Genomic DNA, 144,179 nt, shown 5'->3' on the forward strand with positions numbered 1-144,179 from the left:
GTATTTTGTTTTAGTCTTTTGTTTTGCACTGTCTATAGCCTTGTTTTAAAGCAAAACCTAATTTCCTTTCACATCTGGACTTAGGATCCAGGCTAATTTGTAAAAGGGTTAAGATTCAGGCAGTTGTAAATCAAGCCTAAGAATGATAAAACTGAATCCGGGGCAGGCCAGAATAAAATTTTTTTCATATTCTCTGTTACTCCACGAACAACCTGAGCCGTAAAAAAAAAAAAGTTGATCTTATAATAATTCCCATCTTTACCAACCTCTTAGCTGCAAAATCGGCTCCCTTACATAATTGGGGAGAATATAATAGGAAGTTCACATCAAATGAAATAATGGAATTGACTGTAAATTAATGTGAAAAACCTCTGGTTAGATAGAATAACTTTTATCTTTATGGCTAAGAGGGCTGAGCCTGGCTGTAATAAAAGATGGTAGTCTTTAAAACATTCGGTATTTTATAAAGTCAGAAAATGTCTGTAACATTCTCATAAGTCTTTGAGAAAGTCTTTGTGATTTCTGCTTTTCTCTTTTCTCATGCGTCTCTTACCCCACATGAGGCACAAAATCAGCTGCTGTCATGAAGTGGTGTTCCTGAAAGCTCTCTGGTGCTGACCAAGACAGGTGTCCTGGTTATACCTTGACAAAGCCAAGTAAAAAGGAACTAAGGAAATAGCATTATTCACCTAATTAATTAAAAAAAAACCCAAGCTAGCAATACGATGTTTCCTTTATTACTACCAATCTTTAGAATTAATTTTTCTTTACGGTTTTTGAGATATAAAGCTGTTCCCCAAAACCCCCACAGGCTGGGTTTTGTCATTTATTTTAATGCCAGTAAACTCACTGCCTCTTGTCAGTGAGAACCATGGTCACGTCCCCTGGGCTTGGCTAAACAGAGAGAAGCAGTGGTCTGGCTGCTATTCCCTGAAGGTGCACTGGGAGATAAGGCATCTCTAAGGTAACCAGAACTGACTACCAAGTTCTTGACCTAAAAGAGTCACTGGGTATTACATTGGAAAGCCAGTGCCAGGTGTTACGTTAGAGGCGGAAACTGCCTAGTTCTCCCAATTGCAGTCTTGTCAAACCAAGGCCACAAATATGTTTTTTGCAGTTTTGTGGAGGCTCTGTATGTTTGGGCACTGAGGGGTGCCGGCTGCAAAGTGCAGTCATACATAGGACAAATGCAAGCGGGACAAATGCTTTTGCCCCTGTGCTTTGCTTTGGTGATGATCTTATAGGCCAATCCTAGGCTTGAGTTTCTCTCTACAGTAATAGAGTGAAGCATATATAAAAATTCCATAGCAGATATGATATTCTCTAATAAGGACAATGAGATATAGATAAAACCTGCAGAGAAAAGATGTGATATTTGTTAATATCCATTTTTGGAGGAAGTAATTTATTTATTTATTTATTTTGCTAGTCTCATTTTTAGCCAAAACCCCCATCAACCAACCAAACAAAATCCACTGTGGACCCAGTGCTTAGTTGTATCCACAACTCTGTATGAAGAGAACTCTATAGGGTTTAGTCCCTCTCCTTAGAATATACAGTCTAAAAAAGAGCCTCCCTTCCCTCAAATTGAAAGCATTATCACCCAAATTCTTCCATGTTGTTTGGGATTAACATATACACACTAATGTATATAAAATAGATAACCAACAAGGACCTTCTGTGTAGCACAGGGAACTGTACTACATGTTTTATAATAACCTAATGGAGAAAAATCTAAAAAATAGAAGAGGTAGGGAGTTCCTTGGTAGTCTAGGGTTAGGACTTGGTGCTTTCACTTCTGTGGCCTGGGTTCAATCTCTGGTCTGGAAACTGAAGTCCCACATCAAGCCAATGCACACCAAGCCAAAAAAAAAAAAAAAAGGAAGGAAAGAAAGAAAATATATGTATGTATAACTGAATCACTTTGCTGTACATATGAAACACATTATAAATCAACTCTGAATAAAAATTTAAAAAACACAAAAACAAACAAGACCCCCAATTTTTCCATGTCAGGTGTGGTCACAACTAGATTATAGGGTCCGAGCTTCTTAATGATGGAAAAACTTTTGAAAGTGGCATCAGGTGTAACTATGGCAATTTTGGGAGCAAAGTACAATTAGAAGGCTGGACGTGAGAGGGAGAATGGTGGGAAATTGAGTTCTTATCTGGTGCTGTTCCTGCCCAGTTACAGATGGTGACAGGATTCTCTTTTGAAGAAAAGCTGAGGGAGCCCTAATGAGGGTGTTTTCCCTTTTGCAGTTCTGTGTGGGGGCGGGGTGGGGCCCGACAACTCCATGCGCCCCTCTTTCTTGCAGTCTCACCTGCTTTCTACTAGTGGTCTCCAAAGTGGGGTGCATAAGAGACTGATTCAAGTGGAGACTAAAACGTCACAACTTCTGTTTCCAGAGATCTCTTCTTATTCCTTCTAAATGTCCTTACTCTGTGAAGGTTGTATAATACACTCAATATGGAGTCTGTGGAGGTAACTTATAAATAATACATTGGGCCTTGGAGAGCACATAAACACTGGCTGATGAAAGGTGTGGAATCGAAGTTGTTGATTTCTGCCCTATAGTCCGTTGCTCGCTTGTTTGTCCAGCCTGCTTCCATCCCCTCTTCCAGGTCCAGGATGGAATCCCCTTCCCTGTCTCTGTGGTTGCTGGAAAGTGTATTTTAGCGCCTTCCCCTGTCAGCCAGCAGTCCCCAGGCTCTGACCAGACCTGCCCAAGCCTTCAGCCCCTCCCACAGCTCCCCTGAGCTAGCACCCTCCCCATTCTGGAGTTATTTCTCTTAGTTCTGCCCCTTCTGTTTCCTGACTAGAACCTGTATTGTCTTCCCACAAAGGCCTCATATTTACATTCACCTTAATGTTCATCTTAATTCAGACTTGCCCTTTGGGGAGGAGACTTTTTTGGAGTGGCTTCCCTTTATTTAACTTTGGAAACAGTGATGCAAGCGTGTAAGAGAGATGATTGAGTGCTCACTCCTCATGATTTATTGACAGTTTTCCTTGAGACAGGGCTTTGCGTACAGTAAGCATTCAACAATATTTGTGTTTGGAGAAATTCTTTTCAGTACTGTAAATCTTTAAAAGTTTAGAATCTTAGAATAAGGATGCCATGTAATCCACCTAATCCAACTAGAGTGTTGGTTGTCTGTCCAACTCTTTCTGTTTTTTGGTTGGCCATGCCTGTGGCATGTGGAAGTTCCTGGGCCAGGGATAGAAACCGAGCCACAGCTGTAACCTGAGCCACAACAGTGACAACGCCGGACCCTTAACTGCTAGGCTACCAGGGAACTCCTCTCTTCCTATGTATGATAATTGTTTCCATTTATTGATCATACATGGTATTCAGGTACTGGGATGGCACTTTACCTATATTATGTCTAATGCTCAGAATATTCTTTGTACAGTAAATCTACTATCCCCATTTTCAAACAAGAAAACAGAGGCTCAGAGGTGTGAAGCAGTTGGGTGGCAGAGCTGAGTCAAACTATTCGTTCTAAACTCCCCACTCTTTCCTTTACAGGATGCTGCCTCCAGCAAGGCTATTGTGTAGCCAGCCTTAAACGTCTCCAGTAAAGGCAATTATTATCTCATGTGGTCTCCCCTTCCATTTTAAGCTTTAAAATTTTTTCTTGTTAGAAAACTGTAAATAAATGAGCACGACTGGTGAGAAAAACAAAATGAAACAAAACAAAACAAAACACTGTTGCATCTTGGCCCAAAGTTCAACCATAAATGTTACTGAATATGGTCACCAGTTGGATCTGGTTAAAAAGTCCCCAAAAAGAGTGGTGCCAAATAAAACATATGTGCGTGTGGTGTGTGACAGCTGCTTATTGATTAGGCATGGCTGGAAGGTACATTTCATATTAGGAGCATTTTCCTGTAAACAATTAACATCTGCTTTTACCAGGGGGGGCTTACCATACCCTAGATCTCTGCAAAGAGGCAAAGGGCAGATTCTGTAATTTCATACATGATCCTTGCATTTAGTATAATATTATTGATTACAGTGAATGATTAATACAGAAAGGAAAACATTCTGCTATGGCTTAATTTAGGTTTTTTTTTCTTTTAAAAAATGTTATTGAAGTACAATTGACATGCAACAATATGTTAGTTTCAGATGCACAATATAATCATATTGTATATGTTGGGAAATAATCACCAAAGTAAGTCTAGTTAATGTCTGTCTCCATACATAGTTACGAAAATTTTTTTTCCTTGTGTTGAGGACTTTCGAGATTTATTTTCTTGGGCAATTTTCAAATATGAAAACTAATAAGTTTCAGTGTTATTAGTTATAGTTATTAGTTATAGTTACACCCCCATGGCTTCTTTATTTAATAACTGGAAATCTGTACCCTCTTCATCCATCTTGCCCACCCCTATCCCCTGCATCTGGTATTTGTCTTCCTCTGACTTAATTTCACTCAGCATAAAGTCCTCAAGGTTCATCCATGTTGCTGCAAATGGCAAGATTTCATTCTTTTTATGGCAGAATAATATTCTACTCTTTGTATGTATATACATACCACATCTTCTATATCCATTCATCCATCCATGGACACTTAGGCTATTTCCATATCTTGGCTATTGTAAACAGTGCTGGAATGAACATAGGAGCGTAGATATCTTTTTGAATTAGCATTTCAATTTTCTTTGGATAAATACTAAGAAGCATGGTATGGTAGTTCTATCTTTACCTTTTTGAGAAATCTCCATACTGTTTTCCGTAGTGGCTATACCAATTTACATTACCATCAATAGGATATAAGAGTTTCCTTTTCTCCACATTCTCATCAACACATGTAATTTTTTATCTTTTTGATAATACACATTCTAACAGGTGTGAGGTGTTATCTCACTATAGTTTTGATTTGCATTTCTCTGATGGTTGGTGATGTTGAGTATCTTTTCATGTACCTGTACATTTGGTTTTTTTGTTATTTTTTGTTTTTTCCTTTTTGGCTGCCCCATGGCATATGGAGTTCCCTGGGATCAGATCTGAGCTGCAGCTGCAACCTAAGCCACAGCTGCAGCAACGCTGAATCCTTTAACCCACTGTGCCAGGCTGGGGATCAAACCTGTGTCCCAACACTCCAGAGATGCTGCTGATCCCATTTCGACACAGCAGAAACTCTGTACATTTAGTTTTTTAATGGTTTCCTTTTGAGGCACAATGTCTATTTGTTGAAATTGTTTATCAACGTAATTATCTTTGGACCAATCACTAAACTAATTGAAGGTATCATATCTTAAATACATTGATTTTTTAAGAGTATATTCCAGTGATCTTACATTCACCTTGTGCCTCATTCATGTGAAAACCATAAACATATGCAGTTACTGGTAAGGATCTCATCTGCACACTTAATTTATTTCTACGCAATGAACAAGGAACATTTCTTCTAGGCGCCTAGTTATTCTCACGGTCACCCACCAGCACTTTTCCTTTTAGTCCTGTGTTCTAAGGATTCTGTGGTCAAAATGCATTCGCTTTGTTTTATTCTTGGTCCCTGCCCTGCTCCTCCAACTTTCCTTCCTCCATTCATCTATCTCAACTCTAGATACTGCATTCTCATACACACTTCGCTCACTGACTGCAAACATCCCCGTGCTGGGTAGGGGTTATTGAATAAATCTATAGTGAGTGTTCAGGAGACAGGCCAGTTGTTTTATTTATCAGGCGTAATAAATACCAGCTAGGAACAGAGCTGGCACCAGATGCTCAGGGCATGGAAGAGCAGGGAAGCAAGTTGGAGTACAGCAAAGAGAAGTCAGAAGCAGCCCTGTTCTCAGTTGCAGGAGAAATGGGCCCACGGTGTTTTAATACAACCACTTTGTGATCACTTATTTAATGTAGCTGTTTAAAAACAAGGAACATTTCAATGCTGCTTCAAACACCATCAAGCTTCCAGTGTTTTTACTTCTAAGTAGTGTGCTAGGCAGACACCTGTACCCCACCCACGGAGGTCGGGGCTGGGGTGAGGGTTAAGCACCATCTGGCAAGAAAACCATGGAAAACGAAGAGTCATGAGTCATCCACATTTGTTCATCTCAAAGAGAACTGTCAATCCCGGGTTATTTGTCTGTCTGTCCCTTGGCTTGCTTCTCAGCTCTCTGCTTTCTCATTTACTATAACAATGCCCAGACTCACTCACTTCTAATTAACAGATAGACTCTAATGTTGGAGAATGGAACTTAATTTTGTTGTCTACTTTAAATTACATGAATGGCCACTCCTATGGTTTGGAGGCTTCCTGATTATACTAACTTTATTTAATTGGGTCAATGTTGGGAGAGAAGGGGTGTGGGGATGGAATGGCTCAGCGGGCTACAATTCTCTCTCATATTGCCAGCTCCAGACTGCATCGGAGAGCCTCAATTAACATGTCTAACAGGTAATGTACATACATTCTGTCTCCTGGCATCAAACTCCTTTATAATAACTTTGGGGAGACAGGCCAATCCAGGCCTGGTAGATGTCAACACAAGACAACAGAACACTTTGTTTTCTCATATTATTAAAACTAAAACCAACATCGAGTAATTGGATGTGGGTTTGTCAAAACAAAACCTTGTAGGTTATTTCATTTATTTATTTTTTTTAATTTTATGGCTATACCCGCAGCATATGGAAGTTCCCGGACTAGGGACTGAATCTGAGCCACAGATGTGGCAATTCTGGATCCTTTTAACCCACTGCTCCAGGCCAGGGACATAACCCTCACCTCCTCATCAACCCCAGCCACTGCAGTCGGATTCTTACCCCACTGTGCCACGGCTGGCGGGAACTCCTGTAAGGCATTTTAGAAATAAGTGGAAAATAAAAACATGTCTCATAAAGATGGGGATTGGAAATGGAAGAAGGGGTAAAGAAAGGCTGTTTTCTTGTGTTATTTTGTAATTTTTAAAATAGTAGTGATTTTACACATATGCCAAGAATCTTTTGACCTTGCTGCGTGGAATGTTGTGTCCCAGGAAAGGACAAGCATGGTACAAATACTGTAAAAGCAGGAATAAAATGGGAAGGGAGGGAAGAAATTCCCTGTGCGAGATGACATGGACATGGCCAGCCTTATATTTCCAAATGGGAAGGGTATCATCATTAAGGCTGATGTAGGTCTTAAATTCTATATTAGTCTCATGGTTGATGGTGGAAAAATCATTGCCCCAGTGGGGGATGGAGAGAGTCCATTGGGGCTGGGTGGGGTGTGGGGGCTGCTCCTAAATCCTGTCCCATGTGGTTGGCAGTTAGTTCACATGAGAAAAGGATTTTTAATCTATATGACTTATCTTTTAAGACTGAGATTTCTAGTTACCATGTTCCCTCACTCTATCCTCTCTCTCATCCCCTGCACCAGCCTTCCTGCTGTTCCTCCAAAAGCATGTGCCACCAGGAGAGGCTTGGTGTGACTGGGCACAGGCAGTTCCCTGCACAAGAGCCTGGCAGAGGGGGCAGGGAGGTCTGATAGGCTGCCGGCAATCTGGACCTAGGCCTGGGCTGTCTGCCCAGAAGGAGGGGTGCCTTTGCCTGACTCGCTGCTGGGCTGATAGCTGCCCCTGGGCCCTTGTACTTGCTATTTCTCTCTGTCTCCCTCTGCCTCAAAGCCTTTCTGCCCTGGCATTCTCCCTTCATTCAGTTTCCTGTTCCACATCACCGTCTCTCAGCAACTCTGCCAGCCACCCAATCTAAAATGACAGCCCCCCTCACTCCCTGCCTCCTCACCCTGCTTTATTTTCTTCCTATTTTACGAGCTGACACTGTGTAATACATGACATAACATATACTTATTCATTCTTTCCCCTTTACTGACATATAAGCTCTGTGAGGGCAAGGGCTTTGCTCTCTGCTCTATCCCCAGCACCCATCAGAGGGCCTGGCACATGGAAGGCCCTTAATAAACATGGGTGGAATGTTTAAAAAACACCATCCCTGAGGCGTTCCAAGTCCAGAGTTAGACACAATTCAGAACATTTGTATTGACCCTGCTCAAGCCAATTCTTCTCTAATTAACGGATCTCCACAATCCAGAACAGCTAAACCAAAAATAGAAAACACAAAGGCTGTTGGCTGTGAACCTCAGGAACTAGGGCTGCGGTTTCAGCACTTTAGAATCAATTACTTGGGGATCTTAACTGCAAAAGCAAACCCCAAATGAGGTGTGGCCCTCCCCCAGCTGAACCTCTGGAAAGAGGTAATGTTCACTTGGGGGACTAGTCCTTTATCTGGAAAGAAACAACATGTAACATGGGCTCCTCTGATAGGAAGACTTACAGTGCTTTGATTTGAATTTTAAAGGTCAATTCTAACCAAGTCATTTGTATCAAAGAGAAGTCCTCAAATCTCTCCTATTAATAGCATCATTTTGAACCTGGCAGCTCTGCAGAGACTGTTTAGGATTCTGTCTCTCCATGGTTTCACCTTAACTGAGATAATAAAGAAGCAAATGTCAGTGTGAATATAGTGCCACAGAGCTATAAAAAATTTACACCTTCTTTGACTGTGCCCAGCACTTTTAGAACTTAACAGATCCTTTTCCTGAAAATGTGGTTTAAAAATGCTTGGAGGCTTGCAAATGTCAAAGAGCTTTTAAAACCACTGCATTTATTTATGTATGTGTTTGTTTGTTTGTTTGTTTAGGCTGTGACATGTGGAAACTCCCGGGCCAGAGTTAGACACAATTCAGCCAGTACAGTGACAACGCCAGATTCTTAACCCACTGAGCTATAGGAGAAATCCCCACTGCACCAATTAAAAGAAATTTTTAAAATTGAAGTATAGTCAGTTTACAATACTGCATTAGTTTCAGGTGTATAACGTAATGATTCAGTACTGTAATAGATTTTACTCCATTAAAAGCTATTATAAAATATTGCCTGTATTCCCTGTGTTGTACAATATATCCTTGTAGTTTATTTACTTCATACATAGTAGTTTGTACCTTTTAATCTCTTATCCCTATTTTTCTCCTCCCCTTTCCCTCACTCCACCAGTAACCACTAGTTTGTTCTCTATGTCTGTGAGTCTGTTTCTATTTGGTTATATTCATTCATTTGTTTCATTTTTTAGATTCCACATATAAGTGATAATATACAGTATTTGTCTTTCTCTCTCTGACTTATTTCACTAAGCATAATACCTTCTAGGTCCATCTATGTTGTTGCAAATGGCAGAATTTCATTCTTTTTAATGGCCAAGTAGTATTCCATTGTGTATATTACACCATATCTTCTTCTTCTCGTTTTTTTGGCTGCATTTGTGGCATGTGGTTCCCAGGCCAGGGATTGAAACTGCGCCATAGCAGCAACTCCAGCCCCTGCAGTAACAACACTAGATCCTTAACCTGATGCAACACAAGAGAACTCCTAAAAATGAAAGGCCGTATCTTCTTCATCCATTCATCTGTTGATGGATACTTAGGTTGCTTCACTGCTATACTAATTTTTGATCCACTAGTAAAGCACAGTCAAGCTTATAGCTGCAGAGAGAAGCTCTGCATTGCACAGAGGTTCCATCCCGACTCCTGGCACTGACAGTCAGGGTGCCCTGTCTCACTGGCACACAGGAGGCCCCTAGGCATCTCAATTTGGGAAGAACAGAGGATGGGAGTAGCCAAGCCTTGGATGTAAAGTGAGTCTTGCTGAGGGCCTTCTCCATGGGCCTCTTCTGGACTTGACAGCTCCTGCAAGTGCCAAGTGATCTGGCAGCCTTCCTCAGAAGACTAAAGGCAGAGACCAGCCCAGAACAGGCTGCAGACACTGAGGAGGGAAAACATCTCTGGGAAACCTTAGAAATGGAGGAAGATTTGAGCTCTGCATCAATAACTGAAGAGATGGGAGTTCCTGTTGTGGCTCAGAAGAAACGAACCCGACTAGTATCCATGAGGATGTGGGTTCCATCCCTGGGTTTGCTCAGTGGGTTAAGAATCCTGCGTTGCTATGAGCTGTGGTGTAGATTGCAGACGTGGCTTGGATCAGCAACATGGCTGTGGCTGTGGCTTAAGCCATCAGCTCCAGCTCCGATTTGACCCCTAGCCTGAGAATTTCCATATGGCACTGGTACAGCCCTAAAAAGCAAAACAAAAAACAAAAAACCCAAAACCTATAAAATGCCTTCTAGCTTGATTGAGGTTGGATTTCATTTCATCTAATGTGCTTAAGAAGAAACTTAGCAAAGGGTAGTCTTGTATTTTCAAAAGGAGTGGTTTTACATCTGCATGTGATAATACAGGGAGGTTGCACCTGATGGTCATTCCTAGAAAAAGAACACTTTGTGCCATACTGCCTGACCTTTCAAGACAGGAGTGGGGGTGGGGAAAGGTATTCTAATTGTAATGCTTCCTCTCATTTTCATTCAGCATATTTTCTTTGATGACAGAGCCTGTGATGATATTACTTGGCCCTACAAGCAAAGACTACATTTGGAGATATTTCTTCCTTCCAAACCTTTCTGCAAATTCAGATCCTGTACCAAGAGGACCTTCTCACCACTAATTCTGTGCCCAAAGTGTAGCATTTCCACCAGGACCTTCCTTACATCATATGGCAAGTATTTATATCACAGGGCTTAAAATTGCCAGCTGAGAGTTCTCCATCAAAAAGGAGTCTTTCTTGAGAGTTCCCATTGTGGCTCAGTGGTAACAAATCCGACTAGTATCCACGAGGATGTGGGTTTGATTCCTAGCCTCGCTCAATGGGTTAAGGATCTGGTGTTGCCGTGAGCTGTGTATATGTCACAGATTCAGCTCAGAGCCGAGTTGCTGTAGCTGTGGCTGTGGCTGTGGCCGGCAGCTATAGCTCTGATGCTCTGATTCAATCCCTAGCTTGAGAACTAACATATGCTGCAGGTGCACCCCTAAAAAGCAAAAAATAAAAGATTCTTTTTCCAAATGTGGAAGTTCTATGCTTTTCTTCACGTGACAACTGGGGAAAATTCCACCTTTGGCCCTTTCTCCCCGGCTGTGAACAGATAACTGCCTGTAGCTGTACTATCAGGCACCTATTATGGCCTGTCACTCCTGGATTGAAATGGGAAAGGAGAGCCTTTAGAGACCTTTTTGGCCATTTCTTTATCCTTCCGTTCCCTCCTAGTGGGCAGCTTTTTAGGTCCATTTATTCTGGAGAGATGAGGAAACCAGAGCCCAGAGAAATGAAGTCTTGTGCTTAGCCACACAGATGGGTTTCTGACTCCCAGCCGTGTGCCTTCTCTGACACTTGTAGGATGCACAGTGTGAGGTGGTTAAAAGAGCCCTGGGTTTGTTTGTTTGTTTGTTTGTTTTAACTGAAGTACTGATTTACAATACTGTATTAGTTTTAGGTGTACAGCAAAGTGATTCAGTTATATATATATATATATGTTTCAGATAATTTTCCATTATAGGTTATTATAAGCTATTACATATGGTTCCCTCTGTTATATAGTAATTCCTTGTTGCTTCTCTATTTTATGTACAGTAGTTTGTATTTGTTGATCCCACAATCCTACTTTATCCCCTCGCTCTTTCCCCTTTGGTAATCATATGTGTGTTTTCTATGTCTTCGGGTATGTCTCTGTTTTGTAAATAAGTTCACTTGTATCACCTTTTTAGATTGCACACATAAGTGATATATAATATTTGTCTTTGACTTTCTTCACTAAATATAGTGTTCTTTAGGTCCATCCATGTTTCTGGAAAAGACAATACATTATTCTTTTTAAAGTAATAGTCCATTGTGTGTATATATATGTGTGTGTATACATTTACGTGTGTATGTGTGTGTGGTGTGTGTGTGTGTGTGTATCTTCTTAAACCAATCGTCTGTTGATGGGCACTTGTATTGCTTCCATGTCTTGGCTATTGTAAACAGTGCTGCTATTAACATTGGGATGCATGTATCTTTTTGAATTAGAGTTTTTGTCTTTTCTGGTTATAGACACAGGGGTGAGACTGCTGGATCATTTGGTAGCTCTATTTTTAGTTTTTCAAGTAATCTCCATACTATTTTCCATAGTGAGCCCTGACTTTGAGTCAGCTAGGCCTGGTCTTGAAACATAACTTTGTTATATACTAACGGTGACCTTGGACAAGTTGTTTAACCTCTCCGATCTGCAAAGGGAACCTGTAATGCTGTCTTGCAAGTCTGTTGTGAAGACTGATATACTAAAAAGTGCTAGACACAGACTAGGCATCAATAAAAGGTAGCTGTTACTGTTTTTCCTATGCACCCCACTCCTCAGCCCCCGACCTTACTCAAGGAAAAACAAACCAGCCATGATATTACAAAACACTGGGTTAAGATGGTACAACTTTCAAGCACATTTGTTTTTTCATAGAAATCCTTGAAAACAAAAAACAATTGAGATATAAAGGGATAAACTACAGTGGACATCAGGGCATAATCCACCTTCATGCAGGGGGATGTTGGAAGTGTTAGGGGAACAGTTTCCCCTGACCTGTGTCAGGAGGAAACCTGTGTGAGGAGAACACGTGACCCATGAAGACAGAGTGGTGTCCAGGCTGGCAGTCAGCCTCCACACAGGTAGCCAAAGTCAGGTCATACCATCCAGTTAGCCTGAAGAGAGATCCAGCACAGGAATCAGAAACCCAGAGAACAGAGATGCATGCCTGGAGGTCTGAGTAGCTGACATCAGGGTGATATGTCAGGAGGTAGGCAGACTAACAAATCATAACACACAGACAACTGCTTCTGCTCTTCACTATTAAGCTTGGCAAGAGTAGCTTGTGTATGTCCAATGTGTCAGTTGCCATTTATTTTTATTTTCATAAAAGCATTTTTTTAAAATAGAGAATTCTAGGAGTTCCTGTCATGGCGCAGTGGTTAAACAAATCCAACTAGGAACTATGAGGTTGCAGGTTTGATCCCTGGCCTTGCTCAATGGGTTAAGGATCCAGCGTTGCCGTGAGCTGTGGTGTAGATCGAAGACACGGCTCAGATCCCGAGTTGCTGTGGCTCTGGCGTAGGCCAGCGGCTACAGCTCCAATTAGACCCCTAGCCTGGGAACCTCCATATGCCATGGGAAGCGGCCCTAGAAAAGGCAAAAAAAAAAAAAAGACCAAAGAAAAAAAGAGAAAATTCTAGGGAAAAATTAATTATGTTCTAAACCATTAGCATATTCTAAATATTCTTCTAATATTTCTCAATATTCCTACAAAATGTTTCCCATAATTGTAATCCATGTGTGAATTCCATCCTCTGTTCTTTTTTTTTGGGGGGGGGTCTTTTTTTCTTTTTTTTAGGGCCATACTCATGGCATGGAGGTTCCCAGGCTAGAGGTTGGATTGAAGTTGTAGCTGAGGGCCTATGCCACAGCCATAGCCACAGCAATGCTGGATCCTTAACCCATTGATCAAGGCCAGGGATAGAACCCGTGTTCTCATGGATACTAGTCAGGTTCATTATCCACTGAGCCATGACGGGAACGCCCCATCCTCTGTTCTAAATGTAGAATATTTCCATGAATTAACAGAGTACACAGCCTTCCCTTGTTTAATCCTCTGTAATGCTTCATCCACCTCTTATCACCCTTCTCTGTTGGAAGTATTTGTTTTTTGGTTTTTGTGCTTGTCAGGGCTGAAACCAAACCAAAAACCAAAGTTCTCGGACTAGGGGTCTAATCAGAGCTACAGCTGCCAGCATATGTCACAGCCACAGCGATGCCAGATCTGAGCAGTGTCTGTGACCTACACCACAGCTTATGGCAATGCCGGATCCTTAACCCACAAAGCGAGGCCAGGGATTGAGCCCGCAACCTCTTGGTCAGATTGTTTCTGCTGTGCCACAACGGGAACTCTTCCATTGGAAGTATTTAGGATGAGAAGAATTTATCACAATTACCAATTGCACTATTACGAGAATATCCTCAGATATTTTTTTCTTTCACATTGTTTCTTTGCCATAAATTCCCCAAAGCAGAATTATGAAATCAAATATATGAACAGTTTGGTGGCTTTTGATATGATAGACAAATTTCTTTGGGAAAAAAAAATGATATCTCTTTCCTCATTATCCTGTCAATCTAGAGCTTGCTCAGTTCTCACATCCCATATTGCACAGGGATGAGCCCTCACCTTTGCCCTGGACCCTGGGTAGATACACTTCATGTGTCATCGAGGTTTTAGCAAGGCCAGCCTTGAGGCAGAGGTGAGAGTTGGTGCTGGGCAAGCTGACTCATGCTGGCCTCGGCCCAAGGCTCATTGACCTTGGAAAAGGCAGAGAAGAAGTGCTGCTTCTCTTTCTGCTTGGAAAACGTGTGGTAGAGGGGAGCAGGATGCAGCCTGAACTGGAAAAGGACTTCCCCACTGGTAGTAATAGAATCTCCCTCGCGGTACTGTTACTAGGTCTTTTAATGAGAGAAGACCCTACTTGTACATTTAGAAGTGCAGATAATCAGGACTCCATTCACTGGTTGCTCTCCCTGTGATCCTTCCCAAGGAGAGTGATGAGTTCACCACAGTTGCATCACAAATGAGCAACACTTTCCTTAGCCTGGGAGCTCCATGAGGGTGGGCATCTGTCCAGTTGTGCTGCCTCTCTGTCCCCAAAATCTGGTACAGCCCCTCAAGTACAAGAACTGTTAGGGGACCACTGACTGAAACTGCCCACCTTGGCCAGGCACAGTAATAGCCTCTCGCATGAGTTGTCTCATGACCGGAGGTCCTGATAAGGAACATGGTGCTGCCCCAAAGACTAACCAGGAAGATTTCGGAGGGGCCAATAGGAGAGAAGAGATGACCCCGGTTCCCAGGATCCCTGGTGCTGGAATCCATCTTGGCTGAGAGGTGCGCACACCACCAAGAAGGACCCTGGGCCAGAACAAGTACAGGCTGAGCAAGATGATTGGCCAGAGCCAACTTGGAAATTAACCCCGTTCCCATAAAACCTGAGACTGTGAGACCCTTGGCAGAACATTTCTCCTGGGTTCCCTTACCCTGCTGCTCTCCACCTGGGTGCCCCTTCCCAGTAAAGTCTTTTGCTTTGTCAGCGCATGTCTCCTCAGATAATTCATCTCCGAGTGTTAGACAAGAGCCCATTCTCAGGCCCTGAAAGGGGTCCCCCTGCCTGCAACAGAACTGTTTGGTAAATTCATAAACGAGTAAGTGTATTTCCTAGAAATAGGAAACTTGCAATAAATAAGATAACCCAGGTCTTTCTCTCCAGGGGACTTTCTCTCCAAGCTGCGAGTGGGGCTTGCTTGCTTTCTTTTCTTTCTTTCTTCTTAATAGTTAAGAGTGACCCCACAACATTCGGCAGCCTTAAAGTAACCACCAACCTTGCCTGGATGTAAAGATCAGCCTAAGCGAAAGGAAGTTCATTCCAGCAATTCTCTTGTGAAATTAAATTTAATCAGTAGCTTTCAGGGACACTACAGCGCTGTTTTGAATTCGGCTGGTGTGCCTTCTGGTTGAGGGAATGGAGATCTGATGAGTCAGCCGTGTATCCAAGGCTTTATCTCTAAATGGTCTTTCATGAATTAACCATTAGGCCACATGCAAGGCCCCACCCATGTTTACTTTCCATTTTCAAGATTATGTTTCACAAATCCCTAAATAACACAGAAAATAAGTTTTCTTCCAAAAATTCTATTAAAAAATACAACTATGGCATGAATAGGATTTTTTTCCGTTTCCGATTCTAACTGGTTTTTGTTCATGTATAAAACAGCTCTTGATTTTTGATATTATTAATTTTTTTTTTTTTTTTTTTTTTGTCTTTTTGCCATTTCTTGGGCTGCTCCTGCGGCATATGGAGGTTCCCAGGCTAGGGGTCTAATCGGAGCTGTAGCCGCCAGCCTACGCCAGAGCCACAGCAACTCGGGATTCGAGTCGCGTCTGCGACCTACACCACAGCTCATGGCAACGCCAGATCCTTAACCCACTGAGCAAGGCCAGGGACCGAACCTGCAACCTCATGGTTCCTAGTCGGATTCGTTAACCACTGCACCACGACGGGAACTCCATGATATTACTAATTTTTGATAACTAGCAATTTTTTCAAAATCCTTCAGTATATTTTTGTTGTTGAATCTCTTAAGCCTACTAGTTATACTCTCACATCATTTGCTATCATTCTTTTAACACACTGCTAGGGTTAATTTGCTAAGATTATATTTAGAATTGTTGGTCCCTAGCTTCATAAGTAAAATTGTTCCATAATTTTTGTGTGATATATTTGGTAGTAGGTTTTGGTATTAAGGATATGTAAAATTATACAGTGAACTCAAGTGCTTTCTGTCTTCTCCCATGGTCTGGAATGGTTTGGGAAGCCTAGGAATGATCATTGTACGAATTTTGAATCATGTAGTGTTTATTATAGAATTATTTTATAACATTAGAAATATATCAATATAATATGGAATACTATAGGTTAAAAATTAAGTGATTATGGCAACATAGATGAAAAAATTTGACAAATTAAGTCAGATTTCTAATAAAAATTCCAAGAAGAATAGGAACAAAAGGAAACTACTTAAACTTGCTAATAACTATGAATTACAATCAGCAACATCATATTATTGAATGAAAAATTAAAGCTACTGTCATTAAAATCAGGGACGAAGCTAGGATAGGCACATTCACCACTCTTCAATATTTTTTGAAAGTTTTAACTAATGCATTTGGGACTCTTCCATAACTTTAGGTGGTATAAATGTCAGAAAGGAGGATACATTTTTTGCAGTGGTGTGACTATATACCTTGAAAGCTCAAGACTCTGCTAAAAAAAAAATTAGAGATTTTAGCTCAATTGCTGAATATCAGATAAATATGCCCAAATCATTGTTTCTTCTATATTAGCCATCACCTGTTAGATATGGGAGAAAGAATCCCATTCAAAATGGTGACAAGGAGTTCCCATCGTGGTGTAGTGGAAACGAATCTGACTAGGAGCCATGAGGTTGAGGGTTCGATTCCTGACTTGCTCAGTGGGTTAAGGATCCAGTGTCGCCGTGAGCTGTGGTGTAGGTTGCAGATGAGGCTCGGATCCCACGTTGCTGTGGCTCTGGTGTAGGCCGGCGGCTACAGCTCCAATTAGACTCCTAGCCTGGGAACTTCCATATGCTGTGGGTGCGGCCCTAGAAAAGGCAAAACAACAACAACAAAAAAAAAAAAAAAAAAAAAGAGTTCCTTTGTGGCTCAGTGGGTTAAGGATTCAACATTGTCACTACTGTGGCAAGGATGTGATTTGGAAATTTCTGTGCTGTGGGCACAACCAAAACAAACAAATAAACAAGCACACAATACAGTTGTAACAAAACTGCAACAGGATACAGAGATAGACTGACTATATTTGAGAAACTGTATTATGAAATTTGTGTTTCAGTTAAATGGGAAGGATGTTTCTTAAATGGGATTGGCATAATTAACTGTTCATCTAGGTATTAGAAGGATAAGGTGCTGAGTGAGATTTCTGGGGTTCACATTTGTGTTTTGTGTCTTAGTAGCTGTGTAAATGTGGCTGGTCCTTTCAATTCTCCAATTCTTAATTTTCTTATCTACGTGAAGTATATCAAATGTTTACGGAGCACCTGGCATATGGAAATTGCTCAGTAATTTTAGCTGTTCTTGTTGCTCACTGTTATTATTTCTTCCTGATGTATAAAGATAAATCCCAGGTGGATTAAAGATCTAAGTTTAAAGCATAAAACAATAAAAATAACAGAAGGAAGTATAGGAGAGTATTTGTATAATCTCGGTTTGAGGGAGACGCCTATAGGAATATGGCAAACCTAGAACTATGAGAGAAAAACCTGATGAGTTCAACAATATAAAAATTAAAAACTTATACCTAGCAAAACATGGTAATCAAAGTCAATATAGGACAGGCAAGAAATTAATAGCTTTAAAATAAAATAAAAAGAACTCCTACAATTGGGTAGGAAAATAGAAAATAGAGGGGAAAATGGGCAAAGAATAAGAACCATCAGTTCACAAATGAAGAACTGTATATAGTTAATAATTGCCTGAAAAGATGCTCAATTATAATGCAAATTATAATAGTGAGCTGTCTTTTTTTCAATCCAATAGACTGACAAAAATTTGTAAATTTATGATTTATAATACAGGTAACATCCAGCTCTGCTTAGAGGATAGAGAAACAATGGTCCCCAGCTTTGCAACTCTTTGCAAAGTTAAACAAGCTGGTTAATTAGTTAAAATTAAAGTTGCACAAGAGTTCCTCTTGTGGTTCAGTGGAAATGAATCTGACTATCATCCCTAAGGACACAGGTTCGATCCCTGGCCTTGCTCAGTGGGTCAAGGATCTGGCATTGCTGTGAGCTTTGGTGTAGGTCGCAGATGTGGCTCAGATCTAGCATTGCTGTGGCTGTGGCATAGGCTGGCAGCTGCAGCTCTGATTCGACCCCTTGCCTGGGAACCTCCACATGCCACGGGTGTGGCCCTAAAAAGACAAAAAAAAATAAAAAAATAAAAAAAAATAAACTTGCACATAGTTTTTGACCCAGCATCCCACTTTTGAAAATCTAGCCTAGAAAAATAAGAGCACAAATCTTTAAAGGATAGGTGTATAAGGATATCAGTTACATCATTTTTTGGTAGATTATCCCCTCGAAAACCCAAACAAACAAAACTAGAAATGATCTGAAGATTTCTAAAATAAGGAAATGGATGAACAAGTTATGGACTATCATGTCTACAAAATAACATATGTTCTGGGTTGATCTGGAGTGACAAAAGCAAGTTCCTGAGTCATGACATAATGGCTGACATTTATTGAGCACTTCCAACGGGCTAAACCATTTAAATATAGCCTCTACATTAAACATCTTTGCCAGGGTTCTCTCTTCACGAGTTACCCTTGGCATCTTCCTCCCTGGTGTATTCTGGAATCTGGCTTTCTTATTCTCTCTCTCTTTTTTTTTTTTTTTTTTTTTTGTCTTTTTGCCATTTCTTGGGCTGCTCCCATGGCATATGGAGGTTCTCAGGCTGAGGGTCTAATCGGAGCTATAGCCGCCGGCCTACGCCAGAGCCACAGCAACGCAGGATCTGAGCCGCCTCTGCCACCTACACCACAGCTCACGGCAACACTGATCCTTGACCCACTGAGCAAGGCCAGGGATCGAACCCGCAACCTCATGGTTCCTAGTCGGATTCGTTAACCACTGAGCCACGACGGGAACTCCAGGCTTTCTTACTCTCTTTTATGTGACTTGTCTTCCACAAATTATTGCCCATTGGTGACATCCTCACCTGTTTTCTTTGCTGTTTTAATTTTATCCCCCCCCCCCTTTTTTTTCATTTTTGGCCACCCCGAGGCATATGGAGCTCCCAAGGCTGTGATCAGATCTGAGCTGCAGTCTTGACCTAAGCTGAAGCTGCAGCCATGCCAGATCCTTAACCCACTGTGCCGGGTCAGAGATTGAACCTGTGTCCCAGGGCTCCTGTTGAGCCACGATTTTATCTCTTCAGATTCCCACCCTTGGCCCCCCCCAACCAAAATTATCTATACAGTGATTGTCTCTGGAACAAGAGGCAAATATTTTGTCCACTTTCTTGAAGCAGAATCCTGTTACTCCATGTTGTTAAGAAACAGGGCAAAAACTGCCCTGCATTTGCCTGCATTGGTTTATATATGTTTGGATGAGGGCAGAGGAAGGTAGGAAAGAGTACACAGTGAGTGTTAACACTTTTTTTCCTTTTTCTTTTTTTAAATTTTATGATTTTTATTTTTTCCATTATAGTTGATTTACAGTGTTCTGTCAATTTCTGCTGTACAGCAAAGCGATCCAGTTATACATATATTCATACATTCTTTTTCTCATATTATCCTCCATCATGTTCCATCACAAGTGACTGGATATAGTTCCCTATGCTATACAGAACACCTGAATTGACACATTTGCAATCGATTGTCCTTGAGTGACAATCTCCCGTGATTTCGTAAATAACATTATTTCACTTTACAACTGTGGTTATGACCTGAATCAACAAGGTGCTGTATCTATTATCATCATGTTACTTTGTCAATTTCGAATTGTATACTTACAAAGAAGGCAAAACTCCATAACTGCCAAAACAAATCATCTTAATTAAGGCCTCCAAGCCAAAGAAAAGCGTTTAATATCTCAGTAGCTAGGAATAAGTCACTTTTTTTTTTTTCCTGAATTTAAGAGCACTAGTCCTCAGATTTCTATTTTAAATTGTATAAAGGTCTTTAGAAAATAAATGCATAGTAAAAGGAAAAGAACACCTCTGTGATATGGTCTGAGAACTAAGGAGATTTAAAAACTACCTTATTCTTCTTAATGTGTATACATTTATAAAATTAGTTTCTTTGCTTTTCTGCTTGTCAGTGGAGTGCACTCATTAAAAGTCAGGGGAACAGCATGTTCCATTATCAGCACACTAAACCACAGGATTAACAAATATTCTAGCAAAAGCAATCACATTTATTAATGTCCCCATGGAGCTGTGGTTTAAGACAATAAACTTAACCATAATAATTGGGTATCCATTAATCAAATAAATTAATTCCTCCATGTACTGTTTCTAGTATATTTACAATTCCCTGGTTGTAAAAGGGGGGATAGAGGGGAAAATATTTTATTTATTTTCAAAAAGGACAACTTTGGGAAACGGAGTATAAACAATTAATTTGCATTACTTGGCATCTCCTGATTCTGGCAAACAACATGCAAAGAGTTAGTGAGCTGGGTTGACTCCATTGGTACCACATTCAGTAGTTGAAGGGGGGGGCAGGAAGTTAGAACCAAAATGATTGCCTGGAAAGGCAGCAGGGGCACAAGAAGACAGATGGCAGAGAAAAAGGGATGTGTTTTTCTGTGCATTTATCAAATAGAATTGAGTACCTCCTTTTTACCAGTGTTACATGCTTTTCCAAAAGGATCTCATTTAATCCTCTCACTAACCCTTAATAGGTGAAGATATCAGACTGTGGAGAGAGACAGACAGACACACAGAGAGAGGGAAACTTGATGAATGTAACACAGCTACAATGAGAGAGCAGAGCTTTGAATGCAGAGCCATCTGACCTCAAAGCCACTGCTCTATGCTCTATCACACTGTGTGTGGACTGTTGTCTCTACTTGAAATTATTTGCTCAATCGCAGAATCCCTTGCTAGAGAGCAAGCTTCTTGAGGGTAGAAGCTGTGTCCGTTTGTGGCTCCAGGTGTCCCCTCATTGCCTTCTGCAGCATCCCCTGTTGGCAGCAGGACACTTCCTGTTCCATCCACTCCCCACTGGGTGCAAATGACTAGCAATGAATTCTTTCATGTTAGCCAGGCCCTCTGGGGTTAACATTCACTGTTGCCTGGTCTCTGGCTTCCACTTTTTCCCTTGAAAGCACTTTCCCTGCAACAGCCAGAGTGATCTTTTGAAATGAAAATCAGGTAATCTTCTCTACTACTCTTCCCCACCACCACCCCGCCATCCCCCATCTCCCCATGTGCATGCTTTCCAGGGCTGTACCTGCGACCTGCAGCTTATAGAAGTTCCTTTAGGACTGAATCAGAGCTGAGTCTGCAACCTACATCACAGCTCATGGCAATGCCAGATCCTTAACCCACTGATCGAGGCCAAGAATGGAACCCGAGTCCTCATGGATACTAGTCGTTTCTGTAACCCACTAAGCCACAACAGGAACTCCTAAACCAGGTTATCTTGATCTGAGAATAAAGTCCAAAACTTTACCCTTGGCCTGCTGACCCAATTATGGCCCCTGCTCACATTCGTTCTCAGATCTGTCTCTCTCCCCATTTCTCATAACTCTGAGCTCTCTTGCATGTTGGTTCCTTTGTGTGCTTTGTTTTCTTTAATTATCCTAAAGAAACCAAAGTCTAATAAATGAGGCAAATTTGAGCCATTCATTTTTAATAACTAAAAATGGAATGCTATGTGTTTAATCTGATGAATTTACCATGGTATTTTCCTGGTATACTATACAAACAAGAGCAGGAACTCCTGAGTTTAGGCCCCAGGTTACCTGCTGATCTGTTCTGGCTCCTGGAGCTATAATCATAGAACGTGTTTCCCTCTCTGAGGTTTGTACAGTTCCCTAACAGTACTCAACAAACAGTAGGCTTCTCAGATTCCAACTGCATCTAAAGACATGGCATTAATCAATATCAAATCAAGATTATACTGAATAATTATTTACCTGTGAAACTTTAAAGCTTTGACCATTTTTGTCTTTTCTACTGATGCTTCATGTGTTAGAAAGACAGGGAATGTTGGGGTCAAAGAAATCTTAGAACCCAGATACAGCTCTCCTCCAACTCCCCTCGTCCCCCTGCCCCCAATTCTAGACTCCTTTCTATAATCAGCTTTTCTCTGTGTATTTACATAGAGAAACATTTATTTCATTAAGGTAGGTTGTTCTATTGTTGAACAGTTCTAGAGATTAAAAAGTATTTTGTACATTGAGTTGAAATCAGAAATCTGTTGCTCTGTGCCTCCATCTAGTGCTTTCTCATCTGCTTTAGAGAGCAACGGGGGAAAGCCTTTGTTCCTTGTTAATAGCTCCTGTAGCTTCCAGCAGTCTGCTCTTCTCCAGGCCAATGACTTTATTTTTGTATCATTCCTTCTTCCCAGGAGTTGATTTCCAGATGTACCACCACACTGATTCCTCTTATCTGAACACACTCCCAAACTTTGAAAAGATGTCAAGTGTGCGGGCACCCATACTGCCAGTGTTTCTGCTGATCCCCACTTGATAGTAGGTATACTTTTAAGACCACTAATTGAGAGTCTGCAGAAATGACAAAGAGCTGGTGTGAATTTAAGTGTGTTGACAGTGTCCATAGCAGCATTATTCACAATAGCCAAAGGATGGAGGCAACCCAGGTGTTTATCAATGGATGAACAGATAAACAAATTGTGATATAGACATACAATGAAATATTGCTCAGCCTTAAAAAGGAAGAAAGTCTGACACAGGCAACAACCTTGAAGACATTATGCTGAGTGAAATAAGCCAGTCACAAAAGGACGAATATGTATGATTTCACTTATATGAGACATGCAAAGTAGTCAAATTTAGAGACAGAAAGTAGAATGGTGGTTTCCTGGAACCAGGGGAGGGGGAGATAGGAAGTCACCATTTAATGGGTACAGAGTTTCAGTTTGGGAAGGTGAAACAATTCTGGAGATGGATGGTTGTGATAGTTTGCACAGAAACGTGAATGGATTTTAATGCCACTAAACCATACATTTAAAATGGTTAAAATGGCGGAGTTCCCGTCCTGGCGCAGTGGTTAACGAATCCAACTAGGAACCGTGAGGTTGCGGGTTCTATCCCTGCCCTTGCTCAGTGGGTTAACGATCCGGCGTTGCCGTGAGCTGTGGTATAGGTTGCAGACGTGGCTTGGATCCCGCGTTGCTATGGCGCTGGCATAGGCCGGCAGCTGCAGCTCCAATTAGACCCCTAGCCTGGGAACCTTCATATGGCGCAGGAGCGGCCCAAGAAATGGCAAAAAGACAAAAAAAAAAAAAAAAAAAAAAGGTTAAAATGGCAAATTTTGTGTGTGTTTTACTGCAATAAAACAAATTGTATCTGTAGTTACTGCTGTGGTGCAATAGGATCAGCAGTGTCTCTGCAGTGCCAGGATGCAGGTTAGATCCCTGGCCTGGCACAGTGGGTTAAAGATCCAGCATTGCAGCATGGGTCACAACAGCGGCTCAGATATGAACTCCTTATGCCGCAGGGGCAGCCAAACCCCACCCCCCAAAAAAGACAAACCAAAAAACCCCCAAATTGTATCCTATCAATCACAACCCATCCCCAAACATTTAAAAAATCATAATCTGAGATCCATTATTCATACACTTGATAGTTAGTTTTGACTCCCCTAATCCCTTTCCCCTCCACCAACATCTTCATTCATCCCATGGCAAGCCTCTGGGAACCGTTTGTACTACGTGGCCCTATTTCTCTGCATAGCTGCTTAGACTAAGACTGAGCAGCTACCCTGAGCTGAAATGTTCAGAAATCCAATGCTGGAGTTTTAGAATTTGGCTTCAGGAACTTTTTGTTAGTTTCTGTGGAGGGTAAGAGGATATATGGTTGGGATCTGTAAGGTAGCCCTCTTCCATGTTCATTTATTATTTATTCAACAACTGTCTATTGTCTGCCTACTGGGTGCCAGGCACAGCAGTAGGTGCTGCGATTAAGCCCTGTCCTTGCCCTTCTTGAGAAGCAGAGCAAGCTGGACTGGAAAGGTGTTATCTCTGGTGTCATCTCTAATATTTTTGGACTGTTTTCTCCTAAATGAACAACGCATTATATTATAGTTTGATCATATTTAACTTTCCCTTCTAAATTGTTTTGTTAGTACTTTTTTTTCAGGACTGGAACTAGCACAACTGCTCAATGAAAGCTTGGCTGACAGTGACAGGATATTAGGAAGATTTTTAACTGGCAAGAGCACACAGAAGTTGTATGTGTACACAGGACACCTACGAAGGGTTGTGGATGTTTTAGTTTACCAGCTGCAGCAGCGCCACCATGTGGCACAATAGTAAATGATGTTTGCAGTCCTTTAAGCCTATCGGTGTAGAAATAACACAATTTTTTCTTTTTCTTTTGGCTGCACCTGCAGCATGCAGGGGTTCCTGAGCCAGGAATTGAACTTGTGCCACAGCAGTGACAACACTGCATCCTCAACCCACTGTGCCACAAGCGAACTCCTTTTGTTTTTTTGACATGATTCTTGAAAGGAATTTTTAAATTTGTGGAAGAGAGATTTGTATTATTTCACAGTTGCATGGGAAGGGAGACTTTTCAGTCTGTTCAAAATTTGCATTTCCTTAAAATGAGGCAATCTTGTGCTAAGGTCTCCATCCTGCTCTCTGAGAGTCTCTAGTAACTCCTGGGAGTTCGCCCCAGAAGTGACCTGTTAAGAACAGGAGAGACCCCTCCAAAAGTTGTACACCATCTTTCATGAAGTCTTCCCCGACTCCTCCTATGCAGTGCCAATCTCTGTGTTCCCAAAAAACCCTGCCTCTGCCGTGGATTTCATCCATTAACAAATATCCATTGAGTGTCTGCATGATGCTTACCTGTTCCAGGCACTGCAGATACAGCAGTAAACAAATCAGATTAAAATTTCAGTCTTCACTTATTACACATCTTTATCCTTTATTCCCTGGGAGTTCTCTGACAACAGGGACATGTTTCATCCTATTTCATCGGAACCACGCCTCTACCCATTTAATTCCCCAGTAACAATTTCAGAACTCAGTTGCTTCAAGAAGACTATTTATTGGGGCCATTCCCATGTCAGTTTTCTGGTTGGATTTTGCCAGCCAGGGACAAAATACAGAAGCAGAAATTTCATTTTAGATCCTGCAATAGGCTGTATAATAGCCCCCAAAAGATGTCCATATCCTCCCCAGAATCTTCAGATGTGTTAACTTACACAGCAAAGGGACTTTGTGGACATGATTAAGTTAAGGCTCTTGAGATGGGGAGATTATCCTGGATTGTTGTGGTGGGCCTAATGTAATCACCAGGGTCCTTATAAGACAAAGGTTTGGAGAAAAGAGTATAAGGATGGAGACAAAGGTCAGAGAGGAGAGAGGATGCTGTGCTTTTGGCTTTGAAGATGGAGAAGGGAGCTGCAAGCCAGGGAATATAGGCAAACTCTAGAAGCTGGAAAAGGCAAGGAACTGGATTATACTCTAGAGCCTCCAAATTGAGCCCAGGCCTGCTGGCACATTTTATTTTCTTAAAAAAATTTTTTTAAAAATTTTTGTCTTTTTAGGGCCACACCCACAGCATATGGAGGTTCCCAGGCTAGGGGTTGAATCGGAGCTGTAGCCTCCGGCCTATGCCACAGCCGTAGCACCACCAGATCTGAGCTGCATCTGTGACCTACAACACAGCTCATGGCAATGCTGGATCCTTAGCCCACTGAGCAAGGCCAGGGATCGAACCTGTGTCCTCATGGATACTAGTCAGATTTGTTTCTGCTGAGCCAAGACGGGAACTCCCCCTGCTGGCACATTTTAGACTTCTGACCTACAGAATAATAATACATTTGCACTGCTATAAGCTGCTAACTTGGAGGTAGCTATGGTAGCAAAAGGAAGCTAATATATATTTCTACCTATCCTCCTGATAATCTACCCACCCCACTGCCCATTCTCCCTTGTGCTTAGAGCAGGATGTGTCTACTCTGTTCCCTTATTTTCCCAAGTCATGGAGGTGTCCTGGGGTTTCTATAACAGGGTTGTCTGACCACTGGCATTCTTGGGCATATCCTCAGGGTCCCCAGGTTTTCTATTAAAATTTACAACTCTGTATTTTCAGTTCCATGTTTGGCTAAAAAATTAATATATAATTAATATATATTAATTAATAATTCAACTTACAACCCCAAAGTCAGCCACATCTTCATAAGAACACTAAAACCATCCTCATTAAAGCCAGGAAAAAGACAGGGGTATTCTTTTTTTTTTTTTTGGCATTTCTAGGGCCACTCCCGCCGCATACAGAAGTTCCAAGGCTAGGGGTCTAATTGGACCTGTAGCCACCGGCTTACACCAGAGCCACAGCAATGCAGGATCTGAGCCACGTCTGTGACCTATACCACAGATCATGGCAACACCGGATCCTTAACCCACTGAGCAAGGCCAGGGATCGAACCCACAACCTCATGGTTCCTAGTCGGATCCGTTAACCACTGAGCCATGACAGGAACTCCCAACAGGGGTATTCATTAGTACCATTCTTACATAATGTCATTCTGGATGTACTGGTTAATGTTATCACATAAGAGGAAAACAAAAGATAGGGGAAAAAATGAGGCAAGAAGTAAACTTGCAACTGAGATGGTTATAAACCTGAAAGCCCAAGAGAGAAAAACTGAAAAACTATACACATAATAAAAGAATTCAGCAAAGTGGCTGGACACAACGTTAATGTATAGTAATCAATATTTAAAATTACTTAGGACAGGAGTTCCCATCGTGGCTCAGTGGTTAACGAACCCAGCTACGATCCCTGGCCTCTCTCAGTGGGTCAAGGATCCGGCATTGCCATGAGCTGTGGTGTAGGTTGCAGACGTGGCTCAGATCCCGAGTTGCTATGGCTGTGGTGTAGGCTGGCAGCTGCAACTCCGATTAGACCCCTAGCCTGGGAACTTCCATGTGCCATGGGTTCTGCCCTAAAAAGCAAATAATAATAATAATAATAAAATAAAATTACTTAGGACATATATAAACAATGGAAAAACATTCTAATTGCAGTAACAACAGAATACATTTAAAAACTAAGAACTGGGATAGCAAGAAATGTGCAAAGTCAAAATGAAGAAAACAGAATAAAACTTGGAAAAGAAGAAAGGTATGCCACGTTCCTTGAGAGAAGAACGACTGTGACAGCACAGGGAAAAAAAGCCTTCTGTGTTTAAGACCACTGCAGCTGGGCTTCTGTTGCTGGCAACCAAATGAAATTGATCAGCAAAATAGTCTTGTTTTATCTTCTCTCCATAACTTTATTCTCCACCTAGCCTCTATATTCCCTGGTGCTCCAAGCCCAGCCCACCTTTGGAAAGCCAGGCCATGGCAAGTGAGTTTTCCCTGTGAGATGCTGCCCTCTGCTTGCTGACTTGCCCTGGGCACCTTCAGTCCTCCATTTCTCTCTCTCCCTCTCTCACATACACACTTAGGAACATCCATTTCCACCATACCCCATCTGGAGCATCTTAGGTTTTACTTTCTCATTGATGTAAAAATTGCTACATAGTAAGGGGAATCTCCTCAGGATCACAGCTAAAATAGCAATTTTTTATTATCTTCAACCTGTCACTGGCCCATTCTTGGGATATGTGCTGTTCCATACCATTTTTACATACCTCTTACTTCCCAGGCCCTTGTAGTTCTCAAAAATGCCACTGCTGGAGTTCCCGCTGTGGTACAGTGAGTTAAGAATCTGACTGTAGCGGCTCTGGTCAATGGGGAGGTGTGGGTTCAATCCCTGATGGGCACAGTGGGTTAAAGGATCCAGTGCTGCCACAGCTGTGGTGTAGGTTGTAGTGGAAACTTCTATATCCTCTGGATGTGGCATAAAAGTTAAGAAAAAAAAAAAAAAAAAGAACCCACTAAAATTAAACAATGCCACTGCTAATTACTATTGTCAAAAGAATTTTACATGTCATCAATAAGTACATTGTTTTGCTTTTTGGTTTTTTGTGGGAGAGGGGAGAAAAGGGAGAAGCTGTTACTGCCACTGAAATCTTCCTGTCAGGCTAGCATTGTGGGGTAGGGTGGGGCAGGCAATCAAGCTAATCAGAAAGAATCTTCCATTCCACACAGACCACACCCTCCTTTGGAGGCTGTTACCTGACCCTTCCTTGAAGGGCCTAGGCTCTCAGCAGAAAAGCTAAGTTGGGTTTTTAGCTCTCCCTTCCTCCCTCTTTATCTTCTTTCTTCAGAGCCTGGCACATATCAGAAATTCATTAACTGCCAAATGAACAAATGGATGGGGTTGTCTTTCTACCAACATGTATCCTGAAGCCTAGAGAGCAGGGAGAAGCTGCTCAAAAATTCTGGGTATTCCCCATTGTGGTTCAGTGGGTTAAGGACCCAATTAGTATCCATGAGGATGTGGGTTCAATCCCTGGCCTCACTCACTGGGTCAAGGATCCGGTGTTGCTGTGAGCTGTGGTGTAGGTTGCAGATGTGGCTTGGATCCCGACTTGCTGTGGCCTTGGCGTAGGCCGGCAGCTGCAGCTGACCCCTAGCCTGGAAACTTTCATTTGCCTCAGGTTCAGCCCTAAAAAGGAAAAAAAAAGAGCAGTCCATTGGCACAATAAAGGGGATGATAGTTTTGGAGCCACTATTTATAAGGTCTCTTTCATTGTGTATATTGTGAAACATTGCTTTTGTTCTAGCCTATCCACGTGACCTTCTCCCACCCCACCTTACTTTAATAGAAATTAAGACATTCTGGAAGGCCCTTAGAAGTATATGGGCCCTAGGAACTGAGCTCTCAGTGCCTGGGGGACTGATTGTTAAATGTTTTGATCATCACTCCTGCTGAGGTATAAGAAATAGGAAATTCTTATGCTTACAAGCAGCCCTGTGTGGGGCATTTGTCAACTGTGTGTGAAGGCCTGGTGAACCCAAAGCCCTTTCGCAAAGGTTCCCTGTGGCTCATCTCCACTGTGCCCTTCCCAGACTTTACCATTTTTCTGGAAAAGTTGGACATCCTGAGTATAAAAAAAGTCAAGTGCCCAGATTTAAAAATGCTCAAATTTCGGGGAGTTCCCGTCGTGGCACAGTGGTTAACGAATCCGACTGGGAACCATGAGGTTGCGGGTTCTATCTCTGCCCTTGCTCAGTGGGTTAACGATCCAGCATTGCCGTAAGCTGTGGTGTAGGTTGCAGACACAGCTGGGATCCCACGTGGCTGTGGCTCTGGCGTAGGCTGGCGGCTACAGCTCCGATTCGACCCCTAGCCTGGGAACCTCCATATGCCATGGGAGCGGCCCAAGAAATGGCAAAAAGACCAAAAAATAATAAAAAATAAAAAAATGCTCAAATTTCATGGAAGTTCCCATTGTGGCTCAGCAGGTTAAGAACCTGACTAATATCTTTGAGGATGCAGGTTTGATCTTTGGCTTTGCTCAATGGGTTAAGGAACTGGTGTTGCCACAAAGGTGCAGCATGGATTGCAGATGGGGCTTGGATCTGGTGTTGCTGTGGCTGTGGTGTAGGCCAGCGCCTGCAGCTCCAATTTGACCCCTAGCCTGGGAATTTCCATATGCTGCAGGAGCCCTAAAAAAGAGAAAAAAAAAATAATTAAAAAATTTTTTTAAATGCTCAAATTTCAAAGGAAAAAAACCTCTATGCTTGAGTCAAACAAAACACCTCTGTGGACTACCTGGCATAACTCTGTAATCTCTGTTGAATGTGGCTACAGGGAGAATCCTTAAAAACAGACGACAGGTGTGTGACTGGAGAACCAACACATCAGAAAGAGAAGAATGGCATGGTTTTATTGTGGATTGTAAAAAAGTAACACTAACTGCAGTTGTATGATTTTCTTACCTTTTTTTTTTCTTTTTCTTTTTAGGGCTGCACCTCTGGCATATGGAGGTTCCCAGGCTAGGGGTCCAATCAGTGCTACAGCTGCCAGCCTACACCATAGCCACGGCAACGCCAGATCCTTAACCAACTGAGACCAGGGATGGAACCCACAACCTCATGGTACCTAGTCGGATTCTTATCTGCTTCGCCACGACAGGAACTCCTGATTTTCTCTTTATGGGTAGTCACCTGGCAAGAGTAATTATGAATCTAATGAAAAATTTCAGGTTGTGTAAAATTCCATCTGTATTTATATTTATGCTATCTCATCCTCCTTAATTTGTGGTTTGAGCAAGAGGACCCTGATTTCATGACTTATATGCATTACAGAGAACTCTACTCTTAATCATGATTGTGAGTTTTTAAGAATGTATATAATTAGGTCTTAATCAAGGACTATGTGTCATTTCTACTCAGGTCATACTGGTTTGACTTCCTTTGGGGCTTTATCGTAAGAGAAAGAAGTCTGTGTCTCCTTATTTTTAAGTCTTCAGGAGTAAGCATTTAATAAAATGATTTTTTTATGTGAAGTAGGACTTTAGGGATTTGAATGAAAAGCATGTATATATTCACTTTGTGACAAAGTCAGCCTGCAGCATTGCCAGAACATGGCTAGACATAGCCAAGCCCTTACATTGCCCTTCAGCTCAGCTGATTTCACTTTCTAATCCTAGATTGTAAACAGATAATTAAGATCTAGTGTGATGAGCATCTTGAGTGGGAAATAGGTTCCTATGGCAACAGAAGTAGAGCCTCTTACTTAGGCTTAGTGCGGGAGGGAAGTCTTTAAGTCTTTCTGGAGGAAGTGATATCTCCAACAAGAGTAAACAAACAAACAAACAAATTTGATTAGCCTTCAATTAGAGGCTAGGATGAAGGTGAGAGTGGAAAGCCCAGAACTGAAAAAATCTGGGCTTGAAAATAAATTTAATAGGACTGGAGGTTGCAAAGCATCACTCCCATTCAATGTAGAGCACGTGTAACTTTCTGATGATTTCCTGTTTGTTTACTCTCTGTTCTTCAAACCCCATCTCCCACATAAAATAGGAGTCCTTCCTAGCCTGCTGATTCCTCAGTGCCTGGCACATGATTTTTAGTCTTTCCATGTGTCAGATCCTGTTCTAAGGGCGTCCCTCACTACTTCCCCAACTTCCCCTCCCTTTCCCCCAACACCATCCAACAGACAATATTCTACTTCTTCAGAGTTGGCTCAAATGCTTCCTTCCCTTTGGTTTTAAACCTCCTCCATCTCCTTACCCCCATCCCTACCTCCAGAATTAATTACTTCTTGAAAAGTTCCCACAGCTGGTGATCCTTCCTTGAAGCATCAGTTGAATTCTCCAGTGTTAGTTTGCTTTTCCTCATTTCTTTCCCCCATTCCTGTTAGTCTTAAATCATATGAAGACACCGTGTTTTTGCCTCTGTAAGCCTTTCAATACTCCATGTAGGCTTTTATATACCAAGCGGGACTCAAAAATACTTTGAATAAATGACTTCAGGAGTTGGTCATGAACCCTTCTTCTTCCTCTAGTGCTCAATCTTTTAAAGCTTAAAATTGGACATCACAGCCCTACTTAATTCTGTTGAAGGCTACTCTTTGCCCTCAGAATAGAATTCTAACTCCCCAAGCACAGTGGTTACCTCAGGGCCCTGTGTGAGCTTGCTTCCATCCACCTCTCCAGCCCTACACCTGGTCTAATACAACGTGACTGCTTACTGTGACTGCACAGTTGGGCTATATTGATTCATGCCATCGGATTTTGTTTCAAGTACTTCCTTTGCCTGGAAAGCTCTTTCCATTTTCTTTGCCTGGTTTGGCTCAGGAATGACCTCCTCAAGCAAGCTTTCCTTCTTTGAATACAGATCCTATTAAAGAAGGAAAGAAAGAAAGAAAAAAGAAAGAAAAGAGCACTGAAGTATGGTTACTCTCCTCTATTTGTGATTAAAAATGAAAGCAATACCAAACTGTAAAATGTAACTCTTTTATCTTGTTTTTTTTTTTTTTTGTTTTAGGGCCACAGGTGTGGCATATGGACATTCCCAGGCTAGAGGCAGAATCTGAGCTACAGCTGCTGGTCTAAGCCACAGTCACAGCAATGCAAGATCTGAGCTGCATCTGCAATCTACACCACAGCTCACCACAAGGATGGATCCTTAACCCACTGAGTGAGGCCAGGGATGAAACCTGCTTCCTCATGGATCCCAGCCAGGTTAGTTACCCCTGAGCCACGATGGGAACTCCTATAAGTCTCTTAAATGACACACAACTGTATATATGTAACTGAATCCACTTTGCTGTACACCCAAAACACAACATTGTAAATCTACTCCGAAATAAAAAAAATTTTAAATAATAACTTATATGAATGCTAGATTTAGACTATCGTCTGCTTATGATTTTTCTCTCATGCATCCTTTCTCTCCACGCACCCATTTTGCAGACGCCTTAAACAGACTATCCAACAACCCCACTGCTGGAATCTCAGCTTGGGTCAAAAGCTGCCCTGCTCTGCTTCTCGGCACCACTGCATTTTAAAGTAACTTGAACAGACCGCAAGTTTGCCTTTCCCCCTAGGGGATGAGAGCCAGAGGTGGCGGGAACACCATCTTTGTCCATGGAGCACCATACCTCAGCCCACTCTCCTGTTGGCTCCAGGTTTACTTGAGTCGAAGTAAAAACTCCTCCCGGCTGACCCATGCATTTCTTCTTTAAGAAGGCTTTCCCTAACTCATCCAGCAAGTGCAACTAGTTCGCGCCTATCAAGGGCTGGCACTGAGAAAAGGGTGCATTCCAACCAGCCCTGAAAGCCTGGACAAGATTCCCTAAATTCTCCGGCGGAGAAAGCAACCCGCCAGGGAGACGCCCACAGATATTCAGCAGAGTGGGCAGGGCTGGAAAAAAAAAAAAAAAAAGAAGACCGACACCGGAAGTCACGTGGCCACTTCCCCTTGAATAGTCGGCAATCGACTATTCAGCCTTGCAGGCGCCTCTGGCGGGCTGTGTTGAGATCCAGTCTTTCGGCGTTCGACTCGCCCGTGCTGCTGCTGCCGCCGCCGAAGGAGGGGCAAAGCTCAAGATGGCGGACAAAACGCCAGGCGGCTCTCAGAAGGCCAGTTCAAAGGTAATTTCTTAAAGGACTTCGTGAGTCATTGAGTCTATCACTGTCGTCTGGAGACTACAGACACTTCTGGCCAGCGGGAGGAGATTGGGGTGGAAGTCCGCGTTCCGGTCGCGACGGTAGGCCGGGGCGCAGACGCACCGTGGTGCGCAGGTTGAGAGGCCTGGTATCTCCCCTCGGTCCCAGCCTGGATTCGGCTCGAGGCTGGCGGGCCCGGGGCAGGTGGCATGAGTAGTTCGCCCCGCGCTTACCACTGGGGTGAAGTCAGGGATTTACACTGAGGTCTGACGCCAGGAAAACGCGCCTCTGTATTTCAGCTTGTTGCGCTCTGAAGCTCCGGGACAGAGTCTAGGAGAGGCGGGAATCACTTCCCGGTACTTAAGGTCTACTTCTCTTTCCTCGGTTCTTTGGGGTTTGGATCTCGTACGCTTCTGGCCTCCTTCAATTTCCCTCACGTCCTGCAGGGAATAAATAATCTCTAGGGCTGCAGATTGTGAGGGGAGGCCCTATAGTGGAGGGACGCGGGGTGGGAAATGCAGAGGCGGGAGCAGTTCTCCTTTGCGGTGCTGCATCACCAAGGTTAATGCTACGCTCTACACGTGGTCTTACCTCCCTTAAGGGGAAGTATGAAATGAACGCTTCTTTGGAGGGCTCATTTTCGAGGACTCGGGGTCCTCATCACCTCCCGAAAGGAGAACTTTCATAAGTTGCTTTTGAGTGTACAGGGAATCGTGTGCAAGTATTGTGAAACCACTGAGCTGTGGGAGTAGTTTAGCTTTAGGTTGTGATTAGCATCTGGCACCAGTTGCCATCTTGGACGGGTCATTTAATCGTTTTTGCTTTGAGTTTCTTTTTCAAAACGATATTAAAAGTAGTAGATAGTGCCCAAAGTAGTTGTTAAGCTTTTCTATGCTGATGTAAGAAATTGTGTAATACACATCTTAAAGAGTGTGTATGAATTGCAAGTCGGTTACTAGGAAGTTAAGTTTACTGTAGACGGGGCTAGTTCTGTGTGTGCAGTTTGTTTTGGGAAATATAACCTATTATATACTTGCTTTCTCAGTTTCTAATCATAATCTTTATGCCATTTGGTGCATGACGTCTATAATTAGTTCGTAATTAGTAATGGATTTACCAGAAATCCTTTAGTTGTGTGGAGGCTATGATAGAAGGCCAGTATTGGCTGCTTTACGTTCTGCGTTTACTCCTTGTTTCTCCTCTCCCCACTTAATTTCCCCTTGATGAGGAGGGGAGTAGTTGGGTACATCACTCTGCCCACTTCCTCAGCAGACTCATCAGAAAAACAGCCCTGTTTACTGTTAGGGAACGATTACCAAAGTTAGCCACATCCATAAAATTCACCGGTAAGCGTCACTATTTTTGTTTCTTCTCAAAATAATACTTTAGTATCTCCTATTTGAGGCCTTGGATACATTGAAAACATTTTAAAGCATATGTTCAGCCTTCTCTAAGAGTATTTGTCAGGGTTGTATATGGCTTTTTTTTTTTTTTTTTTGGTAAGTGTAAATTGTTGAATCTGCCAGGAATCTTTTCAGTTTGTATTGCTTTAGATTATCGTCAATTGATGTGATTAAGAGGTTTCCTACGATGTCTGTAAAATATAGTAGGGCTCAAATGATATGGTTTTTTGCATTAATATGGAGGGTACACGAGGTAGTGGAGAGATTATGGATTTTGATAACAAAGTCGAGATTTGGATTCAAATTCTGACTTGGTACTTTATTTATGATGTCGCAAATTGCTTAAACTTTTGAGCCTCAACTTCCTTGTTGGTAATGTGGATATAATCTCTTTTTCTACAGGGTTGACGTAAAGGTTAAATGAGTGAATAACTCTTAGTTCCTTTGCTTTTCCCTTTTGTTCTTAGAGGAAATGAAAAGTATTTACTTTTCAAAATATCAGGATAAGTTCTAATGCTGAGATTTAGAATCTAGGTCATTAGTTAACATAATGACTATCCACATTGCTGCTTTTTATTTCTAACCCAAGTCCAGAATTTATTGGAGAGAGTTTAAGATCATTTTTGCTAATACTTTCAGTACTTGGAATTTCTAGCCTTTGCTCTCTAGTTTGATTTCCTTTCCTGTGGGGAGTTTAGATGAGTGAGGATTATTCTACTACAATACAGAGGGAGTGAACAGATTCTTCAGTTTTGTGCTTTCTTACTCTTTGTTAAATTGTAGTTATTAAATTCCTATTGATATGGTCAGAGATGCTTGTTAATCATACTTCTAGACACTGAGAAAAATGTTAAGCTTAAAAATGTACAAGGGAATGTAATGTACAGCATGGCGACAGTCTTTAATACTACTGTATTGCATGTTTGAAAGCTGCTGAGAGTAGATCTTAGTTCTCATCACAAGAAGAAAACTGTAAGGCAAATGGCTATTAACCAGGCTTATTGTGGTGATGTTTTTGTAGTGTATACAGATATTTAATCATCATGCTGTATACCTGAATCTAATACAGTGTTTTATGTCAATTATATCTCAGAAGAAGTTTTAAAAATAAACAGATTCTTGCCAATGACAATGGCAAAATTATTTGATGTGTCTTAATTATAACATGTTAAATTAGCTAGTTTCTTCTTGCTTTTAAAATTGTTTCAAGTATATGTAGTCAAATGATTTAATCTTTACGTGTAGTCACCTAATGAAGAGACCACGTGCCCTTTATTTTTTGTGTAATTTTGCTATGCTTTTCACTTTAAAGCCTGGCAAATGTAGAAATTCAGTAAATGTTTTAGGAACTAGCAAAAAATTTCCTGTGTATTTATTTCTGTATCACCAGACTAAAATAATGCTCTGTGGGGGAGGGGTGTTGGTGCCATGTTGTAGCTTCGATTTTAGGAAGAGAGGCAAAGAGCCTATAATTTTGCTTAGAAAAATGTTAAACATATTTCCTTAGATTTTAATTTATAAAAATTAATTTTGATTGTAAGAGTTGTTTGCTCAGCAAAATGAGAATATGAAGAGAATGTGGTATTCTCATTCTTCTGCATCTCCTGTGCTGGTAATACTGCTAATACAATGGGATTGTGTGCCTTGTTATTTTCCTCTGTGACAGTGTTTACTTTCTGTCATATTACAAAAAATTGGGTTAGAGAGGTAAATGATCAAAGTAGACAATACTGCTGGCTTTCTTGGACACCCAATGCTAAATTGGTGTGGGAACTATTTTGATTCATTGCTGATTAACAAAAGTATTTCACTTGTATGAAATAAGTAAAATGAGGATCCTTTCAAGGCTTGTGCTCCTTAGGTGTATATTACTGCCTGTGTCATGTGGCAGCTGAAGATCTGTAAAAGTTAAATATGATCAAAAAACTCCCAACAAAACACAAACCTTGAAAATTAGTTTAAACTGAATCTTCATTATGACTTGGTTGTAATTATAAGATAACCACCTTACGTTAAGATTATAAAGTGGTTAGTTTTCTGAGTGGAAGGCTGTATTTTGGGGTGGAGGGAGGAATTAAGAACTTTTGTTTTCTTCATTGGTGCTTTTTAAAAATTTGAATATTTGTAGCATTGATGCTTGAATATGGCTGTTGGTATGATTTTTAAAAATTCCTATCTTTACTAGATTGAATTGATTGTTTTCTATATAAGTCTAGTATTTACTTCATTCTCATTTTTATTCCTTAAGCTTTGTTCCCCTGGAAAGTAAATCAACAAAAATATACTACTTTGCCTTACTGGCAAATAGGAGGACTCAATGAGAGGAGGGTATGCAAATTGAAGACTCCTGCATCTCTATCCCTTTTTACAAAGAGCATCATTTTTGAAATTAAAGGAAAACTTCCTACAAGATATTAAATTCAATGTTAATATTACAAATAACTTGTAATATTATACTAAAATTGCAATATTTTACTTATACTATTATTAAGTAGCTTTAACATTCTATTGCATGTTGGCTGGATGCTAGATATTTTGCTGAAATAATTTTTTTTTAAAGGTGCAGTTGCCAGTAGTACTTGAGGCTATTTGGTAATGTTAGATTCTCTTCTTTGAGGGGTTAGATGTCTCTTCCTTAAGGAGTTAATTTTTTTCACTAGGCTCTTCCTCAGTTTAGATTAACTATAGATCATTCAATATGTATTTAGAACTTTTTATGTATTGGTAGTGTTTGGGATGTGATTTTAAGGATAATTTCAGGTTTGTTATTTAACTTCATTAAAATAAAGAGTGCTTGTCTCAGTGATTTTATGACTTTTTTTTGAGAGGTGGACTTTGGTTTATCTTGAGTGGTATTAGCTAGGTAGCTGCTACTTATTAGTGAATGGACAGCTTAGTATGTTAGTAGTGTAGGGTGTAATTTTGTTGGGTAGGTATTTGTTCCAACAGATTTCATCAACAAGAATATTGAGACTCTGTCATTTGCCAGATCTTGTGCTTGACTCTGAGGAAAACAATAGTAAATAAAACAGTATTCAGTTTTAGGGAGCATGCTGTCTAGTGGAAGAGAGGGTCAGCACTTAGTAGTATAAGGCAGAGTTATTGGAAGCATCTAAAATTTTAGAGAAAGAAGTGAGGGCTGGTTGAATGGAGGATGGTGGTGGTGGGGGAAAGGCCTTGGGAATAGAGGGGTGAGCAGAGTTTTGAAGAGTAGACATAGTGGTATAAAAAAGAGATAGGTATGGTAAAGAAAACAAATCACTGGTAAATGGACTGATAAATGGTCCTCTTTAATTATTGCATAGGGCACTTCATAGGGAATAAAAGTTTCTGAGATGGAAAGGTAAGGTTGAGCTAAATTGTGGAGGCTTGGTGCTGTAGGATAAAATTAGCCATGGAAAATTCAAGTCAGGAAGATCCTTTAGGAAAGCTATTCTAGGGACATAGTTTGGGAAGGATTTGGGAGTGGGATTTGAAAATTTTTTGAAGTGCTGCTGGTAAATATAAAGGATTGCTTTAAAAAATCTCACCTCAGATACTCTCTGGGGAGCCTTTATTTAACATCATCTCACTCTCATTACTGTTTGCTTGCCCTCTGTGCTCTTGTGGTATAGCCATACTATTTTACTTGTCTCTTTTATTAGCTCCAAAGGGCAAGAGCTCTGTCTTATTTTATGGTACTGTGCCTATTATACAAGGCACAGTACCAGTAAGTGGTTGCCCAATAAATAGTTGAATAAAGGCAAGATTTGAATCACAGTAGTGTTTTTAGAAAAAAGATCCCCCAAGAAGAGTTTTATTAAAAGTGGGATGAACACAATTTGACTCAGTTGATTGCAGGGAATAAAGGAGTTGAGGATAACCGTTATAATGCTGCTGGCATTAGTGCTTCACTCGTGTTTTTGTTTTATTTTTTGTTTTTTCTTTTCTTTTTAGAGCCTCACTCACGGCATTTGGAAGTTCCCAGGCTAGGGGTCGAATCTGAGCTGCAGCTGCCGACCTACACTACAGCTCACCCCAACACCTGATTCTTAACCCACTGAGCAAGGCCAGGGATGGAACCCATGTCCTCATGCATACTAGTTGGGTTTGTTACCACTGAGCCACAATGGGAACTCCTCACCTGTGTTTGTGCTTCAGAACAATCCTATAAGGCAGGTGCTATTCAGCTTTATAGATGAAAGAGCTAGGCCCAAGGTTACAAAGCTATAAGTGCTAAAAACAGGAAATCTGAGTCCAGAATGTGTGCTCTTAACCTTTTAACTATTTCCAGGTTATGACATTGTCAGAAATAAGACTGTCAACAGGAGAAGATAGTTTGGGATAAGATAATTTTAGATATATTGGAGTTGAGGAGCTTGTATACATTCAGGTGAAGATGTCTAAGAAGCTGTTGAACAGGTTGGGATGCAGGAGAGGCACCAAGGTTAAAGATAGGAATTGGCAGTTATCTCAGTACAATAATGGTTGATTGAAAATCCATACATAAACCCTTGGTGTATAATAAAAGGTACAAATTCTACTGTGGAAATAGTTTCAAGGAAAGGATAGATCCTATTAAATCTGTGGATAGTTTGCAAATTTGAGAACTCAGGTGTAGGGTGTTTTTCATTTGAAGTAAAGTAGGAGCAGCTAGAAAAAAAAAGTTTTATGGTATAGTTTAGTTAGCTTTGCCTGTCTCCTCAGCAGCCATCTTAATGATCTTTTTTGGAGTTCCCATCATGGCTCAGTGGTAGCAAATCTGACTAGTATTCATGAGGACAAGGGTTCGATCCTTGGTCTCACTTAGTGGGCTAAGGATTCAGCTCAGTGGGTTAAGGATCCAGTGTTGCCGTGAGCTGTGTGTGGTATAGGTCACAGATGCGGCTTGGATCCTGCATTGCTGTGGCAGTGGTGTAGGCCGGCAGCTGTAGCTCCCATTAGACCCATAGCCTGGGAATCTCCATATACTGTGGGTGCAGCCCTTAAAAAAAACCTTTTTTTAATTTAATTTTTTGGTTTTTTTTACTCTTCTTCCCCATATCCATGCTATATCTGCTTTCTCTATCCTGTGGTTAATCTTGTGTTTGCTTCTTTATTGCCTCAAACCTCCCTTATTTTACCCTTTCATTTCTTGCTTTTGGATCTTTCTATTTGGATAAGAATTTGTGCTGTGGACTTCAGAAGACCTTTAAACATCATTAATTTGCTGTTCTTCAGTAAAAACATAAAACTCAAACACAAGACAAAAATACAGTGCAGCTTTAGATTAACTAGAGGGAGAGGCTCAGCCTCTAGAGTAGTGATACATTTACTGCTTACCTTGGACCGTTAGCTTTAGAAGTTGGTTATTCCTGTAAAATTTTTGTTAACAACTATTTGCATCTCTCTAACTGTTCTTGAGCCTAAAAAAGTTTCATTCTGAATGCTATAGCTATGTATCAGTGGAAAGTGTCTGCTTTGCAGTAAATAAGATCAGTGCCATCTTAGGTTATTGAAGTCAGCTGATGAGTTGTATTAAGCCATGCTGTTACTTTTAAATACTAGAAATTATGATTTGGTTATGGTGCATAGATTAAAGAAAAGCTCTCACTGTCTTAGCTGCTCTTTCATGCTTATTCTTCTGGATGCTCTTTACACGTAATTTTGGCAATCCCCCTTTTCCCCTTGCAGAAACTTCTCTTTAGGATTTTGAGCCGTTGAATGAATTATGTAAATGAATTTAGGTTTAGTTGACTTTGTCTTAACAATGTAGGTTTTTCCATCTAGGAATGTGATGAATCTTTTCAAATGGTAACTTGATAACAACCCTTCTGTGAAGTGTATGTTTTCTTCACACAGAATTATACATATTTCTTTAGTTGGTTTCTAGGTTTGTTTTTTTTTTTTTAATTTATTTTTTAATTTTTTGGCCCCATCTGGCATGTAGAAGTTGCCAGGCCAGGGTTTGAATCCTAACTGCCTCTGCAACTTACACCACAGCCACAGCAACGGTGGACCCTTAACCCATTGTACTGGGGCTGGGATCAAACCTACACTGACTGCCACAGGGACATTGCCGGATCCTTAACCTAACTGCTGTGCCACAGTGGGAGCTTCTAGGTGTTTTATGTTTTTTGTTAGTATTATGACAAGGGTTTTATTTTTGTTACTTAGCAGGTTAACACTGGTGTATTAGAAGGCAGGTTTTTTTTCCCCCCTTCAATTCAGTCTCTTGACTGAACTTTTTTTTCTTTTTTCTTTTTTTTTTTTTTTTTTTTTTTGTCTTTTTGCCATTTCTTGGGCCACTCCCGCGGCATATGGAGATTCCCAGGCTAGGGGTCGAATCGGAGCTGTAGCCACCGGCCTACGCCAGAGCCACAGCGACGTGGGATCAGAGCCGCGTCTGCCACCTACACTAACCCACTGAGCAAGGCCAGGGATCGAACCCCGCAACCTCATGGTTCTTAGTCGGATTCGTTAACCACTGCCCCATGACGGGAACTCCTTTTTTTCTTTTTTAAGAGGAGTTATTCTCTTCGGTTTTCTAATTTTTAAGTGTCTGCAGATGATCGTATTTCAGACTGATTCAGAGCATGTTTTATAGGGTTAAATTGAAATATCAAAAAATTTCTTCTCTGACATCTTGCCTTTAGGAAAGGTTAGCAGGGAGAATAAACTGAACACAATAAAAGGTGGAGACAGAAAAATGATAGGTAGAAAGAATGGAGATGAGCTCAGTACTCTGTTGTCTTGGAATAAATTGATTCATAATGAAAAATTGACCAGCTGTTCTTAACCTTATGTTTCAACCAGGTAAATAAAGCAGTATTGTGTGGACCCACAGGAATCTTATTTGCTCTTTTCTACACAATACAGATCTTCAGTTCTCTCTTAAAAATTAGCTTTTTTTTGCATTTTTTTATTTGAAATCTACAGCTGGGAGCTAGGATCAGATGAGACATTTGTGGTCTCAAGATTCTTTTTGTCTTTTTAGGGCTGCACCCTCAGCGGATGGAAGTTCCCAGGCTAGGAGTTGAATTAGAGCTGCGGCTGCCAGCCTATGCCACAGCCACAGCAATGCCAGATCCGAGCCTCATCTGCAACCTACACCACAGCTCACAGCAATGCTGGATCCTGTAACCCCACTGAGTGAGGCCAGGAATCAAACAGGCGTCCTCATGGATACTAATTGGGTTTATTACCACTGATCTCAAGATTCTTGATTTCACTTTTAGTATTTAAAAATATGTAAAATAAGTAAAATCTCACTGCCTAGTACCTTGAAAAATTAAAAACAACTCAGTGACAGTTAAATTGTGGGCTGCCAAGTAAACATTTCAGAAAGATACCACATATTATTTAGTTAATACCCTTACAGCTTGGCTTCTTCATCCTTAAATGTCTAGTGAAAAATAAAGAGTGATATGCCATATGTAATCTGAAATGTAGATCAGTTAAGAAAAAGAAAGATGAGGGAGTTCCCATTGTGGCGCAGTGGTTAATGAATCCGAATAGGAACCATGAGGTTTCGAGTTCGATCCCTGGCCTTGCTCAGTGGGTTAACGATCCGGCATTGCTGTGAGCTGTGGTGTAGGTTGCAGACGCGGCTCGGATCCCGCATTGCTGTGGCTCTGGCGTAGGCTGGCAGCTACAGCTCCTATTCGACCCCTAGCCTGGGAACCTCCATATGCCTCGGGATCAGCCCAAGAAATGGCAAAAAGACAAAAAAAAAAAAAAAAAAGAAAGAAAAAGAAAGATGAGATTTTAACAGTTGTCCTTGTTGGAAAGTGCCATTGTTTGAAGACTGAGCTCTTCTTTGTGCAACAGTTGTTAACAGTGGCATGCTGAAAAAGAAGCAATCCCTAAAATAAGTTGGAAATGTTGGCCTATCAAAGATTTGATAGTAGTTTCAAGGAAAAGAAAGATCCTATTTCTGCAGTAGAATTTGTACCTTTTATGGGACATCAAGGGTTTATGTGTGGATTTTCTTTTCTTTTTTGTTTTTTTGCGGCCACTCCCGTGGCATATGGAGGTTCCCAGGCTAGGGGTCTAATCGGAGCTGTAGCCACTGGCCTATGCCAGAGCCACAGCAACGCTGGATCCGAGCCGCATCTGCAACCTACACCACAGCTCACGGCAACGCCAGATCCTTAACCCACTGAGCAGGGGCAGGGATCAAACCCGCAACCTCATGGTTCCTAGTCGGATTCGTTAACCACTGCGCCACGACGGGAACTCCTATGTGTGGATTTTCTTATTAGAATCTGCTTCTTACATGACTTCTGGAGGTTGGAGAAAGGAGGAGAGGTTTCTTTGCTATGTAGCAAGAAGTTGCTACCCCGTCAGTGTTATGGCAGTAAACAGTGTATCTTATGACTTGGGAAGAGCTATTGCACAAAAATTCTGTTGTAAAAATAGTGTTGAGGGTTGGTTTCCAGTATGCCTCGGGTATATCCCACTATCATGTGTGTCATATTTTGGGAAGTATACATTCTGAATTTTAAAGAATTGACTTACACATTTATTTTGGATCACAGTGTTTTCTTGTAAGCCTTTGGTTTTATTAGTTGAGAAGAAATTGCTACAAGTTAGGAAAGCCTAAGTCTGTATAACATGAGAAACACTTGTTTCATTTATGTAATGCATTTTCTAACTATTTAAATGTTGACATTTATTTTTAATACTTGTAGACCAGATCATCAGATGTTCATTCATCTGGATCTTCAGATGCACATGTGAGTATAAAAGACAGTCTTGGTCTTTTTTCTTTAAAATTTAATATCTCTTTGTATATATCCCTACTTGATAATAGCCCTTATGACTTTGCTTGATAAATAATTATGATTGTATCATATGTGCCTGTTTTCATCTTTTTTTACTAGATGTTTTGTGTTCTTTTTTGTATTCTATTCACATAACTTGGTAGAAACCAAGTGTGTATATTTCCTTTTTTTAAATTATGCTTGTAAAATTTTGTGCATACATTGTGTGTACTTACATATTTTTTAACAGGTTTTGCATTATACACAGTTCTTCATTCACTGCACAGTATACCTGTTGGAAATCCTCTCAAATCAGCAGACATAGCTCTAATCTGGTCTTTCTAATGGCATCTTAATGTTCCTTGGGGGAGGTACAGTTACTTTTTAAGCTATTTCTCTGTCAATGGGCATAGATATTTTGTTTAAAGCTTTTTTTTTTTTTGTCTTTTTGCTTTTTCTAGGGCCGCTTCCCGCAGCATATGGAGGTTCCCAGGCTAGGGATCCAGTCAGAGCTGTAGCCGCTGGCCTACGCCAGAGACATAGCAACTTGGGATCCGAGCCCCATCTGCAACCTACACCACAGCTCACGGCAACACCGTATCCTTAACCCGCTGAGCAGGGCCAGGGATCAAACCCGCAACGTCATGGTTCCTAGTCGGATTCGTTAACCTCTGCTCCACGACAGGAACTCCTTGTTTAAAGCTTTTTGACATTTTGAATAGTGTATAAACATTTCTTTACATGTGTTATTATAGCAGTGCTCAAAGTGTGGTCCTCATTCTGCTGGGGTTGCTGGGATTCCAAGGAATAGTTCTGAATTCAGAACTATTTTGTAGTAATACTAAGACATTATTTATCTTTGTGGTATTGACATTTGCACTAATGGTGCAAAGGAAATTGATGGGCAAGAAGTACAGCATAGGGGCCCTCTACTCACTATTTTGCAGTAACCTGTAAGGAGAAAGAATCTGAAAAAGAATATAAAGATATATGTCTGTCTTTAATGTATGTATGTGTGTGTAACTGAATCACTGTGCTATATGTCTGAAACTTAATATGCCGTAAGTCAACTATACTTAAAAAAAAAAAAAAATTGATGGGTAAACTGTTGGAACCTTAGCACAAATCAAGGCAGTGTCACCAACATGTGTTAGAAGTCATTGTATTCTTCCCTTAGCAGGCACAGTGAAACTGCTAGTTTCACTGGAGAATGTTCTTGATGAAGCAGTAAAAGTTATTAAATCTTGTCCTTGCATATGGGTCTTTTTAATGTTCTGAGTGATGAAATAAGAGGTACACGTGAGGCGTTTCTGCTTGCCAAAGTGTGGTGTTTGTCTTGAGGAAAGGTACTTGTGGGATTAAGTTATCAAACTGGCATCTTTATTCATGTAATACCATTTTTACTTGAAGGTTAAACTGACAAACTATGGTTAATCAGACTTGGGTGTTTGGCAGATATTTTCTTAAAAGTAAAGGAAAAGAACTTACATCAAGAAAAACAACTATTAGCCATATAAAATTTGAGCTTGCAAGTGCAAGTTAGAATTATTGAAACCTGGGAGTTCCCATTGTGGTGCAGCGGAAACAAATCCGACTAGGAACCATGATGTTTCGGGTTTGATCCCTGGCCTCCCTCAGTTGGCTAAGGATCCAGCATTGCCATGAGCTGTGGTGTAGACCTGCAGCTGTAGCTCCAGTTCAACCCCTAGCCTGGGAACCTCCATATGTCATTAGTGTGGCCCTAAAAAGCAAAAAAAAAAAATACTGGAAACTTTTCATAAACTTAAGGACTTTTCTGATGAGATCAGTGGTGGTATTAGGGGATTGAAGGATCATCGGTGATATATTTCGATAGCATATAATGAAGTTTGTCAGTGTTTGAACATTTGGGTTTTTAGTTTCAGTACTGCATATATGAATTTCAAAAACCTGTTTTACTTTTCTTGAAGATGGATGCATCTGGACCCTCAGATAGTGATATGCCAAGTCGGACACGACCTAAGAGCCCAAGAAAACATAATTATAGGAATGAGAGTGCCCGTGAAAGTCTTTGTGATTCTCCTCATCAGAATCTCTCAAAAGTAAGTATTATTAAAAATAGGAAAGAGTAGTTAATGATTTAGATTTGTCCTTGATTGAATTTAGTAGTGAATGTCTTGGTTTTGTACTTGTTTCATCTTACACTATTTGAAAATGGCATTCATTATTATATTTGGGTTAACAATAAACTCAGACTTATCCAAGGAAATGTTTTGTTAGCTCATCTGTAAAATATTCTTTGATTTAAAATTTATAGTTTTATTTAAAAACTAAGGAGCGTTTTGGATGTAAAATGGTTAATAATCAGATTTATTGTTCTCCCCTTATACCTAAACCTTTACTGAACCAAGTGTCAAATGCCAGTTGCTAGAAATACACCCGATGACTAAAACATACTTTTCTCAGAGAGCTTATACGTAGTCCTGCCCTGGGAAGCTATTCACTCCAGTCAGTGCAGTGCCCAGAGTAACCTGCGCAATTTCAAAGAATGTTTTCTTGTCATGATTAAATTTGGAAAATAGAATGAAGAAGATAAACATTACCAGCCAGTATTAACATTGGTAACACTTTATTTTTTCGTGTTTGATATTTGTAAATATATTTTTACTTTGCTGAGGTCCATTTTACAGGAATATGTTTTAAAAGACTGTTCAGATATAATTTTTTTAATTTTAGGAAAAATGTGAACAAATTTTTAATAGATAATTATATTTTTTTGAACGAATATTCCGTAATTTCCTTACCACTTATCTCTTATGTGTTTAGGTCTTAGGAAATAACATTAAGCACAGAAATTTTGTTTTTTGTAAAATTGCTTTTCGTTGAATTTATATGTAATTATTACCATTTGTTTAAACTTCAAAAGTTGAAACACTGGTGCTGAATGATGGCAAAACATTTTCCTTTCTGATTTGGGGGAAAATTTACTTTGAATATGTCCTGAAACCCAATATGGACTTTTGAGTTATGAACTGCTTTATTTTTTCAAAGGGATTTTAATGTAACTTTAAAGTAGTTTGCAGCAATATTACTTTTCCACTCCCTATTTCACAAGGGCAAGCCCGTTTAAATAACCAGGGGATTGATAATCTAATTTTGTACTTCTCATTTTGGTAGGTGAGAGAGAAACCTTCAGATCTCAATTGCAGATTGATATTTTAGGTTGTATTTAATAAACATTCCTCTTATTTATTTGGCCATACAAATAAATAAAGTTTATTTGTTTATTAAGTTCCTGGGCCGGGGAGCGAACCCACCCGCGCCACAGCAGTGATAACCACTAGGCCGTCAGGGAACTCCAACATTGCTCTCTTTTAAAAGTTTATGAATCAGGAGTTCCCGTCGTGGCTCATTGGTTAGCGAACCCAGCTAGCATCCATGAGGACAAGGGTTCAATCCTTAGCCTCACTCAGTGGGTTAAGGATCTGGCATTGAGGGTGCACTGTGATGTAGGTCGCAGATGCAGCTCAGATTGCAAGTTGCTGTGGCATAAGCTGGTGGCTACAGCTCTGATTGAATCCCTGGCCTGGGAACCTCCATATGCCATGGGTGAGGCCCTAACAAAAAAAGCAAAAAAAAAAAAAAAAAAAAAAAAAAATTTAACATTCAAATGAATAACATTTAAAGGTCTACAATTTATTGAAGCCATATTTCGGGAGGAAGTTGTTTCTAAAATAAATGAAGTTAATTGATGACTATTTATTTGTCTGAAACCTAAAACACTGTATGTGATATTTTCTCAGCAATGAAAATGAAACTATTGCGTTCATAAATATGAGTTTTGTTGATGACAAAGAGTGAGGTAAGTTACTGAATTATAAAAGGAAGTGATGATTCGTTGTACCTGAAGCAGGGGTTCCAGATGGTAGTAATTCTTGATACTGAACCATGAAAATAATATGCTTCCTCCTCCCTATTTGAATGTCTGTTTTCTGTTACTGCTTCTTTTGCCTAGAAACTTCTGTAGTTTACCTCCTTAACTGCATTCTTGCTATCAACAATTAGGTGGAAGGGGTCCTAAGCCTTGGTGTCTCTGTGTTTTATTTTTACCTTTTTTTTTTTAAATGGCTTTTGTATGTTATTAACTTTTAGGGTAATAACAAGTTAATTGAGTTATAGATAGCATTGAGAATGTGTATGTAAAGGTATGCTTTTTATTTCTTTCCACAGCCTCTTCTGGAAAACAAACTTAAAGCATTCAGTATTGGAAAAATGAGTACAGCTAAGCGAACTTTAAGTAAGAAGGAGCAAGAGGAATTAAAGAAGAAGGTAATGCTTAAAATGTGTTATTTTATTTATTTTTATTTTTATTTATTTATTTTTTTGTCTTTTTGCCATTTTCTTGGGCCGCTCCCGCAGCATATGGAGGTTCCCAGGCTAAGGGTCTAATCAGAGCTGTAGCCACCAGCCTACGCCAGAGCCACAGCCACGCGGGATCCGAGCCGCGTCTGCGACCTACACCACAGCTCACAGCAACACCGGATCGTTAACCCACTGAGCAAGGGCAGGGACCGAACCCGCAACCTCATGGTTCCTAGTCGGATTCGTTAACCACTGCCCCACGACAGGAACTCCCTAAAATGTGTTTTTAGTTATCTTTGTCAGTAAATATGTCTAAGGGGGTATTAAGTATATTTACAGTAATGTTTTTCAAAGATTCTTGACCTCCAGGGAATTTTCAGCTCCCAATCCCAAGTTAAGTCTGTAACACAAGTTTATTCAGAGGAGTCCAACTTTATCCTTGTCCCCTCCGCTATTTCTTCTCTTCTTTGTAACAGTTTTGATTATTTTTGTTCTTTTTATATAATCAAGTGTGTAAATGTACATTGTGCCTGTTCTTTTTTAGATGAACAATAGCATGCTATACACAGTACACTTTTTTTCCACCTTGGCTTTTTTATTGGCAGATAATGTTCACATCCTTTTAAAATTTTATTGGAGTATAGTTGACCTAGAAAGTTGTTAGTTTTGGGTGTGTAGCAAGTAATTGGCTATCAAGTAATCCCAGCATCATTCATTGCAAAGTCCATCCAGGAGTTCCTGTTGTGGCTCAGCAGAAACCAATCCGACTAGGAACCATGAGGTTGTCAGTTCAATCCCTGGCCTTGCTCAATAGATTAAGGATCCAGTGTTGCTGTGAGCTGTGGTGTAGGTCACAGACGCAGCTCAAATCTGGTGTGGCTGTGGCTGTGGCTGTGGCGTAGGCCAGTAGCTATAGCTCCAATTAGACCCCTAGCCTGGGAACCTCCATATGCCTTGGGTGTGGCCCTATCAACAAAAAAAAGTCGAGTCCATCCATTCTCCACTGATTTGAGATGCCCCTTTTACTGAATACTAAATTTCCATATTCTGTTGGATTTCTAGATTTTCTGTTTTGCTTTATTGGCCTTTCTAGTCATACATGTTTTGGGGTCATTTAGAATAATTACAATTGTCAAGGTTTTTCCTGAGGGTTTTTTTTTTCTTTAATGCTGTCTGGAGATACTGCCCCTTCAAAGTTCTGATACCCATGTCTTCGATAGTTTGCGAAGGAAATCTTTATATTCACTGAATTGGATTTATTGAACCTTGGAAATGTCCTAAACATTTAGTAGAATAATATAGTTTGTATAGTCAGTTGTCATACAGTTGGACCCTTGAATTGTCCCTAAGCAAATTTACTTAATGGGTCCTTTTCTGGTTCCATAAATTACCCTTAGAGAAGCAAAATTCCCTTTAATTTCAGTGTTAACTAGTATCTACTAAGCGTTAGATATTATTTAGGACTGTTGAATAACCTGCTTTCCCCAGTGGAGGAGAGGTTTTGTTTACATTATTTCTTGGTGTGTTTTACCCTATGTACAATAATTTTTATTTTTATTTTATTTTATTTTTGTCTCTTTAGGGCCGCACCCGAGGCACATGGAGGTTCCCAGGCTAGGGGTCTAATTGGAGCTGTTGCCCCAGCCTACACCAGAGCCACAGTAACACCAGATCTGAGTCACCTCTGCAACCTACACCACAGCTGATGGCAATGCTGGATCCTTAACCCACTGAGCGAGGCCAGGGATTGAACCTGCAACCTCTTGATTCCTAGTCGGATTTGTTTCTGCTGTGCCATGACGGGAACTCCTGTACAATAATTTTTATATCAAATGATGTCAATATTTTCTTGTGTATTTTAGGAGGATGAAAAGGCAGCTGCTGAGATTTATGAGGAATTTCTTGCTGCTTTTGAAGGAAGTGATGGTAATAAAGTGAAAACATTTGTGCGTGGAGGTGTTGTTAATGCAGCTAAAGGTTAGTATGAATATTATAGCCCTTGGGCAAACCTAAAGTCTTGGTTGGATGACTGCAGGTAATTGTGAAAGAAATTGGTTGCTTTTGAATTTCATGTTTCCTTTCTATCAGCACCCTCTAGTGGTGATATTAATTAGCAAACTATATGGCCAACTATGGGTTACTGAGAAATTGGAGCCAGATTTAAAGTTTTAAAATATCTAGTACCTTTCAGGTTTTGAGATAGCAGAGAACTTTGTAAAAAACTTAAATGTAGTTTGTAGTTTTCCTCTAAATGATTAATATTTTTGAGAATAATATTTGAATTTAATTTTGTATTTTGTCGCTAGTGATATATTTTGATACCAAAAGCATTTTACTAATTTTTGTTCCTAAATAAAAATAGTAAAGAAAATCCATGTAATGTGAAATTGGTTTTGAAATTGAGCATTTTAAATTTCAGAAGAACATGAAACAGATGAAAAAAGAGGAAAAATCTATAAGCCATCTTCAAGATTTGCAGATCAAAAAAACCCTCCAAATCAGTCATCCAATGAAAGACCACCATCTCTTCTTGTGATAGAAACCAAAAAACCTGTAAGTCCTACTTAAATAAAGTGACCATTTATGTACGGAGATGACACTACCAGTATTTTTAGTACTTCCACTGTAAGCAGGACTTTGGTTTCTTGTTTTTAATTATTTTGGGAGTAGATGTTGAATATTTATGCTTAATCTTCCTAAATGAGAAATAATAAATTAGGACACATAGATATTCTTTTTATGTTCTTTGAGCAGTGAACATTTGCTGTTACTTATATTGCAAGTAAAAAGTTAATTGCATTTTAGGTATAAATGTAAAATAATGGGATTGTCTTTTTAAGCAGTGCTGAACTTGTGTATTTAAATTATATCAGCATGTATAGTATCGGTTACTTTGGAAGACTAGGTACTCCAGTAGTGTGTCTGTTGCTTGGCACATTTTTGAAATTGTCAGAACTAGTGACACTTTCCTTTAAACATGCTCAGTGTTAGGAAATCTTAATTTTTTGAGGGCTGGATTTTCATGTGGGATGGTAGATAGATGTGGGTCTTATCATTTGGAGCGAAATTTGGTGAAGAAATGTGATTATATTGAATAGTGAGACTGATTTTTCTTGTGTGACTTTTAAGATCGCTCTGAAAGCAATTTAAAAAAAAAACTGTTGAGATTAATTCACACACCATAAAATTGACTCTTGAAAATTATAGTTTTTTACATATATGTGTTTTAAATATATATGTGTCTGTGTGTGTGTATATATATGTATGTATATATATGTGAGTATATATATGTATGTATATATGTGTGAGTATATATATGTATGTGTATGTGTGGTGTGTATATATGTGTGTATATATATATATATTTTTTTTTGGTCTTTTTGTCTTTTTTAGGGCCACATCCACGGCATATGGAGGTTCTCCCAGGTTAGGGGTCTAATCAGAGCTGCAGCTGCCAGCCTAAGCCACAGCCACAGCAATGCCAGATCTGAGCCGCGTCTGCGACCTACACCGCAGCTCAGGGCAATGCCAGATCCTTAACCTGCTGAGCGAGACCAGGGATCCTAGTTGGATTCATTTCTGCTGTGCCACAACAGGAACTCCTTAAATATATTTATAGTTGGGCAACAATAACTAATCTCTAATTTTAGAACATTTTATTATCCCAGAAAGAAAGTTAACTTTTGTATACTTAACTTTTAGTCATCCCCAACTTCTGGCAACCACTAAACTACTTGCCATCCCTTTGGATTTATCTGTTTTGGACATTTCATGCAGATGGAATACAACTTGTGGCCTTTTTGTGTCTAGCTGCTTAGCATAATGTTTTAAGTTTCATCTATATTGTGGCATATGTATATCATTACTTTATTCTTTTTTATGGTTGAGTAATCCATTTTATGGATTTACCGCATTGTTTATCAGTCTGTTACTTGATGGATGTTTGTGTTGTTTCCACTTTTTGGCTATTATGAGTAATACTTCTAAACACATTCATGTATAAGCTTTTGTGTGAACATGTATTTTTTATTCCTCTTATATATTCCTAGGAGTGGAATTGCTGGTCATATGGTAACTAATTTGTTTAACCTTTTGAGAACCTGTCATACTGTTTTCCAAAGTAGCTGTACCATCTTATAGTCCATCAGCAGTGTATAAAGGTTCCAGTTTTTCTACACGTTTATCACCACTTGCTAAAATGTGTTTGTTTTTAAAATTAGTCATCTTAGGAGTTCCCGTCGTGGCGCAGTGGTTAACGAATCCGACTAGGAACCATGAGGTTGCGGGTTCGGTCCCTGCCCTTGCTCAGAGGGTTAACGATTCGGCGTTGCCGTGAGCTGTGGTGTAGGTTGCAGACGTGGCTCGGATCCCGCGTGGCTGTGGCTCTGGCGTAGGCAGGTGGCTACAGCTCCTATTCGACCCCTAGCCTGGGAACCTCCATATGCTGCGAGAGCGGCCCAAAGAAATAGCAAAAAGACAAAAAAAAAAAAATAAATAAAATAAAATAAAATAAATAAAATTAGTCATCTTAGTGGGTGTGAAGGTTTACCTAATTATGGTTTTGATTTGCACTTGCCTAGTGATGTTGAGCATCTTATGTGTTTATTATCATTTGTAGTTTTCAGTACAGAAATGTCTTTTCAGATCCTTGGCGCTTTTTCTTTTCCCATGTCTTTGTCTTTTTAGAGCGGCACCCACAGTATGTGGAAGTTCCCAGGCTAGGGGTCAAATCAGAGCTGTAGCTGCTGGCCTACGCCATAGCCATAGCAACACCAGATCCAAGCCAAGTTTGTGACCTACACAATAGCTCATGGCAACGCCAGATCCTTAACCCACTGAGCGAGGCCAAGGATCGAACCTCTGGTTCTCATGGATTCTAGTCACATCGTTTCCACTGAGCCACAACAAGAGTTCTTTGGAACATTTTTTATTTGGGTTGTCTTTATTGTTGAGTTGTAAGAGTATTTTTTTACATGCTTCTAGAGTCAAGTTACCAATGTTTTTCTCCCATCTTTGCCTTTTTTTGATAGTGTCCTTTGAAGAACAAAAGTTTTAAATTTTGATGAAGTTCAGTTTATCAATTGTTTTGTTGCTTTTCCTTTTGTTTCTTGTAGTAAACAAAAGAAATTTTGTCCTTTCTTCATATCTGAGAAACTATTGCCTAGTTTAGGTTCATGATGATTCACTTGTGTTTTTCTCTAAGAGTTTTATAGTTTTAGCTCTTATATTTAGCTCTGTGAACATTTGAGTTAATTTTTGTATATGGTGTAGAGTAGAGGTAAAACTTCAATCTTTATTTTGTTGATATTCTGTTGCGCTAGCATCATTTGTCGAAAAGATTGTTCTTTCCCATTAAATTATTTTGGCACTTTTATAAGAGGAATTCCAAAATGATTTTTGGAAGCAGTTTTAAGAGAGAAATTTCAAAGGTGTTGGTGTTGCTGTTTGTTTCAGTAATTCATATCCTCCTTAAGGTGATTGTTTTGAAGAGTGCTTATTTTTATTTTATTTTATTTTATTTTTAATTTTTTTTTTTTTTTGGTGGCAGTTCAGTTACTTTTTTAGTTTTGCCCCCAGTACTCTTCTAACAGTGTTCAGGACTATGTATTATAGACTTTTGTGGGGCAAAAAGTTGGTGGCTCCTTTAAGACTGCTGCTTATTTTTTAAAATAATTATTAAATTCTTAGTTTTGGAGTTCCTGGTCATGGCTCAGTGGATAACAAACCCGACTAGCATCCATGAGGATGTGGGTTTGATCCCTGGCCTCCCTCAGTGGGTTGAGGATCCGGCGTTGCTGTGAGCTGTGGTGTAGGTCACAGACTCGGCTCAGATCCCATGTTGCTGTGGCTGTGGCGTAGGCCAGCAGCTACAGCTCCAACTGGACTCCTAGCCTGGGAACTTCCATATGCCAAAGGTGTCGTTCCCCCCCACCCAAAAAAAAAGAGAGAGACAAAAAAAAATTCTTAGTTTTAGAGAACAGGAAGGGAAGGTTAATGGTAACAGAAGAAACATTCTTTCTTTTTAATTTAAATGATTAGTCTATAATTGGCACTAAAGTAAAAGTTTATTTAAAATGACCTGATTATTGAATCATTAGTTTTATTTAACTTTGTTTTGTTTGAAGTATAACTTATCATATCCTTCATAGCCACTGAAGAAAGGGGAGAAAGAAAAGAAAAAAAGCAATTTGGAACTCTTCAAAGAAGAATTGAAACAGTAAGTTTTATAGTGCTGAGAATGGCTGTCGTAGGTATATTGAGCTGATACTTACAGACGCAGGTATGAAGAAAGTAGTCTACCAATTAGTTTTTACTAACTGGCGTACCATGAGGCTGTTTAAAGTGATACTTTGTGGGATATGTTTGAAAATGAAATAGTGTTTTGTCAAGTGTCTAGGTTGCTTGCATTATGTGGATGCAATTCAATTGATTTAACTAATGTCCGGAGTCCTGTTTGCAGTGGAAACAATATAGTTACTAAAATAGGGGTGAAGAGTGGTCACCCTTAGCCAAGAAAGAACAATTTCAGTGGTTTTAATGTTGAATTTCCTCCTCACCTTAAAAGTGGGCTTTGTGTTCCCATTGCTTGTGTGATATGTCAGAAATTTTTTCATGGCTTATAGCTGAGGGACTCTTGCTTATCAGTACTGGCTTTACACACATTTCAAGTTATTTGAAGACAAAATCTGGATAATTTCTGTTATTAAATATGAACAAACAAATTTTGGCTCATTATTAGTGACTATGTATATTTTCAACAGAATTCAAGAAGAGCGTGATGAGAGACATAAGACAAAAGGCAGGTTAAGTCGATTTGAGCCACCTCAGTCAGATTCTGATGGTCAGCGTCGTTCTAGTAAGTCAAATTTATTTTAATGTTTATTATTTGTGATGAGCAATTCTAAAAACTTAAGAATTGCTTTCTTTTCTTCCTTTTAAAGTGGATGCGCCTTCAAGAAGAAATAGATCATCTGGTGGTAATACAGTTTTTTGCTTTTTTTTATTTCATAGAAATTGTCCAGACTTTGTATTTTGCAGGTCATAATTTTTTTTTTTTGCTCTTGGTCCTAGTTCTTGATGATTATGCACCTGGTTCACATGATGTAGGAGATCCAAGCACTACTAATTTATACCTCGGAAACATTAATCCACAGGTAATATTGGAAAAATAAGATGAATGTTGGCTCATGTGCTTTATACTTTTAGAGGAAAACTATTTTTTCAATCAGTTAAAAAAAAATGAATTCAAGAATCTGAAGTAAGCAAATTTGGTGGAACTTTGTGAGTCTCTAAAGTTATAAAGTTGAGCCTTACTGATGTGGGCCAAATTTTCTTGCTACAATTCTAAAGGCTTGCCTCCTCTTCCTGTAACTGGACTGTACTCAGATTTGAAGTGTTTTATTAAGTGCTGATTGATTTATCAACTGAGGATATGACCAGTGGTGGACAATATTCTTTTGTGACTATCCTCTTCTGATGCGTAGATTCCTTCCTTAGAGATTTCCTCTTTTTTTTTTATCCTCATAATAACAAACTAGTTTTGTGCTTTTGTCTCTTATGTTTTTATTTTCCCTGTTTCAATATTAATTGTTATGGGGAATGTAATTTTTTTTTAAACAGTTTTAGTTTAGGTTGTAGCTACTTTCATTTCCAAGTGTAATAGTGGTTGTTGTGCATAATATGCTCTTTAAAAAATTATGTGTTTTGGACCTCATTGCATATTTACTGTTTTCTTTTTTTCTCTGTTCTTGATTACAGTGGTAGCTGGGTGCTGGGAAAAGAAAAAGTGATCAGATTTATTTCTTTCATTGCCAGCAAATATTTCCTCCTTGACTTAAGCGTGGTAGTCATTGCTGCTTAAAATGTTGCTAAATGCCTGAACAAACCATTGCAATAGAACAGCTTATTTTAGATGCAGGATCTCAAAAGGAGGAAGAGTGAAGGCAAAGGTGTGCTTTTGATTTCTACAGCCACTTGGCCTCTTTACCTGGCCACTTACTTAGTTAGAATGTTTCTGATACGAAAGGATTTGTGAATGCCCCATGAGGGCAGACTTTTACCCTTGTGGAGATCCCAGTACTGGAAGGGAAAATTGTAGCTTTAATCATCTCTTTTCATTTTGCAAAAACTACTTTGCTTTCTGTTGCATAGAATTCTCTTTTTTTAATCTTTCCTTTTCCTTTTTCCATACCCAAAACATTTTATGCCTTTTAATAGATGAATGAAGAAATGTTGTGCCAAGAATTTGGAAGATTTGGACCATTAGCCAGTGTGAAAATTATGTGGCCTAGAACTGATGAAGAAAGAGCAAGAGAGAGAAATTGTGGCTTTGTGGCCTTTATGAATAGAAGAGATGCTGAAAGAGCTTTAAAAAATTTAAATGGTAAGGGAGTCCATTTTTAGAATTCAGATGTCATTTTGGTTTTGAAAAGTATTTATAAAAACTCTAGGAAAAAATGAACCAGAAATGTGAAGGTTAAAAATGAAAATTAATTCAGATCACTTGAACCCTTTATTTTCTTTTGCAAGTTACCAAGGTGACTTTTCCTCTCTTTTAGGAAAGATGATTATGTCTTTTGAAATGAAGTTAGGTTGGGGTAAAGCTGTGCCTATTCCTCCACATCCCATATACATTCCGCCTTCTATGATGGAACACACACTTCCTCCACCTCCATCAGGACTGCCTTTCAATGCACAGCCTAGAGAGCGGTTAAAAAACCCCAATGCTCCCATGTTACCACCACCTAAAAACAAGGAGGATTTTGAGAAGGTAATTTAAAAAGTGTACATAGGGCCGCATCTAATTTGTAAATACTAAATCTATGGTAGTATTTCCTTTCAACAATTTTATAGAAAATGTGTGTGCATTTCTGTTTGGCAACTCTTAAAGAGAAAGAAATAACTAGATGTGTTCCCTGCCTTAGCCCATGGAAACCCTGTATTGGGATATTTAGGTCAAATTTTTATTTCGGACTACCATTTCTTTTTTGACCACTTGTTAGGTTTTTTTCTTCCTTTGTCCACTGTTGTATCCAGGTTTGCTTAAGTGTAGTATCTGATACTTACTTTGTTTTGAGAAAGTGATACTTTGTATTTGGTTAAGTACCTTTTCAATTAGAAAGACCTCTTAAATAGTCAAATTGTTGGGATGGCAGCTAGCTAATAACTTAGTTCTCAAGATCTGAGGTATTGGAATATTTGAGAGCATTATGGTTTTTAAGAGGTTAACTACTCTAGTAAAAGCAAAGGGTGAGTATTTTCTTTTTGTTAAACATAAAACCAGCGTAATTTCAAGTTAGAATTTGTTGGTTCTATTATGAATTAATTACACTTTAAAATGACAGGGCTGGTTTTAAAGGCTTGGGAACAAAGTAGCAAACTGTATGGTCAGAGGCAAACAGTTAATTATTTCACAAATTAAAATCTTTATCTGATAATTCTCAGTGTAGTATCTGATAATTCTCAGTGTAGTACCTATTTCAGTGCATTGATGTGCATTCTGACAGGAATGTTCTGATTCTTTGCATTTGGTGAACGTTTATTGTTCACTGAACACATCCATTTGCATTTATGTAATTGCTTAGTGTATAATTACTTCAAATGCAGTGATTGCCTGCAAAACTTGTGATTAGATGTGTAGTATTTTCAATGCATATGTATATTTTTGCTTGTTACTTGTTAACAATACTCACATATTCTATGTTTATTATCTGATGTGACTTCATATACAGACTCTGTCGCAAGCCATAGTCAAAGTGGTTATCCCAACAGAAAGGTACATGTTTTTCTTTATTATTACTGATCTAAATATAGACAATATCCCCTTCTGAATTAAAAAAAAAGTGGTGTTGAGGAAAAGGTAATATCTTGACTGAGCAATGGTTCCTTCCCAGTACTTTGGGGGGGGCGTATGTGAAATTTAACTAACTTTAGTATACTTTGCAATTTTATGTCATTATCTTTTTTGTTTTTATTATTACCAATGTAGGGTTTTTATAGCTTTAGTAGTTAGAATGTGTTTAATAGATATAATCTGGGGTTGTTAGTCTAATATTAGACTGTTGTGGTAGGAAAATAGGTGTTTTAAATGTTTTAAATTTTAGATGTTACAATTTGATCCAATTTGTTATTTTTTTTCTTGTTTCTGAATTGTCTAATATGCAACCTTAGTTTGAGTTTTCCTTTCTGAAGGCATAGTTTTAATTTTTCCTAAATGATTTTAAGAAGGCATTTCTATTATTTTCATGAACACTGAACATATTAGAAACTTCTCATGATAACAAAGGTGTTTGGAATTCTTTTATTTTCTTTTCTTCCTTTTTTTATTTTTCAACATAATGTTAAAGCAGAAGAATTCATGCTCTAGGTATGCTCTTGCTCAGTCAAGCTAAGCCTTTTCCCAAACACAGGAACACAACACTGGTTGAATAATAAATGAACACAAAAGAATACCAAATTCTCTTTGACATTGGCCTTGGTGAGCAACACCAGCTGAACTGTCTGCGGCAGCGGGGGACCAGGAAAACATCATGGGATGGATTGGGAAAGTATACAGTTTTTGACCAGACATTGGTACGATCGACTCCAATAAATGTGGTTTTATTATAACTGAGAGACAATTTTTTTTTTTTTTTTTTGTTGTTGTTGCCCAGAATAAGATAATTACCATTTTAAAATAAAATAATGCACTTTAAAATATATCATCTTTTTGTACTACACTGCTTCTTTCTGAAAAAAGTCACCCTTTTAAAAATAAGAAACACATCCTTAAGGAAAACAAGAGAGTGATTACAGTCCTTTAGTAATCTTGAATTTGAGTTACAACAACTAATTGTCAGATTTTGATTTTAAATAGTCATCAAACATTATAAAACTTCTTTTAAACGTTAAATTTTCTAAAAATAGATTTATCAGTTACAAGCCTGTTTAAAACTATAGTGGTTTTTCCACTGACAAAGCATTCATAGGAAAGTATTTTTGTAGCACTCAAAAAGCATATATCCAGTATTAGCTTTTCATGTGGCTTAGCTTATTTCTAAACAAAATTTTGAGTACACACTTTGTTGTAAAGTCTTGACTGACCATTACAATGAATCCTTTGTTTTAAACTTGCTAAACCATTTTTCATCTATCTTTAATATGCAAGTCAAGTTGCTTTTGACTTAATTCATACAAGTTTCTGGATGTATAGCATTTATCCACCTAGTAATTGATTTTATATATTATGATACATAAAATTTCCCTACCAGTGGGAGTTCAGAACTGAATCATAACTTTGCATTATTTCCCTTCTTCAAAACAATGTAATTAACCATATGGATGTTAAGAATACATTTTCATTTATACATCAAGAACTGCATATTTGCAGAGCAGTTAATACTTCTACAAAAGAAAAAGAATTTTTAAATTTAAAAATAAGTGATGCTTTTGGTTTTTTGTTTTTAACAATTTGAAATTGAATTCATTTTAAATATGTAGTTTTCCCTTTGTTAAAGACTTATTAAACTTTCATATAATTTTTTTGATCTCTTTTAGAAGGTCAAAGAAATTTTATTTTTTTCACTATGTAGAGATTTAAGTATCCACTTAAAAGTAGGTTTGTTTGAAAATTGTGAGAAAATAATTATCACCATGAGATATTTTACTGTTCATGTACTCTGAAGCAGGGTTTTATAGAGCCAAAAAATGTCTTATCCTATAACTATATATTTATTTATATTTTAGCAGTTATACGAACTTAATTTGATCTGGGAATGCTAAAGGTGTAACTTAGTGTGTGCCTTGTACCAAGAGCCAATATCCTTTTGCTTTTCCCGATTGTTATTTGCCAACTCTATATGCTGGGGACCCAGTGAAATGAGAAATCAGGAATAGCTGTAATAAGCTGAGCCACTTTTGCTTGACACTGTAATCAATGTCTAAAATTGGTGCTTGGAGTCTAATAAGGTGTTGGCTTCAGATTTAAAAAATAGACTTTCTATAAGCCCAAACAATAAAATTACAAAAGTTAAACACATATGTTTATTTCTGGATAAATATTGGAAAGTAATTGTTAAGAAAAATAGAAAGGACGTATTACTATGTCCCTTATTTTGGAATATTTTGGAAAGAGGACTCCATTCATTTAAGGCTTTGACAATATAACTGTTTTATTGATTCATAACACACAGGCAGAATTGTACTTGTCATGAACTGTGTGAACTAATTTGAAGTGTGGTCCAAAGGGATGTTGCCTCATTAAAGGTCAGATTCAATAAAACTCCATCTGCTACATGTGTACCAGAAAAGCACAGGAGTTGGATGGATTTTCTTTTATTAAATCAGGCCTTATACTTGTTAAATAGTTTTGCATTTTTATAAAATTATAGTCATGTATATAACTTTTCAATACCACCACAAAAGTGCTTGGTGTAGGAATGTTCTTTAAACTGAGATTAGTGTGTAAGTTTTTAGATGGCTATGATAACATATAAGTTCAAAGTTATGGATTTTATATATTTGCAGCTTTCCAGTTAGTTGTGACACATAATTTAATGTTTTGCATTTGGAAAATAAAATTAAGTGGCATTTAGAAATTGAAATCTTTATTACTATGAAGCTGTGTTGTGGTTTCCTACCCTCCCTTACCTTCCTCCCCCTCCCACTCCCTTATTCCTGTTGCCCCACTCCCTCTTAATGCACAAGGTGTTAACATATGCTCCAGGCTACTTTCTTGGTTTAAAATTCTGTATTAGTCAGCAGAATAATCTTTTTCTGCACAATTTTAGTAACTTAGTTCAAGTATAGTTTTATATAGTGGTAGGTCTGAATCCATTTTCTTTAACTGTGTTGTTGTTGTAGGAATTTGCTCGCCCTGATACATCGAATGATAGAGTTTGTTGTACGTGAAGGGCCAATGTTCGAAGCTATGATTATGAACAGAGAGATCAACAATCCTATGTTCAGGTATGCATTTTTTAAAATTGTGAGATTTACATATAACATGCAGTTTACCATTTTTACATGTAGCATTCCGTGGCATTAAGTACATTTATGTTGCTGTCAACTGTCACAACTTTTCTCATCTTCCATAACTGAAACTTGACCCCTTAAACAATAACTCCCCATTCCCTTTGTCCCTCAGCCTCTGGCAAACACCATTCTACTTTTCTCTCTCTTTGAATTTGATTACTCTAGGTACCTCATCTAAGTGGAATCATACCCTATTTGTACTTTGAGACTGGCTTATTTTACTTAGCGTAATGTCTTCAAGGTTTATCCTTGGTATAGCATGTGTCAGAATTTCCTTACTTTTTAAGGCTGAATAATATTCCATCACATGTACATACCACATTTTGTTTATCCTCAGGTGTGCATTTTAAAAAATGCTTTAAACTTGTTTCTTGAAATTAAGAATATTCCAAGAATAAAATTTGAAAAACAATGAGGTTTTTGTAATGGAGTGAGAAGGCACTTTTAGTAATTAGGCTAGAATTTGTGCTTGGATCAGTTTTCCAATGGTTTCAATGATTTAGTTAATTAAGTAGCATTGTTTTTAGCATTCTCTAGGAGGAAAATACTCTTCATTTTATTTTTCAGTGGAATCTGCTTTCATAAGCAGATTATGGTAAGATAAATGAGGTTTATAGGAAAGAGCTCATCTTCTGAATAGCAGTGATATCTAACATTTATTTACAATTTTAAATCATTTGAAAACCACTGCTTTTGAGATTTTATCTTGAGAAAACCTCTCCATTGCCAGACTCAGTATCTGACACATAAGTGTTTGATAAAACTGTAAGACTCAGCAGGGTGTGTGTATATCTTCTGAGTATTAATGTCAGTTACAAAGGTGGTCTGGGGTTGGGATGAGGATTTCTCTTAAGGGATATTTGCCTTTGATTTTATTTAGAACTAAATAAGCAGATATTTCTCATTTGTTTATATTTACTTGAAGGCAGTTCTCCATTAAAGAATATGATGTTTAATTTTTTGTTTTTAGATTCTTATTTGAAAACCAGACACCAGCCCATGTTTACTATAGGTGGAAGCTTTATTCTATTCTGCAGGTAAGTATAAACAATTACTTTGTTAATTTTGACTCTGAGGTATTAGAACTTTGTAATAACATTGTGGATGCTTATTAGGGAGATTCTCCAACTAAGTGGCGGACGGAAGATTTTCGTATGTTCAAAAATGGATCGTTTTGGAGGCCACCACCATTAAATCCATACCTGCATGGGATGTCAGAAGAGCAGGAAACAGAAGCTTTTGTGGAGGAGCCTAGTAAAAAGGGAGCACTTAAGGAAGAGTAAGGCTTTTTCCTTTCTGTTATATATTCAGAAAAGTTGTTTCAATGGTCATTTTAAATAATGGTCTTACTAAGATAATGTTAACTCTAAAATGGTTTCTAAAATTTGTGAATGTTTAAAAGAGTAACATCACTTGACATAACACATTGTAATTTTACACATTTTGATAAGTATAAGTATGTGTCCTATTGAACTTGACTTCTTTCTGCTGGTAAAAATTAATGGTGATCTCTTAAGTGATGGTCCTTTAGCAGTGGAATTCTTTATATTCTTATAGAAATTCTCAGGGCCTTTAGAATTCTTGCCTCTCTGTAACATAAAGAGAAAAAATTATCATATGGCTTAGTGGAGTCAGATGGGTGACTGCAAAGCTTCATCATGGAGTGTAATATGTGGCCACTCTGGAAGTGTATTATTATTAAGTGCTCAGTCAGCATTGTTATAATGCAGTTAGCCTGGTTTAAGAAGCAGAAGCAGATTTAACGTTCAGAGGAAGTTCTGCGTACCTGATGGGAAAAAAGGCTAAAGTAATTTTTAGTTTACAGGATTATATACTTCACTGTATAGTCCATAAATCTTAATACTAGTTGCATTGATGCATTGTTTGTGAGAATATTTGCTAATAGATAATTATACTGTCTGAGAGTGTATTTGCTTCTGAAGCTGTATGTTCATCATTACTTTTGCCCAGGGATCTGCTTACTCAGTCCATAGAGTAAATCTGGCTGCCTCTTGTTTTCATAAATAAAGTTTTTCTTGGACACAACTATACCCACTCCTTTACATGTATGGTTGCTTTTGTGTTACAGCAGCAAAGTTGAGGAACTGACAGAGACTCTATGGCCTTCATAGCCTAAAATATTTCTCTCTGGGCCTTTCTTTACAGGAAAAGTTTGTCAATCCTTGATTTGTAGCTTGTCCTCATCCTATGCATAGGATATACTTTAACAGACTTCCTTGAAAGGAGAGTGAAAAATATGAAGGTTTTTTTTTTTTTTTTTCTTTTCTCTCCAGTGTAATAGGATAGTAGGACTGGGACACTCTCAAAGACTCTTGAAAAAATACCTATAATTTTAAATTTGCTTAATTTGTAAACTGTGAAAGTCACTGAAATAATTTATTAGTTCCTGAAAAAATATCCTTCCCCATATAAGTTTTCCAAAAAAATTGTAACATTTGGAATATGTAACACAAATCAGACTTAACACAATTTAGTCTTCAGAATTTTATCTGACTGTGTTTTAAAGACAATAGTTTGTCAGTAGGAACTATAATGGCGTTTAAAGTTTGTATCTATAAATATTTATAAGTTAAAAAATTTGTATTCAGACAGAGGGACAAATTAGAAGAAATTCTGCGGGGGTTAACGCCAAGGAAAAATGATATTGGAGATGCAATGGTTTTCTGTCTTAATAATGCTGAAGCTGCTGAAGAAATAGTAGATTGCATTACTGAGTCATTGTCCATCTTAAAGACACCCCTTCCCAAAAAGGTATGGGAATGATTTCTCTTTGTGGAACTTCTAAGTAAAAGATAATAGTTGATTTCTTTTGGGATTGAAATTGGTTTCTGTTTTAAATGAAAGACTTAACTGAAGAAATCTTTCCCATGCAGTTTTATTTTCCTTCTGCTTGGGGAGGTTGGATGATACTCAAGTTACCAACAGGTTGAAATATAAATGAATGACAGGTTTTATCCCTATCAAAGTCATGGTGTAGTGATACCGAATTTCTTATAGCTTGTCTAATTAGTTATGATTTTTAAATCATAGGTAAACATCAGCCTTAAGATCTTGATTCAAAAAATTTGAATAAGGGATTTTTTTTAAAAGATATATTTTCTGTTGATTTTTATTTTTAATCTGTTTTGTGTTACCTTTTGGCTTTCTAGATTGCCAGATTATATTTGGTTTCTGATGTGTTATACAACTCTTCAGCCAAAGTTGCCAATGCTTCCTATTATAGAAAATTGTAAGTATAGTGGTGTAAGCAGATATTCCTAAAATAAAATATTTAAGGGTAAGGAGCTCAAAAAAGAGGATAGTTTTTGATAATTAATACCCTCAATAATAAGAAATTTGAATTTCTACATAGTTGTAGAATTTTCAAAAAAATTGGATTGTGTTGAACTAAACTGTATTCATCTCTTGATAAACTTGATAATAGAACAAATAGGAAGAGTCAAAATATGACTTTATTTCTATTGCATATTTAGTCACTTGTATAATAAATAAGCTGAAACAGTAGAAGTAATGGCAAATATAAATAACTCTTCCTCAGTTCCCCTGAGTTCCTTTTTGGTGTTAGGGAAGCCTTTCTTTAGAAACTGACTCTGAAGAGAAATTTAGATATATTGGTCCTAATCTTAATTCTGCTTAATTTTGTGGACTAGGTGGACTACTATCCTGGCTGTGAAGTTTGTTTTTGATCAAGGGAACTAGTTCTTAAAACTCTAGGAGATTTTGTAGAAGAAAATTTCAGAATAATAGGTGTTAAAGTTATAGTTTTAAAGTTTAAACACCTAGTTCTTGAATTACTTGATTATTTATGAAATTTAAAAAGTCTAGAAGTGGTTTTCGTTGGCTAGCATGCTGAAGTGGATAGGGATTTTAAAGCAAATTCTATTGTAAAAGATATATTATTTGAATTTCAGTTTTGAAACAAAGTTATGTCAGATATTTTCAGACCTCAATGCTACCTATCGTACAATTCAAGGCCATTTACAGTCTGAAAACTTCAAGGTACGTTTATTGTTTGATTATTTTTGTCCTGCTGTTTTAAATGAGACATGGAGGCAAGGAAGCACATTGGAGGGCTAGAAGAGTATTAAGCCAAGTGTAAGACATAACTTACATGTTTGAAAAATTGTTGTAAAATTTACTGCCGTTTTGGAGATCCCATTGTGGCTCAGCAGGTTAAGGACCCTATGTTGTCTTTGTGAAGATGTGGGTTCAATCTCTGGCCTCAGTGGGTTAAGGATCCAGTGTTGTCGAAAGCTGTGGTGATTCAACTCCTGGCCCAGGAACCTCCATGTGCCGCAGGTGCAGCTATTAAAAAAAAAAAAAAAAAAAAATTTACTACCATTTTACTTTCAGTATCAAAAAAATCTGAAATTTTAAAATATATCTAGTTAGATTATTTGGTGTCTGTTTTAGTTTTAAGAATTTTATTTAAGTTATAAGTCTTCTCTTCACAGAAAACATTCAGAAGTTTACCTGTTTTGTAGTGGTATATCTAATTTGGCCCAATTAGGAATATACATTTTAGTTATTCATGTTTAGAAAGTATATTCAGTTATTAATTTTTTAATAAAGCTGCTCTTAATCTGTAGACCAATGTTAAGCCAAAAGAAAATACTTGTAGTTGAAAAAAATAAGTATACTTTCTTGAAAAGAAGATTGATTAAGGAAATTTTAAGCTTGAGAACATGCCCAAAGATCCCACCATTTAGGGGGATCAAACAAGCAACTTCATTAAAAAATTTTTGACCTTAAATTTTGATCATAAAACAGCTTATAGAAAAGTTGAAGGATGGGATAGAGAATAAAGCTAGAATCAGGAAGTACTTCATCAGACCTTAAAGGAATTCAGATCAAAACTTGGCTACCTTGATATCCAACTTTCTTAAGTTTCTTAGCTAGTATTTCCTAGAATGTGACCTCATGTGTACCACCAGTGGTATGGGACCTTGATCTTTGATGGCCAAGAGCAAACAGTTACTGTTTGTTTTTTATTTGTTCTTAGTTTCTGTCCCCTTTAAATTGGGAAGTAATACTGATTTTTAAAAAAGATATTGTAAATATTTGTCCTCTGAATTTTAAAAAGAATATTGGTTTAAAGGAAAATACAGCAACTTGTGATGGTACTTGATCATGAGCTAAGTTTGATATGTGTTGCCCTAAAAAATAATTCATTGTCTTTTTCCTATTAGCAACGGGTAATGACCTGCTTTAGAGCGTGGGAAGATTGGGCAATTTATCCAGAACCATTTTTGATCAAACTACAAAATATTTTCTTAGGACTTGTAAATATTATTGAAGAAAAGGAAACAGAGGTAGGCACTCAGTGTATTTGTCTGATTACCTTAAAATTTATTTCTGGGGATGCTGTGGAGGTGTGATGTATTACAGATATGAATAACATTTCCTTGTGAAAAATACCTATTTACCATTAAATAGTGGATTTGTTCCTGGAATTGCTGGATCCCAGGAGCTGAAATGACTTGTAACAAGGCTTCTCTGTTTTGTGTCCTTATGTGAAACTTGATGACTTTTTTTTTAATTTGATGACATGGAAAGATTTATTGCATATTAGTAGAAAAATGAGTAATAGAGCAATATATGTAGCATGGTTTCATTTTGTTAAACTAAGGATAGCTATGTAAGTAAATATGTAAAGAAAATGCACCACAGTGATAGCAGATTCTGTTTATCACCATTCTGTTTTTTTTTTTTTTTTTTTACCTCCTCAATAGTTCTTAAAGCCTTTATCTTCATTTCTACCATCCTAACCCAGCTATCTCTTGTCACTTTCACTCTACAAGTTACTTCTTAGTGGCTTCCCTGCTCTGACCACATGGTGTTTGTATCAGTTTTTTAACTATGTTTCCTCTTAGCATAGACCTTTGTACCCATTCTTTCCTCTTTCTGGAACACCTCCTCTTTACCTGAAACCCTTCAGAGTTTAGTTTGGGCATAAATTCATTGAACCATCTCAGACTTTTTAGGTGGAACCAACTTATTACACATTCTAATAATGTGATACATCTCTTTGTTGTAGTAGTCATTGTATATTGTTGTGATTGTCTGATTGCCTGCTCCTTCTCTACACTTCTGCCCACACTCCTCCATCTCCCAATTCTACTAATCTCTGTGACAGGAAGGACTAAGGACCAAAGCCTGATTTTTGCTTATCATTGTATCCTTAGTGCCTCACATGGTACTTGGCATCATTAAGTACTTGGTAAATATTAAGTACTTGGTAAATATTGCACAAATGGGGAGTTTCCATTGTGGCTCAGTGGGTTAAGAACCTGACTAGTATCCATGAGGATGTTGGTTCAATCCCTGGCCTCATTCAGTGGATTAAGGAGTTGGCATTGCTCCAAGGTACAGCATTATAGATGCAGCTTGGATCTGGCGTTGCTGTGGCTGTGGCGTAGGCCTGCGGCTATGGCTCAGATTAGACCCCTAGCCTGGGAACTTCCATATGCTGTGAGTGTGGCCCTAAAAAGAGCCTCCCCCCAAAAAAAACACAATTGCACAAATGACTGCTGCTTTTTCAGACTGGACAATTAAAAATATATTCTTATTATGTCCTCACATTTTACCTGGGAATGTGAATATCCAGCTGGTTGGTTTATACTGGATTGGATTGCAAATTAATCATTTAGCAATATGACTTTTATTAAGCCAGAAAGAAAATATTACAGTAGTTATTACAGTAGTGTGTGAATTCGTAGGATGTACCAGATGACCTTGATGGTGCCCCCATTGAGGAAGAGCTTGATGGTGCACCTCTAGAAGATGTGGATGGAATTCCTATTGATGCTACTCCCATTGATGATCTTGATGGAGTCCCTATAAAAAGTCTTGATGATGATCTTGATGGAGTGCCTTGTAAGTTCAGATTTCAAGCTTATTTAATCTAGCTAATAAGTTTGAGTCCAAAACTAATTTCCACACATGCTGATATGGAAAAAGTTTATACCTTCTGAATAAGGTGTCAGTCATTAAATTTTTGTTTTTTATTTCGGACTTTTCAAAATTCAGATACCCAGTAATACATTTGATTGTGCCAAGAAAAAGTTTTCTTTCTGGTCACGTTTCTTTTTTGGGACAGTCAGCCTGTTATAATATTAGTGAGTTTCTCTTGTCTTAATTATCAGAAAACTGTAGGCAAAATCTTCAATTGTATGTGTAATCCCAGATGCTTGGATTTATCTGTTTTATTTTATTATTAGTTTTCCTAACGTATAGGCTCAGTTTCCCTGGCTGCCTGAAATCATTTTTGGAAATAGGTGTACATAATCTTTAGTACGTTTGGATTATATGTTAAAATATTGATTAATATATGAATTTTACATTTTTAGTTGAATTTTTTTATTAAAGTATAGTTGACAATGTGTCAATTTCTGCTGCACTGCAAAATAACTCAGTCATACATATGTGTACCTTCCCTTCCTTATATTATCTTCCATCATGGTCAAATTCTACATTTTAAACAATAATTAGATAAAGGTACTAAAGATTTTATTTTCTCAGTTACTCCATTTGCTTGAAATAACCACCTCTGTGGTCTGGTTGGTTGATACATACAGTATTAGTAGTCGTAATCTTTGTCCATGACATTAGCATTACTAGTACATGTATGACTTTATTTAACTTTACTTTTTAATAACATAGTGAATACTCATGAGCTCTTTAAGTCGTCCTCTAGCTGTCAGGGTTAATGGCTCATCTTTCTTCAGTGGATGCAACTGAAGACTCAAAGAAGAATGAGCCTATATTTAAAGTTGCCCCGTCAAAATGGGAAGCTGTAGATGAATCTGAATTGGAAGCACAGGGTAAGTAAAAGTATAGTAAATATTGAAGCTTTAAAAAAATTGAGCACTTAAAATTTTACCAAATCATCAGTGTGTATGCTCATGTATGTTTTTCATGTATGCTTTCCTTTTGTATTTTATAGTGTGATTCAACCTTCAGACTTGGTGTGATCATATTTTATGTATAGTGACTAAGTTTCATTGTGATTGTTAAAATTTTCTTAGATCCTTCAGCTTGGATGCTTTGAGAGTAATCAGAGAAGTCACTAAAAACCTTTTAGGTTAAGTCACTTCAGTAGAAAATGTAGGTGGGAAGCTGTACCTATTTGGAAATTTACTTAGAGGTTAGTTTCAGAAAAACTAAAGCTTTGTCGCTTCTATAATGCTTGACTTATTAGATGCAATTTAGACCTGCCTTTCGTACTTGCTTGGACATGTATCATAGTGCTTATAATCTATAATTGTTCCTTTAATTTTGTAGATTCTAATGAAATCTTACCATCTAGCACAAAAATAAGGATGACATTATTTGTCACTTCATGAATTTGAATAAAATTATAGGGTAGGTGTGAGGAAAGAAATAGATTTAGTACTTAGAAATGGCTATTCAAAGAAAAGATAAATGTAGAGAACTTCTGTAATATAAACTCAGTTCTAAAGTTGGGCTTCTGCTGTGCTACTGCAAAAATGCTAATTTACCTTATGGAATTACACCCTTTTTTTTCCTTCCCTTCAGCTGTAACAACTTCTAAATGGGAGTTATTTGACCAGCATGAAGAATCAGAAGAAGAAGAAAATCAAAAGTAAGAATCTAAGTTTTGAATATACACAGTTTCTTATTGCACATATGCACTCCCTTTTCCGTTGAGGTATGCTTAAAATAATTGTGAAGAGGAAAACTTCACTCTTAAAAAATTTGTTAAGAGGATCATTTTTAGTTCCTCATTGTTTTCCCAGTGAACAAAGAGCTTAGCTTTCTGGCCTTGATGCATCTGGTTTCACTTGGCTTTTGAGTCTTTTTCTATGCTAGGTTATGCATTCTCATTTTGTAGTTACAGAATGGTCAACTGCATTTATTTCAAATCTGTCATCAAGTATTGTTTTGGCTCCACAAAAAGTGATTTTTAAAATGTGAATGGGAAAGTTATGCTTTTTGGGGGAATTCTTGTTCATTGCTGAGAAAAATAATGCATTACGACCATTCTTTTATGTTATTGAAATGTAAATATCTCAGAAGAACAGAATTAAAAAAAATGCTTTCTTTTATTGCATAGAAAGATCATAATTGTGAATTTGCTCTTTGGTAATTATCCCCAATAGTTTTTGAATTTAACACTGAATATGTTTTAGAAATTCCTGCTCCCAAAATTATCCTGCAAGTTTATGTTGGTAATTTTTAGGTAGTACTTGATAGCTTTTAAAATCGTTGCAAAGGAATTTTTTTTTTTTAATAGGGAAAGATGGCATGAAGAACACAAAGCAGAAGTTTCTGATTTAAAAAAACTATTTATTGTTTTCAGATGGAAGAATAAACAAAAATCCCTTTGTGTTCCAGCAAAATTTGAGCATTTGTTTGGATTTAATAACTAGGTATTAGTAGGAGTTCCCCTTGTGGCACAGTGGTTAACAAATCCAACTAAGAACCATGAGGTTGCGAGTTCGATCCCTGGCCTTGCTCAGTGAGTTAACGAACTGGCGTTGCTGTGAGCTATAGTGTGGGTTGCAGATGGGGCTCGGATCCCATGTTGCTGTGGCTCTGGTGTAGGCTGGTGGCTACAGCTCCGATTAGACCCCTAGCCTGGGAACCTCCATATGCCGCGGGAGCTGCCCAAGAAAATGGCAAAAAGACAAAAAAAACAAAACAAAACAAAAAAGTTTTAGTAGCATTTAGATTTAAGGAAATCAGATCAGTCAGCATTTTTGAAAACAGTTTGATATGATGAGAAAAACTTGGCAGCAGTGATGTCTTTCTAGAAAGAGTGTGATCAGAACAAATTTAGCAATGATTATGACAACATATTTACAAAACATAAATGTGGTTCACCTATTAGAAATACCTATCTGAGGCTGTTAGGAGTACAGGAATTGCAAACAGCACAATTTGCTTTTATTTTTTAATGTCTGCAATCCCATCATTAATTAGTAAACATCTGTTAGCATTGTAGAAGCATTGCTTTTTAAAATAAGTATGTGTACTCATGAAATAATTATTTAACCTTTAAGGTAAAGAAGGGTAGAAAAGCTCTTGCTAACTCACATATTGTTCAAGTGGTTTTATTTCTAAAGTTACTAAGTTTTTGCAACAAATTTGATATTATTTGAAATGCAAATGCATTTTAGTGTTGATGCTGTAATCATATATTCATTTAGTGAAGCATGGATCACTGAAAATATAACTTACATTTTTTACTTTTTCCTAGGAGCTTCAAATAAGTTATGATAACATAAAAATAACTTACAAGAAAGAACAAAGCAGGGGGAAAAAAAAAACTTTCATGCACAACTTTCTGGTCCTTGAAATTTTCTTGCACTTCACTACTGCTCTCTAGTGGCTGAATCCAAAATGCCTTTTTTACCAAGGAACTGCATTTTGACACTAGTAATTACTATATTATATATGGCAGAAATGTGATATTTAAAAAATATAGCATTACTTTTGCTTTGTAGAAAAGTTTCAGATAGTACTTTAATTTCGTTTGTAATGAATTCTGTATGGATTTAGAGACTTGAATTTAGAGTCTTGAATTTCCATGTCTTAAATGGTATGATAAATATTTGGTGTCTTGCCACTTAGATCCTTTCTCTGTATATATAAAAACATGAATCTCTAGGAGTTCCCATCCTGGTGCAGCAGAAACCAATCCTACTAGGAACCATGAGGTTGTGGGTTCGATCCTTGGCCTGGCTCAGTGGGTTAAGGATTTGGCATTGCCCTGAGCTGTGGTGTAGGTCGCAGATGCGGCTTGGATCCCACAATGCTGTGGCTGTGGTGTAGACCGGCAGCATAGCTCCAATTAGACCCCTAGCCTGGGATCCTCCATATGCCACAGGTGTGGCCCTAAAAAGAAACAAAACAAAACATGCGTATCTATATAAAGCATAAATTGTATAATGTTATACATGCTATTCTGTGACCCATGTTTTTCACTCATATGTTTAAAGAACTTAATTTTTCCATGTCAGTCCATAATGTTTATTTGCTCTGTATTCATCCATGGTTGAAAGCAAACATTCAGATAAGTGTGTAAGGAAGTTTATCAAGGAATATTTCAAATAGCAAAAATAATTTTTTTGAAAAAATTGTAAATAACATCCTGGAATTGGTTAAGTAGTTTCCATTGCATAGATACCACATTTTCATTAACTGTATCGTGTCCTTATTGATTTTTTCCCAGAATAAGCCTTCAATAAATATCTGTATGCGTGCACATGTGTGCGCATGCATGCCCACGCACACACACAGTTTAACCTCTTAAAATCTGGAACACTTGTAAAACTATTATGCACCATAAAACAGGAAATTCTTGTTTCAAAAAGTTAACTGAAAGCTGTATGTAGAAAGTTTCTGACAAATTAATGAGAAATATTAATAAATTTTTTTCCAAAAAGAAAATATACATTTTATTCATTGGTTTTGACTTTTTTCTCTTTTTCCTCAACTAAACAGTTGAATGGAAGCCACTTACGGCATATGGAAGTTCCCAGGCTAGGAGCCACAGCTGCTAGCCTATACTATGCCCACACCAATGCGGGATCCAAGCCTAGTCTCACCACAGCACAGCTCACGGCAGTTCTGGATCCTTAACCCACTGAGCAAGGCCAGGGATTGAACCCGCATCCTCATGGATGCTGGTTGGGTTTGTAACTTGCTGAGCCACAACGGGAACTCCCCCTGCCTTTCTTTTTAAAAGTCACTTCATTCTTTGTACTTCAGTGACATGGAAGAATATGTGTCACTCGTATTCTAGCAGTCATGATCAGCTTTACACATAGTTGTTGCCTGTCTGTTCCCACTAGATTGCTTCTTGGAAGGACAGAGAATTTTTCTTCTTTGTATCCTTAGCTATGATAGTCATTCAGTTTTCCATTTTCTTTTTATCTGACATAGAACCAGTAAAACTATCATAATCAAATATGATATGATATGTGAGCTGATATTATGTGTTAAATAGATAAGGTGCATTTTTTCATAGTAACTGTGTGACTCAAACTCATGATAAACTCATGATAAACTCATTTGGCTTTTTAAACATTAACCATCATGAAATCACTCTGAACTCTGAAGTATGCAGAAATTGATTTAGTCATTTCATTTAACTGCTGCAAGGAAAGTTTGTGGCAGAGTGAAAAGCACAGAAATAACATTAACATAAGGAGAATTTTAAAAAGTATACTTACATTGAAATTCAAACTTTCTGTGGAGGAAATATAAGAGTTTTATAAAATTTTGGAGTTCCCATCATGGTGTAGTGTGGTTAACGAATCCGATTAGGAATCATGAGGTTGCGGGTTCGATCCCTGGCCTTGCTCAGTGGGTTAAGGATCCGGCGTTGCCGTGAGCTGTGGTGTAGGTTGCAGATGCGGCTCGGATCCTGCTCGGATCCTGCGTTGCTGTGGCTCTGGCGTAGGCCGGCAGCTACAGCTCCGATTAGACCCCTAGCCTGGGAACCTCCATATGCCGCGAGAGCTGCCCAAGAAAATGGCAAAAAGACAAAAAAAAAAAAGTTTTATAAAATTTTATATTAATTATTTTGTAAAAAATGTGAGTGATAAATTATCTTCTCACATTAACATCATTCAGGCTCTAAGGCAGTAAAAAATCAAAAAGCCATACTGAAAATGTAAACCTCACCCCCTGCCCCGCTTTGACTTGCCATGTATTCTGCTTATTTCCAAAGTCAAGAAGAAGAAAGTGAAGATGAAGAAGATACTCAAAGTTCCAAATCTGAAGAACATCATTTGTACTCTAATCCAATCAAAGAAGAAATGACTGAGTCCAAGTTCTCAAAGTACTCTGAAATGAGTGAGGAAAAACGAGCTAAACTCCGTGAAATTGAGGTTAGTATTGCATTGAAGTTTACACTGTCTGAACTGGCTTTCTTTCCACTTTTACCACCAAACTGTGCTTCCTCTTGGCATCGTATGTTGTTTCATACTGTTCCCTCTCTGGAAACCTTCATACCAGCTATCTTCCTTCAGGCCTCTTAGTTCAAGCATCTCATCTTTCTTATTAACCTTTTCTTAATCTTCTGGATTTGCTTACTTTTCCACATTTATTTCTGTTGTAATTTTACATATATTGTGGTGTGCCTATTATTTTTTTTTCTTGTTTGCTTGTTTAATGTCTGTCTCTATTCCCAAGTAGGCTTTGCTTTCCGCAAGTGGCAGGGACCATTTGTTTTGTCTGTTTATCATTGTATCTCCAGTACCTGGCACATAGGAAATCCTCTGCAGATATTGAAATAATGAATAGATTCTATCTCGCTTTATGAAGTCCATCCTGCTTTTAGTTTATATCATATGTGACAAAAGTGAGATTTTCTGGCATGTTCAAGTTCTGTGCACATAGTTCTATACTAGGCTTATTTTAGTGTCTGCACAGGTGATGGAAGAGAGTACATATTGAGTGAGGCTTAGCAATAAGAAGGGGAATAATTTTATAAAAGACTATAAACTCTCAAGACTTTTTTCTCCTTTTTTAAGAAAAATTACCAAAGGTATTCAGACATGTCAGGGAGGGGAGAGTTTTATAATGGGAACATTCCTTATTCCTTGCTCCAAGGCGATGAAACATATCCAGTAAAAGTGTTAGCAGTAGTGTAACAGTCAGTACAAAATCTCAAGTGTATGTGAGAGTGAATTTTAATTATCTGTCCATTCATTTAACAGTATTTTATATGCTTACTATGTATCAGTGCTGGTCTCTTACTAACTTATAATGCCAACCATATTAATTACCTTATTTTTACTTCTCCACTACTTACTGTTTGGCTGGTATAAGTTCTTGCCCACTTTTTTCTCAGGTACCACCAAGCCAAAAAGTTAACAAAAAATGTTTTGTTTCAACCTTAACATAGAATTGGTATCCTGTCAATTAGTATGATGTCAATTATGAGAGGAGGGATTTTCAGGGTTAATAAGCTGATTCATTTTTCCTGAGGTATATTCATATACATTCTTCATAAAATTTTTAGGGAAATAAGATGTGTATCAGTGAATGCACTTACCTGTGGACCTTTTTCCAATTGCACATGCCCCATCTTAACGCTCAGGGCTCCCAGTCTTGCTGAACACTGCCTTACTGACCTAGTGGTATGAAGGCTGAGTTCAGTAAAATGTACTTTCTTGATAATAACCCTCTAATAAATATCAGAACAGACTAATTGTTCCTAAATGTTCTGTCTTCTTATTGTCTTAAAGAAAACCATTAGCTTTTTGTTAATTTCGGAGGTTCCACACTGTGTGTGTATATATGTGCTGTACATATGTGCATACACTGACACACCGTACATATATACACCCCCCCAAACACACACATTTCCTTACTTTATGTCCTCTTTAATAATCTGTGCCTGTCAGATGCTCAGCAATTGTTTCTCCTGCTTTCATAGTGCCTACCTTCTCACAATTTCCTCACCCTTTTGGAATTTGAACAGTGAGCCAAATCTTTTTTTTTTTTTTTTTTTTTTTTTTGTCTTTTTGCCATTTCTTGGGTTGCTCCCGTGGCATATGGAGGTTCCCAGGCTAGGGGTCTAATTGGAGCTGTAGCCACCGGCCTATGCCAGAGCCACAGCATCGCGGGATCCGAGCCGTGTCTGCGACCTACACCACAGCTCATGGCAACGCTGGATCCTTAACCCACTGAGCAAGGCCAGGGACCGAACCCACAAACCTCATGGTTCTTAGTCGGATTTGTTAACCACTGCGCCATGACGGGAACTCCCAAATCTTAATTTTAAATGTAGATCTTGACTTTGTTTTAAAATTATCTAATTGGGGTATGGCTCAGCTGGTTACGAACCCAACTAGTGTCCATGAGGGTGCAGGTTAGGTCCTTGGCCTCACTCAGTGGGTTAAAGGATCTGGTATTGCCATGAGCTATGGTGTAGGTCACAGATGCCACTTGGGTTCTGCATTGCTGTGGCTGTGGTCTAGTCCGGCAGCTGCAGCTCTGATTCAACCCCTAGCCTGGGAACTTCCATATGTCACAGGTGCGGCTCTGAAAAAGCAAAAACAAACAAAAAGAATAAAATTATCTAATTTTTCTCTCATTTCTTCTGGAGTAAAGATCCACAACTGGTAGCAAATTTCAGCTAGAGCTCAGGGCTCATGAACTTTATTCATGTGCTCTCTCTTCTTTGCCCCTAAATTTGATGTCAGTTTCTAAATTTAGAATTCAGTAACTACCTTTTTAATTGGAGAACCGTTAAAGAATAAAGTTATAATTAGTTTTATTATATATGATAGTATATATAGTGTGTATAATGTGTATATAATGTAGTTTTAATTTTAAAAACTCTTCTCTTCCCCAAATGTGTTGTAATAAAGATGTCCATAGCAGAACCTTTTTTAACCATGGGATTAATAAAAACCAAAGGATTTGTGTTCTAAAATATGACATTCTATGCAAAACACTTAGAAAACATGCAAGCATAGGATATTACAGTGTTTACTGGAAGCAAGTTTTTAATCTTTCAGATTCCACTTAGAGCAGTCTAGGCTACAGTTGTCTTTTTATTCTACTGTTGTTTCCATTTCTGCCAATAAGGGTTGGAGGAGTGGAGTACTCTGTGGGAAGCCAGGTGAAGGGTCGTCTTTGTTGTTGAACTAGAAAGATCCCTTTTCTGCCCCGATCCTTGGGGAAGGAGTAAATAGTTGAGTGTGGGAGGGTGATAACTTGGCACTGTCCAGGGCAACCAGGCAATAGATTGCTACTAGCCATTGCGTGATCTTCTCTTTTAGGTTCAGACCCTTTGTGACCTGTTTTCTGGGTGCCCCAGTCTTAGGCTTAGTCTTAGGCCATATCTGTGGGAACTATATTTAAGGATGCCTTTCTTTCCCTAATTTAACATTCATGTCTGTTGTTTGACTCTCAAATGCCTAACTTTTAAACTGGTGTTTACCACAAATATATTCTTTAGAACAGTCATTTCAGTCAGGGGAGGCTTCACACAGTGGTGAACTCAGATACTTGCATCTCACTATCTTTTTAAATGTAGTCGTTAGCACAAGAAAAAAAAAAAATGCAAAGACCTATGAGTTTTAAAAGAAGAGGAGAGAGCCTCAAAGCTCTGATTATTGGAAAGCCTCACTTGTAGGGAATGAAAAAAACCTAAAACAAATGAATCTTATTTTTTAACCATAAATAAAACATTTAGTTCACTTAAAGGGCATATCATTGTGCAATAAAATAGGGTAAGATGTTTGCATCTACAGTAATTCCATTAGACAAAAGTGTTTTCTCCTTAACATGAAATAAGATTAAACAGGTTTGGGACTGTAGCCCTGTGTTATAACACCTCCTCTAAGTCCTCATATGTAAGTCCACTGTGTATTTGTCTTCCTTTAGTTCAGTAAGGACATATCTGTCTATCTGTGTGTGTATGTGTGATGTGTGTGTATACACACACATATATATAAGATCAGCTAGCAATCTCTTGATAAACTCTAGGTGGTCAGCATTCTTTTGCAAATCATGCTGTAGTGAATTCTTTTATACAAAGAGCTTTGCTCACAATACAGATAAAAAAAATGGAATTAGAATTTTTAAAGATTTTTTTTGCAATCACCATACACTTTTGTATATTATTTTCTTTTTAATGGCTGTACCTATGGCATATGGAAGTTTTCAGACTAGGGGTCGAATCAGAGCTGCAGCTGAAGCCTTTGCCACAACACCACCAGATCTGAGCTGCATCTGTGACCTTTGCTGGGGCTTTTGGCAATGCTGGATCCTTAACCCACTGAGCAAGGCTAGGAATTGAACCTGCATCTTCACAGAGACTGTATCAGGTCCTTAACATGCTGAGACACAATGGGAACTCCAAATCACTATACTTTTAGTGTCTTAGAAGGTACGTTTTGTATGTGATTAACTTTTTTCTTGATGTCTTGATACCCAGTGATTGGACTCTAAAGAGTGAAACCTACAAGCTATATAGCTCTGTGTTTGTTCCTAGATGAGCTATAATCAGCATACTTCTCTCTCTCTTTTTTTTAATAGTTGTTTATCTTCTTTGTTCTGCTGGCTGTCTTGTTGAAAGTATGCTTGACTTTAGCAACATTGCCTTTCTGATTTTGGGGACCAGATACCAAATTCATTTTCGTTGTGTTGAGGAAAACATAGGTTCTTAAGGGCATGAATCATAGGTCATGGTTTTCAAGTCATCTCGTGGCTGTGCAAAGAGCCTGTGGGCCCATACCTGATCACTTGAGTTCTGCATAGCTGAGCTTGTCTGACAAGTGATCTTCAGATTAGAGAGTTGTATGTTTTTTGTTTTGTTTTGTCTTTTTGCCATTTCTTGGGCCGCTCCCATGGCATATGAGGTTCCCAGGCTAGGGGTCTAATCGGAGCTACAGCTCCCAGCCTACGCCAGAGCCACAGCATCGCGGGATCCGAGCCACGTCTGCGACCTACACCACAGTTCACAGCAACGCCGGATCGTTAACCCACTGAACAAGGGCAGGGATAGAACCTGCAACCTCGTGGTTCCTAGTTGGATTCGTTAACCACTGCGCCACGACGGGAACTCCAAGAGTTATATGTTGATGTTATATTTTGACTGAGTCCTGATCAGTTATTGTATGTTTTAATGCTTTATGTTGCTATATTTATTTTTCCTTTTTACACACTTATTTCAAAGAAGAGAACTTTTTTTTTTTAAAGGAGTAAAGCAGTGTTTGAGAAGCTGTAGTGATGAAAAGGTTTATTTTTAAAATGTCTTATTTTGCAGCTCAAAGTTATGAAGTTTCAGGATGAATTGGAATCTGGAAAAAGACCCAAAAAACCAGGCCAGAGCTTTCAGGAGCAAGTAGAACACTACAGAGATAAACTTCTTCAACGGGTAAGGAATAAGTATACTCAGTAATGTGCACTTTCCAGAATTATTTGTTTGACTCCCTACAATATTGGTATATTTCAGGAAAAGTCTATTTCAAATTATATCCTTTGTGTAAATGCTAAGTACTGGTAGACAGTTAGGAACATTTGAAATTTCACCATTTACAATTATTTTAACTTGGAAAAGGGTCTTAAGGCAATAGCATACTTATTATGGACACTACCTGTGGAACTGAAAATCTGCTAAGAGCCTGCTTTTGAAAGTAGAGGATCCTATAGGAAGAGTTACATTTGTGGTAGTGAGACACAAACAACCCTGAGAAGTAGCACAGAGACAGAGATGGAGTTAGGATTTGGAAAGTTCATTTAGGAACTTTTCCATTGTGTCCAAGGAGGGACAACAAGTGGTGGAATATGTCATCTGTGAATTCCAAGCTTTGAGGTACCCTGTATTCCTTACATAAAAAAGTATGTACGGCTTCACGGAGAATTTTAGAACAAGGAGGCACACATGATAATTGTTGAAAGGCCCCAGAAATTTTATTGGAACTCCTTCTATCTTGACTGTCATTACCAAAAGTTTATGTAGAGAGAAAAGTAGGAACAGCCAGAAGGGAGCTTAAAATCATACAAAGCTATTAATGGGGTTGGGAGAAGCAGTGTGGTAAAGCAGCTTTGGTGCTGCACAGAACTATTGGCTCCTGGTACCAACTTGCTGTGCCTCCCCATCACATCACTGAAACCTGCTTTTTCTGTGTGAAGCTGGGTTGATAATTCCAATTTTGCAGGATTGTAAATTAGGTAATGGCTACTATTACTCTTGAATTAATATGTTTAAAATATTCTAAGTATTATTTTTTTGTTTGTTTGTTTGTTTTTGTTTTTGTCTTTTTGTTGTTGTTGTTGCTATTTCTTGGGCCGCTCCCGCGGCATATGGAGGTTCCCAGGCTAGGGGTTGAATCGGAGCTGTAGCCACCGGCCTACGCCAGAGCCACAGCAACGCGGGATCCGAGCCGCGTCTGCAACCTACACCACAGCTCACGGCAACGCCGGATCGTTAACCCACTCAGCAAGGGCAGGGACCGAACCTGCAACCTCATGGTTCCTAGTCGGATTCGTTAACCACTGCGCCACGATGGGAACTCCTAAAATATTCTAAGTATTTTAACTGTAGTCTGATTTCTGTGAAATTATCAATCAGGAAAATACATCCCACACACAGGCCACCAGAGGAGGTCAACCTTTTTAACATCACTTTTAAAACTTGTACTCAGTATGTTGTATTTGAAAAAAAGATAAATGAGGTTATTTTTTTTAAAAAGATGTTATGTGGAGTTCCTGTTGTGGCTCAGTGGTTAACGAATCTGACTAGGAACCATGAGGTTGCAGGTTCGATCCCTGGTCTTGCTCAGTGGGTTAAGGATCTGGTGTTGCTGTGAGCTGTGGTGTAGGTTGCAGCCGTGGCTCGGATCCCGTGTTGCTGTGGCTCTGGTGTAGGCCGGTGGCTACATCTCCGATTAGACCCCTGGCCTGGGAACCTCCATATGCCACAAGAGCGGTCCAAGAAAATGGCAAAAAGACAAAAAAAAAAAAAAAAAAGATGTTATGTATCCTAACCTCCGTTAAGTCTCTTTGGAGATAGTGGCAGGTGTTTGATCTGCATGAGATTGTACCTTGAGATCCCCACTGGCCTGATGTAACACATGTATTACCATAAGTCTCCTTGCATTCCATGGTTGTAATTGGATAGGAGAATGCGTTCAGATTATCAACAGAGGTCATAATTTCAAGCGAGAAATGGGGACAATTGTAGTAGCTGGGGATAAGCAAATAAGTTATTTTTCTGGTTTATATGATTATATAGTTATGTAGTCGTTTCTACTTTTATATTTATTTTTTTGCTTTTTAGGGCTGCACCTGTGGTATATGTAAGTTCCTGGGCTAGGGGTTGGATTGGAGCTACAGCCTACCGGCTTAGTCCACAGCCGTAGCAATGCAGGATCTGAGCCACGTCTGCAGTCGACACCATAGCTCACTGCGACGCCAGATTCTTAACCCACTGAGCGAGGCCAGGGATGGAATCCGAATCCTCATGAATACTAGTTGGGTTTGTAACCCTCTGAACCACAACAGGAACTCCCAGTACATTTATAAATTACAATTTAAAATTTCCAGTATGATTGGTACTTGTTCTCTCTAATAAGAATTTCTGATGGATGATTATTATGAATAGCCATTTTTCCTTTTCGGCATGTTACTTTGATAAGCACTTTCCTTTGATTAAATCAACTTGATGTATAATTAAAATCACTACTACTGACATTTATTGTGGTTTGAGATGGAAAGGTCATTGGATTGTTAGCTTTTCCCCCTTATTTTTAAGCATAGAGACAGCACTTTATAGGTAATAGTTAATTGCCCCCGGCTGTAGAACTTCAGCTCATATCCAGACTGCACCATCCTTTGTGACCATTGGCATGGCACTTAACATTTCTGTGTCTGATTTTTCATCTCTGGAATGAGGGATAATCCTATTCCTCATGATGTTTTAAAGAATTTCATGAAATGGTATATGGCTAGTTTAATAATTGCTTGGCCTATGTAGATACTCAATAAAGGTTTAGCTGCTGTCACTGGTACCACTATTATGCAGTCTAAGTAGAAGAAATGACTCTTTTTCTGGAAGAGTAGATTTTTTTAAAAAAATAGTATACTCTAAGTAGTGATTTAAAAAATAGTTAACTAGAAGAGGAAATACTGTCAAATGAGATTAACTAGATTGGTTCTTTTTAATGACTAAATTTTTTTTCTTTTACCAGGAGAAAGAGAAAGAATTAGAAAGAGAACGAGAAAGAGATAAGAAGGATAAAGAAAAATTGGAATCTCGATCCAAAGACAAGAAAGAAAAAGATGAGTGTACTCCAACAAGAAAAGAAAGGTATACCATTTAAGCCTATACTGGTTTCAGGAGTTGGAATCTTGTTACATTTTGTGGTGTTTTCATCACTGGTGCCAACAAATTGGAAGTGTTTTGTTTTGTGGTAAACATGTTTGTTTGGCTTCTGCCTATAGGAGGCAGAATTAGCTGAGATATGGCGCCGTTAGTTGGCACTTGGCTTAGTTATCTGAGACATCATCCCTTTATGAGGTTCTTATGGTACCTTAGCCCTGGTTCAGTGCAAGAATTCAATTACCGTAATAGATATCGAACCAAAGGCTTAAGTAACTAAACAACTTACTAGATATTACGTTTTGCTCCAATGTAAGCATTTCATCTATGCTGAGGCTGCTACCTGTAAACCTGAGTCTCCTAGTCCTGTGTCAAAGGGAGATTGTGTACATAGGCCATAGAGACTAGGTCTTCACTTGAAGTCTTAATTCTGATCAAAATCACTTCTCTTTTAGTTTTTATTTCTTACTTTCACAGTTCCTGAATTTCTGATTAGTAGAGAAAATTATTTCAGTTAACAGAATTGAGATTTTCGTAGGAAAAATCAAGCAAATACACATAATTTTTGGCTTAGTCACTTTGTAATTGCAAATAACAGCTAATTGATTAAATAGTAAATCCATTGCTTTTTTGTTTTTCATTATTATTTTGATATAACTTCAGATATATTTACTAGAGTAGTATTAAGAAATCCCGGAGTTCCTTCATGGCTCAGTGGTTTAAGGATCTGGCATTGTCACTGCTGTGGCTTTGGTTACAGCTGTGGTGCGGGTTTGATCCCTGGCCCAGGAACTTCTGCATGCTGTGGGCACCCTCCCCTTCCAAAGAATTCCCAGATGTCTTTCACCCATCTTCCTCGAATGTTAAAATGTTTCTCCTTTTGCTTTATTTTCTTCTTCCCCTGCCTTTCCCTTCTATCTCCTAACCATTTAAGAGTAGCTTGCCTACATGATGCCCCATTTTCATACTCAACCACAATAAAAGTTTCAAGATAAAAACAAAAAAAGTTTCAACAGTAAGAAATTAACATTTTAAAAAACTATTACCTAATCAGAGACCTAGATGAAATTTTGTCCATTGTTCCAGTAATCTCTCTTAGGAGGAGAAAATCCAACTTAGTTGAATTTAGTTTTTGTTTAGATGAACCTGTCTATCTTTAAGACTTTTTTCTTGTTGTAAGGGGCTTGGAATGTTTTTGGAAAATAATAAAGTTAGCTGAAAAAAAGTTTAGTGTAAACTACTAGGAATTAAAAGCTAATTTAGTAGAAGGAGAATGAATACCTGATCCTTTGCTCACTTATGGAATGTTTGGGGGCTTTGTTCCATAGGAAAAGGCGACACAGTACGTCCCCTAGCCCATCTCGCAGTAGCAGTGGTAGACGTGTGAAATCCCCATCACCAAAATCGGAGCGATCAGAGCGTTCAGAAAGATCTCATAAAGAGAGCTCACGGTCCAGGTCATCTCACAAAGATTCTCCTAGAGATGTTAGCAAAAAGGCCAAAAGGTAAACACAAGTCATTTTTTGTAATATTTCAAATGCCAGTTTCCTTGTCATTCCACCAGCTTTTGAAAATAATTTGGTTGGCAGCCATTTTTTTCAAGGATTTTAGAAAACCCAAGGGACATACTTTCATTTTAGATTTGGTCCTTCCCATCCCCCCACCCCAGTCCCCTCATGACTGAAGGTACAAGAAAGCTTCCAAAAAGTGAAGACCAGCCAATTTTATTAAATTTCATATCCAGTTTCCTGTGGAAAAGGGATAGCTGCTTTACTTTTCTTTCTGCTCTGTAGTTTCTATAGAATATTCTTTGATTTTTGTCAAAGTTGAAAGAAAAATACATCCTCCTTCCCCACCCAGCAGTAATCTTACTAGCAAGTTCTTGGGTAGAGACTTGGACATAAATACCATTTCTTCAGTGTGTAACTTAGTGTGTTGTCTACCTTTCTCCTCTGAGTTCCAGAAAGACAGTTCAAAAATGTTTTATTAAATGGTGTTACATGGAGGAATTTTCCTGAGAGCTAAAACTGCTTTTTAATCCTAAAACGTTTGTATTGTGTAATCATTTTTAATGAAACCTTTTTGCAACAGATAACTCGTTTTCTAAATGGTACTTGCGTAATTATTTGTTTTGTAATTTTTGTGAACAGCACTTACAAAGTTATGCTGTCTTAAGTGATTCCCTTAAATAGTTGGCGCTTTTCCTCTCAAGAAGATAGGCTGCAAAGCTTCTCTGTTTTTAAAATTTTGTAAATGATCTTAAATGCCATTTTTGAATTTTGGCTCATATAATCTCAGGAGCTTGTTAAAGTGCAAATTCCCAGCCCCTGCCTCTCAAGATTTTGATTCAGTAGAACAGTGGTAAAGCTCAGGAGTCTCTTTCTAAGCACACACACTACTGATATCATTGATGCAGTTTATAGTAGTACAAAGTGTGTGTGTGTGTGTGTGTGTGTGTGTGTGTGTGTGTGTGTGTGTGTATACAGTAGGCAAAGTATAAATTTGGAAAGTTACAGCTTTTTTATCATTTAAGTGACTTTCATGTGCTCTAATAAAGATCATTTTAGATAAGGATAGTCAGTCTTGATCACATGATTACTTTGGTTAAATTGTTTTTATTTGTTTCCTCAGATCACCATCTGGTTCAAGGACACCTAAAAGGTCTAGGCGATCACGGTCTAGATCCCCTAAAAAATCAGGGAAGAAATCCAGATCCCAGTCCCGATCTCCACACAGGTCTCATAAAAAGTCAAAGAAAAACAAACACTGACATAAATTTTTAAGATGCTGTCATTTATTGAAAATGCGATTTTGTTTTGTGCCTGAACAGTCTGTTTTTTAAAAAAACAAAAAACAAAAAATCTAATGAAAGAGCATTCCTGGGGTTTTTATTTGTTTGTGAATGCATGTGTAAACTCATAAGTAACTGCATCTGTAGATCTGTCGTTGTTTTATATTGTATAAATTACTTCCGTTGTGGCTGTTTCTCAAGATGAAATTTTTATTGTGCTAATGAATTTCATCAGAAATGTGTATAATGGATCTGCTGGCAGTAGTGGTATTTTGTTTTAGGATGTTGTGACTTAGCAAAAAAAATAATACGGATGTCTTCCCCCTTTTGTAGCTTTGACAATTTGAATTAGATTTCAAATAAAATCTGAATAGAAAACTATAATGTTGTTTTTTTGCCCTATTGATGACATCAAGTCCTACTAAGTGAGTTTAGCACTTCTCTTGTGTTTCTTATAACTAATGCACTTTACAAGCCCTGTTGTTCAAGTAGCTGAAGTTTTGTATTTACTAAGGTGACTATCAAAATCTAGGGACCTGAGACTCTTATTTGGTAGATTTGCCAACCAGTTTCTTTGATAAGGTTCCCTTGGGTAATACTAGTATGCAGAGATCAAAAGATTAGGTGAATGTGGCATGGTCTTTTGTTAATGGAATACCTGGCTAAAAAAATTTTTTTTCAAAGAAGCAATATAAATGCAATACACGTAACCTGTGTCCTGAGCAACTACTTATTTTCAGGGAAAAACTATCTTTTGATTTTACCTTCTGTCATTAAAAAAAGAAATTTTCTAACAATAGTTGGCCATAGAATTTTTTATGATAGTTGCCTTTTTATAACCTTCCGTAGACTGTCTTTCAAACACTGGTATGGGTATGTTTCTACAAGTTTCTGTTTAAAGCACCTTAGTTGTTGTTACTGGGTTTTTTTTGTTTGTTTTTTAAGAGTTTAGTTATAGATTTAGCTTTAAGTAAAATTCAAAAATAAAATAATTTTCAGGAAACTTAACATCCAATGGTTTGTAATTTCAGAGTACAAAAATTGATTTAAACCATTTGCAGAGTTGAAATCTGTTACACAGTAGGAGTAAGTTCCTGCAGTATGAGGAAGAAATAAGACACCGTATATAATGTTGCACATAATATTGCTATAATGTAATAAAGGGTTATATAGACTTGAACTGTCACTATTCCTATTTGTGAATCTTGCTTTCAGTTTTTCATTTAGGCACTTTACACAGTGGTTTGTTTTTTTCTCAGTAGAGAGTAGAGAACTGTTCTAATAATGCATTGTTTTGAGTTAGCTTGTTTTTAAACATGTCTCTTAAAGTTATTTTACTTAATCTTGCCTAGTCACAAAATAAAAAAGCTATACCCATGATTTGAGTAGTAGGAATATTAGCTGAGCAGTGAGGCATGTTATTTTCAAACCCAGTAAACCTACAATAGCTATAGAAATGAGCCAATCATATTATTTTATTCAGTGGTTCTTGTCAACATTCAATATTGCTTGAAAGTTATTCCCTTATCATTCACTCTTGTTTGTCCATATTGCGAGGAAATGGTAATTACTAAATGTTGCTCAGAATAATTAAACATGAACATTTGGTGCTGGTTTTTAAAAACCTACACATACAGCCATTTTTAAAGTAACATGCTTTTCTCCCCTATTCATTGCCTGGGAGAATGGAATTTGATATAATTACCTTTCTTTGCAAAAATAACAATGTTGAGTGGCTGGTGATGTGGGCATTCCGTCATTCATTGGTATCTAGTATATGCTTAGAAATAATTGGTCAGGTGGTGATTTTGCCAGTCAAGTTGCAACGAATGCTTGTTTTTCTCTTTTAAAAATATCCTTGAGAAGCAGGGGTGAATAGAAATTGTTAGTTTTGGGTGCTTCTTTGTAGTTTTTCCTACTGCAATGGAATTTAGCAGTTCTTTTAAATATGGATCCAGATATACCCATCATCATTTATCTTAGAGTGGGTAAAACTGCTGCTTTTTTGGGCGATGGGTGGGGGTTGCTTAGGCTTGATAGAATATGTATTCTGTGAAGTTTGTTAATGTGCGTGTTAGATTGTATTGGATTTTTTCCCTCTGGAATTGCAAATGGTTTTGTTAGATGGGTTATTTCCAACTTAATACTTAAGGAGAAAATAATCTAGAGTAAGTGTGTTTAATTCTCCATGAAAGCGTAAGGGTCAGAAATTGGTAAATTGTAAAGGGGAGAGATATCTACCATATTTTTATAAGAGCATATTATTCATCTGATTCCTATCTAAACGCTTACCAAAATTTCTACAGGTTGACTAAAATGTTCATAGGCATGGCAGTTCAGTTATAGGAAGTACCTTGTTCCTGGCTTTGTAGTAGACAGTTATCCTCCACCACAGCTGCATATAAGAGGAGATCTTCTGTTGTCTACTCTTTTTATAAAGGGCATAGCTTCAACTCTTTATTCTCCAGTCTAACGTTTATACACAGGGATTCCTTACCAGGTTAATACCGTTTAGTCTTCTTCTCTTGAGCAGGTGAGAGGAAGTAAATAAATGGTGGTCCATTTCTTACCAAAGAGAGGCCTGTGATTGAAAAGAATCATGTCTGTGGATCTTTTCTTTGACTTTATATTTCTTTATTACTATTAGTAAGTTTATGGGCACTTCTGAACTGTAACTTGTTGAGAAGTTAGAGATTAAAGAACTAAAACAAAAACCCCTGACCCAAAAGAGTGCTTTTATTTGGCTCAGAATATTCTTGGCATTTCTGCTAAAGTTTGCAGCCATTACTATACACTGACCTGATTTTTCTTTATTGCAGACCATTCCTATGGGCTTACCCTGAGACTTTTATCCCAGTTACAGAATCTTGGAGGAAATACTTGCTTATGACTTCTGTATCCCTCCCGCCCCCAAGATTTAATATTCTTGAGCATTTGAAAATATTTAAAAGAAATTCTAATCATGGTCTAATTTAGGTTATTAGAAATAGTCTACATATTTGCCTCCATGGTAGTGTAAGTTCTAAAGAATTATATGGCCATAATAATAGTTTATGATTGTTAAAAATGAGATAAAATAAGTATTGCCAAAGTGACTTAACCAATTCTGGTGACCACAATAGTGTGACTTCTTTAGTAGAGCGACTTGTTTTTAAAAATAAACAGTATCACTTTTCTAAGAAAATAAGAGCATTTTTTCCCTTGGTTGTTTTCCTCTTCTATTATATGTTAATGGGAAAAGCTACAGAAAATTCAGTGTGGGTACTAATGAAGATACTAGTATAAATTTAAAGGAACATGTGACTGTAAAAATTCACAAAGTGCTTAGTTTCTTCATAATTCATTCATTTGCATGTTTTAGAATAGGTTTTAGGGGATATTTAATTCATTTTCTTTTTGGCATTTTTCTTTATTTTGGTTATCAACTTCCCAGGACTTTGATAATACACAAATACAAATCCCAGGGGAAGTGTTGGGATGCTAGATGAACAGGTGGGAATGTGCTGCTGTCCAGAGTGAGCCATGTTCCAGTGTTGAGAATTCAATGCCTCAGTGTTTATTCAGTACCACCTCATGGAACTTCAGTGTAAACAGATATTATATGTATAATTGGTTATTTATATAGTTTTGTAGATCCATAGATAAAATGCCCTCATTCATTTTTATATGTAATTGTGTTTGGAGTATTTGTGTTTTATTCTTTGACTAAAGCAGGCTCTTGTATGTTATATCTTTGGTGATTTGAAGTATCAGGAAAGACAAATTTTCAGAAATGAGGAAAATGTAGTTGAAATCTGCTTAGCCGAAATATTCCACAGCAAGACAATTTCTTTTGGGTGAACTGATTCCGTAATGTAGTTACACTTGATGTAAGGATTAAGTTTATTGTGGAGCTGCTTTCCAGACTGTCACTTTATAGTTTTTTCTACATAAAGATTATATAGTTGCAAACAAAGGTTGTGGAATTTTGCTTTTATTGTTGTTTTTTGACTTTTAATTACTTTAATAAAAAACATTGTTTTCATAGCAAACTTTTAGACTGTTCATGTAATTTTCTCCATATAGTTTTTTAATGAGTAAACCATACCTAGTTTTCAGCAGTTTTCTCCCAAGTGAAATAAGTGGTATGTCATATTTATCAGTTGTAGCTAAAATGTTAAACATTTTACATGTTTAAACCATAATAAAAATATTTTCATGATAGATGATTTTCTTTCTTTCTCTCTCTCTCTTTTTTTTTTTCTGGCCATACCCACAGCATGCATAAGTTCCCAAGCCAGGGATCAAATCTGCCGCACAGTGGTTAACACTGGATCCTTAACCCACTGAGCCACCAGGAAACTCCTCAATGTTTTGTTTTTAAAACATGACAATATCATTATCACATGAATAATAATTTATTGGTTCCTTTAAGTTTTTTAAATTGTGGTAAAATACTCATAACATTTTATCATTTTAACCGTATTTATATGTACAGTTAGGTAATGTTAAGTGTATTCAAGTTGTCATGCAGCCTGTCTCCAGAATTTTTCACCTTAAAAAATTGAAACTCCATACCTATTAAATGTTACTCCCCACTCACGACTCCCACCTGACATCTGCCACTTTACTTTCTGTTCCTGTGAGCTTGACTACTCCAGGTATCTCAGATAACTGGAATCATGCAGAATTTGTCTTTTTGTGACTGGCATAGTGCCCCTTCAGGTTCATCCATGTGGTAGAATACATTGGTTCTTTTTTAAAACCTGCTTTAAAGTTTCTATTTTTCCTTATAGAATTTGAAAAGTTTTTTTCCCCAAATGGCACATTAGCATTTTCTATTTCAAGTAAAAACTTAAAACAAAGTAATACCAAGTATATGTGCCAACTACCATTTTTTAAAACCATTCTTATCACTTTTTGTGGTGTATTTTCTTTAAATGATTATGTATGATGTGATTTCACATCAACACTTAATTGCATAGGGTGCTCACAAAGAATAGGTGATCATTTATTTATTTTTGTCTTTTTAGGGGCGCTCCTATGCCATGTGGAAGTTCCCAGGCTAGGGGTTGAATTGGAGGTGCGGTTGCTGGCCTACACCACAACCACAGGAGGCCAGATCCAAGCTGCGTCTGTGACCTACACCACAGCTCACGGCAATACTGGATCTTCAACCCACTGACCAGGCAAGACCAGGCATCGAACCCGCATTCTCAAGGATGCTAGTTGGGTTCATTAAGCACTGAGCCATGATAGGAACTTCAGCATTTATTTTTTATTTTATTTTATTGACCATGCCTGCGATTTGTGGAAGTTCCTGGGCCAGAGATTGAACCCACACCACAGCTGTAACCTCAGAGCCACAGCATTGACAATGCCAGATCCTTAACCTACGGAGCCACAAGGGAACTCTAAATTTTGGCATTTGGTATACGCGGTATTTGGAGTAGATACTCATTTTGCCACAAAGAAGGGGAAAATTTTGTTGTGATTTTTTTCAGTTTTTTTTTTTCCTTAGAAAACACAGTATCAGACTGTTGAGAATAAAGAACTTTTGATTTTTAAATGAGATGTGACATGGCATAATGGTGGAAGAGGCTAATAAGCTCTGGTGTCATATCTGAACTTGAATACCAACCTTTCCCCACTGCTAGCTGTGTGATCCTCAGAATCTATTTTTCTTGCTTGTAAAACGACAAGCTTGTCTTTTTATTGTAAGGATGAAGTCACATATAAATCACTGGCACATTGTTGTCGTGCACTGGTGGTTGAAATGAATAAACAGTATTCCTGAAAAATGTTGATGGGAACATCTTTTAACACGACAGTTCCATAGCACTGGTGCCTTTAAAAGCTATTTTCTTGTACTTGATTTGTATTCAGTTAACACACTCAGGGGTATGTATGTTAGTTTGTTGCACACTATCACTTCATAATTTGCTGTCCCAGTATATAGATGACATTTAATCCTTAATCTCCTTTGAGGCAAACATTTTCATTAAGTAGATTTTTTAAAAAGTACTTTTTACCAGTTGTCATGTATTATTATAGAATTCCATTAACCAGAGTTCCTGAAAGGAACCTCATAAAGCAAAATCCAAATGTAAGCAGCTTAAATAGGGTATATGTGGAAAAAGCCTGGAAAATAGTATGAAATGGGATGAAGCACCGGACTCTTCGCCCACGTTCAAAGTAAAAGGAAAAAAATCCATACAGATTACCAGAGCTGAGCAGCAGTGTGCAGTTTTCACAGAATAAGTGTCTCAAGAATGGCATGAGAGAAGACTAAAAAAAATGATTAATGATGTGAGGGTAATTGAACTCTTGTATTTTGTGTATATTTGCAAGTTACAGTTTTTTTAGATGATGCAGAAATAAGAAATGTACCCTAAAACTACTTTTAGAGAGGAGAGCTGAACTATAGGAATTTGAAAAGGAAATTGCAGTTTAAATTCTATTCAGAAATAATGGCTTTGTGGTAAGAGGTCTTCAGGGCATTTGTAACGATCTTTGGAGTTCTTGCAGCTGCACAAACTTGAATCTGGAAAAGCAAAACTTTGATCAAAAACACCATTCGATCCTCCATATAGCCGAAACATTGAAATTGGAAAAAACAAGTACCTCACTCTCCATTGGCTACCTTCATCCTATTACATGAAGTGCTATTAGGTGATTTTCTTCTTTCAGCATGTTTTGTCTTGTACTGCGAAAGCTATTGGGAGGAAGCAGTTTGTAAAGAGCATTTAGGAAGATGCTTTTTGGATGGTTTTTAACCATGCTAACATTCTAATAAAGGACCTGTCAAACTCTTAACTTCTGGGAAAGTTAGTTAGCTATCTAGGCCTAATAGTACCCTCCCTCCCGGGTGTAGTGTGGTATCAAAAACCAAAAGGTGTTCTAAGTAGGTTTTTTAATCTTGATATGCTCCAACCATGATATAACATTTACCTGAGATGAATTTCAACTCTAAATTTCAAGATCACATGTTATGTGTACCTTAAGGGTTTCATAGGGTGCTTATCCTCAGCTTCTGATACACCCACTTGTCTTAAGAATGTGTCCTCTCCAGAAAAAAATCTTCAGCATGTCCAAGTCTGTGCTAGATACTGTATGTGTACTTCTGCTACAAACCAGAAGTATCACTCAGGTACTTCTCAAGAGACATCAACATCTAAAAATACTGGTTCAATTCTGAATTGATTGCCCTAAAAGCATGCTTAATTTTAGTTAAATAGCAGGAAAGAAAGTCTTCAGTGAGTAATCTTTTTACTCATTTGTTCTTTTGACTGACATGGAACTTCTCAGAATATTCTTATTTGCATGTGTTATGAAATCTAATATATTCTTTTCCTGTTATATAATGAAACCATGACTAACAATGAAGAATGAGAGAAAGTTTGGGTGCTAAGATAAAGAACTACTCTGCCTGCTGTGTATTTCAGAGCTTCTAGTACCATTCATGATAAATTGAAGAATTCAGCTAGATTTGTTGTGAATATTTCCAGAACAGCTTATAATGGTCCTCATGATTAAAAATCACAGCACGTGCACTGATACTGTCCTACCCGGTGAAGAGTTTGAATGATTTTCTTCAGGTCCCATAGCCCATCACGATGGAATTCAGAGTGCTAAGCTTCACAGATCACTACATCACGGCTTTCCTTGTACCCCATATGTCCTTATATAACTAGGGTCATAGGAAAAAAGCCTTCAAGCTATTTTTAGTGCCTGAGTATACTAATACCTACCCCACTTTATCCTAGACTTTGGTGTTTTGTCAGTTTACTAGATGTCCTTCCATGCACCCATTGGGGATTCAAAGGCCCTTGAAGACCTTGCAAATCTTGTCTGTGGAAGATGGCTTACCTCTTTGAAACAGACCCTTTTGATGAATATGGCAGAGGATATAATGTACTTTGGGAGAAAATAGAGGCCTTACCCTGCCCTCCTTATCTCCTGTGATTGCCTTATAGTGCTTTCCCTGCCTCACCACCATCTCTGAAGCTTTTAGTTCTTTCCTTGCAACTGCATTGCAACTACAAGGTAAATATGGTAAAATATCCCTGATCTCTGCTGAAATTATATTTATTGATTTATATAGATGCCTACCTTTGACCCAGACACTGCCCGATGCAAGAAGGAAGACAGGAGGAAGGCATGAAATATTAGATAATAATCACATAATCTTATGTATGAATGAGTCTATTTGTCAGACCTCAAAACCATAGAGCTCTTTGGATATTTGGGGTGGAATGTGACTTTTTTTTTTTTTTTTTTTAACGGCCGAAACTGTGGCACATGGAAGGTTCCAGGCTAGGGGTTGAATGGGCGCTGCCGCTGCCATTCTACGCCACAGCCACAGCAACGCTGGATCCAAGTTACATCTGTGATCCATGCCCACGACTTGCAGCAACGCTGGATCCTTAACCCTCTGAGCGAGATCAGGGATCAAACCTGCATCCTCATGGACACTATGTCAGGTTCTTAACCTGCTGAGCCACAGTGGGAACTACTGGAATGCGATTTTTTTTTTTTTTTTTTTTTGCTTTTTAGGGCCGAATCTGCAGCATATGGAGATTCTCAGGCTAGGGGTCAATCAGAGCTACTGGCCTATACCACAGCCACAGCAACACAGAATCCAAGCCACGTCTGTGACCTACACCACAGCTCATGGAAATGCCAGATCCTTGACCCACTGAGCGAGGCCAGGGATTGAACCTGCAACCTCATGGTTCCTAGTCAGATTCGTTTCTGTTGCGCCATGACGGGAACTCCTGGAATGTAATTTCTTTTTTCTTTTGTCTTTTTGCATCTTCTAGGGCTGCTTCCCGCGGCATACGGAGGTTCCCTGGGTAGGGGTCCAATTGGAGCTGAAGCCACCGGCCTACTCCAGAGCCACAGCAACGCGGGATCCGAGCCTCTTCTGCAAACTACACCATAGCTCACGGCAACGCGAGATTCTTAACCCACAGAGCAAGGTCAGGAATTGACCCCGAAACCTCATGGTTCCTAGTCGGATTCGTTAACCACTGAGCCACGATGGGAACTCCTCTGGAATATAATTTCTAAAGATGAATTTCTGACTTTGATCATCTTTTACAATTTTTTTTCCCCCTAGGGCCACACCTGAGGCATATGGAAGTTCCCAGGCTAGGAGTCATACTTGACCTGCAGCTGCCGGCCTACACCACGGCCACAGCAACACGGGTTTTGAGCTCACGGCAACTCCAGGTCCTTAGCCCACTGAGGGAAGCCAGGGATTGAACACTTGTTCTCAGTGGTTAACAGTCGGATTCGTTACCGCTGAGCGACTATGGGAACTCCGATCATCTTTAACAAAGCTAGATTAGCTTCTATGGGGCTTGATAGACAGAATGTTCACCAAAGCTGATTATGTCCTTGAAAACTCAACTCTTTGTATTTTGCGGCCCAGCAGAACTTGGCCAAACCGTACAACTTAATACCCGGATTCCAGAGACTCCCTTCAGCTTTGCCCCATTGTAGAACATGGCTTCTGATCACTTCCCAGTTGTGTGGCCTTGGTCAGGGTGCTTAACTAAGACATTTTGAGCCCATTTCCTTATCAGCATGCGTGCTGCACCATCCACTTCACAGGGTACATCAACGAGTCGAGCATTTACTGTTCTAGGTGCAGGGGAGATATGGTGGTGAGAGAACAAGGCCCTTTTCATGAAATTTACATACTTATTGGAAGAGCCAGACAGAAGATCAAACAAGATCATTTCCATTGATAAAAAGTACTGAAAAACAAAAAAACAGGGCCATGAGACAGAAAGTGGGTAAGAAGTGCCTCTATTAGATGGGGTGGTCAAAGAGGGCCTTACAATGGTAGTGACATTTGAGCTGAGACCTGATGAACAAGGTGGGGCTGGCTGTGTGAAGATAGGGCCCTGGGCGCTCCAGGCCGAGGGAGCTGCAAGTATGGATGGGCTAAGGAGGGAACAGTGTTGGTCTGTGGAAGGCTGGAAAGTAATCAGTATGGCTCCAGAGCAGTGAGGAAGGAAGGTGTGGCATGAGGGGAGCTTAGGTAGAGCTTGACAGTTTTAAGCAAGAGAGTGATGCAATTTCAGAAGATCACTGGCCATTGTGCAGAGGCAAGAGAAACAGGGAACCTAGTCAGGAAGATTAAATGAGATGGGATAAGTAAAGTGTCTAGCATTGCCCAGAGCACATAGCTGCTCTGTAATAAATAATTCAACCTCTTTCTCATGTTCGTGGATCTTGTGCTTCCTTCTCCCTAGCAGAGGCTAAGCATTCACTTAAAGATTAACTTCACTTGACCTCTCTTAAACAAATTCAACCATATCAGGACATAGGACCCCTGTTGCTCTCAGACTGGTATATGAGGAAATTATAAAGTGTGTAGACTGCATAAGCATTCCTTCATATCCACAGGTTGCTGCCACCTGCTGCTAGTACTGCCTACTGCACGGCAGGGTGTTAATAAGTGTTACTTGGAAAAAGGAGCTGTGTGGTCAAGTCAGTTAAGAAACACTGGGCTAACTAGGCTTCTTTACAGCAGTACTTCTCAGAACCTTGACTGGACTATGTATCCCTGGGCAGGAGGCATTGTGTCATATTTCCCAAACTTGCCTGATCTTAGCTAACGTTCCACTGAACATAGTTTGGAAAGCAATTTCAAACTGTGATTGGGCATCTTAATTTTTCAAAGTCTGATGATCTAATGAATGGGTTGGTTGGATGGGTCCGAGTACTTTGGCACAAATGACAGAGAACATCTCTAGCTACCTTAGGCAAAAAAGAACTCAGTAGCAGTTCCTGTCATGGCTCAGCAGTAACAAATATGACTAGCATCCATGAGGACGCAGGTTCAATCCCTAGCCTTGCTCAGTGGGTTCAGGATCTGGTGTTGCTATAAGCTGTGATGTAGGTTGAAGATGCGGCTTGAATCTGGTGTTGCTATAGCTGTGGTGTAGGCCAGTAGCTACTGCTCCAATTTGACCCCCTAGCCTGGGAACCTCCATATGCCATGGAGGTAGCCCTAAAAGTACAATAATAATAATAATAATAATAATAATAATAATTCAGTGGAAGCCTATATAGACTGCGCAATGGAAAGCCAGATGTGGACATAGAGGCATCAGTTGAGGAGGCTGAGTCACAGTGGTGGGTGTGGTCAGGCCCCACCAGGAAGGACCACAACTCCAGCCTTCTTCGGTCTCTTTGTCCTTCTGCCGGCAAATTGGATTCCAGGAAGGGAGCACCTGATAGTCCTAGCTTTCCAGTTGTAAACTTGTAGAAAATATCACTTAAATGGCTACACTCCTTTACTGTAGTTTTCCAAGCCCTTGCTGTTAGAAATTTTAGTTGTTTCTATCCTTTTTTCTATCCTAAATAATGCTGTGATGAACATCACCAGGCATAACATTTTTGTTTTCTTTCTTAAAAGAACTTTTGAATTATTCTCAGATACGGAATAACTGGGTCAAAGAATATAAACATTTTAAAGCTTGTGTGATCCATGTCGCCAACTTTCTTTCCAAAAATGTATCATTTCAGACGTTCTGTAATGTTGGGGCATGGGTATTTCACCACAGCTTTGCCACACCTTTGGGAATTTGTGACATACGATTTTAAAGTAATTCAAATTGGATGAGATTACCTGCTCCCAGCTGGATAGATTTCTGGAATTTGTAATACAGAGGGTGATTTTGGCAGGCTATGTAGACAAGTGAGGAAAGTGCTCTAGTCACCTGAAGAAATGTGGAGGTCTAAAGCAATCCTCCTTGCATAAGCAGCCATATCTCTAGATCCACACTCATTTCCTCTGATATCTGAGGCAAAAGGCCAAAGACTCCTGATATAAATCTACTGTAACTGGCTTTGTTTGTTTGTTTGTTTTGGCATTTGGAAGTTCCCGGGCCAGGGATCGAACTTATGCCACAGCTGTGACCCGAGCCACAGAAGTGACAATGAGGGATCCTTAACACACTGTGCCAAAAAAAAAAAACAAAACAAAAAAACTTTTATATACTTTAAAATTTTTTTCCCCTTACCTTAAGGCAAGATCTGTATTATTTTTAGAAGAGATAAATTATATAATAATAAGTCTTTGAGTGGCTTTAGCTGTTTTCGATTTTTGGTATAATTTTGCCAGGGTAGTTTTTCTCATATGTGTACATGTCTGAGCATGGTTATGTGTTACCAGAAGGCATTGGGGGAGATTGAAAGGAAAGTATTTGTGGTACATTAGAAAACCAAGCCAAGTAATGCTATGGGTCCTCTTTTCCAGATAAATGACCACCAGGTGGGTTCCCATTTTTCTGCTGTATCCTCATGTTCTTGGGTGGCTGTGTGGTGAGAACGCTGAACTCTAACCACTTGATGTAGGTCCCCAGAACTTGTCCCTTTGGAGAAAGAATTTGACAAAGAGACTGAGGGTAGTGAGGCAAGTAAGTGTTATTAAGAGAGGAGAGAAGATAAGGGGTGGAGAAGGCACAGGCAAGCAATGAGGGTGGGGGTACAGAGAGAGGGAAAGAGCAAGAAAGGAAGAGACTGGCACATGCTTTGGATGTGGTTTAAATCACTTGTGTGGGGGCAGTCCTCCTGGGCTTCCTCTGGCCAGTCATCTTGCTCCGTCTGGCCTTGAGCCCACCCTCGGCCTGGCTCAGCGTCTTCCCCTGTGTGCGTGTCCATCTTTTCGCCAGGATGGATTCCCGCACGAGGGTCTCTGGGAAGTTGACGGGATGTACTACGGTCTGGTGCCCCTCCTTTCTCTGACCCCTGAGGAACCTTTCCGTAAATGTGTAGTTGCGAAGGTCTCCTTGACCCCAAGAATGAGAAAGAGATGGTCTCTTATCTTTTATGCATGCAGGATGCAGTTTTTATCTTGAAGTTATCTGTCCACAGGGAACAGAGTCCAGTTGCTCAGCCTGGGACCCATCTATCTCCTGCTTCACTCGTATGTTCTTAAGAGGAAACTTCTCCTCCCAGATGGCTCCAGATGGCATCCTGTGAGGTCCTCCTGCACTGAGTCAATAAGAAATTGGACCCTAAGGTTCTTATCCAAATCTTATCTTGTATTTCGATTGATGTAAAGAGTAGCAATATTGAATACTAAATGTGGTAGTAAGGTGGGAGGGCGAACCATACCTCCCCAAGCTTCCTACGTGAGTGACGGGTGATGAGACATCCTCGATTCTGGACCAGGGAGGAGCCGGTGTTTTTGATGTGGGTTCATCCCCTTAACAACAGGGGTCAGATTAGCAGTGAACCTCTCTTAGCCTCTGTCCCCATCACTAATGACCAAGAAGAGATCCTCACATCTCCTAAGGTCAAGAGAAAAAACACAGGCACTCAGCCCTCTCCCTTTCCCTCCTCACGGCTTCTCACAATGAATTCTAGCGTTATTTTTCTTTCATCCACCAAGACTGAATTTACCGGATTTTTTAGCCCAGGTTATGTCACAGACTCCCACGCTTACCCTTCACCTCCAACATTCTATTACTCCTTCGGCTGAATATTCCTCTTGTGTTCAGGATCTACAGTCCAACAGACATAAACTCCTTTCTGAATATTCCTGTTGCCTTCTGCTTTCTCTTTGAGCAGAAGTTTACAGGAACACTCGGAAAAGATGTTGGAGATTCAGGAGATTTTGCTACCATTGGACTGTGAATCCAGGAGGATGCCTGGCAAAGGTGTATGATCTCCCTGTATAATCTCATTTGGAAGTAACATCAGAGGTCTTCAATTTGAGTTCCTGTGTGCAGATGTGGCTCGAAAGTCCCCTCCTTTTCCGTAATAGACACTAAGGTCCTCACAGATCAGGTAGCCCCATGGGACTATGATTTAGAGTCATGCAAGGGCCTAGACAACTCCCAGGGTGCTTTCTGGCCTCCTGAATTTAAATTGGGTCAAAGCCTCATGTTGCCTAAGGGGAGAATACGGGAATATGGGACTATTCTCAGGAATGAGGGCATTTGCATTCAAGAGGCTGCCTACTCTTCTGAAAAGGATCCTGGGTCAGAGTCAGGCAACTTGGGTTCTTCCAAGAACTAGCTGTGTGAGCTTAGGCAAGAAATGTCCTATCCCTGTGGCTCAAGCTCCTTGTAAGTCAAACCACTGTTTCCCAAACACCAGTCTGTGAGAATCCCACAGACCAGCTATGTGGGAATCCCTTGGGAGCTCTCAGAACTCAGATTCCAGATCCCACTTCTGAGATCCTGGTTCAGCAGGTCTGGGGTGGGACCTAGGACCTGGTATATAAGTCTTTATTTTTAATTAGGAAAAATGCAAACATGTAAAAGGAGAGAAAATAGTGTAATGAACACCCTTGACTATAACCCAGCTTCAAAAATTATCCCTTCATAGCCACTTTAATCTGTATAAATCCCAGACATTTTAATTATACATAGTTTAATGTTTCTTTACAAGATATAGATGTAAAAAATAGCAACAATGCCATTATACACCAGAAAAACAAATAAAAGTAGTCCTTTAATTTCATAAAAAATCCTGTCAATGTTCACAAATCCACAATTGTCTTGTAAAAAATGTGGGTTTTTTTCCTGTTTGTTTGAATTGAAATTCAAGTAAGGATCCTGCATTATGAATGGTTAATGTATCTCTTAAGTAACTTTTAGTCCATTGTTGTCCCTCATTTTAATTTTTTTTCCCTCCTTAAATCTTTTGTTGAAGAAGTGGGTTGTTTGCTTGAAGACTTTCCCATACTCTGCATTTTGCTGCAGGAACCACCGCCACCCCCCCACCCGCCCCTCCATTATCCCTCTACTACCCCCACCCCCCACCCACTTCCCACCATGTTTATTTTCTGTAAAGCAGTAATTTGATCTAAGGGTTTGATCTGACTTGGGTTCAAAAGTTTTGGCAAGAAAACATGAGAGTTGGTGTGCACTTCCATTTGGGGCACATAGTGTCGGCTTGTGTCTCTTTTTTGTGACATTAGCAGCCATTGATGGTCATTGCTTGTGTCCCATAATTCATTATGGTTGCAAATGATGATGTCCTAAATTTATCATTCCTTTTTCATTGGTTAGCAGGGATAACAGAGAAACTTCCCCACCTGCTATTTTTTCAGTCCACAGTAGAGTTCAGATAGGAAAGGCAGCCTGAATGCTTGATTCTTTCCCTTTATTTTCCAGTTTTTGAAATTTTTTTTTTTTTTCTTTTTAGGGCCACACTTGTGGCATATAGAAGTTCCCAGGCTAGGAGTCGAATCAGAGCTGCAGCTGCCAGCCTACGCCACAGCCACAGCAATGCAGAATCTGAGCCGAGTCTGCAACCTACACCACAGCTTGCGGCAACACAAGTGCCTTGTACATTTTCCATCCCAGACTTCAGTCATTTCTCAAGCTTTAGTGGAACTCTTATTAGTGGAAATATTACTAAAAGGCTCCTTGGGTAACTCTGATGTGCAGCCAAGTTTGGGAACCATTAGTTAGGTCTGAGGCTCCTCCCAACTCCCAAATGCTATTTTTTAATTCTTGCCAATAAAGATAGTGAAAATATATTTGATATTATTTTAAAATATTTATATGAAATAAAAATATGTTTCAGTAATGGATATTCTTTCCCTTTACTTACTGCACTTTATTTAGTTACTTATTTGTCTTTTTAGGGCCACACCCTCGGCGTATGGAGGTTCCCAGGCTAGGGATTGAATTGGAGCTGTAGTCGCTGGCCTATACCACAGCCACAGCAATGCAGGATCCGAGCCACATCTGCAACCTACACCACAGATCATGGCAATGCCAGATCTTTAACCCATTGAGTGAGGCCAGAGATGGGACCTGCGTCCTCATCAATGCTAATCAGATTTGTTAACCACTGAGCCATGACGGGAACTCTGCTTACTGCCTTTTAAATTGGCATAACTTTTTAAAAGGCATTTTGACCATGCCCCAAATATTTTCATATACTTTGACCCAGAAATCCCATTTTTAGAAATCTGGGTTAAGGAAATGATAATTTTTAAAAAGCTGGAAAAAGATGCATGCACCAAAGATTTACTTGTGAACTATGAAAAATTAGACACAGAGCTTGGACATTCAAAAATAAGGGAGCAGTTTGGTAGGTTGTAGAGAATTTACTGGAAGGAATATTATGAGGCCATTAAATGATGCCTGGGAGGACTATGCAGCCAGATGCAAAACTGTATTTATGACATTATGTTAAAATACACATATGAAAATGTTTAAAATGGAATACATCAAAATGAGAGCAGTAGGTTATAGTAGACTTATGGGTGATTTCTCTCTGCTCGCCCCCTTTTCCAAATTTTTTTCCCCAAAGTTACTTAAGCATGTATTTTAAAATTCTGCAAGTCTGTGCTATTTCATGGTTAACTGACTTGCAGTGCCTTGTCATTTAGAAACAACAGGGCTTGGGGACACAGGGCACAGAGCATAAGGCACAGCCCAGAGTTTGGGGTGTTACCTGGGGAGTAAGAGGTTACAGGCTGAGAAGGGCCAGAGGTGGTAAAGTGGACCTGATGGCGCCTCCCCTTCGGTCTTTTCTGAGCTCTGTCTTCATCACGCTCACAAACAGGTCAGTGACAAGCCTGGGCTTGGAATCTTTCAAAGCTCCTGGTCTGCTTGCCGGACAGCTCAGGCATTAGATCATGGGAAGACTGTGGATCCATGTTCTGATCCAGGACTTCAGCGAATGGGGTTAGATGGTGAGTGAGGATCACTGTCCAGCCTGGCAGGCTGAGGAATTTGGCTTCAGTATATTCAGGTAACCAGGGGAGTCAATGAAAGTTTGTTTGGGATTCACCCTTTCGATTATTTAGACTTAGAACCAGCTCCTTTGGCTTCTGTTTATCAGTATGTGAAGCATCTTTTTTCAAATTGCTCCTTGCATCTGGAAGGCCCTGCCCTGGCCTTCTCTCTCTCCTGATAGGAGTTCGGGGTGCCTGAGGGGAAGCTGAAGATGAGGAAGGGGGATAAGCCTAGGCCGACTGCCAGCACCCGACTGGGCCCCTTGATCCTGTCTCTTATCAGGAGAGAAGACTGTGAGGGGTTGTGATGGAAAAGCAGATGGGAAGCACAAGACAGGACGTGGAAGGGAGTTCCCGTCGTGACACGTGGTTAATGAATCCGACTGGGAATCATGAGGTTGCGGGCTCGGTCCCTGCCCTTGCTCAGTGGGTTAACGATCCGGTGTTGCCGTGAGCTGTGGTGTAGGTTGCAGACGCGGCTCGGATCCCGCGTTGCTGTGGCTCTGGTGTAGGCCCGTGGCTACAGCTCCAATTAGACCCCTAGCCTGGGAACCTCCAAATGCCTGGGAGCGGCCCTAGAAAAGGCAAAAAAAAAAAAGAAAAAGACAGGACATGGAAGTCCAGGCTGAGAATTTTGGACTTTCATCTATAGGAACACACGTGTTTTTCAGCAGATTAGTGATGCAACCTGGCGTCTAATTTAGGAAAACCACTCTGGCAGCTGAGTAAGAAAGACCTTGGCATAAGGTCAAATCCCTGAGAGGGCAGCCAGAGCCAGGGGCCAGGTGACAAGAGGGAGTGTGAACAGAGATAGCAGCCGCAGAAAGGGTAGCATGGATTTCTCCACTGAGGAAAAGCCTGCTGTTATTTCCCAAATTCTGCCTGGCTTTTCCTCCTTGGCACACAGCTGGACTGCGTGTGTTAGCTCCATGGGTGCTGTAACCAATGACCACAAACTTAGGCACTGAAACCAACCCAAATTTGTTCTCTCACAGATCTGGGGGTCAAAAAACCCAGGCATTGACTGTTCCCTCTGAAAACTTGAGGGGAGATTCCATTCCCTTGCCTTTTCCAGTTTCTAAAGGCACATCCTTGGCTTGGGCTACTTGCTCTATCTTCGAACACATTCCTCCAGCCTCTGCTTTCACCTTCACATCCCCTTGACCATGACTCTCTTGCCTCTCTCTTCCTAGGACACTGGGCTCACCCATATACTCTGCGACAATCTCTCCATTGCCAGATGTGTAACACCTGCAAAGCTGTTTTGGCAAGTAACAACGTACACAGGTCCTGAGGACATCTTTGGGCCATTCTTCTGTCTACCACACCCCTCGTCCCAGGCTCCCACACAGTTAGGAGGGACTGTGAGGACAAACCCTGCCCACTGGCATGTGACCCGAGGAATGTGACTTCTGCTCTTCCCCTCTGGGCCTGGCCCTTGTAGCTTTCCATGCTCTCTCCTTTCCCCTGTGCTGCAGACACGAAGGAAGGAAGAGCCAGAGAGTGGAGGCAGCTGGGACCCTGGCCGGGCAAGCGGAAAGCTGTCTGCCACAGGGGGACATCCACATTGGACCTAGTAAAGTTAAAATACAAACCTCTGTGTTAGGTCACTGAAGCGTGGGAGTTTGTTGTTAGCTAGTGTTACTTACCCTAATACCTCAACTGACTGGTGGTTATTTAGGCTTGAGAGTGAGAAAGAGGAAGAGTTTAGAGCCTTAGGAGGCATGGAGGTGGAGGCTGTTAGTGAAGATAAAAATTCAAGTTAGGATATACCTTCAGATGCTTTTTTAATTTTAATTTTTATTTTATTTTATTTTTTTTTAGTGCTATTATCATATGGTTTTTATTTTATTTTATTTTATTTTATTTTTTCCAGCTGTAGAGCATGGGGATCAAGTTACTCTTACATGCATATATATTTTTTTCCCACCCTTTGTTCTGTTGCAATATGAGTATCGAGACATAGTTCTCAATGCTACTCAGCAGGATCTCCTTGTAAATCTATTCTAAGTTGTATCTGATAACCCCAAGCTCCCGATCCCTCCCACTCCCTCCCTCTCCTGTTGGGCAGCCACAAGTCAATTCTCCAAGTCCATGATTTTCTTTTCTGAGGAGATGTTCATTTGTCCTGGATATTAGATTCCAGTTATAAGTGACATAGTATGGTATTTGTCTTGTCTTTCTGGCTCATTTCACTCAGTATGAGATTCTCTAGTTCCATCCATGTTGCTGCAGATGGCATTATGTCATTCTTTTTTATGGCTGAGTAGTATTCCATTGTGTATATATACCACATCTTCCGAATCCAATCATCTCTCGATGGACATTTGGGTTGTTTCCATGTCCTGGCTATTGTGAATAGTGCTGCAATGAACATGTGGGTGCATGTGTCTCTTTTAAGTAGAGTTTTGTCCGGATAGATGCCCAAGAGTGGGATTGCAGGGTCATATGGAAGTTCTATGTATAGGTGTCTAAGGTATCTCCAAACTGTTCTCCATAGTGGCTGTACCAGTTTACATTCCCACCAACAGTGCAGGAGGGTTCCCTTTTCTCCACAGCCCCTCCAGCACTTGTTATTTGTGGACTTATTAATGATGGCCATTCTGACTGGTGTGAGGTGGTATCTCATGGTAATTTTGATTTGCATTTCTCTTATAATCAGAGATGTTGAGCATTTTTTCATGTGTTTGCTGGCCATCTCTATATCTTCCTTGGAGAACAGTCTATTCAGGTCTTTTGCCCATTTTTCATTGGTTGATTGGCTTTTTTGCTGTTGGGTTGTATAAGTTGCTTATATATTCTAGAGATTAAGCCCTTGTCCATTGCATCGTTTGAAACTATTTTCTCCCATTCTGTAAGTTGTCTTTTTATCTTCTTTTGGGTTTCCTTTGCTGTGCAAAAGCTTTTCAGTTTGATTAGGTCCCATTGGTTATTTTTGTTTTTATTTCTATTGCTTTGGGAGACTGACCTGAGAAAATATTCATGAGGTTGATGTCAGAGAGTGTTTCGCCTATGTTCTCTTCTAGGAGTTTGATGGTGTCTTGTCTTATATTTAAGTCTTTCAGCCATTTTGAGTTTATTTTTGTGCATGGTGTGAGGATGTGTTCTAATTTCATTGCTTTGCATGCAGCTGTCCAGGTTTCCCGGCAATGCTTGCTGAATAGACTTTCTTTTTCCCATTTTATGTTCTTGCCTCCCTTGTCAAAGATTAATTGACCATAGTTGTCAGGGTTTATTTCCAGATTCTCTATTCTGTTCCATTGGTCTGTCTGTCTATTTTGATACCAGTACCACACTGTTTTGATGACTGTGGCTTTGTAATATTTCTTGAAGTCTGGGAAAGTTCTCCCCCCTGCTTGGTTTTTGTTTCTCAGGATTGCTTTGGCAATTCTGGGTCTTTTGTTGTTCCATATAAATGTTTGGATTGTTTGTTCTAGTTCTGTGAAAAATGTCGTGGGTAATTTGATAGGGATTGCATTGAATCTGTAGATTGCTTTGGGTAGTATGGCCATTTTTACAATATTGATTTTTCCAATCCATGAACATGGAATATCTTTCCATTTCTTTACATCTTCTTTAATTTCTTTGATTAAAGTTTTATAGTTCTCAGCATATAAGTGCTTTACCTCCTTGGTTAGGTGTATTCCGAGCTATTTGATTTTGTGAGGTGCAATTTTAAAAGGTATTATATTTTTGTATTCCTTTTCTAATATTTCATTGCTGGTATACAGAAATGTGACTGATTTCTGAATGTTAATCTTATATCCTGCTACTTTGCTGAATTTATTAATCAGTTCAAGTAGTTTTGGGGTTGAGTCCTTAGGGTTTTCTATGTATAGTATCATGTCATCTGCATACAGTGACAGTTTGATCTCTTCTCTTCCTATATGGATGCCTTTTATTTCTTTTGTTTGTCTAATTGCTGTGGCTAGGACTTCCAAATCTATGTTGAAGAGCAGTGGTGAGAGTGGGCATCCCTGTCTTGTTCCAGATTTGAGTGAGAAGGCTTTCAGTTTTTCCCCATTGAGGATTATATTTGCTGTGGGTTTATCATAAATGGCTTTGATTATATTCAGGAATGTTCCCTCTATACCCACTTTGGCGAGGGTCTTGATCATGAATGGATGTTGGACTTTGTCAAATGCTTTTTCTGCATCTATTGAGATGATCATATGATTTTTGACTTTTCTTTTGTTAATGTGGTGTATGATGTTGATTGATTTGCATATGTTGAACCATCCTTGTGAAACTGGGATGAATCCTACCTGGTCATGGTGTATGATTTTTTTGATATGTTGTTGGATTCGATTGGCTAAGATTTTGTTGAGAATTTTTGCATCTATATTCACCAACTTTAAAAAAAAAAGTTTTTTTTTTTTTTGTTGTTGTTGTTTTGTTTTTTAATTTTTGGCCATGCCTGGGTCATGTAGATGTTCCTGGGCCAGGAACTGAACCCATGCCACAGCACCACCCCGAGTCATAGCAATGATCCTCAACCTCTAGGCCACCGTGAAACTCCTGTCTTAAGACCCTTTTGTCTGAGATGTTGGGTGGGTGTCCTGATCCACAGCTAAAGTCTAAACATGGAATTAAGAATACATCCATTACCTCAAAGTGAAAACTAAATAAGGCAAAAGATCTGAAAGACATTCCATAAATGCTTCTTCTATTTTCACTGTTCTTGTTGGGCTCTTTCAGGAGCCCATTTCTGGGGAGAACTGAGCATATGTAGATGAAGCAGATTCAGCTGTGGTCTTGCTTCGATCAGGTACCTGAGAGGCTTCATGGCAGCTCGTGGAGAATTACAGGGATGGGACATGTAACATAACAGGAAAAGGGACAGGCCTGGAAGGAAGAGGAGAGTGGGGAGGGAGCAGCCTGGCTGGTGGTCAAGGCTTCTGGATGAAAACAGTTTTGGTGGGGGGGAGGGGTCTTAAGTATTTTTTCAGTTTCTACATAAACTCAGAAATAATCAAAGAAGTGATTTTAAAAATCTAAAATTTAGAATGTAAAATTTTAGTAGTAATGGTAGTAATGGCTAAAAATTGATTGTTTAGATTTTCTGATTTTTCTTCTATTCATATGCTAACACACACACATTTTCAACTTGCTCTTCATACTCAACTGGATCTTGAATATACTTCCTTGTCATTACCAATAAATCTGCCTCATTTTTTAACTATCATTGATAAACATTTGTTTCCATTTTTTTTTCTTATTGCAAACACTGTATCATTGAGCATCCTTTGAGCGCCATGAGAGCACTTTAAGGAGTCTATCCACCAGAGGACACATAACATCCCTTGGAGTGGAATTGTTATGTCAAAGGGTAGAAACACTTTATAATTTTAACCAGTATTTAAGTTTTCCTCCAAACATATACTAATACCCCCTTTTTGAGGGGCAGAAATTATGGAGTCGAGGAGGTAGGGGTGTGGTGCAAAGGGAGAGTGGATTCTTGTACAGAGACAGAGGGAGGTGGAACAACCTGGCAGAGAAAGAATCAGGACTTGCTGGCCTGCCATGTGGTGGCCCAGAGACCAAGCCGTGGGAAGAAGGGCGGCTGCTTGGCTTAATGCTCTCTTGTCACTGTACTGAAATTTAATGTTGGAACAAGGGAACCCCATTGCCATTTTGCCTTGGGTCCCACAAGTTGCATAGCTGGTTCCAACAGCGGAGAAAGCAGGAGCAGAGCTAGCGAGTGCTTGTCCTTTTGGTGAGAACTTGCTGCAGGGACAGCCCTTGGCCCTGGGATCAAAGAGAGTGGGCCTCGGGTCTGCCCAGGGATGGCTGGACTCTTGAAGAGGGGGGTTCATGGTGAATGACAGGGGCCTTAAGAACAGCTGGATTGTGATGCCCCTCAGAGCCTCTGTCCATTGCTCCCTTAGAGTGTCCTAAAACAGTGACTCCACTGGGTCTAGAATGTGGGTCCCCAGAGCAGCAGAGGCAGCATCCCTGGCCACTGGCTTAAAATGCAGATTCCCAGGCCCTACCCCAGACTAATAGAACCAGAAACGCTGGTGGGGCCCAGCGATCTGTGCTTCCACCTGCCCTCTTGCTGGTTCTGATGGGTGCCCCAAGTACACAACTCCTGTCTAGAGCAGCCTCATCTGATCCTCTCCGTGCCTCGGAGCTGGTTTCCAGGACAGCATAAACCTCTGCCTCTGAGGGGCAGAAGTGAGCCCAATGAGAGCAGACCCAGGAGCCCGACTTTCTTCCTGCCCAGGCTGGGGCTTCTCCCTCCTGCTCCAGCCTGAAGGCAAAGCTTTGGACTATTACAAGTCTCCTGGGGGATATTAACTTTCTTTCTATCCTTCTCCATCATGAACATAATCTATTGGGCTAATAAAATGCTATTGCAGACCTCATTTCCGTGGTCCCCTGGTGGATCCAAGAGAGAGTCTCTAATAAGTCCTCCTCACACAGGAGGATAAAGGAAAGCGAGGCAGAGATGAATATCCTAAAAGACTTATTAATGATGTGAGTTCTGCTTTGGGGAAGCAAAAAACCACCGTGTTAGCTAATAGCTTTATGATCATATTTTAGACTCCTGGAAGTTACACATATCTAAGGTAAATATCTTTGTCAGGAAAGGGGCCTCTGGGGAGGCACAGAATATGAGAGTGTTAGAATTGGAAAGGGCAGCTAGAGATGGTAATAAAGTTGTGTCTCATCTAGGAATAATATTGAAAAATGCTAACACAGATGGTTTAAACTCTCTGAAGAGTCAGGATGGACAGTACAGAATGGAGATGACAGGGACATGTTGGGCCCTGTGGTTGAGTCCAGGTCTGCATGGCCCCCTGCACGTCCCCATGGGATAAGGAGAGCTGAAGCCATTTGAATTTGTAGTGGTTAAAGCTCGGGGCTGCACACTTCTTTTTTTTTTTTTTTTTAAGGGCCACATCCGAGGCCTATGGAAATTCCCAGGCTAGGGGTTGAATTTGAGCTGCAGTGGCTGGCCTATGCCACAGCCACAGCAACAACAACGCAGAATCTGAGCTGTGCCTGCAGTCTATACCACAGCTCACAACAACACCAGATCCTTAACTCACTGAGCAAGGCTAGGAATTGAACCCACATCCTCATGGATACTAGTTGCGTTCTTAACCTGCTGAGCCACGATGGGAACTCCTTGCACACATTTTGAATGCATGCAAAGGAAGTACCCTTCTCTGACTGAGTAGCAGCTTTCACCGTGTCTGGGTGAGGGGCCTGGCAGGCTGAGGGCAAACCTGGGGTGCCCAGTATCCTCTATCCTGGGAGCTGGGACGCCCCAGGCTCCTTGCAGAGACCCAAGGCTAACCCGGGGAAGCCACATTTGGCTGGCGACTTCACAGCTGCAGGGAGAGGTTGGAGCTGGACCCTCCTCAGTTCCTGTCTTCCTTCCTTTTAATCCTGCAAGCGCCTGTGAGTTTGTCTGTCTCACTGTCTCCCTCTAGGAGTATGGAGGACGCCTCAGAGCGGGAGCCCGGGGGTCCTCTCCCTGCCCTTCCCATCCTGTGAGAAGGGTCTGCCTGTCTCCCTTCTGGGGGCCCAGACAACCTTTTGGTAGCACCTTCCTGGAAAAGGAATCTGTGTTTGCCTCAGGCCAGCTGCTGCAGCCAAACCTGTGCCTGCTGGATGTGGGCAGTGGGTGGAGGGCAGGCTGGTGACAGACTGATTCACACATTGTTCCTAAGCTGCAGGTGTGAAAAGAAGATGGGTCCAGGATATCATAACTGAGGAAAGAGGCTCAGTGAAATAAAATTGACTTTCCAAGTCACTGACCCTGGCAGGGAGAGGTTAGCTCTGGTACAAGCGGCTTGTTCTGATCCAAATCCATGTACTCCCTGGAGCTCCCTCCTCCCCCTATAGGGTCGCCCCAAGGCCACCTCTTGTTCATTGTCTGCAACGCATTTGCAGCAAGAGAGGACAAGATGCTCTTGGATGGATTTGCAGACAAAGTGTGTGATAATGATGCCTCAACTTCATAGGCTTTTAAAGAAAGTCTTAATAAAGGAATAGTCTCCAGATGCTCATTTCCTTGTAAGTTTTTTTTCCCTGTAGGTGATCTTTTCTTCTAAGAGTGGGTCACTGACATGCAGGGTTTCCTCATGTTTGCTGCTTCCTCCCTCCTCCTTTAGGGCTCATTCTTCGTGACTTGATTATCAGGTCCCGAGCCTCTGCCTTGGATGCTACAATTGGAGGTTACAGCTGGTGAGAAGAAAAAGGCCAATAGGTGAATTCTTAGGAGCCCGAGGTTCTGTATTTATCTCAGCAGCTTAAAAAAGATACAGGGAAGGGAAACACGGAGACACCATGACACACGGGTGGAATTATGGCTACATGGGATGCTTTTCAAAGCTTTAGATGGCATTGTTGGGTCTGTGCAAAAACTCTTCTCTTCTAGATGGCTCCATAAATTCTGAAGTCCAGTCAGGCAGCAGTGCGGGCTGGACTTCCATTTACTGCCTGAAGGAATGAAAACGCAGATGTGGAACAGCATTTCTGCACAGAGACTTGTGTTTTCTCCTTTAGCTTTGAAATTGGCCTTCTTCTTAGTAAAATGTGCTGGTTCGAATACATGTATACAAACGTGTTTGGCCCATGTCACTTAATTCCAAAGAATGTTTGCATTTTTACGAGTTATTCTCTTTGTTTGTTTGTTGTTTGTTTTACAATGTATTCTTTTCAAGAATTCAGTGAAACAGGCTGGTGTTAGTAGCTCCATGTTTTAGGTGGGAAATAGGGGCACATTTGAAGTCTGGCACTTGCCCAAGCACTGTTCTTACATTTCTGGTTCAATAATGAATGAGTCAGGGTTTATTTATTTATTTTATTATTATTATTTTGTCTTTTCAGAGCTGCACCCATGGCATATGGAAATTCCCAGGCTAGGGGTCGAATAGCAGCTACAGCTGCTGGTCTACGCCACAGCTGCAGCAACTCGGCATCCGAGCCTCTTCTGCGACCTACACCACAGCTCACAGCAACGCTGGATCCTTAACCCACTGAGTGAAGCCAGGGATCAAACCTTCATCCTCATGGATACTAGTCAGATTTGTTACCCCTGAGCCACAACAGAAACTCTGGGTTTTGTTTTTTTTTTTTTTAATTTTAATTTTTTAATTGCAATAACATAGGTTGGTAATGTTTCACATGTACAACATTTTCTTTCTACTTCTGGATACCCTACAACATGCTCAGGCACAAAGATTTAATTTCCATCCATCACTGAACAGTTAGTTGATCCCTTTTATTCATTTGTCCTCCTCCCATGTCCCCTTCCCCTCTGGTCACCACTACTCTGAACTCTGTATCTATGTGTTTGTTTTTATTTGGTTTGGTTTGTTCATTTATTTTGTTGTTTTTAAAAATTTTTTATTTATTAATTTTTTTTAGGGCTGCACCTGTGGCATATGGAAGTTCTTGTGCTGGGGTCTAATTAGAGCTGCAGCTGCCAACCTATGCTACAGCCACGGCCATAGCAACACGGGATCTGAGCCATATCTGCAACCTACACTGCAGCTTGCAGCAATGCCAGATCCTTAACCCAGTGAGTGAGGCCAGGGATTGAACCCACATCCTCATGAATACTAGTTGGGTTCTTAACCAGCTGAGCCACAATGGGAACTTCCTACCATATCTGTTTTATCCATTCATCTGCTGATGGGCATTTAGATTGTTTCCATGTCTTGGCTATGGTAAATAATGCTGCGATGAACATTGGGGTGCATATATCATTTTGATTAGTGTTTTCATGTTTTGTGGTTAAATACCTAGAGTGGAATAGCTGGATTATATGGTAGTTCTAGTTTTAATTTTTTGAAGGACCGCCGTACTGTTTTCCATAATGGCTGCGCCAATTTGTATTCCTGCCAACAGTATAGGAGGGTTTCCTTTTCTCCACATCTTTGCTGAGTGAGTTAAAATTTTTAGTTAAATGCAACAGAAACTGAGTGGTGCTGTTGGAGGAGAAAAAAAGCATTACTGGGCAGCCCCTAGCATCAGCAGGAAGCAGCGAGCCAGGCTCAGAGGATAGGTGGGATGGAGGTGCTGTGAATACAGATGGATCCTCATCTGTTCTGAGTCTGCAAGGCTTGTTAGCTGAGCTAAGGTCACAGTTCTGGGCCCTCCATGCAGAGCCTGGAAGTGTGAGTTTCAGCTCCTTTTTGGCTCCTCTGGTGGGTGGACTCATGTTGGGGAAATTTCCAAATATGGGAAAGGGATCTGGTTGCTGATGACGTGTGTCTGTTCATATCGTTTGCTCATTTATTTATCAAGTTGATAACACATTAAAGAATTCTTCTAAAAAGTTTTTCTTTAACATCTATCTTTGGGAAATTTCTGTGAAACAAGGAAAAGCTGAAGAAGCTGAGAGCCAGCTTATCCCCAAACTATGCATTTATAATAAAATATATATATTTTTCTCAGACTAAAATATTTATTGTCAGTAGTGTATTATATAGAGTTCTTTGGAAATGCTTGGTGTGTAGAGTTAATAACGAGGCCTGGGGTGCCTTGATCTCTCATTTTTTCTAGCTATCAGGCACAATCCCAGAAGTGAACCAAAAATAATTAAACAACTGGAGAGAAAAAGAATCTCATTTGCTGTGTTTTTGATTTTTCAGGAAAGATAATGTTCTCAAGCCATAACATTCTCAGGAAACTAAGGAACAATTTTTTGGAGCCCATCCTTTGAATCTATTAGTTTTTCCGTAATTATAAAATGCTTAACCCAGAGGGCATTGATCTGCTAGAATTTCATACCACTTGTTTTCAACTGCACAATCCATTCTTCCTACTGCCATCTATTAACGTGGATCGAACCTTCAGTACAACCTATTATCAAGGAGATGGAGAAACACCCAGTCTCAAAGTGCTTTACCAATTGGGTGAAGTGGATTAGTTCCCTGAGAGAACCAACTGCATTTAGCTACTGCAGTTCATGAAGGAGCAGGGCTGTTTAACCTCCCAGCCTACAGAGAAGTCAGGCAGGGACCGATTTCCGGCTTGATGATCTGGTCAAGGTATTTCGCAGGCTTTTCTAAGGGCGACACCTCAGAATCTTCCCACTTCCTGGGCGCACCACCCACCATTCTGGTCCTCCACTTCCTCCCTCACTCCTTCCCTCTCCAGACTCTGCACACCCACGACAGTCACAGGGCAGTGGCCTCTGTCAGTGCATTTTGTAAGAAAAGGGAAGGAGCTGTTCATCCTAAGCCTCTAAAACCAGTGCTGGCCAAACACAAACAAGGGAAAACTCAGAAAGCTCCCATATCAAAAAATTAATCCAGGAGTTCTTGTTGTGGTTCAGCAATAACAAACCCGACTAGCATCCATGAGGATGCAGATTTGATCCCTGTCCTCCATCAGTGGGTTAAGGATCTGGTGTTGCCACGGGCTGTGGTGTAGGTCTCAGACGCGGCTCAGATCCTGCGTGGCTGTGGCTCTGGTGTAGGCCGGCGGCTACAGCTCCAATTGGACCCCTAGCCTGGGAACCTCCATATGCTGCGTGAGTGGCCCTAGAAAAGGCAAAAAGACAAAAAAAAAAAAAAGAAAAAAAAAAGAAAGAAAGAAACTAAATACAAAGATCCCTAGAGGGAGTCTGGGCCATCAGGGTGGAGTGGCGTTTTGTTAGATTTAGACCGATTCTATGGTCGACTTGCAAGTAAGAGTTTCCATTTAGTTTTGTGACAGGCTTCTGGTGGAAATCATGTACACTGGTATCCAGGGACTCTGGGACCAACGCTGTGTGAAGAATTGCTTCCTATGATCTCAACTCTGTGTGTTAGGGCTGTGAGTTTGATGAAAGCATAGGATTCATCAGAATCCACTTATTCTCTCCTCCTGTTCCCAGCCCCCTATAAGCCTCTCAGTTCTCCTCAAAGAGAAGAGAGATTCTCATCGGTCTAGGAGCTTTCTTCATCATCTCTCAGCTTCACCTCTGTCATACCCTAAGGTGGTGTTGGGCTAAGTGTTGTAATTTTTGAGCCCCTCTTTTGCAAGTCTTGTCTGGGAGGATCTGGTACTCACCTGTGAAATGTGGGAATACTTGACCCCAGTTGATTTGTTCTTGACCGTATGGAGTTTTGGCCAAAACTGAGAAGGAAAGGGCTCCATCTTAACCTTCTGTTGTACATTCTGTTGTGTGTATATCATATGTGCCATCTTCATTGTCATTACCTCCCAACTTGTGATGGATCATATTTAAGGTACCTTTGAAGGGTACAAAAAGCAAATACTATGGCATAAAAGAAAGTAGGAGGAGTTTACGAATGAGTGATGGAAAGAAGAAAAACACGTATGGACACATAAAAATGGAATGAGGCTAAAAACCAACACTGTTCCTATTAGGGGACCAGAATTTGGCTCTGAGCTTTCTAGTTAAATGAGGATGAGCAGCTGGTCTTAGAATGTGAGCCAGAAGGAATATTTTTGAGGCCCAGGTAATCAGCAGATTATGATGATTAAAGTCCTTTCAATCTATTTAAATCAGATTTATTTTTCATTTATTTATTTTTGGCCGCACTATGGCATACCAGAGTTTCTGATCCAGGGATCAAACCCATGCCACAGTTCTAACCAGAGCCAAAGCAGTGACAACACCAGATCCTTAACCCACTGAGCTGCCAGGGTGCTCCTAAATCAGATTTATTTTTAAAAGCTAGATAATTATAGTGTTATTAATATTCTCTGTAATCCAGCCTTCCTCCTAAAAGGCTCCAACCTCAAGCAAATAAACAACATAAAAATCTCCCCAAAGAACTACGTCTTCCCCAAACACGGAAAACTATTTCCACCTTCAGTGTGATGCTGGTGAAATTCTCTCTCCATGGGTATTATAGTAGGAGTAGTTTTCGATTAAAGGAAGGAGTGATGGAAAGTGATGGAGAGTGGATGTTTTTATTTTTATTTTTTTTTAATGTGTCCTGCAACCATTTGATGATTGTACCTGAACCAATTGCTAAGAGGTGGGCAAAGGACCCAAGCAGGATAATGGGAATTCCTTCTCCGGGATTTGAATCACTTTTTGATATGACCCAGAGACAGAAAATGCTTGGTGTCATTCACTGCAGTGGATGAGCCTGGTTGGGGCTGGAGCACAGTGTCCTGGGCACCCTCATCCTTCCCCTGACCAGACCAGACTGGCTCTGTCCTTTGGGGGCCTGAGACTTCTGCCTTCCTCTCTCCTGTGAAACTGCTTTTTGCCTGCCCCAGTCACCCCCAGAGCTTTCTAATAAAAATCTCTTTTCACTTAGGGTGGTCAGACTCAGTTCTTTATTATTATTATTATTATTTTAAATCTTTTTAGGGCCATGCCCATAGCAATGGAAGTTCCTGGGCTAGGGGTTGACTCGGAGCTACACCCAGCCACAGGCATGAGGGATTGGAGCTGTGTCTGTGACCTATGCCACAGCTCATGGCAATGCCGGATCCTTAACCCACTGAGCGAGCCAGGGATCGAACCTGCAGCCTCATGGATACTAGTTGGGTTCTTAACCCACTGGGTCACAACAACAACACCAGACTCAGTTCTTGTTTCCTACTACCCAAGTATGGCTTCAGAGTGACATACAATGTGGTGATTTGAGGTGGTACACAGAACATTCAAATGTTTCCATTATGTAACTATTTTAATACATTTGGGAAAAACTATAAACAGCCCATCAAGCCCACAGTGTCATGGGTGTCATTGCTTAGAATGAGGATACACTTATTTAAGTCAGAAAGTGAGTCAGTTTTTAAAGGAAAGCATAGAGTGATAGCACAGGTGTATGTGGCTATGGGAAAAGAAGTCCCATGGGTGGGGTGGGAATAGCTGGTGGAGGCTGTGGGGGTCTGTCCTGTTTTGGCAGGAAAGGAGACACCAGGTTTAAGTTTTGGGGAGTTCCCTCTGTGCCATCGTGGGGGCAGGTTGGATAGAAGGGAGGCTGAGGCAAGTGGGAAAAAGGGTGCTTCTGGAGTCTCGGGGCTGCTTGTCTTCCTCCCCTTTTCCCCTCTGCCTCCCGCCCTACTCCCCCCCCCCCCCCCCGCCCCCATCTCATTCAGGGTCCCCTTGACCACCCCACCCCCAGCTCAGGCCTGTCTGGCTTTACTGGCTGTGTGGCTTTTGCAGCTGTGGCAAGTGTGGGGCTTCAGAGACTGCCTTGCCTCCGAGCAGGGTGTGGATGTGGAAGGCACCCCAAATTCTGCAGCCTCTCAGCTCAGGCTCAGGTCATCAGAAGGCAGCCCTTGGCTGATTTCTGTTGTTTCTCCCACTGGCCAACCTCTGAGCTCAGGTTCCACGGACAAGGTGGGGGAATCCCTCCAACGTCTGCAGGAGGCCCCTCCTCCACCACTAAGCTTGAGGATTCGGGGTACTTCGCCAAGTCAGGGAAGGGGAGGGTGTGACCGCTGCAGCCTGCAGCTGGACTCTGTTCTGCCTGCAGCTCTGGGCCCTCAGCCAGCTTCTCATCTTTCCAGGGCAGTGCAGATGCAAACTCCACAATATCAGTGGCTCCTTAAGCACAGGCAGTGTTCAGCCTCCTGCAAGACCTTGGATCAGCAGGCCAGTCACAGTGGCTCTATCTTAATTCAGCCATTAAGAACCTGGTGAACCACCTTTCCTCTAGTTCCTGGGCTGTAAAATTAGTGGGCTGTGCTCTCTGAGCTCTGTCTTGTTTCCTTACGGCTGCTGACAAACCACCCTGCACCTTAGTGCCCCAAGGACCAGCTGCAGTGCTGGGGACCAACTGGGCTGTGGTTTGCTGGTCTCACCCATGTGACTTCGTGAGCACCACTCAGCTGGTGCGTCAGTGGGGGACTGGGCTCAGCTGGAACATCAGGGACACTGGCTTCTCTCTCCATGCGACTTTGCATCCTGGGCTGCTTCTTGCCACACAGATCGCAAGGTCTTCAGAGAGGATGAGGCTGGACAGTGCGTAATCTGTTAAGGCCTTGGCTCTGAAGTTGCACAGCTTTACTTCCACTGCATTCTTTTGATCAAAGCAATAAACAAGGTCAGGCCAGACACAGAGTGGGGAGATGGACTCCTCTAGATGGGAGCCTCAAAGTGACATTGCAGGATCCTGGAGGTGTGAATTACTGAGGTGGAGGGGTGAAGGCATTGTCGTAATAATATACCTAATCTCTAAAGTGCCTTCTGGCACAAGCTATGATTCACAAAACAAATTGCAGTTAAGAATACTGGAGAGGGAGTTCCCGTCGTGGCGCAGTGGTTAACGAATCCGACTAGGAACCATGAGGTTGCGGGTTCGGTCCCTGCCCTTGCTCAGTGGGTTAACGATCCTGCGTTGCCGTGAGCTGTGGTGTAGGTTGCAGACGCGGCTCGGATCCCGCGTTGCTGTGGCTCTGGCGTAGGCCGGTGGCTACAGCTCCGATTCAACCCCTAGCCTGGGAACCTCCATATGCCGCCGGAGCGGCCCAAGAAACAGCAACAACAACAAAAAGACAAAAAGACAAAAAAAAAAAAAAAAAAAAAAAAAAAGAATACTGGAGAAAGGAAAGCATTGCTTTGGAAAGAAGCACAGCTTAAGAGGGAAAGTCTTAACTCCAAATCTTAACTCCATTTCTGGTTCAAATCTTAACTGGTTCAAATCTTAACTCCATTTCTTTCTAGCTGTGTAACTTCAAGTAACACACTTTACCTCTCTGTTTCTCAGTTTTCTCACCTATAAGGTCGGAACACTAATAGTGAGCTCTACTTCAGGGGAATATTGATTAATGCATATTCAGGGAGAACATTTGGAACAGTTGCAGAGTAAATGTGCTCTGTTAGGTATTCCCATGAGGATTTTTAGTGTCCATTTGGGTTTTAGACAATAGAACCTGGAACTCTGGACCCGCTCACCATTGGAACAACAGTTTGTCTTATAGTAACTGCAGAGAACAGACACAGAGATATTTCCCTCACTCCCAACTGAAAGATGAGATCATGTTTTTCTAATAGCAGTTCAAACCCTGGATTGTCTCTCTCTCCTTATGCATATAGACCAGCAAGGGGGTCATTGAGATTTAAAAAAAAATTCTGAGGGGAATTCCCTGGTGGTCTAGTGGATAGGACTTGGCACTGTTGCTGCTGCTGCCTGGGTTTGACCCCTGGTCTGGGAGCTCAGATCCCACATCAAGCCATTGCGTGCTGAAGCCAAAATAAATAAATAAATTAATTAATTAACAAAAATTCTGAGGCAGATGATCTGAAGTGTGTAACTGTCCCCAGCTTGGGGTTTCAGCTGCCTTCTGATGCTGTATATCTTGGAAGGGGAGCAATGGGAATGTCATAACTTTGAGGCCAGGAGTTATGTTCCAGAGCTGAGGTTGTAAGGCCTTGAAGCTGATACCAGGGAGAGAGAGCCTTGCTTGTAATAGCAAGATAGTACCTTTTTATTACTGCCCTTCAAAGGTGCCGGGGTGTAGCATGTATCTTTCGTGGAGATACTAAGAGAGAAACAATATCCAATGATTTCATAAAAGAAAACATGGAAAGGGGGTTTCTGATATTGTTTGCTAAGAGTGCAGAAGCAACAAGGGCTTGGGATTTCCTTAGGCCTTTTTCTGGCTCTCCAGCGCTCTTACTTGACATGTATATGTGAATATATCTCCATCATCATCATCACTACCATCACCACCACCATCACGGAGCTTCTGAAGAGCTTACCATTTAGAAAGAAAGAGGACAAAACATGGCACACGCTTTCCTTAATATTGGCGTGACAGATTTGGGGGTAACAGTAGTAGTGGTTTGGGAGCCATATACCTATAAATTTGTATAAAGTGTGTGTTTGTGTCTGTAGTTCTCAAATAGATATCTACTCATTTTTCCTCTTAAGAGAAAAAAAAATTCTAAGATCCCTAACACCCAGCTAAATAAAGTGCTTTGAAGTCTAGTGAAGGCCATGAAACCATTTGATTGGGTTCCTACTCACTGCGCTTCAAAAACTTTGGCGAAGACAGCAGGGTATCAGTCAGGATCCAACTTTTATTTTAAAGATTCCATAAAAACCACGTGACTATGGAAAAATAATTAATTTCAGAAGTTCCCGCTGTGGCTCAGTGGAAACGAACCCAACTAGTATCCATGAGGAAGCAGGTTTGATCCCCAGCCTTGTTCAGTGGGTTAAGGATCTGACATTGCCATGGGCTGTGGTGTAGGCTGCAGATACAACTCAGATCTGGTGTTGCTGTGGCTGTGGTGGAGGCTGGCAGCTTTGGCTCCTTTTCGACTCCTAGCCTGGGAACTTCCCTATGGTGCAGGTGTGGCCCTAAAAAGACAGAAAAAAAAATCAAACATATGGGAGAGGAAAAAATGAAATAAAAAATCTCCTCCCTCAACTACGAGGATCTGTCGCCAGAAATAACCAGTGTTGGTAGTTTCTGTCATGAGTCCTTTGGATGCTTTGTGTACGTCTTCCTGTAGTACACTTGTCCTTCTATTTCTTGATTTATCATCTTTTAATTTCTATCAAGAAAGAAGTCTCTAGCTCACTCATACTTGTGCCCCCATTTTGCTTACCACACCAGCAGCCTGTTGGTAATTTTGCCCAGATCTTCTAGTGGTGTCTCCATCTGCTGAGAGAATCTGTATAGATTATCCTCTCCTCTTTTCATATACCTCTTCTTCCACCTTTTTATCTACCTCCCAGCTTGTGGTTGTTATATTACAGTGTCATAATTTACCACAACTGCATTCTCTTCGTTCAGCTATAACTAAAGCTTCCATCTTCCCTTTAGTTTAATTTTAATGATTGAAAACTCTGAACAACATGAGCAATCATGTTACTAGGTAGGTGTTGGTCATGGTAGAGGCTGCTAGGATTTGAGCCATGCAGTAGAAAGTGTAGCCCTTTTTTAAGGATCCTTTGCTCATCAAAGAGTTTTCCAAGCATCTCCTCCGAGTGGAATTTCCCTTAAAATCTCCTCGTTGCCTTTACTTCTATGAAATCTTGTTCAATGGCTTCTCTTATTACATTCTGTAGATTTATGTTGTTTCATTTAATTTTACCTGTTTCATTCTTTCATATAAAGCATGTGCATGGTAAATCTTTTGGTGTGGTTACACTAGAAATATTTTTCCTTTTACTCTAATATTTGACTCAATTTGCCAGTGCATAAATTCTCCATAGAGAATAATTTTTCATTAGACTATGGAATCTATTTCCTGACGGTCATTATTTATTTATTTATGGTAAATGTCACCACTCTTATTCATTTTAATTAAGACAGATATTAATAAAGAGTTTACAGAGTTCCTGTCCTGGTGCAGTGAAAAGGAATCCGACTAGGGACCACGAGGTTGCCGGTTCAATCCCTGGCCTCGGTCAGTGGGTTAAGGATCTGGCACTGCCATGAGCTGTGGTGTAGGTCGCAGATGTGGCTCAGATCCTGTGTTGCTGTGGCTCTGGCGTAGGCTGGCGGCTATAGCTCTGATTAGACCCCCTAGCCTGGGAACCTCCATATGCCACAGGTGTAGCACCCCCCCAAAAAAAAAGACCAAGAAAAAAAAGAGTTTAGTAAAATTAGCATTATTGATGTTGAACATATGAGTTTTTTAGAATCCAGTGTTGTATAAGAGAAGTCTGATTTTGATTTTTTTATGGAAGATTTTAGGATTTTCTCTATATCTTTGGAGTGAGGAAATGTTAGCAGACTATCTCCAGATGAGGTCTTTTTCTTTAATCTTGTTCGGGACTTGGTGAGGTCTTTCTGAAGAGTCATATTTTTCTTCAGTCATATCTTTCTTCAGGGCATCTTCTTTTGCTATCATTTTTGATTATTTCGTCTCTTTAGGAATGACTGTACACTCCTGCAAGAATTACTACTGTATCCTGTCAAACTGCCTGTATATTCTCCTTTATTTTTCTCTCATCTTTGCTATTTCTTTGTCTTTTTAGTCTATATACTCTGTGAGATTTCGACTCTGTTTTTAAAATCAACAGTTACTTTCTTCAATCTTTCCCATCTTTCTTCAAATTTTTTTAATATTGATGATCATAGATTTAATTGCTCTCCTTTTCTGACTAACCTCCATAGCAGATATGAGTTGGTTTGCAGATATGTGGACCTGAGTTTTCCCAAAACAGGAGCCTGGTCCTTTCATGTAAGTGGGTGGGGAACGCTGAGAACCTTAGAGGTGAGTTGACAAGTGAGGGGGCCTTGGGAGACCCACACTGGCCAGCAGAAGGTGTCATTCTGGGATGGAGTGCTTCGCTGTGGCTGGCTTGCCTGGGCTCTGCTGGAGCAGACACTGCCCAATCCCTAACTGTCCTCAATGCTTTCTCTGCCATCTGATGATTCACCCCAGGACAGTGCTTTTTCTCTGGCAGAACTTGGTGCTTCTCCAGGGCTCCCCTAGGCAGACCTGCACTCTCCACTTTGTTTACTCCCTGGCACTCCCTTTTTCTCTGCTCTTTTTCCTGCAGTCCAACCATTTCCCAGGGATTCCTCAAAATCATTGACTGATGCTGCCTTTTCTGGTGGCTGGGGAAGGAGATGAGCTGGACCAGGGTCCTTGGTCCACCATCAGGAACCAAAAGGTTAGGAAGTGTTGCTTTGTTTTGTTTGTATTTTCTTTTTAGGGCTGCACTTGCGGCATATGGAAGTTCCCAGGCTAGTGGTGAAATCACAGCTCTAGCTGTTGGCCTACGCCACAGCCACAGCAACACCAGATCCTTAATTCACTGAGCGAGGCCAAGGATCAAACCTGTATCTTCATGGAGACTAATACGGTTCTTAACCTGCTGAGCCACATGGGAACTCCAGAAGTTTTAATCTCATATTTTTCAAAATTCTGCTATAAAATCCACCCTGCATGGAACACTTTCCCACAAAGAATCTATCAAGTTTAGCTGTATGCTAAATTTCTAAGGTAGCTAATACGCCTTGCGTCTAGATGCCCAATTAGCAGGAAGAAGATGCTGCTTCTGCACATTCTTTGGTTAATTAGATCTGCTATGAAATCATTCATTTGATGTCCATCTAATGAAGCTAATAAAAGCCTCCTCTGAAGCAGGCTATTCTTCGTACCTTAAGTACTGTACCTCGCTCAGTGATGCTGGCAGCAGAGCTAACAGACTCATTATCTTCCAAATTCTGATGTCTATTTTCACGCTCCGTTGATTTCATTAGGTACAAAATAAAATCACTACCTATTAAAATTGCATTAAAGTGCTAACTTAAACTGATAAAAGCTTAGAAACTTGGAGCCTGAGCTGTTGTTCGGCCTCCTGTATATGAGAAATTCCTACATTTTGCAGACTGAGTGGATCGGGCCTGGCCTGCACTTTATGGCCTAGACATTCGGTGTTTCCCCAGGCTGGGTGGGGAGCCAGCTGTGCAAGCTGCCAACGAAATTAGTTGGTTTTTCATCAGTGAAATGGGTGATTCAACCATATTTTAACAGTTCAGTGGTTATTTTCTGATTTCCTGACAAGTGAGGCAAATGTGAGGATGGGAAGAGAGAAAATGTAAACGTTTCCATTGTTGATGCTTTGGGGCTGCTTAGGAAGAAGACCCTAGAGGGGTTATACTTCCACATCACATGTCATCAATGTTATTTTCCCCAGAGATTTACCTTTCTTTTTTCTTTTAAATCTTTTGAGGGCCACACCTGCGGCATATGGAAGTTCCCAGGCTAGGGGTTGAATCAGAGCTGTAGCCGCCAGCTTACAACACAGCCACAGCAACGCAGGATCCAAACCATATCTGAGCTACACCACAGCTCATGGCAATGCCAGATCCTTAACCCACTGATCGAGGCCAGAGTTCGAACCCACAGCCCCATGGATACTAGTCAGGTTCTAACTCGCTGAGCCACAATAGGAACCCCTTCCCAGAGATTTAAAAAACAAAAGTTAACTCAAACCAGCCTTGGTTCTTACAGCAATTAGGAACAGAAGATTAAGTGGCCATGACTTTATGAACAAATGTGTAACCCGATTGTGTCCAGGGGAGGCAGGCAGAGTGAGTGGGCATCTGAGGGACATTCATAAGTGGTTCCACAGGTAAAAAGGTGTTGGCTGAGAAAAGAATTCTGTTCCTGGCCAAGAGCTGGGTGAGCTTGTGACCTTCGGCCAATCACTGTGGTCTTTAGCTTCCTCATCTGTAAAGTGTGGCTGTCGTACCATGTTTTACTATTACTCTTAATAGACAACTCAGTGTGTGTGTGTATGTGTGTGTGTGTGTGTGCGTGCGCGCATGCATGCGTGCTTACACACATGCAGACTTTGTGCATGGATGTGGGTGTGTAATTTTTTAAAGCTGCCCTCCCCCAAATTGCCCCTCCCCAAATGGAGGACCACTGTTCTAACCCATCTCCCTGCAGCTGTCAGGGAAGGTTTTGGTTGAGCCCCCACATGAAAAGTTTTGTTCTGATCACCTTGAAGGTTCTTCTTCATTCTGACAGCCTCCAAATCTGTGCTTAGGAGGGTGGGTGGCTGGTGATCACAGGGATCAGAGCAGAAAAAACTGCATCCTCTCCTCCCTTCTCCCTCACTTCTTCATCCTTCGATTTCCTTTTGGAATCTACCAGGGGATTCCTGATGTGGGGACCTCAAGACAGAGATCCAGGAAGTGACAGGACTCCGTCCCTAATGCACTCGCTGAGATTCCAGCAGGTACAGAGCAGCTTTCTGGATGTCATGACATTCTAAAGAAATTGCCAGGCAGGAGTTCCTGTTGTGCAGTGGAAATGAATCCAACTAAGATCCATGAGGATGAGGGTTTGATCCCTGGCCTCACTCAGTGGGTTAAGGATCTGGCGTTGCTGTGAGCTGTGGTGTACGTCACAGATGCAGCTCTGATCCCTCAGAGCTGGCGTTGTTGTGGCTGAGGTGTAGGCCTGCAGCTGTAGCTCCGATTAGACCCCTAGCCTGGGAACCTCCAGTGCCATGGGTGCTGCCCTAAAAAAAAAAAATTGCCAGGCTGTTGAGGAATATGATACATGGTACCACCATCATCAAAGTTAAGAAATGTAATATCTTGAGTTCCCTGAAAGCACCCCCATACACCTTCTCAATAAACATTTGCTTTTTCCTCTGCAGAGGTAACCACTACTGACTTTGGTGGAAAGAATTTCCTTGATATTAAACAAATATAATTTTGTCATACATATATACCAGAAGAATATAATATAATTCTGCCTACTCTTGAACTTCCTAGGAATGAGATAATACTTCACATCTTGCACATTTTTTACCCAACAGTGTCAGTAAGATTCATGTTTTTTTTCTTTTTTTTATTACTCAATGAATTTATTACATTTATAGTTGTACAATGATCACCACAATCCAGTTTTATAGGATTTCCATCCCACAACCCCAGCGCATCCCCCCCACCCCCTACTGTCTTCTTTGGAAACCATAAGTTTTTCAAAGTCTGTGAGTCAGTATCTGTTCTGCAAAGAAGTTCATTCTGTCCTTTTCTCAGATTCCACATGTCAGTGAAAGCATTTGATGTCAGTGTCTCATATTATGACTGATTTCACTTAGTATGATAATTTCTAGGCCCATCCATGTTGCTAAAAATGCCGGTATTTTGTTCCTTTTAATGGCTGAGTAATATTCCATTGTGTATATGTACCACATCTTCTGGATCCACTCCTCTGTTGATGGACATTAGGTTGTTTCCATGTCTTGGCTATTGAAAATAGTGCTGCAATGAACATTGGAGTACATGTGTCTTTTCAAGTCATGGTTTTCTCTGGATAGATGCCCAGGAGTAGGATTGCTAGATCAAATGGTAGTTCTATTTTTAGTTTTCTGAGGCATCTCCATGCTGTTTTCCACAGTGGTTGCACCAATTTACAATCCCACCAACAATGTAACGGGGTTCTTTTTTCTCCACACCCTCTCCAGCACTTATTGTTTGTAGGCTTTTTGATGATGTCCATTCTGGCTGGTGTAAGGTGGCACCTCATGGTGGTTTTGATTTGCATTTCTCTAATAATGAGTGATGTTGAACATCTTTTCTTGTGTTTTTTGGCCATCTGTATGTCTTCTTTGGTGAATTGTCCGTTTAGATCTTCTACCCATTTTTTGATGGGGTTGTTTGTTTTTTTGGTATGGAGCTGAAGAAGGTGTTTTCAAATTTTGGAGATTAATCCCTTGTCAGTGGCTTCATTGGCAAAGATTTTTCTCCCATTCTGTGGGTTGTCTTTTCATTTTGTTTAGGGTTTCCTTTGCTGTGCAGAAACTTTTAAGTTTAATTGGTCCCATTTGTTTATTTTTGTTTTTACTGTCATTACTCTAAGAGGTGGATCTGAGAAGATGTTGTTGTTATTTATGTTGTAGAATGTTTGGCCTATGTTTCCCTCAAAGAGTTTTATAGTGTCTGGTCTTATATCTAGTCTTTAATACATTTCGAGTTTATTTTTGTGTATGGTGTTAGGGAGTGTTCTAATTTCATTCTTTTCCATGTGGCTGTCCAGTTTTCCCAGCACCACTTATTGAACAGGCTATCTTTTCTCCACTGTATATTCTTGCCTCCTTTGTCATAGATGAGTTGGCTATAGGTGCATGGATTTAATTCTGGACTTTCTATCCTGTTCCACTGATCTATATTTCTGTCTTTGTGCCAGTACCATATGGTTTTGATGATTGTTGCTTTGTAGTAGAGTCTGAAGTCCAGGAGCCTCCAGCTCCACTTTTCTTTTTCAGAATGTCTTTGGATATTCTGGATCTTTTGTGCTTCCAAACAAACTTTAAAATATTTTGTTTAAGTTCTGTGAAAAATGTCCTTGGTAATTTGATAAGGATTGCATTGAATCTGTAGATTGCCTTGGGTAGTGTAGACATTTTGATAGTATTAACTCTTCCAATCCATGAGCATGATATATCTTTCCATCTATTTGTGTCATCTTTATTTCTTTCATCAGTGTCTTAGAGTTTTCAGAGTACAGGTCTTTTGTCTCTTTAGGTAGGTTTACTCCTAGGTATTTTATTCTTTTGGATGTGATGGTAAACAGGATTGCTTCCCTAATTTCTTTTTCTGCTCTTTCATTGTTAGTGTATAGAAATGCTGTCGATTTCTGTGTATTAATTTTGTATCCTGCGACTTTGCCAAATTCATGGGTGAGCTCTAACAGTTTTCTGGTAGAGTCTTTAGGATTCTCTAGATATAGTACCATGTCATCTGCAAATAGTGATAGTTTTACTTCTTCCTTTCCAATTGGATTCCTTTTATTTCTTTTACTTCTCTGATTGCTGTGGCTAGGACTTCCAGAACTATGTTGAAGAGTATGTTTTTTTTTTTTTTTTAGCACTTATTATTTTGTTTATTTATTTCACTTTATTTTTTAGCACTTTTTATTTTTTATTTTTTCATTTTTTTATTACTCAAATGAATTTATCACATCTGTAGTTGTATAATGATCATAACAATCTGATTTCACAGGAGGAGAGCGGACATCCTTGTCTTGTTCCTGATCTCAGCGGGAATTCTTTCAGCTTTTCACCATTGAGAATGATGTTCGCTGTGGGTTCGTCATATATGGCCTTATATCTAGGTCTTTAATGTATGTAGAGGTAAGTTCCCTCTATGCCCACTTTCTGAAGGGTTTTTATTGGAAATGGGTATTGGATTTTGTCAAAGGCTTTTTCCACGTCTATTGAGAGGATCATATGGTTTTTATTCTTCAGTTTGTTAATGTGGTGTATCACAGTGATTGATTTGCAGATATCGAAGAACCCTTGCATTCCTGGGATAAATCCTTCTTGATCATGATGTACAATCCTTTTAATGTATTGTTGGATGTGGTGTGCTAGTATTTTGTTGAGGATTTTTGCATCAATGTTCATCAGTGAAATTGACCTGTAGTTTTCTTTTTTTGTGGTATCTTTGTCTGGTTTTGGTATCAGGGTGATGGTGGCCTCATAGAATGAGTTTGGGAGTGTCCCTTCCTCTGCAATTTTTTGGAATAGTTTCATAAGGATAGGTGTTAGCTCTTCTCTAAATGTTGGATAGAATTTGCCTGTGAATGGAGTTCCCGTCGTGGCACAGTGGTTAACGAATCTGACTAGGAACCATGAGGTTTCTAGGAACCATGAGGTTTCGGGTTCGGTCCCTGCCCTTGCTCAGTGGGTTAATGATCCGGTGTTTCCGTGAGCTGTGGTGTAGTTTGCAGATGCGGCTCGGATCCTGTGTTGCTGTGGCTCTGGCATGGGCCAGGGGCTACAGCTCCGATTCGACCCCTAGCCTGGGAACCTCCATATGCCGTGGGAGCAGCCCAAAGAAATAGCAAAAAGACAAAAAAAAAAAAAAAAAAAAAAAATTGGCTGTGAAGCTGTCTGCTCCTGGGCTTTTATTTGTTGTAAATTTTTAAATCACAGTTTCAATTTCAGTACTTGTCCATTCATCTTTTCTATTTCATCTTGGTTTAGTCTTGAAAGATTGTACTTTTCTAAGAATTTGTCCATTTCTTCTAGGTTTTCCATTTTATTGGTGTATAGTTGCATATGGTAGTCTCTTACGATCCTTTGTATTTCTGTGATGTCCGCTGTTACTTCTCCTTTTTCATTTCTAATTTTATTGATTTGAGTCTTCTTTTTTTCTTGATAAGTCTGTCTAAGGGTTTATCAATTTTGTTGATCTTTTCAAAGAACCAGCTTTTCGTTTCATGATCTTTTCTATGGTTTTCTTTGTTTCTATTTCATTGATTTCTGCTCTGATCTTTATAATTTCTTTCCTTCTACTAACTTTAGGTCTTGTCTGTTCTTCTCTCTCTAGCTGCTTTAGCTGTAAAGTTAGCTTGTTTATTTGAGCTTTTTCTTGTTTCCTGAGGTGGGCTTGTATTGCTATCAACTTTCCTCTTAGAATGGCTTTTGCTGCATCCCATAGGTTATGGAGTGTTTTATCTTTGTTGTCATTTGTTTCTAGGTATTTTTTAATTTCCTCTTTTGATTTCTTTGGTGATCCATTGGTTGTTTAGTAGCATGTTGTTGAGTCTCCACATGTTTGTGTTTTTTGCAGTTTTTTTCTTGTTGTTGATTTCCAGTTGTATAACATTGTGGTCAGAAAGGATGCTCGATACGATTTCAATTTTCTTAAAGTTACCGAGGTTTGATTTTTAGCCCAGAATGTGATCAATCTTAGAGGATATTCCTTGTGCACTTGAGAAGAATGTGTATTGTGTTACTTTTGGATGGAATGTCCTATAAATATCTATGAAGTCCATGTGGTCTAATGCTTCATTCAGGGCCTGTGTTTCCTTATTGATTTTCTGTCTGGATGATCTGTCCATTGCTGTAGGTGGGGTGTTAAAGTCCCCCCACTGTTATTGTGTTATTATCAATTTGTCCTTTTAAGGTTGTTAGCAGTTGCCTTATATATTGTGGTGAACCTCTATTGGGTGCATAGATATTTAAAATTGTTATATCTTCTTCTTGGATTGATCCTTTGATCATTAGGTATTGATCTTCCTTGTCCCTTAAAATATTCTTCATTTTAAAGTCTATTTCGTCTGATATGAATATTGCTACTCCAGCTTTCTTTTGATTCCCATTTGCATGGAAAATTTTATTCCATCCTCTCACTTTCAATTTGTATGTGTACCTAGAAGTGAAGTGAGTCTCTTGAAGACAGCATGTATATGGGTCTTGTTTTTGTATCCATTCAGCCAGTCTTTGTCTTTTGGTTGGGGCATTTAGTCCATTAACATTGAAGGTAATTATTGATATGTATGTTCTTATTGCCATTTTATTAATTGCCTTGGATTTGTTTTTGTTGCTCTTTTTTCTTTCCTTCTTCTCTTGTTCTCTCCTCTTGTGGTTTGATGACTATCTTTAGTGTTGCATTTGAGTTGATTTTTCTTTTTTTTTCTTTTATTTTCCCACTGTACAGCAAGGGGATCAAGTTATCCTTACATGTATACATTACAATTACATTTTTTTCCCCACCCTTTGTTCTGTTGCAACATGAGTATCTAGACAAAGTTCTCAGCTACTCAGCAGGATCTCCTTGTAAATCTATTCTAAGTTGTATCTGATAAGCCCAACTTCCCGATCCCTTCCACTCCCTCCCCCTCCCATCAGGCAGCCACAAGTCTTTTCTCCAAGTCCATGATTTTCTTTTCTGAGGAGATGTTCATTTGTGCTGGATATTAGATTCCAGTTATAAGTGATATCATATGGTATTTGTCTTTGTCTTTCTGGCTCATTTCACTCAGTATGAGATTCTCTAGTTCCATCCATGTTGCTGCAGATGGCATTATGTCATTCTTTTTTATGGCTGAGTAGTATTCCATTGTGTATATATACCACATCTTCCGAATCCAATCATCTATTGATGGACATTTGGGTTGTTTCCATGTCCTGGCTATTGTGAATAGTGCTGAGTTGATTTTTCTTATTTGTTTGTGTATCAATTGTAGATTTTTGGTTTGCAGTTATTCTGAAGTTTTGACATAAGAGTCTCTATATGTATGAGATTGTTTTAAGTTGTTGTCCTCTTAATTGCAAGTGCATCTCCAGTGTCCTGCATTTGTACCATCCTCTTCTCATGATTTCTGATTTTGGTGGCATAATTGTGCATGGATGATTTCGTCTCTTTACTATATATATATCTTTACTGGTGAGCCTTGTCATTTGTGGTATTTTTGTTTCTGGTTGCGGCCTTTTCTTTTCTGCCCAGATAAGTTCCTTTAGTATTTGTTGTAAGGTTGGTTTAGTGTTGCTGAATTCTCTTAGCTTTTGTTTATCTGTGAAGCTTTTGATTTCTCCTTCAAATCTGAATGAGAGCCTTGCTGGGTAAAGTAATCTTGGTTGGAGGTTTTTTCCTTTCATCACGTGAAGTATATCATGCCACTCCCTTCTGGCCTGCAGAGTTTCTGCTGAAAAATCTGCCGATAACCTTATCGGGGTTCCCTTTCATGTTATTTGTTTCTTTTTTCTAGCTGCTTTAAATATTTTCTTTTTGTCTTTAATTTTGGTCAGTTTGATTAATATGTGTCTGGGGTATTCCTCCTTGGGTTTATTTTATGTGGTACTCATTGTGCTTCCTGGATTTGAGTGAGTGGTTCCATTCCCATGTTAGGGACATTTTCTGCTATTATTTCTTAAAATATTTTTTCTGTCCCCTTCTCTCTCACTTCTCCTTCTGGCACACCTATAATATGGATGTTGATGCATTTAACATTGTCCCAAAGTTCTCTGAGACTCTCTTCATTTCTTTTCAATCTTTCTTCTCTTTTCTGTTCTGCATTCATAATTTACACTAATCTGTCCTCCACCTTGCTTTTTTGTTCTCCTGCCTCCTGTATTCTGCTGTAGCTGCTTCTAGTGAGTTTTTTATTTCAGTTATTGTATTTTGCATCTCTTCTTGTTTAAGTTTTATATCTTGTATCTCTTTGCTCAGTGTTTCTGTAAGTTATCCATCTTTGCCTCCAGTTTATTTCCAATGTCTTGCATCATCTTCAGCATCAACAGTCTAAAGTCTTTTTCCTGGGGACTGAGAATCTCCTCATGGCTTAGCTGATTTTCTGGGGTTTTTCCTTTCTCCCTCATCTGAGTTATAGTTCTCTGTCTTTTCATTTGTATAGGTTTTCAGAGTGGTGACCTTTTTGTAGACAATAGAATTGTAGCCTCTCTTACTTCTGGTGTCTGCCCCCCTTGTGGCTGAAGCTAGTAAGGGGGCTTGCTATAGGCTTCCTGATGGGAGATACTGATGCCTACCCACTGGTAGGTGGAGCTGATTCTTATTCCTCTGGTGGATGGGGCTTTGTCTCTGGATGGGATTAGAGGCAGGACTGTGTGCCTGGGTGGTCTTTAGGCAGCCTGTTTACTGAAGGGCAGGGATGTGATCCCACCTGGATTGATGTTTGCCCTGGGGCTTCTCAGCGCTGATGGGTGGGGCCACATTTTCCCAAAATGGCCACCTCCAGAGAAAGGCATGCTGTTGAATATTCCCAAGAGCTTTTCTTCCAATGTCCTTCCCCACAAGAAGCCACGTTTACCCCATTTTTCCCAGGATGTCCTCCAAGAACTGCAGTCAGGTTTGACCCAGATTCCTATGGAGACCTCACTCTGCCCTGGGACCCAGTGTACGTGAAAGTCTGTGTGTGCCTTTTAAGAATGGGGTCTCTGTTTCCCCCAGTCCCATGGAGCTCCTGCACACAAGCCCCCCTGGCCTTCAATGCCAGATGCTCCAGGGCCTCTTTCTCCCAGTGCCAGATCCCCACACATGGGAGTTTGATGTGGGGCTCAGAACTCTCATTCCTTTAGGTGAGTCTCTGTGAAACAGTTACTCTCCAGTCTGTGGGGTTACCACCTGGGAGGTATGGGATTGCTTATATCATATAATTTGTGTAATCGCCCCTCCTACCTCTTGATGTGGCCTCCTCTTTGTCTTCTGGAGTAGGATATCTTTCTGAAAGTTTCTGGTCCATTTGGTTGAAGATTGCTCAGCATTTGGTTATAAATTTGTTTTTAGGAGAGAAGTTGAGCTCCAGTCTTTCTATTCTGCCATCTTAATCCCATCTCAAGATTCATGTTTTTATACTCTGGTTCATTTCTTTTCATGTCATGTCTTATTGTTTGACTATACAATTTAATCCATCTATTTTGATGTTTTGGATTTTATAAACAATGTTGTTTTGAAGATTCTGGTCTGTCTCCTGGTGCACACGTCTACAGATTCTCTAGGAAATATGCCCCATGAGTAGAACTGCAGGATCATAGGTTTTTCAAGTTTACTAGGTAATGTCAAAACATTTTTTTTTCCAAATTAGCAATAGTTTATGATTCTTACCAGCAGTGAACAAGAGTCTCCATCCTTACCAAGAGTTGGCACTGACAATTTTTTTATGTTTTGAACAATTTGGTAGTGAGTACTAATATCTCACTGTGGTCTTTAATTGCATCTCCCTGATTACTGTATAAGATAGACACCTTTTCAGGTATATTGGAAATTTCAACGTATTCCCTTGTGAAAAGCCCATTCAAATCATTTGTAGTTTTTTCCAGTAGGTTACCTGCCTTTTTCTTACCGAACTGTGGAAGATCTTTGTGTAATGTGGATTGATGTCCTTTGAAACTTACATGTATTGCAATATCTTCTCCCATTCCAAGGTTTATATATCCATTTCTTATGCTATTTTCTAATGAACAGAAACTCTTCTAGTTAAATATATTTATGTTTTTTCTTCATGATTAGTGCTCTTGTATGTTTACAACTTTTTTTCTCTATTGAGATTATTAAGCTATTTTTCTACATTAACTCCCAAAAGCACTGGTGTTTTACCTTTCACATTCAGATTTGTAATTTAGCTGGGACTGAGCTTTATGCATAGTAGGATATGATGTCTAATGTATCTTTTCCATGTGGATTTTCAATTGTCCAAGCATTATTTATTTATTTATTTATTTTCATTCAAAAAAAATTTTTTTTGTCTTTTTGTCATTTCTAGGGCTGATCCCGCGGCCTATGGAGGTTCCCGTAGGCTAGGGGTCTAATCGGAGCTGTAGCTGCCAGCCTATGCCAGAGCCACAGCAATGTCAGATCCGAGCTGCATCTGCAACCTACACCTCAGTTCATGGCAGTTCTGGATCCTTAACCCACTGAAAGAGGCCAGTATTCAAACCCGTGTCCTCATGAATACTGGTTGGGTTCATTACCGCTGAGACATGATGGGAACTTCAGGGATTTTTAAGGAAAAACAAAAACCAGTAAATATCTACATTCCAGGTGTGTGAGCATTGCAAAAGATGCTAGCAAACTCCTAAAAAGGCAAGAAAAAAAAAATTTCTTCAACCTCCCCCCAACCAAAAAAAGGAGTTTATTCAGGATCAGCAGAGAATTGCAACTCGATGTCTGCAACCATGGTGAACTACATGCAAGTTTCCACACGCAAGGGAAGGAGAATTCTAATATCCGGGAAAAGAAATCTGAGAGGACTGTAGAAAACCAAGAGTCCATGGCTTTTAATTTGCCTGAGACTTTGCCAGGAAATGAGTTTTCTCCCTGTTGGCCTCTGTTATAGTCCCAGGGCACGAGAGCTCCCCCTGCTGGTGTCCCGACTCTATTTAACTGAAGTTTCCCTTGGTTTTGTTACAGGTACCCATGTTAGAGAATTTCTATTTCCCAGAAAGAAATTTAAGATGATTGGAACAATCTATCTGTTCCTTGATGTGGTAAAATTCTCTGTGAGTTCAGCTGGTGCTTTCTTGTTGTCCCATTATTTGGGGAATATTACTTCTTTAAAAACTTCACTTTTTTTTTTTTTAAGTGGTAATTTGTGTAGACATCCTACTGCATTCCAGAAGGTTTTTTGTTTGTTTGTCTTTTTGCTTTTTTGCCACTCTTGAGGCATATGGAAGTTCCCCAGGCAGAGCTCAAACCCAAGCTGAAGTTGCAAACCATGCCGTGGCTGTGGCAAGGCTGGACCCTTAACCCACTGTGCCACACGGGAACTTCCTGGAATCATTTTAAGTAACTTTTATTTTTAGAAAATTATGGAAATATTTACTGTTAAGTTAATGAGGAAATAGCATGAAGAAGTTGTTCAGTGAGCTGGAGCCAGAGCTGCAGTTTGAGTGAAACGGCTTTAGGTTGCACAGGAGTAAACACAGCAACAGAGAATCTGGTGACTGGAAGATTAATATTAAACACACAATCCTAAACCAAAACCCAAATGTGAAAACCACCCAGTGTCTCCAATAAACTGTGGTTCATGACCCCAACATAAATGAATGGGGTGATCTGGCCTGCGTGATGGAAAGAGTAGTAAACAAACAAACTCCTCCACTCCAGCCTCCGTTAATGAGCGTTCTGACCATAATCAAATAACATGCAAATAAGGTGCTATCTACTTGAATTGTGTAATTGGAACTCACTACAAACAGGAGGGAATTCATAGAGTAGAATTTGTATCATACCAGGGAGACCCTGAACTGAACCAGTAAAGGTTAATAGAGCAGAGTTAAACTGAGGAAAGTCACAAAATCGATTTTGTAGTCAAGATGTTTGTACATTCCTTCATTCACTCAATAAATATTTGTTTAGTGCCAGCCATATGCAAAGCACTTGTGCTAAGTCATAAAGCAGTTTTAAAGACGTACATGATGGTATTATGAAATGTCAGACTGATTTCTCAAGTGGAAATATGTCTACTTTTGAATTGTTACATTTTTCATGAAAAGCAGTCCTTGTCTTTGAGAAACTTTCAATTTCTGGTGTAGTGTTTCTTAAAGACTAGGAACCCTACTGCACATAGTATGTCAGATCATTTCCAGGAAAGTGAAAAATACTTTTCAATTTTAGTCTGGGGCTTGTCTGTCTTTAATACATGCTAATCTTACTCTTCTTTTAAAAGAAAAACAAACAAAAAACCCCAAAAACAAAACAACAAAAAAACCCCAAATAGGAGGCGTTCCCGTCGTGGCACAGTGGTTAATGAATCTGACTAGGAACCATGATGTTGCAGGTTTGATCCCTGGCCTTGCTCAGTGGGTTAAGGATCTGGTGTTGCCATGAGCTGTGATGTAGGTTGCAGACGTGGCTCAGATCCTACGTTGCTGTGGCTCTGGCTCTGGCCGGTGGTTACAGCTCCGATTAGACCCCTAGCCTGGGAACCTCCATATGCTGCGGGAGCGGTCCCAGAAAAGACAAAAAAACAAAAACAAAACAAAACAAAAAAACCCAAATACAAAAACCAGAAAACAGAGAGCATGTCTAAGCCTAACAGGCTGTAATCAAACTAAAATTTAATAACCTCCTTTTGTTTTTTGCTACATTTATTTTTGAGTTGCTTTTCATTTGTAAAAAATGATGATGGTTTTCCCTTTATGGTGATGAGTATAATTTGTATTTATATATATTTTTCTCTCTCTCTCTCTCTCTCTTTTTTTTTAGGGCTATACCCGCAGCATATGGAAGTTCTCAGGCTAGGGGTCCAATTGGAGTTGCAGCCTACACCACAGCCATAGCGACGTGAGATCCGAGCCACGTCTGTGACCTACACCACAGCTCATGGCAACACTGGATCCTTAACCCACTGAGTGAGGCCAGGGATCAAAACTGAGTCCTCATGGATACCAGTCAGGTTTGTTGCTGCTGAACCACGACGGGAACACCACAATTTATATTTAAAATAAATATGGGTTAGGTCTTGAACAAGAATAAGATAAAAGAAAATATTAAATAAGCAACAAAACAAATATTATCTATACATGACAAGGAAGAGTAAAAGGGAAGAGGAATGAATGAGGTCTCGGGAAACTGCCTAAGAAGAAGACACACACACACATCTCTGCTTAGCAAACTCAGTGGTTGAAGCATTAACTACAGACAGAGAGATCTTTGGACACTGGCCGTTGTTCTTCCTATAGTAATCAAGGAGGGCTCCCTGGAGGAGGCTTTTCAGCCTGTCTATCTATGGATGGGGACTAGCATTGGAGCCATCAGCCTTGCAAAATAGGGATATGACTCTGAAAGCCTGAGGGTCAAGGTGTGTGCTGCAGTGGACATTGGTTCCTCCAATTAAGTGCATCAGAATCAGTTGGAGGGCATTTCTAGGACCGCACCCTTGGAGATAATGATTCAGTGGGTTGGAGGAGGAATTGTTTAAACCCCACTTTGAGAAGGTCCTTCGACCACAACTTGAGAGGGGCTATGACTCTAGAGAATAAACAGAGAGCTGGAGGTCAGAACCCATTGAGGTATGGAGTCGGCACCCCTGCTGTGGTCATAGACTTGCAACACCACTGGGCTGTTTCCACTCTCCTCAGCTCTTCACTGCAATCCTGGCTCAGCTCAGTTTCAGTACACGTACATATATCTCATGTTGCCTAGGAGGCTTAAACACCTATTTGCTACCAGTTTGCAGTGTTTCTGTGGGAGATACTGGAAGGAGAATGCTTGGATGTGGGAAGATGGAGAGAAGATCTTTTTGAGTTCTCTATTCATGCTTTCTATACAAGCCTGGTGCAGGACTGGGCATCCAGTGGTCCTGGGGGAATACCATGAACTAAGGAGGCTAAAATTCTATTGGACCTGGCTATTCCTGAGTGAAATTAGTGCCTCATTTCAGTCTTCTCGAAATTGCTGTCTTTCTCTAGAGAGAGGTTATAAGGACAAGCATCTGTAACTTGCTTTGAAAGTGAACCATGATCCTGCAAACAGATGACATTATCTACCTTCTACTGACAGCAAGAATTGGTGACATGGGGAGTCTTGGAGGTAAAGAAAGACTTTTTGAATCCGGAGGAGCTATGGGATTAGAGCAAATGTGAGCCCCCAAAGCACAGAGTGCATATTCAGCACTTTGGCTTGAGCTACCAGATGGATAATAATCTGTTAGGAGATATTCTGAGTGGGTTATTTAAAAGGATGTAAAAGATTGCTGACCCAAGCTGGGACTGTGGGCAAGCTGTGGGCACATCTGCAACTATTGAGCACACATTTCTAAGGGTTTCCAGCAGAACATGAGTAAACAATTGCCCGCCTGAGTGATACAGGAATTTCATAAGGGCCATAAACATCCAAGCTGATGGCCAACACAGTTGGACAAATCCAGCTGTGTACAGAAACAATGCCATTCAGCCAAATGTACCAAATGGCACCATCTCTCTTGGGTTCTTTTCCAACATGGCATATCAGGCAGAAGGGTAGAACCTGAGAGATGGACACCCAAGCACTCTGACGTGGTGATATCGGCAAAAATAGGAGAAGATGTGGCTTTCATGTCACTATGGACAGAATTCAACAGGCCAGGGATCCAAAAGCTTCCAGAGTAGTGCCATGCATAGTAACAGAGAAGAGTTCATTTTCACCAAAGGGAGAGGGCTTCCTTCTGTCACAAGAGACCATTATTCCCACTTTGTCAGCACTGCCATTCTGTCAAGCATAACTTCATGTGCTATGATACTGACCACCAATTCTTTTTTTTTTTCCTTGGCCTTTTGTCTTTTTAGGGCTGCACCCATGGCATATGGAAGTTCCCAGGGTAGGGGTCGAATTGGAGCTGTAGCCGCCGGCCTACATCACAGCCACAGCAACTCGGGATCTGTGCCACGTCCTACACCATAGGTCACAGAAATGCTGGATCCTTAACCCACTGAGCGTGGCCAGGGATTGAACCTTTGTTCTCATGGATGCTAGAACATCTCATGGTGCACTGATCTCTGATCCACAATGGGAACTCCCCTTGTTCACCAATTCTTCATCCTCTGGGTACAGAGTCCAGGGGCTGGCAATGGCTGAGTGTTGGTTCTTCATAATGAGTGTAAAGGGATGACCTGAAACAGCAGGTCTAAACCCACAAGTTTTCTTGCTCTGGGCAGAGGAGGTGTGGGTGGGAAAGAAACAAAATTTCTGTCATTAAAATGATAATAAAAAATAAATCTGGGTGAACCCAGGTGTTTGTCATACAAATCAAAACAGATATTTTAGTACCACAAATTCTTAATTTCTTATGTTGTACTGAAATTTCATCCAGTCAGTTAGATCCTGAAATAAATGACAAGTGGGGCAATGGCTGGAGATGAAAAGAATTATATATTTTCCTACGAAGGCTGTGAGTTTAGATATTTATTGTATTGGAATTGGACCTGTAGCATTAAAATGTAGATTGTCTTCCAAAAGTGTAAGTGGGGCACAGATTTGCAGAAGAGACTTTGCTGCATAATAAGTTGTGTGCTAACAATGAAATCTTGCATAAAAATAGACAGCTAACAAGGTGAAGGAAAAGAAACAGTTCAACAAATCAACAAAACATGCTGTGCTCTTGAAATGCATGTGGCAGAAACTTCACTTAAGCCAAAAGTTTGCTCCTTTGAAGTAAGTAAAAACCATATGTTATGTTGTGACGGAGAAAAGAGAAATCTGTAGAAGGACAAGGTATATCATATGAAAGCTGATGAGATGTTCCATCCTGTGCCCAAATTGCATTCAACTTTTCAGCATGTAACCAGGCAATATTTGAGCCAAAGGATAAAGAGCTGACATAAAACTTTGGGAATTCAGAACTCAGATGCTGCCATAGAAGATGAAGGGGGGTTGGGGAGAACCAAATATGGAAGGAGGAGAGGCAGAATGAAACTACCTAGGTTGAGATCCACTATCATTCCTCGATTCTTTTGCCTGGTTGGACTTTCTATCTGGTGACTGCCAAAACAATGCAGGCATGAAATTCTACATTATTCCCCTGCATTCACCGATACACCATAGAAATTTTGTACATAAGCACGGAGGTCACCTGTGGTAAATCGCTATGTTTCTGCATAATAGCTCTGCAAATAGTTTGTCTGTATGTCACAAGAGCAGAGATAACATTGCCCAGCATGGAATTTGCTTTTGTGCGTGGCAGCAAATACCATGAGACCTGGGATGTGCCTGGATCACTGGTATTTCTTCAGAAAAAAAACTGATGTCAGGATGTATTGCTAACTGTAATTCAATGCAGCCATAATTTCTCTTTCTATTTATTTATTTATTTATTTATTTATTGTCTTTTTAGGGCTGCGCCCACAGCATATGGAGGTTCCCAGGCTAGGGATCAAATCAGAGCTGTAGCTGCCAGCCTGCACCACAGCTCATAGCAACACTGGATCCTTAACCCACTGAGCGAGGCCAGGAATCGAACCCAAGTTCTCATGGATACTAGTCAGATTTATTTCTGCTGAGCCATGATGGGAACTCTCTGTCTTTCTATTTAATGCCTGAAAAGCACCTATCTATCTCTATTGCTTTTGATAAATACATAAATTAAGAGTGATGGACTAGTTCTGGAAATTTGTACTATTTTACTTATTTTTGTTCCAAGAAAAGGCCCCTTGTGTGGTGTGTTTTGTACAAAGCATCTGCTTGTGAGCTGCGCACCTGAGTCTGGAGCTGTACCTGGGGCGGAGACAGTGGGGAGAAAAGTATTTCTTATTAATATGTATGCTGGCAACTGCTCCAGAAGGTGCCTATACTAGCCACCTGATAATCTGATCCAACAGAGAAGGGAGTGAAAAACAAGTCCATCCACCTGCAGGACCCTAAGTTATTTATTTTAGGTGTTAAACACCAGAATGGCGGCTACCAGTCTTCCCAAACTCTATGTGCCCACCAGTCACTCAGCGATCTTGCTAAAATGCAGGTTCTGATGGAAGATATCTGGGGCCTAAGATTCTGCATTTCTAACAAGCTCTCAAGTGACCTTGATTTAGCTGATCCACTGATGGCACTTTGAGAAGCAAGACCCAGGGGATGTCAAGACCAACAAATCCCAAGGTCAGCTCCTGCTTTGATGGACCCCTCCTCTCTGCTAACCACTGAATCCTTCTCCCCATCTTTCTGCCCCTACAAACCGCAACCAGAATGCTCCCCACTCTGGAAAAAGCGCTTGTCAAACCAGATCCCCAAACATCTCTACCAAAAAAGGGTAAGGAGAAGTGGCCCTTCACCTGGGGTGGGGCAGGAACTTTTTTTTTACAAACCACTCCGAGCCTTCCTTCTACACTTGCCCTGGCTGAAAACATGGAACTAGGAAGTAAACTTGTAGGGAATTGAATCCAGGGCTAATTTCAAATTCTGTACAAAAGCCACTATATCTTATTTCTACATCTCGAGGAACTTAATTTCTTTTGTCAATAAAAAGAAGGTTTTTGAATTGACAGCCTTTTATCTGGGACTGTGGTACCTGAGGTAGAAGTCACGTTGACAGCATAGGGGTGTTACACTAGACAACACTTTATTTGTTCTAAGCAGAAGTCTATTACTGCATGGCCATTTGGATGTCCCATGAGTTTCTACTAGTGTGACATTATCTCTGCCTCCTTATGACAGTTGATTTTGGGGACTAGCTGATTATTTTTAAAATACTTCTGATCATGGACTAAAACCTCACTGTCAAAGCTTCTCCAGTTTTTCAAATGTTGTGTTTCAAAGTATAATGAGAATCAGAGTTCATGCTGTGGCACAGTGAGTTAAGGATCCAGCATTGTCTCTGCAGCGGTGGCCTGGGTTAGATCCCTGACCCAGTGCAGTGGATTAAGGATCCGGTGTTGCCTAAGCTGTAGCATAGGTTACAACTGTGGCTCAGATTTGATCCCTGGCCTGGGAGCTTCCATATGCCATGGGTGTGGCCAAAAAAGAAAAGAGAAGAAAAGAAAAGAAAACAGTGAGAATCATTGCTCCTGACCGATTGGGAACAGGTGAGAGATGGGTCCAGAAGGTCCATGGTTAGGGGGTTGGCCATCTCTCAAGGGATATAGGGACAACTAGCCTCTAAGGACCCAACTGTCGGGGGTCAAACCAGTCGGGGGAGAGGACAGGTTTGTTCCAAGGAGCAATTCCTGTAAACTGGAGCTCCAGCCTCGGGATGAGGGCAGTGGTCAGAACAAGACACAGTACACACACTCAGTTCAACCCAATTTAGTGTGTTTGAAACTCATGAGTCCTGGGAAATGGAGGGAGGCAGTGGACAGAGGAGGGAAATGAAATGATTTTCCAAATGCTTCAAGACCCCTTTCTAGCTGAGGATAGCACAAGACACAGCTTTTACAGCTTTGGGGAGATGTTTGGCATGGAAAGAGTTAACAGCAGCTGAGCCTCTGGTTACCAGGCTGTAGTTTCGCCAAGAAGCCTCTACTTAGAAGGGATTCATCTCTACACAGTTAGGGATGATAAATAACTGCATGCAGCCTGCCAAGATGAGCCAACAGGCCAGACCATCAGAGTGGTGGATACAGTCCACACCAAACTGCCTTTACTGAATGGAGCTTTGATATTATGACATTCGATTGCATTGACTGGGCTTATAAGAACCAGCACCTATGGTTACGAATCTATAACTGTTTTTTATTGTAGATCATAGAGATGTATTTAAGGACATAGTACACTTTCCATACCACATAATCCTTTTTTAAAAACCTAGAGTAACTAGCTGATAAATATTTATTGAACACATATACGACAGATACTGTGCTAGTATTAGGAATAAAGCAGCAAACAAGGAAATCACATGAATGAAGCTTACGGTAGAAAGAAGATAAACTGTTTTCTTAGCCCTCTATGTTAGGCAAAGCTGCCAACCTCCTGAGAAACTTTCCTTTTTTACAGTGGCTACTAAGAAGCCAGAGTGGGAGTTCTTGTCATGGCTCAGTGGTTAACAAGCCCGACTAGTATCCATGAGGATGCTGGTTTGATCCCTGGCCTTGTTCAGTGGGTTAAGGATCCAGCGTTGTGGTGAGCTGTGGTGTAGGTCCAAGATGTGGATTGGATCCCGCATTGCTGTGGCTGTGGTGTAGGCCAGCATCTACAGCTCCAATTGGACCCCTAGCCTGGGAACCTCCATATGCTGTGGGTGTGGCCCTAAAAAGACCAAAAAAAAAAAGTGTTCATTAAAAAAAAAAAAGAAGCTCAGAGCCAGTTTCTGGACTCACCTCTGGCAGTTGCACAGGGCCTCATGGGATGAACACCCTGGCTTAATATTAGTTTTCCCTTTGATCAATTTTCTTGTATTTATCTTGTGGAATGTAGGTTACCTCACATTCTTACTATCTTTTTTTTTTTTTTGAATGGGGGCTATAATAATAAAAGATAATAAATAATAATAAAGGATAATAATAAAAAATAATAAAAGAGCCTAGCAGATCAGGGGTTATGACTAAGCAGCCTAATAAGTGTTAGTGTGATATAATGAGATATCTATATCTCTGCCCTCGGTTCCCGACACAGGACTCCTAAAACCCTTATAACATCCTAAAGGATCAGAACACAGGAGCATCTTTTGTTCTAATGAGGTGACTCTGGATGGGCTTCATGGCTTCTGGAGGGGAGCTGGTCACCAGAGAGACCAAGCCATATTAGAAATTTAGAATTTTCAGCCCCAGCCCCATCTTCCAGAGAGGAAAGAGGGGCTGGAGATGGAGTTAATCATTGTCATGACTACATGAGGAAGCCTCCATAAATTCTAAGAGCAAGGGGTTCAAAGAACTCCCTTGCTGATGAACACGTGTGGGTGCTGGGAGAGTAATGAGGGCAGGGAGGGCATGGAAACTCCGTGCCCCTCCCATATACCTTGCTCTGTGCATCTCTTCCATTTGGCTGCTTCTCTATATACTTTATCATATCCTCTTATAATAAACTGATGAACATAAGTAAAGTTTTCTTGAGTTCTGTGAGCTGCTCTTAATTGACCTTGAGGAGGAGGTCGTGGGAACATTTGATTTATGACCTAATGGTCAGAACTCCAGGTGATGATCTGGATTTGCAGTTGGCATCTGAAGTGGGGAGCAGTCAAGTGGAACTGAACCCTTAACTTCTGGGATCCGACACTATCTCCAGGTCAGTGGAGTTAGAATTAAGTTACTGGACACTTAGCTGGTGCCAGAGAATTTTCTCGGCGTGGGGGGAAAGATCCACACATTGGTGACCAGAAATGTCCAAAGTGGAGTTGTAAATTGTTCTGTAAAGAAGAGAGACACAGGTGGAAAACTGTGGGTTTTTCTAATACAGTTGGTAAAAAATAAATCGAGAGAAAGGGGTGAGGGGTGAGGTCACTTATGCTGATGAGGAGGCAGAGTTCTGCCCACCAGAGTTCCTTAGGTTGACTGGCTGGGTAGAATTTAAAGAATTTAAAGAACTCAAAAGAGAAAGTCTGCTTTAAGTGAAGATGGAGAATAAGTCACAAAGACAAAGCATGAACGAAACCAAATCTATAATTAGGCAGTGAGCCATTACGTCAATTAGGAATCTTTGCTTGTAAGTAATAGAAGCTGACTCTAACGAATTTATTGGAAAAGGGGGAGGGATTTGTGGATGCATTTGGAGTAGCTCACTGAATCTAAAGAAAAAACAAAGAGTAGGTTTAAAAGGGATAGTGTCCCTTCTGAGAGGATAACGAGACTTCTCCCTAGGCTCCACTATTGGGATGGGAGGGCAGCAATTGTTTTCCATCTTTTGGTCTCTGTGATGAAAATTCAGATTGCCTCACATATAGTAGGAGCTCAATACCTACAGAATGAATGAATGAATGGAACTTTTATGGAGAGAACATCTAATTTGCTGAGCCTGGATCATATACATTCTCCCAGAAGGGGAGGGGTTCCTTGGCTGAAGTTCCCTCCAAAGTCACATACAGTGGGGTGGTTGGCTCAGATGCTATTAACAAAGAAAAAGAGAATGGATGGAGGTGGACAGAACCCAAGAGGATGCCCATGGCAGGCACTGGAGAAATGACTGACACACTAAAGAACACGATGTCTCTAGTCTGGCAAGGGAACATCTCCTGGTCCAATTAGCCCATCCCTGTCTGCCAATGTCTGGAAGGAAAAACTGCAGAAAGAAATTCCAGTTCTTTGTTGGCAAACTTAAAGGCTGGGGTGACACTCAGGAGGTAGACAGCTGGGCTAGGTCTAAAAGGTGAAGATGCAAAAAGATTGAACACATGCAGGTGGAGTCTAGGGAGGAGAGAGTTGTGCTCAAACAAGGCCAACACCAGGAGGATATGTTTGGTGATTACTTATACACATTCCTGGAGAAGTAAGCCTCAGCACTCTTCTTCCAGAACTGACTGTGCCCTTTCTGGATATATATATATATATATTTTTTATTATATATATATTTTTATTATATATATATTTTTTCTTTTTAGGGCCACACCTGCTAAACAGATATATGGCATATACAGATATATGGTGTATATCTGTTAATCTCATACTCCTAATTTATCCATCCCTCTTTTTCCCCCTTTGGTAACCATGAGTTTGTTTTCTTCCTTCTTTCTTCCTTTTTCTTTTTCTCTCTCTGTCTTTCCTTCCTTTTTTTTTTTTTTTTTTGTCTTTTTAGGGCCATACCTGCTGCATATGGAAGTTCCCAGGCCAGGGGTCCAATTGGAGCTGCAGCTGCCGGCCTACGCCACAGCCACAGCAATGCCAGATCTGAGCCACGTCTGTGACCTACACCACAACTCACAGCATTGCCAGATCCTTAACCCACTTAGTGAGGTAAGGGATTAAACCCGAATCCTCATGGATATTAGTTGGGAACTTAACCTGCTGAATCACAAGAGGAATTTCCATTAGTTTGTTCTCTATGTTTGTGAGTCTGTTTCTGTTTTGTAAATAAATTCATTTGTATTATTTTTTAGATTCCACATCTATGTGATACCCAGTTTTCACCTGACTGCCTCCTCATTCTTTGCAAGGGTCACCTCCCCTTTGCAAAGGTCACTTTCCTGATTTAAAGTAGCTGCTTCCAGTCATTGGCAACATTATTCTTTTTTATTTCCTCCATAGCTCTCACTGGTCTCTAAAATAATTTGATCTGTTTGAATGTACGTGTACTGAAAGTCTCCCATGCTAGAGTGTAAATTCCATGAGGGTATGGACAAGACTTTCTGTTTCACTTTTGCATTCCACAAAAGATGAAAGAGGTACCAGCACCTGGTAGCTCGTAGGTACTTAATAAATATTCATCAAGTCATCCTTGCATTTCTGGGATAAACCCAAATTGGTTGGACTGTCTTTATTTCCATACTTAATTAGATTTCTTTTGCTGCTATTTTACTTAGGAGTTTTATGTATACGTGTTTGTTGTTGTGGTGGCGGTGGTGGTTGTTTTTGTCTTTTTAGGGCCACACCTGCAGCATATGGAAGTTCCCAGAATAGGGGTTGAATAGGAGCTGCAGCTGCCGGCCTACACCACAGCCGCAGCAACGCTGGATCCTTAACCCACTGAGCAAGGCTGGGATTGAACCCAAGTTCTCATGGATACTAGTCGGATTCATTACCACTGAGCCACAATGGGAACTCCTTATGTATATGTTAAAAAGTGGAAAAAACCTATTATCCCCTCAGATTGCAAAGGGGAGTAATCTCTCTTTTTCTATTCTGAAAGAATTTGTTTAAGATAGAAATTAACTAGCCCTTCAAAGTCTGGCAGAATCTCCTTCAAAGCCTTCTGAGCCTGTTTTTCCTGGGGGAACATTTAAAAATGACTGACTGCTTTATTTTCTTCATAATCATCAGACTACTATGGCCTTTTTTTTTTTGACAGTTAAGGCAAGCTCCCCTACCCCACTTTGGAATTTGACCCTTTCATTTTAGCTTTTTTTTTTTTTTTAATTTCTTATTTATTTATTTATTTTTTGTCTTTTTGCTATTTCTTGGGCTGCTCCCGCGGCATATGGAGGTTCCCAGGCTAGGGGTCGAATTGGAGCTGTAGTCTCCGGCCTATGCCAGAGCCACAGCAACGCGGG

The 144,179-nt window shown here is 39.9% G+C and overlaps 2 protein-coding genes across 17 annotated transcripts; one reads left to right on the forward strand and one right to left on the reverse strand.

The window, feature by feature from the left end:
- Nucleotides 1–20,155: 20,155 nt before the first annotated feature.
- LOC146397509 (uncharacterized) lies at nt 20,156–32,928 on the reverse strand. Of its 9 annotated transcripts, none has more exons than XR_014824086.1 (5): nt 32,712–32,928; nt 31,800–31,948; nt 30,044–30,271; nt 27,847–28,045; nt 20,156–21,343 (listed from the first exon to the last, which is right to left on the reverse strand). XR_014824086.1 is itself a non-coding variant. In XM_084989952.1 (3 exons), exons 1-3 carry the CDS (start codon nt 32,778–32,780, stop codon nt 22,385–22,387), a joined length of 573 nt encoding a protein of 190 aa, XP_084846078.1. In that variant the 5' UTR covers nt 32,781–32,928; the 3' UTR covers nt 20,156–22,384. The 9 variants fall into 9 exon arrangements, 1 of the variants encoding a protein (XP_084846078.1); XR_014824081.1 differs by having other exon boundaries at nt 20,156–22,739; XR_014824082.1 differs by having other exon boundaries at nt 20,156–22,739; nt 31,724–31,948.
- A 210-nt stretch (nt 32,929–33,138) lies between these two features.
- On the forward strand, nt 33,139–88,524 carry U2SURP (U2 snRNP associated SURP domain containing). Of its 8 annotated transcripts, none has more exons than XM_013982108.3 (28): nt 33,139–33,204; nt 43,274–43,318; nt 45,295–45,426; nt 47,555–47,653; nt 49,549–49,663; nt 50,106–50,239; nt 53,836–53,903; nt 54,448–54,542; nt 54,628–54,663; nt 54,758–54,840; nt 55,904–56,069; nt 56,245–56,456; nt 57,418–57,461; nt 60,527–60,631; nt 61,668–61,734; nt 61,813–61,976; nt 63,307–63,469; nt 63,868–63,947; nt 64,630–64,717; nt 65,908–66,030; nt 67,438–67,594; nt 68,446–68,541; nt 69,257–69,323; nt 73,419–73,578; nt 78,474–78,584; nt 81,400–81,518; nt 82,859–83,035; nt 84,162–88,524. In XM_013982108.3, exons 1-28 carry the CDS (start codon nt 33,160–33,162, stop codon nt 84,298–84,300), a joined length of 3,090 nt encoding a protein of 1,029 aa, XP_013837562.1. In that variant the 5' UTR covers nt 33,139–33,159; the 3' UTR covers nt 84,301–88,524. The 8 variants fall into 8 exon arrangements, with proteins under 8 accessions (XP_013837562.1, XP_013837561.1, XP_020925239.1 ...); XM_013982107.3 differs by having other exon boundaries at nt 54,628–54,660; XM_021069580.2 differs by lacking the exon at nt 82,859–83,035.
- Nucleotides 88,525–144,179: the final 55,655 nt, after the last annotated feature.

Source organism: Sus scrofa, chromosome 13, assembly GCF_054392235.1.
Source record: "Sus scrofa isolate SSC_HxYL_T2T_F1_AM1 chromosome 13, Sscrofa_HxYL_maternal_Yorkshire_Landrace_v2.0, whole genome shotgun sequence".
Lineage (NCBI taxonomy): Eukaryota > Metazoa > Chordata > Mammalia > Artiodactyla > Suidae > Sus > Sus scrofa.

Bases quoted from the DNA above. Each gene is read 5' to 3' on its own strand.
- LOC146397509 (XM_084989952.1), bottom strand. From the start codon at position 32,780: ATGGGTCAGCCGGGAGGAGTTTTTACTTCGACTCAAGTAAACCTGGAG. The intron at 31,949-32,711 runs GTATGGTGCTCC...CTTCTTTAATAG, and splicing joins CAACAGGAGAGTGGGCTGAG to GATCTGTATTCAAAGAAGGA. The intron at 22,740-31,799 runs GTAAGCAGTCAC...TCATTTCTGCAG, and splicing joins AGCCCAACTGTGCAGTCACA to ACTCTCAATTAGTGGTCTTA.
- U2SURP (XM_013982108.3), top strand. From the start codon at position 33,160: ATGGCGGACAAAACGCCAGGCGGCTCTCAGAAGGCCAGTTCAAAG. The intron at 53,904-54,447 runs GTAAGTTTTATA...TATTTTCAACAG, and splicing joins TTCAAAGAAGAATTGAAACA to AATTCAAGAAGAGCGTGATG. The intron at 63,470-63,867 runs GTATGGGAATGA...TTGGCTTTCTAG, and splicing joins AGACACCCCTTCCCAAAAAG to ATTGCCAGATTATATTTGGT.